This window comes from Dipodomys spectabilis, unplaced genomic scaffold (assembly GCF_019054845.1).
Source record: "Dipodomys spectabilis isolate Male_0828 unplaced genomic scaffold, ASM1905484v1 ptg000071l, whole genome shotgun sequence".
NCBI lineage: Eukaryota > Metazoa > Chordata > Mammalia > Rodentia > Heteromyidae > Dipodomys > Dipodomys spectabilis.
Window position 1 is genome coordinate 7261894 of NW_024870748.1, and position 140042 is coordinate 7401935.

At 40.3% G+C, this 140042-nt stretch overlaps 3 protein-coding genes, 1 non-coding gene and 1 pseudogene across 5 annotated transcripts; 4 read left to right on the forward strand and 1 right to left on the reverse strand.

The window, feature by feature from the left end:
* Positions 1-3813: 3813 nt before the first annotated feature.
* Positions 3814-16281, forward strand: Rab33a (RAB33A, member RAS oncogene family). The gene is made up of 2 exons (XM_042682445.1): positions 3814-4356; positions 15686-16281. The coding sequence occupies exons 1-2, from the start codon at positions 4099-4101 to the stop codon at positions 16139-16141; spliced, it is 714 nt and encodes a 237-aa protein (XP_042538379.1). The 5' UTR covers positions 3814-4098; the 3' UTR covers positions 16142-16281.
* A 14412-nt stretch (positions 16282-30693) lies between these two features.
* On the reverse strand, positions 30694-84180 carry Znf280c (zinc finger protein 280C). 2 transcript variants are annotated; one of them, XM_042682400.1, is made up of 19 exons: positions 84096-84180; positions 71232-71278; positions 69489-69665; positions 67749-67814; positions 67513-67649; positions 66627-66741; positions 57929-58102; positions 57462-57568; positions 53576-53793; positions 49590-49747; positions 48739-48839; positions 47983-48129; positions 44500-44631; positions 39420-39721; positions 38395-38535; positions 35498-35560; positions 31860-31978; positions 31679-31715; positions 30694-31569 (listed from the first exon to the last, which is right to left on the reverse strand). In XM_042682400.1, exons 2-19 carry the CDS (start codon positions 71260-71262, stop codon positions 31554-31556), a joined length of 2241 nt encoding a protein of 746 aa, XP_042538334.1. In that variant the 5' UTR covers positions 71263-71278; positions 84096-84180; the 3' UTR covers positions 30694-31553. The 2 variants fall into 2 exon arrangements, with proteins under 2 accessions (XP_042538334.1, XP_042538335.1); XM_042682401.1 differs by having other exon boundaries at positions 31551-31569; positions 31679-31747.
* On the forward strand, positions 54222-54330 carry LOC122109989 (annotated as a pseudogene).
* LOC122109991 lies at positions 59101-59226 on the forward strand. The gene has a single exon (XR_006147792.1). It is a non-coding gene; the product is annotated as a U6atac minor spliceosomal RNA (small nuclear RNA).
* A 13385-nt stretch (positions 84181-97565) lies between the features above and the next one.
* Slc25a14 (solute carrier family 25 member 14) lies at positions 97566-127483 on the forward strand. Its single transcript, XM_042682393.1, is given in 11 exon segments — positions 97566-97596; positions 97599-97687; positions 103998-104091; positions 105564-105711; positions 108616-108710; positions 110583-110668; positions 117234-117329; positions 120798-120922; positions 121815-121950; positions 124854-124934; positions 127032-127483. Coding segments are annotated over 11 exon segments (1023 nt in total). The 3' UTR covers positions 127074-127483.
* Positions 127484-140042: the final 12559 nt, after the last annotated feature.

The window sequence follows — 140042 nt, forward strand, 5'->3', positions numbered from 1 at the left end:
AGTTAAGCTTGAGTCCAGATGGACCCAATGTGAATCCTAGCACTGCCACCCAGGCAAGTCACCTAATTGCCTCACTTTCCTCATCTACCAATTATGCAAGACTGTGAGGAAACTAAACTAACTAGTATTTATAACATGTCTTAAAAGAAGTACCATGTTGTTGGTCAAATTTATAGGCCTGAGGGCATCCGTATGAGGTTGCAGATGCCAGCACTAGGGAAGCAAAGGCAGGAGGAGAATCTTGAGTTGGAGTCTATCCTGAGCTACATAGTGAGACTGTCTCATAGAATACACACCAAAAATCTGGAGTTATTACAAAAAGAATTCAGCACATTTTCAGGGGACTGTGACAGAGTACATACTGTACTAGGGAGTAAAGATAAGGATAGGTAAGTATTTTAGGGCCAGATTTGAACTGGCAAAAGTATTTGGTCCTAATCTTTGTGGTTGATGAAGTTACTGTTTTTTCTTTCTTTCTTAATGTGTTGGGGGTTGAGAATGCACTTACAAAGGCATGTTTTGCGAAGTTTAGCCCTGGAAAACAGTATTTACTCAGTGAAAATTACTCAGGGTTCCCTTGGCCATTCAGCAGAACAGGTCAGTGTTCTGAAGTGCAGGTGATAGTTTACTTAGGTCTATTTCAGAGTAAATATATTGAAAACATCAATTCCAGAATAAAGTAAGAAATATATATTTAGCATTTTAAGGCCATTATAGAGATTGCTATTTATTGATATTTCTAAAACATCAACAAGAGAGGCTGAGGTAGGATGAAAATTGAAACCAGCAGTTTGGAGCCACCCAAACAACATAGTGAGACTGTAACAACAATAGTACCAAATAGTAAAATAGTAAAAACGAATAATAAACATGTATAGATTAAATAAAACGTTGATCATATCTGTTGATAAAAGGCCTCAGAATACTGAAAATCATGACAATCAGGTTCTTATGAAACATACATATATGTATATATTCAAAGTAATTTAACAACACTCAAGATGTTATAAAGCACATTTAATTTTTGAGAATAGTTACAATTTTCTTTAATTAAATATATATGTAAGTCAGGCACTGGTGGCTGATGCCTGTAATCCTAGCTACTCAGGAGGCTGAACTCTGAATATTGTGGTTTGAAGCCAGCCCAGGCAGGAAAGTCTGTGAGACTTTTATCTCCAATAACCTCTTTAGAAAATGCTGGAAGTGGTGCTGTGGCTAACGTGGTAGAGTGTTAGCCTTGAACACAAACAGGCTCAGAGACAGCACCCAGGTCCTGAGTGCAAGCCCCAGTTCAAGACTGGCAAAACAAAAAAAAACTATATATAATATACATTCCTTTTTTGTTTATTTATTTTTTGTCGGTTGTGGGCCTAAACTCTGGGCCTGGGCACTGTCCCTCAGCTCTTCAGCTCAAGGCTAGCCCTTTACCACTTGACCACAGTGCCACTTCTGGCTTTTTCTGCTTATGTGGTGCTGAGGAATAGAACCCAGGGCCTCATGCATGCATGCAAGGCAAGCACTCTACTGAGCTACCTTCCCCGCCCTTTTCTCTCTCTCTCTCTCTCTCTCTTTCTTCTTTCTTTCTTTCTTTAGTTCTGCCTTTCTTTTTTGTGCCAGTCCTGGGCTTGAACTCAGGACATGGGTGCAAGTCCCTGAGCTTTTGTGCTCAAGGCTAGCACTTGAGCCATAACTGCACTTCTGGCTTTTTGGTGGCTAATTGGAGATGAGCATCTTATGATCTTTCTTGTCCAGTCTGGCTTTGGACTGTGATCATTAGATCTCAGCCTCCTGAGTAGCTAGAGTTATAGGCGTGAGCCACCAATGCCCAGTGATATATACACATTTCTAGAAATCAAAATTCCTACCATTCAAAGATAAACTCAATGACAACTTTTCTCTTTTTCTAGAAGCATACATCTAAATAATGATATGGGGATATAATCCTTTTATATCAGGAAGTTAGCATTAATTTTAGCTGTGTATTGGCCAAACCTCTTTCCAATATATGTACAGGATGTACCCAATTAATAGTTACCTGCACTCTTAAAAAAATCTATTATGTAAGTAAAGATCATCCAGGGGTGCTAGCTCCTCATACGGAGAAGTATGAATCAGCAAACTATTACCTAGACATTAGGCCATTGAAAAACCAAAATGCTTTTTATGAGAATAGGTATTCATAATGTTGAATTTGGGTTAGCCAAATAAGTAAATTCTTCTATGGATGGTTTTAATGTTAATAGTTTATTCAGGAGGTTAACCAGTAGGTGCCCCATAATCTCTAAATATATCTACTGATGCAGAATGAAACTTAACTAGAAGGCACATTTTGACTAACTTTAACTTTGCTGAATAGTCACATTCAATTTGCTTATAGATATATCACTGATGCACTAAATAGTTTTTTTGTTTTAGGGGGAACGGATTCATTCACACTGTCTGTTCTTGTAGCGTAAGGTCACATACAAGTTGGCAGGTCATGTGCTACTTGAATTCCAGCTTAGCATTGCTAGTGCCTAATATTTTTGGTACTATTGACATATGTCAAAGTTACTTTTGCCTATGAGAATGAAAGGAAAGTCTTAAAAACAAAGATAAAATGGGTGCCCTTTATTATAGTTTCATAAAGTTGATATCAAACAAACTCTGAACCTGGAAATCACTCTGACTAAGATGTGTGGTGGTCTTAAGCTGCCCCCTAATAATGTAAGAAAATTGTGTTCATTTATTGTCATCCAAGCATAATTTAGGCATCTGGCAAATTAGACCCAACCACTTTCTTGTACATTCATTTGCTGGGGGGATGGGGGGGGGAATGAAGGCTCCTAGGGATTCCCAACTCTGCTTGAAATTCTGCCATTTTGGAGGGGCTGTTATAAAATGAAGAGCTCAAAATGCATGGTACCATGGGATTTATGCCATGTCCTAAGGTTCCTTTCTACGGCCTGTAATTTTTGGTTCCAGAAACAAAGTCTGCTTTTGCTGGAGCAGCCAGCACTGGCTTACCCCCTTCTCCTGTCCTGGATATGGCCCGCTCCCGGGAAAGGTCTTCCCCATTGGCTAGCTAAACACAACCGACTGCGGCAGCCAATGGGAGCTGCTCTCTTGAACATTCAGAGGATGGGTGCTCGTGGTGTGATGAGGGGAGGTTGGCGCCTGGTACGCACCGCCCCCCACCCCTACATCTGGCACGTCTTTTGACAGAAGCAGCGACACCCTTTACAAACGCATACCCGCACCCCCATCTCCCTTCTCCCAGCTGCACAGGGTCCTCCACAACCTACTGCCTGTCTTGGCAGCGCCCTGCCGGGTTCCTTTAGCCCCACTGTGCACCTGCTTCCTCAATAAGAGAAAAACATCCTTTTATCCCAAGGCTTAGAGGAAGACAAGGGACCCCGGAGACATGGCACAGTTGCCTGCCACTCCCAATGTGCAAAAAAGTATCTCCGACTCCCCACCCCACCCCCCACTGAGTTGTGAGTCGAGTTGCACGGGGGCTTAAATGCTCCAGCTTTTTCTTAGGGAGAAGCTCTCTTTGTCCTCCCCAGCTGTGCACCCTACACACTGACCCTATGCAATAAGAGCATGTGGAATGGCAAGCCTGAAATCTATAGTATATGTGAGGGTATGGAGAAAGGAAGTCTTTCCTCCTGATGGTTTATGCCACCCCTCCCTTCCTTTTCCTCCTTCGGTCTCCCTTCAATGTGTCCCTGGGGTCCAGACAGGGGAGGGTCTAAGCAAAGGCGAGCGCAGGATCACAAGCCTGAGCGTCCCAACCGAGAGCACTTGCATAGACAGGAAGAGAAGGCTAGCGGCTTGTCCACTCATCACCTCTCCTTTCCCTGGCTTTTGTGTCAGTGCTTAGGAGCTGCAAAGAGGGTGATCTGGAGAAGGGGGGCGGCTGGTTGGGGTGAGAGGCACCCTCTTCATGCGCGCGCGCACACGCGTTGCTGGCGCACGCACATACGGGCGGACACACACTCAGACACGCGCGCACACACACGCACAAAGCTCGCTCATCTCGAGCGTACTAACGTGGCCGCTTTCTTTGTGTGGAGCCCTCGAGGGGGGTTGGGGCCCCAGTCTGGTCCCGGGGAGATGGCGCAGCCTATCCTGGACCATGGGAGCCTGCAGCCCGCCTCAGCTGCAAGCCTGGCATCCCTGGAGCTCGACTCATCGCTGGACCAGTACGTGCAGATTCGCATCTTCAAAATCATCGTGATTGGAGATTCCAACGTGGGCAAGACCTGCCTGACCTTCCGCTTCTGCGGGGGAACCTTCCCTGACAAGACTGAAGCCACCATCGGTGTAGACTTCAGGGAGAAGACAGTGGAAATCGAGGGCGAGAAGATCAAGGTGATCCAGCCGGTCAGGTCCGGGAAGGGAGGGACCTGGGAGGGGGCTTCTCCTGAAGCATAGCTCTAGCGGTTAAAAATGTCCTGCTCTGGCTGTGTTACAGTTTGCCAAACCCCCAAACCCTCAGCTTCTCCTTATCTCCTTTTGCTTCTTTCAGTAGCTGCATCCCCACCTCCCCCAATTTTTCTAGGCAAGCGGGAGTGCTTGCATTCTTATCCCTGCTTGACAGCTTCTGGGAGGAAAGAGGGAAAAAAAAAGAAAGCATGTTTGAGCTCATTCTTGACCCTGAGCTAGAGCAGCGGCGCCTGTGGGCAGAGACAGGCATGGTCCTGGTCTATGGGATGAATCCTAAAACACTTTACATATCTTTTAACCTCTCAACTGCTAGCAGACTGGACAAAACAAACAAACAAAACACCCACATCAGCTGAGCCTTGTGGCAGTAGAGGAATAGGACAGAATAGAAATCAGTCCAGAATGAAAGCTGTTATATTTCAAATTCCAGTTTACAAGTAATATTTAAGGCTGGGTTGGGACAGGGGTGGAGTGGACTGGTTATGGCACAAAGCCACCAGTCTTAAAGACTGAGACAGTCATGCACTGGCCCTGTATAATAGACAAAACTTATTCCTTGGGAAGAGCCTCTTTCAGATGGTATCTTCTTTCCTTGTCTGGAGAAACCTAATGAATGAATTGGCCATTATTCATTCTGCTGGCATTGTCTTCAGAAGGCCTTTTGTAAAAATGTAAAGCAACTTCTCTAAGAGCTATGGGAAGTGCCTTGCCTGTCCCTAACCAAAAAATATAGTTTATCAAATAAACTAAGTAAAATATTTTTGTAAGATTATTTGGGCTTGCCTTTATTAGAAAATCAGTAGGGCAGAAATATGTCAAAATACAGGGGATAGCTTGAGGGAGAACATGGCAAAGCAGCTGCATGTCATAAGAGGCAAGGAGGGGCATGGTGATGGGGAGAGAAGGTCTTAAAAAGGCACTGGGGGTACTAACCAACTCCTCTACACAAACACTTGGCCATTTCTTGAGTCTATGATTGGACCCCAGGGAAGGGTCCAAGGTGAAGACAAACCTCTTACTTGTCAAACAGCCAAAGTGACCACAGGCCTCTCTTTTGAATGAAGTACAGAGAAAGATTGAGCAACTGGGAGGCTGGTGAAGATAACTCCAAATTATGCCAGGTTCCTTGATTATGAAAATGAATGCATTTTAAAATGGCTTCAGAAACTAAGCCAAGGCTCTAGCTGTCAGGGAGATAATCAGCTAAGTACTGATAGAGGAGAGCCTTGTGGGGAGAGGACTAGAACATTCTTTTGAACTTGTGATCTTTTTCCCCCTCACATATTGGAAAGGAAATTGCTACATACCCTTTTAAAGTCAAAGAAGGGATCCATCCCTTGTCCTTTCCAAGTATTCTCATGTTGATGTTTGCACAGTTAAGGACTTCTAGTGCGTTTATGTGCTTTAATGTAAGGCTATTAGATTCTGGAATGTTTTAAACATGACTTTTTAATCCAAGTTACAAGTATATTTACAGATGCTCTGAAACCCTCAAAAACCTTAAAGCTTAACACTATCATTTGTTTAAAATCAAGCATGAAACTGAGCCAAAGAGTTCCTGAGACTTAGAAGGGGGGAAATAATTCCATCTGAAATTAGGTTAAGGGAAACAGGAAGTATTTGAGAGCCTAGAGAAGAAAAGAAAAGGAGGGAAGAAGGGAGAGGGAAGGAAGAAGCTGCAATGTGAGGAATGGGGGATGAGGAGTGGACCTGAGTCATCCCTCCAATGACCATTCTTTCCATTCTACCACCCCTGTATTTATCGAAACTAGGTTTCATAGTCTTTGCCAAGGATTCCAGACTCTTTCCCAGAGGGCAGGGCCTGTGACAATGTGACTCACTAGAAACAGAGCTCAGCACAATACCACGTGCAAATAAGTCCTTCATAGGGATTTTTCAGGGAAGATGATATATTCAAGAGGACAAAGCCTTGTGACACTGCTGAAGGAGGAGCTCTCTGAGGGCAAATTCTGCAGGAGCTCAGGATGGCGTGTAGGAGTAGGGAGATGGTGACCCTTGCCTCTGGTAAAGCTACTGAAATATCAAGGCCAGATCTGGCAAATGAGCGAGCAGCATGTCAGTGGGAAGATGGCAGCGATCAGAGACTTTGCCAATGCTTTGACTACTCTGGAGTTTCTCAAGGAACAAGTGCCAAAACAAGACTAGGAAGTGACTGCCAAAGGGCAGACTACCTCTGGACAAGAGGGAAATGTTCAGTGTGACATGCCAAGGTAGTGTTGGATTATAAAATAGCAGGCCTGGTAGGATAGGGGGGAGAGAGGCCTTAGCCAGATTAGGGTGTGCCCTCTCCCAGCCTGCCTCACTGTGTTCTAGGGGAGCATGTATGACAGAAAACCCCTGCTGGGGGATGACTGAATTGCCATAGTTGGAGCTACACTCTTAATTATCAGGCTGCCCCTAAGGGACTATAGCTCCATTTGGCCTCTCCACTCACTCTGTCTCTTACCCTCATCCCATCACATTTATAACACTGTGTTTTCTGGTTAACAGGAACTCAAGAAAAGCCTCCAATGTATGGGAAATAGTGTCTTCTATTTATTGGATAAACACAGACCCCAGGCTAGGCACTGCACAGGCATTGTCTCATTTTATGATCAACCCTATGAATTAGGATTATTTTTCTCATCCTCATTTTACAGATAAGGGCACTGAGGCTGAGAAAGGAAATAGTATATCCAAGGGCACATGGATCTATTGACTCTTGAGCCTAAGCATGTCACCTGCCTTCCTTGTGACAGAGCCAAGATTTCAACTCAGATTCAGAGCCATGCTCTGCTGCACTCACTCTACGGGGCAATGTCCAGCCACCTCAAATAGGAGAAGGGGGATGCTGGAAGCCAGCTTTTCTTTCTTCTAAGTCAGGCACCTAGGAGGGTTAACGATGTCTCCTTCAGGGATGAAGGCTTAGCTCAGAGAAAAGAGTATATGGTTAGTATGCATGAGGCACTGGGTTCTAACCCTAAAAACACAGACAAATAAATAAGGGGAAACATGTCCATTTTTGTCATACCCAGGACACTGAACTGAGGACCTGGGTTTTACTTTTGGCCCTTGCGATGTCTCACTGTGTGCATGAAAATCCAAGAATGGAGATAGAAGATACCTTAGAGATTCTCTAATATAAAGCCTTCATTTTACATATAGGAAATTGGGGGTCAATGAGGGCAAGTAACTTTCCCCAAGATCGCATAGAACTAGGCCTCCTAATTCCCTTTTGGCTACTTTTCTCCATGTATTTTGATGCCAGGCTTAGAAGAGCACATAAATCTCCACTAGTCAATTTGACTAGCTGGGTTACTTGTGACAGAGACATCATATGGGAAAGCTGACAGTTCTTCCTGATCAACCTAGTAAAGGCGGAGGGATCTCTCAACACTGAAAGGAAGGGCAGAAGCCAGGCAGAGTGGTGTACACCTGTAATCCCACTTACATGGGAGGGATAGGTAAAAGGATTTCTATAGAAGACTGGCTTGTATGGAAGTATGAGACTGTATCCAAAAAGAAGTGAAAGCAAAATAGGCTGAGAAGGTAGAGCATCTTCTCACTAAGCATAAAGCCCTGAGTTTGAACTCTACTACCACTGGGGGAAAAAGGTGAAGCTTTCCTTAATAATAATAATATGTCTGTCATCTTCACTTTTAGCTCATCATATTGAGTCTGTCTCAGTCCCAAAGCATTGGCAAACAATGAATGGGAGGGAGTAGCAGAAACAGTGAATGGACTTAGGTAGTAGAGGAAGGCTCAGATGTTCTTAGTAAATTCTCATGGAAGTGGTCCTTCTGCCTAGTTTAGTTTTTCCTACAGGCTAAACACTCCCTCTGCCCCAAGCCCTTGGGACCAGGTAAACTGCAGGTCAGTTATGGCTGTGGGCAGGTACAGCCCATAACTGTAGATTGCTGCTCACTGGGGAAAACAACTTCCTGTGTCACATTACTGAGTGGATGAAGGTTGAGCTCAGTGTTCTTTAGATGCAGCCTGCAGTCAGAATGACATCATGTCTTCCTTGGGGCTTCTAAGCTTCCATCCTCTTCCAGTCAGTTTGATGGTTAATTATCTAGCAATGTGTGTTTCTGTCTCCCTTTCTGCCTCTCTTTCTGTACATGAATTTTATTTTCTCTGTTCTCCTTTGCCATTTTCTTTTTTTGGGGGGGAGGTCCGGTTGTGGGGCCTGAACTCTGGGCTGGGGCGCTGTCCCTCAGCTCTTCAGCTCAAGGCTAGCTCTCTACCACTTGGGCCACAGCGCCACTTCCAGCTTTTTTCTTTTTGCTTATGTGGTGCTGAGGAATCAAACCCAGGGCCTCAGGCATGCAAGGCAAGCGCTCTCCCACTGAGCCACCTTCCTAGCCCCTCCTTTGCCATTTTCTAACAGGGCTCTCTCTCTCTGTATCTCTCTCTCTCTCTGTCTCTCTCTGTCTCTGTCTCTGTGTGTATGTGTGTGTGACACGCAGATGGGATAGTACAGCTAGTTGAAGTAAGATTTCTCTTAAACTTTTCCCATCATCCACTAGAGTGTCCTCCAAAGATTTCTGATGCCTTTGCCTCCTCCCCACTTTTGTTTTTGCACTTTTGCCCTACCCTATCAGCCTGCAACAAAAGGTCATTCATACCTCATGGATAGAAAGATGCCAGACATGCCGGGCGCTGGTGGCTCACGCCTGTAATCCTAGCTACTCAGGAGGCTGAGATCTGAGGATCGCGGTTCAAAGCCAGCCCTGGCAGGAGAGACCATGAGACTCCTATCTCTAATAAACCACCAGAAAACCAGAAGTGGCGCTGTAGCTCAAGTGGTAGAGCGCTTGCCTTGAGCTGAAGAGCTGAGGGACAGCACCCGGGCCCAGAGTTCAAGCCCACAGCCAACAACAAAAAAAAAAAAAAAAAGAAAGATGCCAGACATGTTCCCTAAAGAGAAAAAATACCCATGTCAGCTAGGAGCATGTGCAGGGGCTGGTGGTGGGGTGGGTGCTGCTGAAGCTTGTTCAGCAGGGATGGCTCTTGGAAAGTGGTCTCTTTTTTAAGGCTTTATTTCTGTTCGGTGACTTTCCTGTGATGTATCCCTCAAAACCTTCCTCCCTCCAGCTCCCCATCAGTTTGGGCCCATTGTCATCCACTAATGGCACGTTGGCAGTATTTTTCTCCATCCCCTTCCTCACTGAACTGCCCCTGCCTTATGTCTTTCAGTTTCCAGAAGCTAAGCCTTCTGTGCTTTCTAGGACAAGGAGCTATAGGAGCAGTGGAAGGCTGATGGGCTTTCTGAGACCGTAACAACTGATATTCGCAGAGCACTTTACATTTGGTTAAAGCTCTTATGTTATTTCATTGGGTTATCCTGGCAACCATGGAAATATCAAGTTCCCATTATAGAGATGAGGAAATGGAGGTTAAGTGATCAGGTTAGTCATTCAATCAGCTACTAAGTGGAAGAACTGGAGTCTGCCTTCCTGACACCACCCAGTTCATCCTTTCAGACTCAGTCAATTTGGTGATTTCAGGTGAGGGAGGGAGAGAGGTTTTATACAGTTGGCCATCTGTATTCAATCAAAAGAGGATCAAAATATTCAAAAACAATTGCACATATGCTAATCCTATACAGGTTTTTTTTCTTTCTCACTATTCCCTAAGAAATAGAACTATTTATGTAACATTTATATCATATCAGCTATTATAAGTAATTTAAGAGGGTGCTGGTAGCTCACATCTGAGATCTGAGGACCATGGTTCAAAGTCTGTCTGGGCAGGAAAATCTGAGTCTTTTCTCCAATTAACCAGCAAAAATCTGGAAGTGAAGCTATGACTTACGTGGTAAAGCTCCAGGCTTGAGTGGAAAAAAAGCTAAGGGATAGCATTTTGGCCCCAAGTTCAAGCCCTAGTACCAGCACCAAAAAAACAACCTAGAAATGATTAAAGCATACCAGAGGTATGTGTTCATAAACAATGATACGTGTCATACTGTATCATATAGGTACTTGAGCTTCCGTGCTTTAGTTGTCTGAAAGGCTTCAGGAGCCAATCATTAATGGATACTGAGGGACCACTGTGTTAGGCAAGGTTAGTCATGCACTTCCAAGGAATGCTATGCTCACGGCATTCCTCCAAGAGATGCTGTTCTTATCTGTATTTTCCAGATCAGGACACTGAGATAAAGTACCTTGCATAAAGACACCTAAGTAGCACATGATTTGGGAGATGTTTTGCATCCCAGTTGGTTTGACTCTACTGCACCCCACTGATCCTCAGAGGGAAATGAGGATATGGGTATATGTGAAGGGTTCAAAGGCAGTTGTCAGTCCTGTCCGGTTGGGACAGGGAGGAATAGGTGAGAGGAAGCACATGCTTTCACTGCCTGGCAGAGACCATGGGCTTTGAGGATATTGAGAACAGGAGCACTGAACACAAATGGAAAAATGGCATCTCATGTACCCAGTGAGCCTGATTGATCTCATTCCTTTTCTGAGAACTTTGAGGCCCCACTACTGATTCTTCTATTTTCTGCTGAGAGCAGCCTGCTTCCAGGCTTAACTCTTACCACATACAGGAAGTACAAAGAGCTAGGATAAGAGAGCAGTGCCTACTGTTGAAATTCTAAGCCTCCAAATAGAAGCTTCAAGGCTCTCTTTATAAATGTTGAAAAAAAAATAAAGGAGGTCTCCAGCAGAGGGACCCTCCTTGCAAGTTCGGCAGGGAGGGAGTGTGATACACAATTAGGAAGCCAAACAGCTAACCTTACTCAGCCTCAAACACCTCACACACTCCCACCCATGTTCCTGCGAGTGGCAGGTATTTTTAGAGTCTTGAGCTCATGGTGTTAAAGCATCTGCCACACGCCTGAGGGCTGAGAGGAATTCAGTCTTACTCAGAGGCAAGAGGCAAGAGTTAAGACTACTGTGGAGTTGGGTGCTGGAAGTGCAGATCAAGAGACAAATGGTCATGTTATTTCTGGACAAGACCTGATTTCTTCCCACTGACTTCCATTCTTCTTCAGGCTGTTCTTTCTCCCTTTTTTCCTGTTCAGAACAGAAGGGTGGAAGGAATGAAAATATTTTATTTCCCTGCTTGCAGAAGCAAGTCCATTTTTTAAGACAAATATAATTTTGGGTGTAACTGAACTCAGATGCTGTCTCTGAAAGGGACTTTTCAGATACCTAATCTGCCAGACTGCTTGCCGTTTTAGTGAATCATGCCAATACTTTTTTTTTCTTTTTCCAGTACCAGGGCCTCATTGCACTTGCCCAGTTTTCCAGTTCTCTACCATTTAAGCTGCTCTTCTAGTCTGGCACTTTGCTAATTCATTGGCTACGAAGTCTCTCAGACTTTTCTGCCTATGCTGGCTTTTAACTGCAACTCTGCTCTCAGTGTCCTGAGTAGCTAGAATTACCAGTGTGAACTACCATGGTCTAGCTAATACTGCTTTTGGTGGTGATAATCATGATAACCATCATGATGATGGTAACAACCTGTTCCTCAATGAGCAAACTGATATAGAAAAAGACTGCTTACAGTTAACACAGAGAAGGGCCGAGAGCACTGATGAAATACATTTTAAGTGAATGACAGAGAGTCAAAGTGCAAAATAGAAATTCCCACAAAAATGGAATTGAAAAGAAGGTAGAGAGGATTTGAGGAAGGTAGATATATGTGCTGAGTTTTCAAGAATGAATGAAAGTCAGGCACTGATGGCTCACACCTATAATCCTAGCTATTCAGAAGGCTGAGATGTGAGGATCAAGTTCAAAACCAGCCAGGGCAGGAAAATCCATGAGACTCTTATCTCGAATTAACCACTAAAAAACCGTAAGTGGCACTGTGGCTCAAAGTAGTAGAGTGCTAGCCTTGAACCAAAGAGCCCAGGGACAGTGCTTGGGCTCTAAGTTTAAGCCCCATGCCCGGCAAAAACAAAACAAAACAACAAGAATAGGTGATATCAAAACAGGGAAAAGAGCTGTTTCAGGGAATGATGAACCAGCAGGACAAAAGGCATGGAGGAGGGAATGAACTAGGTATAGCTGAGTAACTTAATCAGGCTGGGAGAGGTCAAATGATGGCAGACAGAAAAATTTTCCATTTGATGACATGTGCAGTAGAGAGCTACCATAATTTCCTGAGGAACGAGATGATGTGCTGATGTGAGCAGGGATTTTAGGAGGTTAGTCTGACAGAAGAAGGTCTGACTGAGGAACAGGAAAATCCAAGTACAAAAAGAGGTGATCCTGAAAGTCATGCTAGAGGAATGTGGAGGCTATGTCCACAGGGGACAATGAAAGCTGATGTTCAGAATGATGACTCTGGGGCCTTGTAAGGTCCTCAGTCAGCAAAGAGATTCATTTACAGTTACTAGATTATACTCTCTGACTTCTAAATAAAAGTCATAGTTAGAGGCCAATTAGTGGCCATAATCAAATTTTCTTTGATAACTGAGAACTGTGTAGGAACTCAGGACCATCATTGTCAGTATGAATGTTTCTTGGCCCAGACCTTGGATATATAGAGAAAAAATATACAGACCTTGAATATGAATTGATTCCCAGAATATTCACAGGGAGTTTTTTGTCTTTTAAAAATAGTGTTTACAGAATTGTACCACAGGATTCCAATTCAGCATGTCAATTTATGACTATAATGTATTCTGATGAGTGTCACTGCTTTCATTGTTTTACCCCATGTCACTGATACCAACTTTTATCCTTCTGAAGTTGCCCTTTATCCCAAAAGCTGAGGTGCAGGAGAAAAATCCAGTGAGTTAAATTATCTTTCAAATAACTAATCAGTAAACTTAAAGTGAAAGCCAGGCATGGTGGTTTGTGCTTATAATGCCAGAAGTGGGGAGACTGAGACAGGAGGATCGGATAGAGTTCAAGACAAGGCTGGACTATTTATTTTTCTTTTTTCAAAAATATTATTATATTTAATTTTTAATTTTCATTGTTATTACAAAGGTAATATACAGAGGAGTTACAATCTGATAAGTCAGGTACATTTCTTTTTGGACAATGTCACCCCTTTCCTTGCTCTCTACTGTCCCCACCCACAAGTTATATCGTTATAGTGGTTCAAAGCCTGCATAGACAGGAAAGTCTGTGAGACTCTTATCTCCAATTAACCACCAAAAAGCTGGAAGTGGAACTGTGGCTCAAATGGTAGAGCACTAGCCTTGAGCCAAAAGAGTTTAGGACAGCATCCAGGTCCTGAGTTCAAGACTTAGGACTTCAACAAAACAAATAAATAAAAAGTGAAAAATTTCAAGCTAACTATTATTTCCTTTAAAAACAATACAGCTGATATCCTAGTACTTGGGAGACAGAGATTGGGAGGATTGTAGTTTGAGGCCACTAAAGACCCTATCACAACCAACAGCTGGGTCTAGTAGTACTTATCTGTCATCCAAACTACATGGGAGGCAGAGATTGGGAAGATTATGGATCCAGGTCAGCATGAGAAAAAAAAGTTCATGTGACCCCTCTCAACAGAAAAAGACTGGGCATGATGGTATGTGCCAGTCATCTCAGCTACAGCAGGTGGTGTAAACGGGAGAACTGAGGTCTAGGCCCATCCAGGCAAAATGAGGTCTTATCTCTAAAATAACAAGAGCAAAAAGGCCTAGAGATGTGACTCAAGCCTAGCAAGTGTAAACCCTTGAGTTCAAATCCCAGTACTGCCAAAAAATAAAGTCAGGCATGTTGGTACATTGTGTAATCCCAGATACTTGGAAGGCAGAGTTAGGAGGGTCATAGATTTCAGACCTGCCCAAGTAAAGTTAGTAACACCCTATCTCAAAAACAAAAACAAAAGGGTTGGAGGCATGGCTCAAGTGGTAGAGCATTTCATATATCAGGACATAGATTCAATCCCCAGTACTGCAAAAAATTGCAACAAAAATTTAAAAACCACAAAACCAACAATAACAAACATGCTTTGAAGTAGAAAATTGGAAAATGTGAAAGAAAATACCCAAAGATATTTTAGTGCTAGGATTGAGCTCAAGGCTGTATAAAATTTCTCTCCCCCGCTCCTGCTCATAGTTTATAAGTACTTCCCTCACTATTTAGTCTTGGAAAATTTTTTTTTTTTGCCAGTCTTGGAGCTTGAACTCAGGGCCTGGGCACTGTCCTTGAGCCGCTCTGTGCTTAAGGCTAGCACTCTACCACTTGAGTTACAGTGCCACTTCTGGCTTTCTCTGTGTATGTGGTACTGAGGAATCAAACCCAGGGCCTCATGCATACTAGGCAAGCACTCTACCAACTAAACCACCTTCCCAGCCCAAAACATTTTATTTTTTTGTGCTAGTCCTGGGACTTGAACTCAGGGCCTGGGCACTGTCTCTGAGCTTTGGTTCTCAAGGCTAGTGCTCTGCTACTTGAGCCACAGCTCCTTTTATGGCTTTTATGGTAGTTAATTGAGATAAGAGTCTCACAGGGACTTTCCTACCTACGATGGCTTTGAATTTTGATCTTTAGATCTCAGCCTCCTGAGTAGCTAGGATTTCAGGCTTTAGCCACCAACACCCAGCTTGAAGACATTATTTTTAATGTATGCATTATAGCCCATTGTATAGCTTATTCCTTTCTTAGTGAACTGTTAGGTTGTTTCCTGTTTCCTGTTTTTTTAAAGTATGAATAACAGTATGATTAATCTATTTGTATGGAATTTTGAGCACGTCTTTATTATGTCTTTGGAATAGACTTTTAAAAGTGAGACTATAGGTCCTAAGAGCTTGGAATATTTTTTTGTCAGTCTTGGGGCTTGAACTCTGGGCAGCTCAAGGCGAGCACTCTACCACTTGAGCCACAGCACCACTTCCGGTTTTCTGGTGGTTTATTGGAGACAAGAGTTTCACAGCCTTTCCTGTCCTGGCTGGCTTTGAACCTCAATCCTCAGATCTCAGCCTCCTGAGTAGCTAGGATTACAGGTGTGAGCCACCGGCACCCCGTGAACTCTGAATATTTTAAAAGTTCTTGCTTCATACTGCCAAACTGCCATCTAAAGCAGTCGGCTGATTTATGTTCTAGTTCATCAGCTAAAGATTTTCAGATTTTTAACTCAACCCCTTCAAGTAATAATTTCAAGGAAAACGACAAACCATAAAACTTCTCGCAATACTCAGGTAAACCCCATTTTGGTAATCTTCCAAAAACGACTTCCTGTGTCAGGGATTGTAACCTTATTTTATAAATGCTACAGAAACTTGTATTCTCTTGTTTGTGTTTCCTTTTCTGACTCCACATCTGGGTCTTTGTTCCAGGTTCAGGTGTGGGACACAGCAGGCCAAGAACGCTTCCGTAAAAGCATGGTCGAGCATTACTACCGCAATGTACATGCAGTGGTCTTTGTCTATGATGTCACCAAGATGACCTCCTTCACCAATCTAAAAATGTGGATCCAAGAATGCAATGGGCATGCTGTGCCCCCGCTAGTCCCGAAAGTGCTTGTGGGTAACAAGTGTGACTTGCGAGAACAGATCCAGGTACCCTCCAATTTAGCCTTGAAATTTGCTGATGCCCACAACATGCTCTTGTTTGAGACATCAGCCAAGGACCCCAAAGAGAGCCAGAACGTGGAGTCAATTTTCATGTGCCTGGCTTGCCGATTGAAGGCCCAGAAATCCCTGCTATATCGGGATGCTGACAGGCAGCAAGGCAAGGTGCAGAAACTGGAGTTCCCACAGGAAGCTAACAGCAAAGCTTCCTGTCCTTGTTGAAACCAAATGGTGTAAATACAAGAGAATTATCACTGGTGATTTTCTTCCTTTTCCTTTTTCTCTGTGCCTGCATAATGCTGACACCTGCTTGTTTCCATAAAAATTGATATCAAAATAAAATTTGTATAGATTATCACATGGTTTTTTATTTCTTGCTTTTCTGCAAGAAGACCTATTTTTTTCCTCAGTGGGGGGGTGGGGGGAAGGGGAGGATGGAATCCAGGGCCTTGCACATGCTAGGCAAGCTACTCTACCACTAATTCATGTGAAGGCACACTGCCTGCTAGCCTTCTATGCAACCTGAAATTCTCATGATTTGAATCACTTCTTCAGGATTAATTCATTCTCTTGATATCATTCGTGAGCATAAGCACCTAGTGTCTATGATACAGGCATGTTTTTCTAGAGAGACAATGCAGGTGGTGGGATAGAAAAGGCCTAAAAGGTGCTGTGGACTCGGTGTTTCCTAAGTTCCTTAGGTATGTGTCATTGAGGTCAAGATAAGCAGTTCTCTTTCCTAAAGTTTAAAAATAATCAGTAGGCCTAATTACTTTCCCATTTTTCTTTCTTTCTGAATTTTTTTTGTTGGTCATGGGGCTTGAACTCAGGGTCTGGGTGCTGTCTCTAAGCTCTTTTGCTCAAGGCTAGGACTCTACCACTTTGAGCCACAGCTCCACTTCCAGTTTTTTGTTTTTTTTTTAAATTTTATTTTATTTTATTTGAGAACATACTGTACAGAGGGGTTACAATTACATGGGCAGGATAATGCATACATTTCTTACCAAGCATTGCAGCCTCCTCCTTTGTTTACCCTTCACCTCCCTTCCCAGCCTCCCCCCTCCCCCCTACCCTCCACTTCCAGTTTTTGAGTGGTTAATTGGAAATAAGAATCTCATAGGGATTTTTCTGCCTGGGCTAGTTTGAACTATGACCTTCAGATCTGAACCTCCTGAGTAGCTAGGATTACAGGAGTGAGCCACTAGTGCCCCGCTTACTTCCCATTTTTCACAAAGCTAACTTAGACCCCAACAATATTTATTTCACTCTTGCCCTTTCTTGGATGGAGCATGGCTCAAGGTAACTCCTACCTCTTGTGCTCTAAGACCTTTGTTAAAGACTAGGGAGTTAATAAGCAGACACATCCCTTAGGTTCAAAGGCCCTGTTCTCTAGTCACAGAAACAATGAATACACTGGAGCTACTTGAAAACAAGATTTAGACAAAGTGCTGTCTTGGACCATGGGAATTGAGAGCATTATGTACTCAACATCAAAGAGGGTTGGCAGAAATATTTAATTTGATTTACTTTGTATGCTGAATGAACAGTAATATTTGGATTGATAAGGAAGAAGGGAAAAGTAAGGGAGGCAGAAAGCAATCTTGGCAGTTGGATAGCAGAACAACTAGGAATTTGGTCCAAGGGGAGCCAAGCAACTCTAATAGGGAGTTTGGGGAGGCTGTATAGGAGGTAGAACACTTTGTACTTTGCTTTCACATTGTACTTTCCAATGGGAACTTTGGGTGGTTCTCTAGCAGGAGTGTCCAACGGCTACATCCCACACAATTAGCCCTATTGATGTGAAAGGCCCTTGTTGTCAGAGTGAATGCATATCTGTAACAGCTTCTGGTAGATATCTTTTTTGGGGGGAATGGTACTTTAGGATGCTCTGCTATTGGAATCCCACTATGCGAGGCTTCTGGGATGACAATGACCGAACTCTTTTCTCTGCTAGGCATGTGCAGTTGTGCCTTTAGGGAACAAAGGGTAATACACATCCAATGTGAGTACCATCCAAACAAAAAGCCTATCTTCTTCCAGGTTCCATTCCTACAACCCTCTCTCATCCCACGTGGCCTCAGATTCAGCCTAACCCCCAGTCTTGTCCCATCTATGTGGCTTCTGGGTGGAGGCCAATCTTTGAACTTAGTATTCTAGTTAGAATTGGTTTTCTTGTCAGTTGTCTCCACCCAATGTCTTGTCCTTGCATCTCCCTTGAGGGGCTTGGGTAATGTTGTCTGTTGACATGTTGCCTGATGAAACCCTGGTTGCTATGCTTCTCCCAGTAGAATAGTCCATGATTTTGCCTAAGGCTCTATATGCTGACTCTTTACCCAGGACATGACCTACTCTGTCTAGCTCCTGGTCACTTTTTATCAGGGACTCTTTCTGCTGCAACATGACCAAGATGACAATATTTTGAGTCCTTTAACCAGGGTTGCCTCTTCTTGGACCTGGATTGCCTCTGACACCTTTCAGGCATTCAACACACACTTATTGAGCACCTAACATATGCCACTGTTCTTTTTTTCTGTGTGTCAGTTGTGGGGCTTGAACTCTGGGCCTGGGCGCTGTCCCTGCACTCTTCAGCTCAAGGCAAATGCTCTACCGCTTGAGCCACAGTGCTACTTCCGGTTTTCTAGTGGTTTATTGCAGATAAGAGTCTCACGGACTTTCCTGCCCGGGCTGGTTTTGAACCGCGATCCTCAGATCTCAGCCTCCTGAGTAGCTAGGATTACAGGTGTGAGCCACCAGCGCCCGGTTCATATGCCACTGTTCTAAGCCCCAGAGATACATAGGTGAATGAGCAAAATCCTGCTTTCAGAAAGGAGAGATGTGCTAATCAGGAAATGAGAATTATGTGAGATTATTTGCGAGTAAGACCAACAAAGACTCCAACCTTTTGATCCTCTCAAGGCTTTGGCCATTTATCTTTGAATAGTAGACACTCATGGATCTTGTCTGCTTCTATATCCTGTTCTTCAGACACTTGGAGACAGTCAGGAAGTCTTAGGGCTCCCCACTGTGGTTCTAGGAATGAACAGCATTTCCAGGCTCCACCCAGATCTTTCTCTCAGTCCTTTACCAGGCTCCCCAGATCTCTTCCCACAGGGACAGGGACAGATGGCATCCCAAAATGAGGCCAGGGAAATTTTACTGGGACAGTAGTAAAATATTTGGTTGGGAAGAACAGTGCTTGCTGTCAGAAGGTGGCACAATGGCACTCAGATCTCCCTCAGATGGGAAAGGATTTGGAAACAAGCAGAACTCAAACATACCTGATGGAAGGAAAACCAGGAAGCCAGAGCACCATGCTGCTAGGAGGATAGTGAGGGTGGTAAGGAGCCCCGAGGGTCCTTGTTTGACCTCATTGAACCGATTTATGCTGGCCATGATCTCTCCTCCACTATCCACATCTGTTTGCAACTTGGGTATTTACTTGTACTACAGAGCAGGATCTGCAGAAATAACTGCAAACATTTGAATGCTTATTATGTGATCAGCACTGTGCTCAAACATCTGGTATTCATCCAATATCATGTTTAATGTCTCTCTTCAACCCTATGAGGCAAGGCCACTGATTTCCACTTTGTGAACAAGAGTGGAATGTAGACCAGATAACTCCAAGAAGCCCAACTGGCTGGCAGAAGTATCAGCTCAGGGTCAAAGGAGATCTTAAAATGTCCTTGCCATGGACAACAGCTGGGGACCACACAGACATCTGCACTCTGCTGATGAGCCTTTTGCGCTATAGGATCTTGTCCTTGGGCCTTGTGGAGCGGTCCCTCCCCCAGTCTTTACCCATTTCCCCAGGCCTCTGGGTCCAGATTCCAACTGAGATCAGTGAGCCTGAGCTTAGGGACTGTTTGTCTCCCTAGACTCCAATGATTAGAGAACCTAGAGCCAGAAGCTGCTCTGAGCACCACCGCCTAGGGCCATCCAGGGGGATTCCAGCGCACAACAAAGGGACTGCAGCCCACCAGGGTGTGGGGAGGGGGAGATGGAGCTGTGCTTAGAGTTCCCTGGAAAGCAAGGCTCAGCTTCTCCTGCAGCTCTCATCATCAGATTCACACAGGTCAGCATTTGTCATCTTGTATCACCTGAGGGGGCCGAGAGGCTGTTTTACTTCATAGACCCGTGTCAACTCCCTGTCTACTTGCTGCCACTGTCCTTCTACCCTCTTAGAGGAAACTTTCTCCCTCTAAAATACAACCAGCCTAGCCAGGCACCTGTGGCTTATGCCTGTAATCCTAGCTACTCAGGAGGCTGAGACCTGAGGATTGCCGTCTGAAGCCTGCAAGGACAGGAAAGTCCGTGAGACTCATATGTCCAATTAACTACTCAAAACCCAAAAGTGGAGCTGTGACTGAAAGTGGTAGAGCGCTAGCCTTGAGAAAAAGAGCTCAGGAACAGTGCCCAGGCCCCATGACCAACAAAAAATGAATGAAAGAAACAGCCTAGACTCCACTGGTTTGACATCTTGCTCAGACTCTTGAGTTGCTGCCTTACCACATACAGGCCTCCTCCTGGTCATCCCTTATCACTTCACTGAAAGGAGCCTTGCACCTTCTGAAAAGGTTATCCTAGGCTCCTGAATGACTTCCAAGTCTCTTGAAAATGCAAGTATGATTCAAATGGAACAATTATCTAGGTTAAAACCTTGTTCTGACTCCAAGTCCCTTTAACTGTCTCTGTTCCTTAGAGCTGGTATAGGGACAGCAGGACAGAGATGACAATTCCAGAGATTCTGTCACATTAGTGGTTCCCAAATGTTAGCTTACAGCCAACTGCAGGAACTCAGTGGGGCTTGTTATAGGACAGATTCCTAGAGTGTCTTCCCTAACCATTCTGATCTAGATGCTCTGGGGGTAAGACCCAAGAATTTGAAATCTTTTTTGTTTTAAAGCACTGAGGATTGAACTCAGGACATCATTGCCTCACCACTTCAGCTTTGTTCCCAGGCCTTTTGTTTTTCGAATGGGGTTTCCTGGCTAATTTTGACCCAAAGGGCTTTCCTTAAACTGACTTACTTAAATGCCTCCCAAGTAGCCAGGATTAGTCATGTGCCACCACACTCAGTCAAAAATGTGAAGTTTAAAAATGTCCACAGATTATTGCAATCTGCCTCCAGCTCTGGGTATGAACTAGACTGATGAACTATAAAATAACAAAATACCTTTCTTGAATCAGAACTTTAATACCAGTTATGTGGACCACTGAATGATCTGGGTACCCAGGGAACTGAACCCGGTAAAACAGATCCTATCCAGCCATGAAGTTTGCAAAAGAACTGAAATTGTTTCAGCCATACCCACTGTCTTTGGTATTCTCCTGAAAGTAGTAGGTAAGAGCTTAAACTAAAAGAGACTTGGGAAGGATAACCTTAAATATAAACACTTTCTCACTGGGTAACACTTGCCAGGTAAGGAACAAAACTGATAATTGAATGCCTACCTTGCGCCTCCTGCTGATAAGACTAGTGAATGCAGCAAAGTGTTCAGATACTGTTTTTTTGACATGTACTATTTCCTGGGATGTTTGCCTGAACAAGACTGAACAATGGTCCCAAACATGGCATGTAAACATTTGGAACTGTAAGGTTACTCTAATAAAAGGAAATGTGGCTTAACTCTCCTAAGGCAAGCCTGTGATCTGTGGTAATAGCTATTGGCTTGAAACAAGGAGGAAGGGAGACATTGAGGAATAACTTGCCTGTCCTGGGACACTGATTTTGAAGCTAGGTAAGTAAGTAGTTCTGTTGTTTCAGGAGCTATTGATCCACGATACAGTTGAACTAGGATGAGAAATAAGATTTCATGACTGTGTCTGACCTGATCTCTTTCCCAGTAATAAATTTAATGAATTTAATATCTATTTTTTGGGTAGGTTGTGGGTTTTGAACTCAGGACCTGGATGCTGTCCCTGAGCTCTTTGTGCTCCAGGCTAGCACTCTACCACTTTGAGCCATAGCTACACTTCTGGTTTTTAAATGGTTAACTGGAGAATGGACTTTTCTGCCTGGGCTGGCTTCCAACTGAACTGTCATCCTCCTGAATACCCTCCTGAATAGCTAGGATTACAGGTGTGAGCCACCACCTCTTGGCTAATCTTTTTGGATTTTTTTGTGTTGTTTGAATTCTGGGCCTCTAATTCTTACTCAGCTTTTTTTTTTTTTTCTCATACCTGGCACTCTACCATTTGAGCCACACCTAAACTTCCAGGTTTTGATGGTTAATTGGAGATGAGTCTTTTTGGATTTGTCTGCTCCTAGATGGCTTTGAACTGCAATTATAGGTATGAACCACCCGTGCCAGGCTGAATTTCATCTTACTACTGGAGGAAGCCTCACCTGCAAATCCTAGGTAGAAACTGTAATGCTTCAGACAAAGGGGAGTTACCCCAGGTATTATCCTGACTTTTCTTCCAGGGAGATCACCAGATGGGAAGGATGATACAAGGCTTCAGAGGCCACAGATCCACGCTAATCTCCTTAGTTTTGTGGGTTCTTTGACTGGATTTAGGAATCTTGTTAATACAAGAGTGGATTAATAAGAGCAAAGCAAGTAAGTTTTATAAATTTTATGTGGAATTCTTCAAATACAGTGAAGTCTGAAGAAATGACCAGAGCACAATGTTTTGGTAGTTTTTAAACAAAGAATAATGGATTTGTGAAAGAGTGATAGAACAAGTAGGTATCAGGCCTGGGTAATAAATTCTAAGGATGTCACTAAGACATATGATGGTGGGGTAGAGTGTAGACACTGGTGGAATATAAGGGTTACATGGAAGAGTTTGATTATACAGGTTTATTGCAGCACTGAGCTGTCTCTGGTAACTAAGGCTGTTTTCTTGTCTTGGTATGTGAGGAATATCTGCTTTGAAAGAAATTGCATGGACAAAAAACACAGGCCAAAGGACCCTTTTGGAAGCTTCACTTCCTCAAGTGATTTCTGCTTGAAATAACCAGTAGAGCAATTTGGCACATTTTGAGATAGCACTCCTTCAGGACCAAACCTAGTTTTCTGCCCCCTATGTCTCTTGCTGAAATAATGAATTATTAATGGCAGTTGACATTTATTGTTTACTATGTACTACTATATGGTACCTGGTGTGCTTGTTATGGACTGTTGTGCTTAATTTTTTTTTTTTTGGGTCCGGTCGTGGGGACTGAACTCTGAGCCTGGGCGCTGTCCCATAGCTCTTCAGCTCAAGGCTAGCGCTCTACCACTTGGGCCACAGTGCCACTTCCGGCTTTTTTCTTTTTGCTTATGTGGTGCTGAGGAATGGAACCCAGGGCCTCAGGCATGCAAGGCAAGCGCTCTACCACTGAGCCACCTCCCCAGCTCCTGTGTTTAATTCTTATACCCTTTGAAACCCAGATCAATGTACTTTGCCCAGGCCCATATGAATGCAGTGCTGGATCCATCTCTATCTCAATCCTAGTAGAAAAATGTGGTCTTGGGCCTGAAATTAATGGCTCCATCTATGGGTCACTCACAATAAGTAGATTGGGTGAGCAATTTGGCATTTGATGCCAGGGTTTGAGCTGGAGAAATCATTCTTAGGTCATGTTTAGGCCCAAATCCTGGGAATAAGGGCTGAGTAGGCACCTGAGAACCAAACTTCCCTTCCAGAAGGAAAGGAAAAGTCTAGGGGATGGATATTCTGGAAATTGGCTGGCTTTAACAGTAAGAAATTTTTGAAGGAGGTATGTTAGAGGAGCTGTGTGCATCATTTGGGTGATAGGAAGAAATAACCTCTAAGATTCCTTCAGTTCTTCATTCCTAGGAACAACAAAAATAGTGTGACTGGCTTGGTGCTGGTGGCTCACATCTATAATCCCAGCTACTCAGGAAGCAGAGATCAGAGTTGCAGTTTGAGACTAGCCTGGGCATAACCAGCAGACCCCATCTCAATCAATAGCTGAATGCTGTAGTATGTATGTTTCTGTCATTCCAGCTATGTAGGGGGCTGAAATAGGTAGGATTGCAGTTTAAGGCCAGCCCAGATATAAACACAAGACCTTATCTCAGTCAAGAGCTGGATGCAGTGACTCATACCTATTATAATATATAATAGGCAGATTGATGTTTAGGCCAGCCCAAACATACACTCAAGACCCTATTTGAAAAATAAACAAAGGCAAAAAGGGCTGGGACTGGGGGCTCAAGTGATAGGTACTTGACTGGCAAATGCAGGGTCCTGAGTTCAGACCCAGTACCATCAAAATAATAGTATGATAGTGCTCTATGGCTATATTAACTCAACCAGAAGATAACAAAGTTTTAGGTCCCAGAATAAAGACTGCTTACTTATCTATAAACTTTAAGCCAGGTTTGAATAGTACAGATGTTCTAGTAAAGAAAATGCTCCAACTGGGGGTGTAGCACAGTGGTAGAGCATTCCACTGGCTTAACATGTATGAGGTGGTTCCACCTCCAGCACCATGGAAAAAAATAGACAAATCCAAGAAGACCAACCCAAGTGAGAAAAATCTTAGTGGCATAAAGAAAACACTCTGAGTTTAACCAGGTTAGAGAACACGGTGATTCTGTAATATAGAAAAGTTAGTACTTCTTGATAACATTTATTTTCAGAATTAGCTACCTTAGTTTCCTCATCTGCACAATGGAATTAAAAATCAGCTGTTCATCTCTTGCATTGTTGGTGGGAATGTAAACTACTACAACTACTTCGGACAGCAGTCTGGAGGTTCCTCAAAAAACTAAACATAGATCTTCCCTACAACCGAGCCAAACTACTCCTGGGCATCTACCCAGAACATCACAAGCCAGAATACCATAATATTCATTGCTTCACTGTTCACAATAGCAAAGTTGTGACAGCCAAATGCCCCACAGTAGGTGAGTGGATTAAAAAAATGTACCTATATACAATGGAATTTTACAGTCATTTCAATAATATTGTAATGGGGAAATGGATAGACCTAAAACAAACCTAGAACATGTTTAGTGAGGTAAGTCAAGCTCAGAGAGACAAATAGCACATTTTCTCTCATATGCAGAAGCTAGATCAAAAATACCAGGTCAAAATAAATCATACAGATTTCTGGGCATTCACACACAGAGAGAATGAAGGAGGATATTCTTAGGAGAGGAACAAAAAGGCATAATGCATATTGTATCTGATTATACAAAATAATATTTATTGAAATGAATTCCAGAGAATGAAAACTAGAGATTTTTTCTTTTTTGTTATTTTCATGTCCTTTCCTTTTTGTTCTGTTTGTTCATTTATGTCTTTGGGAGTGTAAAGGAAGGCACAGAGACAAAGGGTGAATAAACACAGCAATGGTACTCATTGGACACTATGTTGAGAATGAATTATACAACTTATGGGTGGGGATGGGAGGGAGAAGCTTGTAGAGAGAGAGGGAAAGGGTAGCATTGTCCAAAAAGAAATGTACTCTTTACCTGACTTATGTAACTGTACTCCCACTGTACATCACCTTTACATAACAATAAAAAATTAAAACAAATCATCTGTTCAGGTTTTTTGGCAGTACTAGGATCTGAATTCAATGCCTTGGAATTGCTTGGCTGGTCCTCTATCATTTGAGCAACATCCCCAGTCCAGTATTTTGCTAATTATTTTGAAGAATGGAGTCTAGTAAACTTTTCTGCACTTGCCTTGAATCATGACCCTCTAGCTCTTACCCTCCTGAGTAACTAGGATTACAGGCATGAGCTGGCAGCTGGCTTATTCAGGACATTTTTGGCAAAGACTCAAATAACATAAGCAAAGTATAGTTTAGTGCAAAAATTCATATACTATATTTTATTCAATTCCCCTAATATAAAAGGGTACTATGAGAAAATGAAAAATAGAGGATACTCAAGTTTTCTCCAATTTTATTTGGTCTTAAACATGCTGTGTTAAACATGCTGTGCTTCATTTAGTTTCTTTCTTTTTTTTTTTTGTCGGTTGTAGAGCCTGAACTCTGGGCCTGGGCGCTGAACATATGTTTAAGTTATTCAGAATTGAAGTATCTTGATGGCAGTCACTAGAGGACCAAATTAACTTTTTTCCTACAGGGTCTTGGTAAGTAGATAGTATATGTAGTCCAGGTTGGCTATGAACTTATGATTCCTCTGTCTCAGCCTCCCAAATGCTGAGATTCCAGGCATATACCACCATGCCTGGCCCTAAGAAATAATAGCAAGAGGGCTGCGAAGGTGGCTCAGTGGTAGAGTGCTTGCCTCACATGTATGAGGCCCTGGGTTCAATTCCTCAGCACCATATAAACAGAAAAAGCTGGAATTGGTACTGTGGCTCAAGTGGAAGAGCACTGGCCTTAAGCTTAAGAGCTCAGGGACAGCGCCCAGGCCCAGAGTTCAAACCTGACCAAAAAAAAAAAAAAAAAAAATTAACAGCAAGAACAGCTGCTAATGCAGCAGGAGCAGCAGTAATATCAGCTTCATTTATTTAGGGTCCGTTTTTTCAGGTCATTGCCAAATTATATACAGTTGTTACCATTACTGATAAATTCACTGATGATGAAGCTGAAAAAGTTCAGATAATTATTGCAAGGCTATTATATCACTGTTTATACACATCAGAATTTGAATCTAAAATGCTTGAACTTCAAGGTTGTTCTCTTACCACATCACCATACATCACAGTGGTGTAGACATGTATTTCAGTATGGAGAATTAAAAAATAAAACAATAGGAAAGGTATACAATGGTCTCTCCAAGTTTGTCCTTGACAGGAAACACTTCCAGGTAGTCAAATACCAAAGTGACGAGTATAAGGCTGCAGAAGGGCTTCAAGATCAGGGAAATAAGTGAGGCAAAACATAGTGTAGTCAGCTCTAACTCCATAACGTTTAGTGGAAACACCCCTAAATTATTTATAAAAGGCAAGATGACTTACCTTTACATAGAAGTCACAGAAATTCCCTGAAAATAGAACTATGGAGAGCTTGAGATACTGAAAATCTAGCTGGTACCATGCAGTTTAACAATGGCTATTTAGAAAGATGTATAGGGTTAGAAAAAGAATTAGAAGTGGTTAGGACTGTGGCTCAGCTCAGGTACTTGCCCAGCATGTGTAAACCCCTGAGTTCACTCCTCAGCACCACAAAAGAAATTTTTTTTTATCAAAGTCATAGCCTTTCTATCTGAGTAAAATGAAGGTAAATAATATCAGAAAGGGAAGTAAGAGACTAGCAATAATGGTGACAATCGTTTCTCATACTCCCTTCATACTCCCTCAACAAAATTTGTGTGGACTCAGCCATAAATATGTACTTCAACTTAAGCCACTGATTTCTTATACTTTTACCATCCTAGTCTACACTCACATCTGGATTATTCCTATAACATTCTAACTGACACCCTGGATTTTGCACTTGGTGGCTTACAGCTTATTCTCAAGACAGTAGCTGGAGTGATGCAGCTATGAATATACTTAAGGATTTTGTGTTCTCTGTTTACTGAAATATAAACTCCATTTAAGCTCTACTAATGGGCTTGCTTATAAGTTTCTGTACTATATTGTCTGTCCAACTGACAGACATCTTCTATCTGCTACTTTTTATCCTTCCAGCTCTGCTACAACCTCATCTGTCTTGCTCCTTGACCCAGGTATTAGTCATCTTCAGGGCCTGCCTACTTTCTGGAATCATTATGTCAATTTATAGATTTTAATACATTAAAGTTTCCTTTATATTCCTATTTTTGCCAGTTCTGGGGCTTGAACTCAGGGCCTGAGCACTGTCCCTGAGTTTCTTTTTGCTCAAGGCTAGCACTCTACCACTTGAACCACAGTGTTACTCCTGGATTTTTCTGTTTGTGTGGTGCTGAAGAATCTAACCCAGGGCTTCATGCATGCTAGGCAAGCACACTACAGCTAAGCCACATTCCCAGCCCCTATATTCCTAATTTCTAAGGTTTCAAAAATTGATGAGCAAGGCAGAGTGGCTCACATCTGTAATCCCTGCAACTTGGTTGAGATTAGAAGGATTAGTTGTTCAAAGCCATTGTGTGAAAAAAGTTAACAAGATACCATCCCAATAAAAAAAACTCAGCATGGTAGTGTGTACCTGTCACCCCAGGTACGCAGGAGGCATTAGTAGGAAGATCATGATTCAAGATGGCCTGAGGAGAAAATGAGACCTTATTTGAAAAAACTAAGGCAAAAAGGGCTAGGGTTCCAGTGGTAGAGTTCTTGTCTAGCAAATGTGAGGTCCTGACTTCAAACTCTAGTACTGTAAAAAATGTGATGATTTACAAATCACAAAATTAGTAATCTTAGATTAAGAAATTCAGTGTCAGGCAATATTTATAACACTGTAAAACTAGCTTTACCTAGTTCTAAAACATTTTCATCATCCCCAAATAAAATTCCATACCCATTAGGCAAGTGCTTCCCATTCTTCTCCCCATTCCTCTTCTCCCAGCTATTAAAACAAATAGTCAGCCTTATTGCTCTATAACCTTGCCTATTTTGGATTTAATATAAATGGAAAGACTTCCTGTTTTACTTTTTAGTTGGTCCCGGAGCTTGAACTCAGGGCCTGGGTGCTGTCCCTGAGCTCCCAAGGCTAGTGTTCTACCACTTTCAGTCACAGCTCCACTTCTCATTTTTGAGTGGCTAATTGGAGATAAGAGTCTCCCAGGGTCTTTTCTGCCTGGGATGGTTTCAAACCATGATCCTCAGATCTCAGCCTCCTGAGTAGCTAGGATTATAGGCATGAGCTATCAACATCTGGCAGACGTCCTGTTTTAAATGGCCATCCTAACTGCCTGGCTGACCTGGAATTGTGATCCTTCCAAGTTCTGCCTCTTGAGTGGCTGGGATTACAGGCAGGTCACCATGCTCAGCTTGAAAAAATGGCTTTTAATACACTTAGAAGTACTTCCATAAAGTTCTGATTTTAGAAGAAAAATCCCCACTCATGACTGAGTCTGAATTCAATGCCCGCCCAACTTCTTGGTTATTAAGATCCATATGCTAGTTCTTTTTTAAGTTCAAATTAATAAAATATTGGTTTTTTCATCTTCTTATTTTTTGTAGGTTGTAGAGCTTGAACTCTGGGCCTGGGCAATGTCCCTCAGCTCTTCAGCTCAAGGCGAGCACTCTACCACTTGAGCCACAGTGCCACTACCGGTTTTTCTGAATGGCTTATTGGAGATAGAGTCTCACGGACTTTTCCTGCCTGGGCTGGCTCTGAACCATGATCCTCAGATCTCAGCCTCCTGAGTAGCTAGGATTATAGGCATGAGCCACTGGTGCCCAGCTTTCATTTACTTTTTTGTGTGATTACATGGACCATGAGCTCTAGCTTGGCTTTTTTACTCTACCATCTGAGCCATACCTCCATTTCTGAATTTGTGAAATACTATAATAGTGAATTTTTAACTGTGCTTTAAGAAAAGGTACAAGGTGAATTCAGTAGGGCTCTCTGTGTGTATGCCCAGCAATCTGATTTACATGTGAAAAGCAAAGCAATGCTTCTAGATATATGATACAATCTATAGTTGTCATGTGAAGTTATTGATTCTAAAATAATTTCCAAAGGTCTTTAACAATAAACTTTTTATTACAAAAATAAGTAACATCAAAACATTCCAACAAATCTATATTCAATGTAACCAAAATAAACAAACAACAAATTAAAAAAATATACATCTATTCATGTATGTATGTATATATATGTATATATATATATATATATATATATATATATATATATATATGCACACACACACACAAGAAACAAGTGCAAATTTTGGTCCCAATAGTTTTCAATATATTATCTTTATCCAAAGGAGTTACATTAATGACTAAAAAGATAGTATGGGTCAGATAAACAGAAATGTATCTTTAAAACTTGTTTTAAGGTCATGAAGAGGATCTTTGTCAAGTCCTCGTACATTTGAACACCTAATCCCTAAAATGTTAATGATAGTCCCAAGATATAGCATGTATTAGTACCCAATTTTCTCAGCAGGTATCAAATTAAGAAGCTACCACGTAGCTACATGGAATAATAGAGAATGTTGAGGAAATTTCTTGGAGTTCTTAAAACCAAACACAAAACAAAGATTTGAAAGGAAAGTACAAAATGAACATCAATTTACTGAAGAACAACATAAAACTGTGCTAGCAAAATAATTTCTTTAAAGTAAAACACCAGTTTTGTTGAAAACTCCTAGAAACAATACTGTATAAAACTTTAAATGACAACATGACAACTTTGGAAGGATAATTTTAGAAAGTTTTTCCAAAAATATAAAATTATTCTTGATTCCTAACATAAAAATTTTTTTATATTCCTTAGACTGCATGTATGCTAGGTAAAGATTAGCAGCCAAAATGATTAAACTTCAACTTTAAGCTAGCATCAGTGGCTCACGCCTGTAATCCTACTCTTAAGAAACTGAGATCTGAGGATCTATCTTAGTTTGAAGCCAGCCCAGGCATAAAAGTCCGTAATTTTTTTTTTTTTGGGGGGGGGTAACTGGTCCTGGGGCTTGAGCTCAGAACCTGGGCACTGCCCCGGAGCTTTTTTTTGCCTTTTCACTCTACCACTTGAGCCACTCTTCCACTTCTGAATTTTTGGTAGTTAATTGGAGATAAGTTTCTTGCCCAAGCTGGCTTCAAAACTGCACTCCTCAGATCTCAGCCTCCTGAGTAGCTAGGATTACAGGCATGAGCCACTGTAGCACCTGGCTCCATGAGACACTTATCTCCAGTTAACCATGAAAAAGTAGATGTAGAGCTGTGACTCAAGTGGTAGAACACTAGTCTTGAGCACAAAAGCTCATGGACAGTGCCCAGACCTTGAATTCAAGTTCCGGGACGTGCACAAAAAAACTTGAACTTGAATGTTGAAATACTGATAAAATGGGCTTTTCTTGGTTAGAATCATGCCACAAGCTCAAGCTCGAGCACCAAAGCCTTTTAGTAGAAAGCTGTGTTCAATTTGGTAGATCTGGAGGTCATCACGGGCCAAATCATCATCAGCCTTATTATGAGAGGCCATTCAGGCAGGAAGGAACTCTTCCTAAGCTCTGATTTCTTAAGGTCACAAATTGGAAGGGGATTCATAGTCAAATAATTCACTTTCCTTAGAAAGAGAACAGGTATCAGTTGTTCTCATTGAAGGATGACACTGTCCAGGAATACACCGGACATTTTTTTAAGTTTCTGTGTTGCTTCTACGTCTGAAAAATAGAACAATGACAGAAAAAGAATGAAGGAAAATCAACTAACCTACAAAAGGTCAGATAAGACATAAGAAATTAAGAAGTCAGACAAAACACAAAAATATATGAACAGCCATATTGTTTGGAATGTAATATTCTGAAGGCAAGTATAACAGAGAAAAACACAAATTATTTCAAGCAAAGCAAAAAAGACAATAGTAACAAAAGGAATTTTTGGAAAGAGTAAACTGCAGAAAAACTATACTTATTAAGATATGTTAATCTGACACAGATAAAGTAGAATAAAATTCTAGTGCCGTTTGAAAGCTTCAAAGAGCTAAAGAATGAGAGCTAGTGTTATGAACTTGTTCAACCATCTTTGTATGAGAAAACACTTTGAATTTTGGACATTTCAACTTGTCTTGTACCAGGTTGCACGAGCTCCATAGAGCAGGATTCTATTTCCAGGAGCAGCTTTAAAACAAAAACAAAAACATGCCTTAATATTTTTCATTTCTATTAACGATACATTTTAAAACTTCAAGAAAAAATCCATCAATGTAAAATGTAAAATTAAACTTACTGAGAAGTGGGTTCAGAAGTTGAGGTACTTTCAGAAGCTGAAATCAGAAGAAGGATTTTACATATAAACCTGTATGCAAAGAGTAAGACTATTGATTTGAATACAAGAGCGCATACTGTGGCTGATCAAAGATACCACACTAAACATTAGAAATTCAAAGGAATAAATTATGTATACATACCATTCTCTACTATAACTTGGCAAGTATGAGTTTTACGGTGACTTAAGTGTTTAGCCATACGGTCTAAGCCAGAAGCATCAGTTAAGAAATCACATTTAAGGCAAACCAGAGTGATGCCCCTATGAAAAAAAGAAGGTAGTAAGAGAAGGATCTTTTCTTACATGGAAATCCACATACAAATTTCAGTAATTACTACTTCATGTAATTACCCTGAATTTTATTATTTTTTTTATTTTTATTTTTTTTTGGTCGGCCGTGGGGCTTAAACTCTGGGCCTGGGCGCTGTCCTTCAGCTCTTCAGCTCAAGGCGAGCGCTCTACCACTTAAGCTACAGCGCCACTTCCGGTTTTCTGGTGGTTTATTGGAGATAGGAGTCTCACGGTCTCTCCTGCCCAGGCTGGCTTTGAACCGCGATCCTCAGATCTCAGCCTCCTGAGTAGCTAGGATTACAGGCGTGAGCCACCAGTGCCCGGCTACCCTGAATTTTAATTTCACGTGCTATGACTGTCATTTCCCAATCTGGTTATATAAATCTGACATACCTAAAATGGTTGTAGAACAATTTCTAGAAAATGTTATAGTGATGTTTAAATTCTGATAACACTTATTGCTTAATATATTGTACCCTTTCAACTGGTAGATAAAAGCCTGGCATCCAGAAAGCACAGCCTTGGTTCTACTGGCAATTTGTACTAACTTATGCAAGTCACAATCTTTCCATGTCTTGCCCATCTGCAAACTGTAACATTCATTCATTCATTCATTCAAATACATATTGGCTGAAGACCTTCTTCACACTGTGCTATATTGTAGCTATATTCACTATATTTATTCACCATTTTCACTATTCATTTCACTATTCATTCTTATTCACTATTCACTATAATAGTGAATAAAAGATCTATCATCTTCTTATTTAAGTTAGGATGAATTTAGAAAAGGAATATGGAAATTTAAAAAACAAAACAAACCACTTGGCTGGGCACTAATGACTCACACCTGTAATCCTTGCAACTCAGGAGGCTGAGATCTGAGGACTGAGGTTTGAAGCCAGTCTGGGTAGGAAAGACCATGAGACTCAAGAAAGTTTGAAGTGGTGTTAGATTTGAGAATATGAAAGCTCAGGGACAGTGCCCAGGCTCTTGAATTAAAGGCCCAAGGCCAGCATACACACAAACAGTTTTTACACACACTTTTATATTTATACTTATCATCTGATGTAATCTTATAACAATCCGAAGGGATAATACTATAATGATCATTTTTATGTAGAGGACAAAAGGATAGGGCCAGGCTGGATTTGGATCTTAGCCCTTTGATTCCAGAGCCCATGTTCTTTGGTTTTTGCTTTTTTTTTTTTTTTTTTTGAGGTAGGGTTTTGCTATATAGTGTAGGATGTCTTTGAATTCACTATGTAGCCCAGGCTACCCTCAAACTCATTCCTTGGCCTCAGTCTCTCAAATACTGGCATTCTTTTTTTCCAGTACTGGGGATAGAATTCAGGGCTTGTGTATGCTGGATAAGCACTCTACCTCTTGAGTTAGGGCCCCTTCCATGAGCCCATACTTTCAAACATATAATACCATTAACCACCTTCATCCAGGTCATTTTTTAATCAGTCTTAACTATAACAGCCTCAACCAGTCAGTGCTTCCTATACCTATAACTCACTTTGATCTTCCAAAGTGAACTATACAACTTGTGGGTGTAGATGGGAGAGAGTGAGGGAACAAAAGACACTGTACAAATCGGAATGTACTTATTACTCGACTCCTGTAATTTTAATCCCTCTATATATCACCTTTATATTAACAATCAAGTAAATTAATTTAAAAAACTGATCTTCCTACAGTACCCTTGATTGTAGTTTCCTCAAAGTCCTCTAACTTAAAATTAAGTCAAAACTCCCTAGACTTTTTTCAAGGATTTAAAACATGGACCTGAGCTCAAACCTGTTTGATCTTTACACTATATTATATGAGCTTTGTGTTCCATAAACACTATCCTGTTAAACTATTCATTGTGACTCAGAAAAATGTGTATATATTCTGCCTTTTCCTTCTGCACTTTCATTCATACCTCTGGCCATTTCTTCACAGACACCTATCTCTCCTTTGAAATCAGTAACCCTCATTATACTTATATTTACTGTATCTATGGTCAGCTTTTTGTTTTTGATGTCAGTTCTGGGGCTTGAATTCAGACCTGGGTCACAGCTCTAAGGTCACATTTTTATATCCCTCCAATAAACTGTGCATTCCTTGAATGTTGGTACCAAGCTTTTCTCTTCATCACAGTGACCCTAATCTTTACAGGACCTGTTACACTGGGTTAAATATGTAGATGCAAAATACATAACTTCATTTTTATAACACCTTATTTACAAAAATAGTAATCTACAGAATTACAAATATGCCATGTCCCATATATAAGAAATTGACTAAATTTCTTCTTATATTTGAGACATATACAAGTTGAGAAAAAGATATCCCTCTCTGTGCCCTCCTCTCTCTCAATAGGGTCTCCCACTGTAGCCTGGGCTGGCCTCAAAACTCTGATCCTCCAGCCTTGGTCTCCCAAATGCTGGAATTACAAGCATGTACCACTAATCCTTGTTATAGCCCAGATATCTTTGAAATCAAACAGTTAATTTTAAAACTCAGCATATAACTGAGCTTGACATGGCAAAAATTAGAATTCATCATTAGAATTAATAAATCCATTTTCACTTTTAAAACTATAAAATTTTTACTAAATACCTAATATGGCTTACCTTTTTAGTTCTTGAATTAAGTTATATTTTATAAATAGCACTAATGTATTCTTAAAATGGCATCAAACTTCCCTTATGAGCTGATGGTCCAACACCATGAACATATTTGTGTTCAATAGAGACAATGACTTAACAAATATTCACCAAGCACCTTGTGTGCAAGGTATTACTATTCAATGCCTAGTAAATGTCTGAAAACATGAGCAAAACAACTAAAAAATGGAAGTTAAAAGAAATCAGAAGATGAATAATCATGATACTTTAGTGAAAGCTGAACAAAGTATTATGTAGTGTAACCAAAGTTAATTGCCAAAGCATGTATAAATACTAATCAAAACATATTAATGTATAATAAACAAGCTTTATACATTTATTTCATAAGAAAAGCTAAGATTTATAAATGTTATGTATGAATTTCAGATATTAAGAGTATTTTAATAAACTTATTTCTATTCAAATACTAGTCTCATGTTTTTTTGTTATTTTGCAATACAAATGCATGAAGTTTCCATTTCAGTGCTTAACACCACTGAAACAAAATATGGTCACAGATGATAATCCCATCTTTTTTTGTGTGTGCCAGTCCCTGGGCTCTCAGGGCCTGGGTACTGTCTATGAGCTTTTGTGCTTAAGGCTAGTGCTCTACCACTGGAGCTACAGCCCCACTTGGCTTTTTTAGTAGTTAATTAGAGATAAGAGTCTCAGACTTTCCTGACTGGGCTGGCTTCAAACCACAATCCTCAGATCTCAGTCTCCTAAGTAGTTAGAAATACAGGCATGAACCACCAGCCCCACCAGCTCCTATATTTTGAAATAGTTACTACAATTTTTCAGTACACAAAATCGGAAAAGATCAACTATTTACCTGAGAGCTCCCGAATGCTTCTTAAAAAGGCATAACCATTTCATTGGCTGACTGCCATGAAAGCTGGATAGACAAAAACCAAAGTTTTTATTTTTATTATAAAGAAAGCAATATTAACTGTATCACTACATTTTTGATAGTATTGGGGTTTGACCAAAGGGAGTTTTCTCCCACTTGAGCTATGCTTAGTTCTTTAGTTATTTTTCAGATAGTGTCTAAAGGTTTGTTTATTTGTTCAGGCCAACTTCAAACCATGCCTCACGAATGTAACTGAGATCATAGACATGAACTACCACCACACTGGCTTTTTTGTTGAGACAGGGTGTCACTTAACTTTTTTTGGTTTGGGCTTGAGCCTCCTGAGTATTTGGGATTACAGGTGTGTTCCATGATATTAATTTCCTAAGTTTAGAATAAAGGATCATTATCTAAGTAATGAAATTATGTTGGGGAATGCTATGGTCTCAGTAACTGCATGTCCCCCAAATTTCTATGCTAAAATATGTTAAACCCTTTGGAGGCAAATAAGTCATGCTGGTCTGCCTTCATGAATGGGATAACTGTCCTTATAAAAGAGATTGCAGAGAGCTAGCTTGCTTCTTTCTTTCTTTTTTTTTTTGATCCAGTCATGGGCCTGAACTCTGGGCCTGGGCGCTGTCCCTCAGCTCCTCAGCTCAAGGCTAGCACTCTACCACTTGGGCCACAGCGCCACTTCCGGCTTTTTCTGCTTATGTGGTGCTGAGGAATCGAACCCAGGGCCTCAAGCATGCAAGGCGAGCACTCTACCACTGAGCCACCTTCCCAGCCCTAGCTTGCTTCTTTCACATGAGAACACAGTGAGAAGGTTCTATTCACAAAAACCATGTCTTCACCAGAACACCAGTATCTGCTGGCACCTTGATCATTATAGATGTTTGTCTCTAGAACTGTAGGAAATAAATTTCTCTTGCTTAAAAAGCTACCCAGTTTATGGTATTTTGTTAAAGCAATCCAAATGGACTAAGATGATCATTTCTATTTAATTCATATTTTTGTCTTACATTGCATTTTACCTATTTATTATATCAAGAACATATCCTCAGACTAGGTGCTATGGTAAATGCAAAGGGTTTCTTTCTCAGTAACAATACAAACTGTAGAACTCGAAGAAAGGAATGATGATTAGAGGGAAAAAGAAAGACAAGAAATAACACAAAATAAGAAAAACCATGTTAGATATTGCATATAGGGAAACCATCTATTGGGAAAGAGTCACCATTTGGGGGTAGGGTCTGTTTCCTGGAAACAGGACTGTTATAGGTTGGGAACAAAGGTCCTCAATCTCTCACATACAGGACTCAAACCTGTGATTAAAAAGTCTTAGATGGGAAGGGATGGGAAGGGGAAACAAAGGAGGAGGCAACAATGCTTGATAAGAAATCTACTCATTATCTTGCCCATGTAATTGTAACCCCTCTGTACAATATTTTCACAATAAAAAAAAGTCTTCACCAGGTAAGAGCAATGACTTTCAGGGTGAGGACCCTGAGGCAATGAGGGAAGCAAAGTGCTACTGAAAAGAGGAAAAGCAAAGGAACACATGAGTCCTTTAGAGAGGAGTGGAAACTTGCAGATCTGGACTAGGCTAATGATAAGTAAGACCCCAATAGGAGAATGACAGTGCAGGTTTGGGGCTCACTGGAGATTAGGGAACGTTGAGCTCATGAAAAGTGGGAAAAGGGAGGATGGAATGTGCTATCAAGGGTTGGGAATTGCCAGGAGCCAGTGGCTCAGGCCTGTAATCCTAGCTACTCAGGAGGCTGAGATCTGAGGATCATGGTTCAAAGCCAGCCTGGGCAGGAAAGGCCATAAGACTCTTATCTCCAATAAACCACCAGAAAACCGGAAGTGGTACTGTGGCTTAAATGCTAGAGCACTAGGCTTGAGATGAAGAGTTGAAGGACAGTGCCCAGGTCCAGAGTTCAAGCCCCATGACTGACAAAAAAAAATGAGTTGGGAATTGTAGGAGTTAGAGTCTAAGTGGAAGGAAGTTAGGACACTAGAGGGATGCCTTTGAAAGGGTTTCTGGCAAGTCTTGTCCCTTGTCCCTCTCCTTCTCACTTTGCTTTTGGCCTGCCATGAGGTAAACATGCTCTACCTTGCACTTTTTACCTTGGTACACTGCATCTCCACAGGCCTCCAAGCAACGGAGTCAGCCGGCCATGGACTGAAACCTCTGGAACTATGAGCTAAAATTAACTTTTCCTCCTTAAAGTTATCTCAAGTATTTTGTCACAGTCATGGAAACTTGACTAATTGATACATGACTTTAAGAATGCTGGAGCCAGGTGCCAGTAGCTCATGCCTTTAATTCTAGCTATTCAGGAAACTAAGATCTGAGGATCCCAGTTCAAAACTAGCCTGGGCAGGAAAGACCATGACTATGAGGCTCTTATCTCTAATTAACTACCACAAACCCAGAAGTAGAGATATGGTTCAAAGTGGTAGAATGCCAGTCTGAGAATCCCAGGCCCTCAGTTCAAGCTCCATTACTGGCATACACACTTGCACCAAAAAAAGAAATGCCAAAAAATATTTTCTAATTTAATTGCCTATTAGTTAGGGGGAGAATTAAAGCAATATTAGGGAAGCCATGTGATCGGCACAGAATAAGAGACCACATTTATCCCAGCAGTGTATTAAGGGAAAAGCTGGTGGGGTCCAGTTGAGACCAATAAGATTATGGTGCAGGACCCTGCAGTAGCAAGGAAGTAGAGTCATAACGGGAAGAAGGTGGATTCTGAGGAATGAATCTAGAGCTTTATGAATGCTAGTCAAGTGTCATACCTCCTGGTAAATGTTGCTAAACCACAGCCTTAAATGACAATTTTGATTAGTAGTTTATGTGTTTAACTTACCTCACTGTATGATTTATGAAGGCTTTGTTACAGTTAGTGTTGTACTTGCAATGATCACAATAGGAAGATAGAGAAAAGTGGCTTGCAAAATCTTTTATTTTGGAATGACACTCAATGCACTTGTGAATTCCCTGACAATACCTTATGGAGAGAAAAAAAACAATAAAAATATATTCTATAACAAAAATAAGGCACAGCTTTATTTTAAATTAATTGCAACAAACTATTTAAATTTGTATCATCAAATTAATTATTTAAATTTGTATCATCAAAAAGACCTAACAGCTTGTAAATTTGCTTTGAAACAATAAGCAAAATGTCTAACACAAGTTAATGTTTCTGTAGAATAAAGACAATCAAATTAACCAATTATCATAAGATAAAAGCACAATATAAGATTGTGTAAAAGATTAAAATTATACACTAAACACTATTTTTTTTGTTGGTCATGGGGCCTGAACTCTGGGCCTGGGCACTCTCCCTCAGCTCTTCAGCTCAAGGCTAGCGCTCTACCACTTGAGCCACAGTGCCACTTCAGGATTTTTCTGTTTATGTGGTGCTGAGGAATTGAACCCAGGGCCTCATGCATGCAAGGCAAGCATTCTACCACTGAGCCACCTACCCAGCCCCACATACTATGTTTTGTTCAACAGTACCTTTTTTCCTTTGTGCTAGTCCTGAGACCTGAGCATTTTTTTCTCAAAGTAATACTCTATCACTTGAGCCACAGTTCTACTTCTGACTAAAAAAGGTGGTTAACTGGAGATGAGTCTTATGGACTTTTCTGCCTGAGCTGGGTTTGAATCACAATTATCAAATCTCAGTCTCCTGAGTAGGTAGGATTACAGTCATAAGCTACCAATGCCTGGCTTCAACAGTACCTTTTTATCATTTGCTTGGCTTTTGTTCCAGGTAAGTGGCTATCATGTAAATGTGCAAGAGAATTCTGTGATATGGAAGTCTTATTAAAATACACCTTTAACATTTGAGATTAAATTAGTATTGTATGCTGAGAATAAAAGTACCTTAAATTCTTCAAAGCTATGCTGATTGCATTTTTTCTGTTGCGCTGTCTCCTTTGCTTGCAAGACTGCTTGCCTTTGCACTTGGAGGTATTTGTGCTTGACCTACTTGTATTAGGTTTAGCTGCAGTAGATACACTTGCTTGCTGTTTATTTGTCTTATATTTACTTGCAGGATTCTTTAGATTTTTAGTAGTTGCACCCGTAGAAGTTGAAGGTAAAATCTGAAGAGAAGTACTTGGAATACAACTGGAATCTGTACTTGATAGTGCCTGAACAGGTCCCAATGAAGCTCGGATAGTAATCTATAAAAGAAAAAGCTACATATACTTTTCAAAAACTAATTATCACAGCAGAATAAAAAATAGTACCTGAAAGGGCCGACTACTTATGATCAATTTTTACAAGGGTGAAAAAATAATTCAATGAGGGAATGGTACTGTAAAAACTGCTATCTACACACAGCAGAAAGAATTCAAGCTGGGTGCTCACACCTGTAAACCTAGATATTCAGGAGGCTGAGATCTAGAGGATGGAGGTTTGAGGCCAACCTACACAGAGTAGTATACTAGACTCCATCTCCAGAAAAAAATGGCCAATATAAAGAAGGGCTGGGCCAGGTGCTAGTGGCTCACACCTGTGATCCTAGTCAGGAAGCTAAAAAATCTGTGGATTACGGTTCAAGCCAGCCTGGGCAGGAAAGTCTGTGAGACTTTTATCTTCACTAAACTATCAAAAAGCCAGGAGTGGAGCTGTGGCTCAAATGGTAGAGCAAAAGAAGCTCAGTAACAGCACCCAGGCCCTGAGCTCAAGCCCCAGGACTGGCACAAAACAAAGCAGAACTGAAAGCTTGGCTCAAGTTATAGAGTGTCAATCTAGCAAATATGGAGCTCTAAGTTCAAGCCCAGTACTGTTCTCCCCAAAAGAATAAATTTGAATCCTTATTTTATAATAACAGAAATAAACCCAAAATTTATCAAAGACAAATTTTAAGAGCTAAAATTATATAACTCTTAGGAAAAATAAGAGAATAAACTCTTATGACCATTGCTACACAATGTCTTTAAAGAGTTACACAACTCAAAATTTCTACTCTATACATTTCTAATAAAAATAAAAATATATGCCACCACAAAAACCTGTACATTAATTCTACCATCAGCCTTATTCATAACAGATCCAAAAGAGAAAACATAACAAATGCCCAATAATGAATTGATAAACTGTGATATATCCATAAATGCAGTGTTATTAGGTTACAAAAGAAATGAAGTATTGAAATAGGCCACAATATGGATGAACCTAGGAACCATTATTCGAAGCAGAAGAAACCAGTCGAAACCAGTCACCTATCATCTTATACTGTAGGATTCCATTTATACAAAGTTTCCAGAATAGGAAAATCCATAGAGATATGATTAAAGTTTATATGGGACAATGGTAGTAAAACCCGAGTGGATATGAGATTTATTTTTAGAGTGATGAAAACATTCTAACAATCATTATGGCAATGTGTGTAATAACTCTGAGTATAAAATAAAAACAATGAGAGGTGGGAGTGTAGTAGAGAGCCTGCCCGGCAAGCACAAGGCCCTAAGATCAGACTTTATGGCACCACAAACCAACAAAAACAAAAACAAAACTAGTGAGGCCATAAAACCATTGAAATAAGTACTTCAAATGATGAATTTGCTAAAATATGAATTATATTTTCAACAAAGTTTTACAAAACTGTAATATGGAAGGTAAATAGGAGGTGATGCTGTGGCTCAAAGTGGTAGAGCACTAGCCTTGAGCAAACAAGCTCAGGGACAGCACCCAGGCCCTGATTTCAAGCCCCATGACTGACTCCCCCCAAAACAGAAGTTAAATATTACTATTTTGAAAACAGCAAGCATAAACTACTATTAGATAAGTCTCACTCTTTTTTTCTCTTGGTGGTACTTTTTTCTCAGCTGTGTAGCTGAGCTATGTCTCTGGTCCTTTTTGTACTTTTCTGTTTTTCGTATTGGTTTGTATGTATGCCAGTCCTGGAACTTGAACTCAGGGCCTAGGTGCTGTCCCTGAGTTTGTTTGGTTTTTGCTCAGGCTAGCCACAGCTCAACTTCTGGCTTTCTGGGGGTTAACTAGACAGAAGAAACTCATGGACTTTCCTGCCCAGGCTGGCTTTAAATTGCAATCCTCAGATCCTAGCCTTCTGAGTAGTTAGAATTACAGGCACAAGTCACTGGCATCTGGATTGTATTTGTTGCTTCTGAAATAGGTTCTCATTTCTTATCTGGGTATGCACTTGGGCTGTGTTCCTTCTAGTTTAGGTTTCCTCGACTAAGTCTGATGAAAAATGTGTGCAACCATGTATAGGATCCTTTCTGTTGAAAGAGTTCTGATGGACTTTTCTGCTGGAGCTTGCCTTGACCTGTGATCCTCCCATTCTCATCCTCCTGGATAGCTAGGATTATAGGCATAAGTCAGAGGTTTCCCAGCTGACTTATATTTTGGTGGTACTGGGGTTTGAACTCATGATTTTCCACTTGCTAGATACACATTCTACCACTTGAGCCCCACCTTATAACCTCTCATTTATTCTAAATGACTCAATTAAATAACATTTACCTTGATATTTAGTGTTATAATTTCATATATATATATATATATATATATATATATATATATATATATATATGTTACATGTTAACACATTCAAATGGATAATTAGGAGTTAGTATAAATTACACAAATGTCCAAAATGCACATCCTATGATTATTTTTTTCTTTGGAAAAAAATAAATCTATGTAAGATAAAAAGAGTATAACAGATTTCTCCTGGGTGTTTGGAACTTTTGGGAATATCTGAGTTGGTCAAGTACATTGAGACAAGGGTCTCATCTCATTGACTTCTCACTGAGTCCTTTCTTCTTCAACAACTCAGTAAGGTGGAACCATTTTTTAATTTACTTCAAAATTATTCTTTATTTTTATTAGAAAAGTGATATACAGAGGGGTTACAGTTGCATAAGTCAGGTTAAGAGTACCATTTATTTTTGGACAATGTCACCCCTTCCCTCACTCTCTCCCAATTTTTTTTTTTTTTTTGTCAGTCGTGGGGCTTGAACTCTGGGCCTGGGCGCTGTCCCTCAGCTCTTCAGCTCAATGCTAGCGCTCTACCACTTGAGCTACAGCGCCACTTCCAGTTTTCTGAGTGTTTATTGGAGATAAGAGTCTCACGGACTTTCCTGCCCGGGCTGGCTCTGAACTTCGATCCTCAGATCTCAACCTCCTGAGTAGCTAGGATTACAGGCGTGAGCCACCGGCGCCTGCCCCCCCCCCCACATAATTTGTATAGTTCATTGTAAACGCAGTTTCTAGTGAGTACCACTGGTGCATTTGTTCACCCTTTGTCCCTCCATTTCTGTGCCCAACCCTTACCTGCTAAAGACAGATAGAGGAACAAACAAGACAAAAAGAAAATAAAGAAATAGCAACAAAAAAACCTCTTGTTTCTACTTCCTGGAGTTCACTTCGATAAATATTATTTTATATGACCAGATGCACATAGACACTGTGCCTTTGTGTTCTTCTCCTAAGAAACTATGCTTTAATATAACTATGCCTCAATATAACTAAAAAGATTTCTCTTACAGATGTCAAAATTTAAGGACTGTCTGTGGCCCAGTGATAAAAACAAGCAAGAGAACCTGGGTTCAATTTTCAGCAGCACAAAACATTTAAAGTCAGGGGGCTATAGCTAAGTAGTAGAGCACTTTCCTAATATGCACAAGACTACCAATTCAATTCTCAGCACTGGAACAAAAGACAAAAATAAATCTCAAAGACAGAAATGACTCTGAAAAATTCTGTATTAATAGATCTTCAGTAAATGTGACTTTCTCTTTTCTAGGGCTCAATGGCAGGGTTTTGCTTCCAAATGATACAGTGGAGGTTATATCAATTCATCATATAGCACAGAGACTTTAATAACACTCAATTTTCTTATCAGGAACTAATACAAAACTTGTAATTTAAGATTGATGCAGTGGCTCATGCCTGTAATCCTAATTACTCAGGAGGCCAGCCTGGGTAAAATTTTAAGAGATTCCAACTCAATCAATAAAAAGCTGGCTGTGATGGGCATGTGTCTGTTATTCCATCTACAATAAGAAACACAAATAGGAGTCTTACAGTCCAAACAGGGAAAAAAGTGAGAACCTATCTCAAAAATAACCACAGTAAGCTGAGCACCAGTGGCTCATGCTTGTAATCCTAACTATTCAGGAAGCTGAGATTTGAGGATCATAGTTCAATGTCATCCTGGTCAGGAAAGTCCATGAGACTCCCATCTCCAAGTAACCACCAAAAAGCCAGAAGTGGAACTGTGGATCAGTATGTTAGAGTGCTAGCCTTGAGCAAAAAAGCTCAAGAGCAGTACCTAGGTCCTGAGTTCAAGCCTGAGTGCGTGTGTGCGCGCGCGCGCGCGCACACACACACACACACACACACAGTACCCAGGTCCTGAGTTCAAGCCTGAGTGCGTGTGTGTGTGCGCGCGCGCGCGCGCGCACACACACACACACACACACACACAGAATAAAAGGGGTCTGGTGCTCAAGTGATAGAACACCGTACACTTAGTAATTATGAAGTTCTGAGTTCAAACACCAGTACTGCCAAAGAAATTATTATAACTAAATGTTTAGAAAAATAAAATGATTATACTCACAGTTATCTATTACTATTCTCTATAGTCATGTAACTATATTTCCCCCCCATGTGTTTGGTGAGTAGCTTATGTAAAGTCCTATGAAATATATGTGGCTTGCTATCATAAAAAAAATACTGAAGTAGAAGTCAAAGAACTGAGCTTAAATTTCAATGCTATCTCTTCCTACCCATGTGGGCTTGAGTAAAGAATGTATCTAATCCTCCTCATCTCTAATACAAGATATAACACATACCTTGTCTCCCTCATGGGATTGCTGCATGAATAAAATAGATAGGATATATGAAAAAGCACACCAAAAACTTAATTTTAAATGCTACATGATTATAGTAAGGTAATTATATTGTTATCATATTTAATACATACTTTTGTTCCAGGAAGCAATCCTTCTAGTTCCTTAGGCTTTATAAATGTACGGTGTTGTGCCTTGTGTTCTATTTTTTCCTTGTAGGTCAAAAATTGCAGTCTGCATTTCATACAACGATGAACTCCTTTTTTCTGTTTACAGAAAATATTATAAATGATATATTAAGTAACTTCTTGTTTTTGTTTTTTTAAACACCAAATCTTAATACATAGCTCAAACTGGTCTCAAACTCACCATGTAGTCCCATTATGTAGACTTTGAATTATCTTTCTGCCTCAGTTTCCGGACTCTGCAATCTCCAGTGTATGCTACCATGCTCTAAAAACACTAACTTCTCCCAATACAAATCCTGAGGCCTGAAATTACTCAACTCAGAATAATAAAAACTCTTAAATAATTAGGAAAAAAACATTCCAGTGACCAGTGGCTCAGGACTGTAATCCTACCTATTCAGAAGGCTGATACCTGGAGGATCAGGGTTCAAAGCCAGCCTAGTCAGGCAAGTTTGTGAAATCTGATCTTGGAAATAATAAGGAAAAAGCCAGTTTGAAGGCATGGCTCCTGTGGCAAGCTGAGCAAGCACAAGCCCTGAGTTTAAAGGCCAAGTCTGGCAAAAAAACAATTTAAAGTCTATTAAGGGCTGGAAAGGTGGCTCAGTCGTAGAGTGCTTGCCTTGCATGCATGGGGTCCTGGGTTCGATTCCTCAGCATCGCATAAGCAGAAAAAACCTGATGTGGTGCTGTGACTCAAGTGGTAGAGTGCTAGCCTTGAGCTGAAGAGCTGAGGGACAGTGCCCAGGCCCACAGTTCAGGCACCATAAGTCACACACACACACACACACACACACACACACACACACACACACACACACGTATATTAAAATTTTTTTTTGCTTTTCTTTATTGTGGTAGTGATTGAACCCAGAGATTTATGCTACCAATGGAGTATGCTATGCCAGAACTAACTTCATTCCTTCTTCCCCATCCCTCCTTTCCTCTCTGTCTGCCCCTCCCCTGCTTTCCCCTTCCTCTCTTCTGTCCTTTCTTTTTCCTCCCAACATTTCTCTCCACTTTCCTTCTTTTTTCACTTTATTTCCCTTCCTTTTCTCTATGCACTTCTCCCTTTTCTCCCTTCTTTTTTATCTTTGCTGGGAAGTCAAACTCAGGATTTCACGAAGGCTAGACAAGAGCCTTAATTCATTATTTTTGCTTGAACTTGGGATCTGGAAACTGTCTGAGCACTTTTGCTCAAGGCTAGAGCTCTACCACTTGAGCCACAGCTCTACTTCTGGCCTTTTGGTGGTTAATTGGAGATGAGAGTCTCACAGACTTTCCTAGCTGGCTTTGAACTGCACTGGCCTTGAGCTGAAGAGCTCAGGGACAAGAGCCCAGGTCCAGAGTTCAGGTCCCATAAATGAATTCAGCAGTAGAGTGCTTGCCTTGCATGTATGAGGCCCTGGGTTCAATTCCTCAGTACCACATAAGCAGAAAAAGCCAGAAGTGGCACTGTGGTAGAGCACTAGCCTTGAGCTGAAGAGCTGAGGGACAGCACCCAGGCCCAGAGTTCAGGCCCCACAACTGACAAAAAAAGTCTAATTTTGAAAATCCAGCCATTATAATATTTCTTTCATCAGAAATGATTTGTGAGAACATTAATGGGAAAATCCTATATCAGAAATATTTTTATCAGAGGTAGGTCTTTTTTTTTCTGTTTGGTTCAAGCTTGGGCACTGTCCCTGAGCTTTTGAGCTCAAGGTTAGTGCTCTACCACATTTTTACCTTGAGCTACAACTCCACTTCTGGCCTTTTGTTAGTTAACTGGAGGTAAGAGTTTCATGGACTTTCCTGCCTAGACTGGCTTTGAACTGCAATCCTCAGATCTCAGCCTTTTGAGTAGCTAGGATTATGGGGGTGAGCTACTAGCTTTGCCAGAGGTTCTTAAATGTGAGGTAATCCTAGATTTTTAAAAAAATAGTGGTATCACCTCAGTGATAGCAGAGGTGATCTTGAATATACAAGAAAATTGGCTCTTGTGTTTTTTCCAATTAGCAACTATAATCTGATTTCATGATTATCTAATGAGTGTGTCCAAAAGTCATGTTAACATCAGTGCTGAGTAAACTGGGTATGACAGTACATTCAAAAATAAGAAAATTTAATGAGCTGATGAGCAAGGAGGCAAAATTTGACTATATAATGATATTCAATAAGTCCACTGACTTCTACTTTTGGCAAAGGTAAGTACTGTTCTTTCACATCCTCAAGAACAGGTTCATTGTTTCATCAAAGTTTTCAGTCGAAAGGATAGTCTAATTGTTTCAGTAAGCATAAAATCAGACTTCAAGAAAAGATGCAAGCATTAATCCTGGCACCCTGGAAATTACATAGCTGATCTGGTAATAATCATGCAGGAAATAAGTTTAAAACCTAAATATAGTTTTGTGGCATAGTTCACACATCTTGTAAAGTAAGTTCCAGCGCTGTTTCCTGTTACCAGCTCATATAAGGCTGATATTACTGTGGACAAATACATGCTTTCTCATGACTAAAAGTAGGTTGCAAGTAGAAATAAGGCTTGAAGGGAAAGAGGAAAACAGAGGGTTATAAAGTCTTCAATTTTGGCCAGGTGCTGGTGATTTACACTTGTAATACTAGCTACTCAGGAGGCTGAGATCTGAGGATCACAATTTGAAGCCATCTCAGGTAGGAAAGTTCATGAGATACTTAATTCCAATTAACCACCAAAAAGCCAAAAGTGGTACTTAGGCTCGAGTGGTAGAGCACTAGCCTTGATCATAAAAGCTCAGGGGCAGTGCCCAGTCCCTGAGTTCAAGCCCCGGGATGGCAAAATAAAATAAAATAAAAAAGTCTTCAATTTTAACTTCATCAGTTCTCAGTTCAAACATCCTCCTTCCTGCTTTCCTTTTTTTGCTGGTACTAGGGTTTGAACTAATGGCTTCTCACTTGCTTTCTTGCTTGGCTGGAGCTCTACTACTTGAGGCTCTCCTCCAGCTTTGTTTTTGGCAGGTTATTTTGACAATGAAGTTCTACAGATTTTTCTGCCCAGGCTTGGAACAAATTGCAATCCTCTGAATCTCAGCCTCCTGAGTGGCTAGGATTACAAATGTGAATTACTGCTACCTACCTAGCACCCTGCTCTTGAGAAGCGCTTGCCAAATCATTGCCATTCCTATCACTCTTAAGCACCAAAATATCCAGCCAAAATATTTCATGTTACTTCCCTTTCCTTGTACTCTAGGGTTCCTATTTATAGCTATCTTTCAGAATATTTACTATTTATGGGCTCCATCATCATCAGAAAGCAAGCAAGTAAAAATGGCAGTTTCACAAATAACTGATTATAAATTGTTACAAATTAACCATTATTATTTTGGTGTAGAACAAATTTAACCAATGTTCTAACTATGTATATGTATTTTTTAAATAAGATGACATGAACAAATAAGAAATGCTGAATCTCACCTGATGCTTCATGTAATGATTCATGTAGGGGGTTGCCATTTTACTAACTTTGAGGCAAAACGGACATAGCAAGTTCTTAGTGTTTTCATGGACTATTCGAAAATGAGTTTCTACATCAGAAAATATTGATGACCTAAACTGGCAAACCTAGAAATATAAAGAAGGTTTAGTTTTACTTGAAACTTTCATAACTTGCATATAATTATATTGAATTAGTAATGATTTATCATTTATTTTGAAGAACATTCTGCCAGATAGACAATCAAGAGTCCTATTACTACAAGTAATAAGTGTAATTTTTAAACAAAAAAGTTATATATGTTTAGGGATACTGTAAACCATAGACTCACTTCTTTTCAGATCTACTACCCATTACCTTGACTTTCATTTGCAAGTGGATATCTCCCATTCTGTATTGCTTGTCTTGCTATATACAGCAGAGGAATTTCATTTTCATGTTTTAAAGGGTACACCAGTAGCAATTTATGTTATTTCCTAGAACCAGTAGTCACTTGAAGTATTGGAAACACTGGTCCCAAAGCATTTATTTTGGGTCTCTACAAGAGCGTGTCCTATTTCCCTAATATAGCTCTATTCTTCCCTAGAGGATAGGCCCATATGCTTGCCTTTATCCTTACTACAAGGGTTGGAAAACTACAGCCTGCAAGGCCAGCAGTTAAAAATAAAAAGAATAATACTATGTTATGGCACATGAAAACTACACAAATGCCTAAATATACAATAAAATGTGTTTACCTGGCAAATATATGGCATTTCACCAGGTTTATGAGTGTCCTTCATATGTTGTAAAAGAATATGCTCTGTTTCAAATGACAATTCACAGATTTTGCAAATAGCTGAAAGCGGACAAAACATAATACATCATTTTAAGAGTGTATGTATGAAAAGGATGCATTCAGTACAACTCTAAGACAACAAGAGTATAATAGTAATAGCAGTAGTAGTAAGGGAAATTCCAACAATTCAATGTTGACTTTCTAACACTGTTTTAAGAGACTGTGAATATAACTCAGTGGTAGAGTACTTGTCTAGCATGTGTAAGGTCCTGAGTTCTTTAAAAAGTTAGGATATTGTTGACTTTATTTAATTCTCTTAACACAACTGAGGGAGGTACTGCTACCCTCCCCCAATTTTTCAAATAAGCAAACAGAAGCACAGACAGATTAAGTAACAATCTTTCTATGCTTTACATAGCTGTATTAGGGAGCAGAGGTGGAATTTGAACCCAAGCTCTGTACAGTTCCTAGACTATTTTAACTGCCCCTACAGAAACCTTTCATCTGAAAGTGTAAATCAAGGCAACTGATTTTACATTTGAAACTATGGGATTCAAGTATTCTAATTCAGTTCCTTACACATAATACATAGTTATGCCAAGGAAGTTTTCACTAATGAATTATTTATAAGAAGGGTTTCAATTTTAGTAATAAATTTTAAGTTTGTATGAGTTAAAACTTGGTATTCAGTTTTGCCATCAAATTACAAGTTATATTTCTTAAAATTATTCCATTAGAATCCTTTGGTTCCCTTACAATCAGGTAGTTAAAGTCAATAATTTTCAGGCCTTCAATCAAATTGTCACTTACTAGAAAACTCATGGGGAGTATGTGTACTCTCGATGTGGCATTGCAGCTGGAAGGGTGTGGGATACTGCCGGTAGCAGTGCTGGCAGGTGGTGTGGTTTTCCCAGCTCTCATTGTTCTGCTTCTCCAGTTCCAAGTGGTGCTTCATGTGATTCATGAACCTATAAGTGATTGTCAACAGTTGCAAAAATTCAGATTTATAACCCTAAAGTTTAAAAAAAATGTAATTGATGGGAACTCAAAATAATTTCTCTATGGTCTTAATTAAAGCCCTCAAGAAAAGTACTTATTGCTGGGAATGGTGGCATTTGCCTGTAGTCCTTGTTAATTAGGTATCTGAAGCAGAAGGATCACTTGAAGAGTTTGAGGCCAGCCTAGGTAAATAGCAATATCCCATCTCAAACCAAAAAGTATGTACACTAAAGAAATTGATTTTAAACTGGGCACTGATGGCTCATGCCTATAATCCTTAGCTATTTAGGAGGTTGAGATCTGAGGATGGTGGTTTGAAGCCAGCCCAGTCAGGAAAGTCTGAGAGAGTCTTACCTCCAATTAATCACAGAAAAAGCCAGAAGTGGTGTTGTGACTCAAGTGGTAGAGTGCTAGCCTTGATCAAAAGGACCTTAGGGACAGGGTCAGGCCCAGAGTTCAAGCCCCAGGACTGGCAAAAAACAATTAAAAATAAATAAAAAAGAATTTAATTTTACTAAGTAGCTTAATAAACAACTTTTAAAAATTTTTGTAGTTTCTTTTTTGGCAAATACAAAAAGTAGTAGTCTTTTCCCCCTACATATTTACATTTCAAAAAAATACATAGAAGAAGGAAACTATCACCATAGTTGGTATAGTATCATGAAAGAAAATTTTAAAAGGCTTGAAAATACACACACATACACATACACACATACTGCTTTCTAAATGCATGTAATAACAATGTAAGTGCCTATACTTACACACATCTTTCATTGTCTTTAATGATCCTGGCTTTCTGTTTTTATAAACTGTTACGATTTGAATCTGAGATGTCTCCCAAAGGCTCAAATGTTGGGGGCTTATATGCCAGCTGATAGATTGAGGACTCTGACCTAATCAATGGATTAATCCCTTGATGAATTCATAATGACATGATTATTGGGAGGTAGAACCTACTTTGGGGAAGTGGGTTACTGCGATGAACCCTGAAAAAATATACTTTGTCCCCAGTTCCTTCCTGTCTTGCTCACTGCTTCCTGGCTGCCATGAGATGAACAGGTTTCCTCTATCGTCCCCTTCTATGATGTTTTTGCCTTGATATAGAACTAAAAATCAATGGAGTCAGCTGACCCTAGACAGAAACCTCAGAAATAATGAGACAAAAAAAAACTTTCAAAAAAAGGTCTTTCCTACTTTAAATTGTTTCTCTCAGGTATTTGTCACAGCACTAGAAAGTCTGACTAATACAGAAAGTATTTCTTTAAATTTTTGCAGACTCTCCCTTTTGTAGTACTGTCTACCTCAGAGCTACTAAAAGGCTTCTTAAGAGAAGAGACTAAGACCTTCAACAGAGTACATATAAATGAGCATGCCTAGTCTGAAGAGTTTACTTGTGGCTAAATTTCAAAGAAAAGTTATTCAACTAACAACAAATTTTTGTCCTGTTCCTGATCTCTGTTTCCTAATTTTTTTTTTTTGCCCTACGCTAGTGTGCCACTACTTGAGCCACAGCTCTACTTCTGAGTTTTTCTTGAGTTTATTGGAGATAAGAGACTCACAGACTTTCCGGACCAGGTTTGGCTTCAAACCGTAGTCCTCAGACCTCAGCCACATAAGAAGCTACATGGCACTCATGAGCTCCAGCTTCAACACAATAATTTTAAGATTAGATCAACAACTTAAAGTAATTCACTATGAAAATCTAAAGAAAACAATACTGAAATGGAATGATAATACCATCAACCTAGATAAGTAATAATTATATAGGCTTTTAACATTTATCTCTTTTTTTATACCTCCAAAATACATCTCTTCAATTTTGGAAAATGATTGGAATTTACTCTGAAAAGTATCCAACACTACATGGTAAAGCAAGTACAGGTTGAACACTTCTAATCTAAAAATCTGAAATAATGCTCCAAATCTAAAACATTTTTTTCACCACTTGATGTGTCAGATAGAAAATTCAACACCTAACCACATGCAATACATTCAAGTCAAAACGCAAATGCACTAGTAATATTGTATAATATTTACCTTTATGCTCTATGTATAAAGTATGTGGGAAATATATTTTGCGTTTAGACTTGGGTCCCAACCACAAAATATCTCTTTATATATGTGTGAACATTCCAAGATCTGAAAAAAAAATCTGAAATTGGAAGCATTTTTCTCAAGGATTTTGGATAAGGAATATACAAGTTGTATAGTGAAATGTTAATAGTAGAATTGAGATGGTAAATAGATATAAGTTCACTATAAAATTTTTTTCAAATTTGTAGAATGCTTAAAAATCTTATAAGGTATTGGAAAAGAGTGTTACTTAATATAAATATAAATGCCAGGCTGTAAAATAAATGAAAAATGTCAATCAATATGTCATATTATTTGTTTTGTTACTATCTTAAGACAATAGATATGTAAAATGCCATAAAACTCAAGACTGTAAAGGACAAGTTCCTAAAACTTAAAAATATACATGTATAATAATTTTAAATTTCATTTGGGAGTTAAATCTTTTTTTATGGGAAGAGGGTCCTGGGGGCTTGAACTGAGAACCAGGGTACTGTCGCTGACCTTTTTTTCCCCTCAAGGCTAGCACTATACTGTTTGAGCTACAGTGGCCTTTTCTTGGTGGTTAACTAAATAGAAGAAACTCACTGATTTTCCTGACCAAGCTTGTTTGGCACCATTATCCTTAGATCTCAGCCTCCTTAGTAGCCAGGGTTACAGGCTTATATTAGAGTTTTAAAATGTATAAAATTATGAAATCAAGTAAGACAATACATAGAAATTGAAGTTTTCCAAAGAAGAGCACAAAACAAAATCACTTTCTCTGCAAGTTAATATGCTTAAAAATTATAAACGTGAACTGAAACCTGAGCACTACGTAAGATGTAGTATGGGAGAGGTCAAACTAGGGAGTAGTAGTATATATACTAGACTATATTTCTTTTTTTTTTTTGGGTCCAGTCGTGGGGCCTGAACTCTGGGCCTGGGCACTGTCCCTCAGCTCTTCAGCTCAAGGCTAGCACTCTACCACTTGAGCCACAGCACCACTTCCAGCTTTTTTCTTATGTGGTGCTGAGGAATCGAACCCAGGGCCTCGAGCATGCAAGGCAAGTGTTCTACCACTGAGTCACCTTCCCAGCCCCTAGACTATAGTTCTTATAATATTAATTAGTGTAAGATTAAAGAACAAATAGAAAATACATCTCCCCAAAACTGTTAGTTCAATGATAAATATAGGAAAAAAAAAATTTTCTATTAGAATGCATTTTGTCCTTAAATGCTATGTGGGATGGCAACTCCTTTGTACAGCTACTTAAAGATAATAAAAATATTTTTAAAAAGGTATCTGAAAAAATACAACTAAGTACATCAAGATGTCAAAGTACAAAAATATGTTCAGCATAATGACCTATCTTCCTTTTGTGTATTAGCATGTGTGCTGGTCCTGGGGCTTGAAATTAGGGCTTGGGCACTGCCCTGAGCTTGTTGCTCAAGGCTAGAGCACTACTACTTGAACCACAGCACAACTTTTGGCTTTTTTCATAGTTAATTTGGAGTCTCATGAACTTTTCCTCTTGGGCTGTCTTCAAATTGCAGTCCTCAGATCTCAGCCTCCTAAATAGTTAGGGTTTGCAGGTGTGAACCACAGGCACCAATCCCTTCAAAGTAGAAAGCGTAAAATCGCTAACCTAGGTTAGAGAAGAAAACTAGATACAATATCCATATTAAAAGACAATATGCAATTTGTAATATGAGAATTTTCAAATAAATACATATTTACATACCTAATATTATTTTTAAGAACTTTCAAACAACTGAAACATTTAAAGTTTGTATAAGTCTTCAGTTCTTCCTCAATGGTTCCTTCATGTCTCCCATAATAAAAATCATTAACTACCATGATCAATTTTCCTTTCTCAGAACCAGCATCATCTTTGTCAGCACTTGAAATTTCTATATTGAAAGTTCCCAGGGAGTTATTTACCATATCTGGGCAACAATGCTGAAAAAAAAAAAGAAAAAATAATAAGCCTTTCTTATATCTCTTAAAAAGATCAGTAAACAAAAATGAATCCCATGTTTACAATTAGGGTGAGATTATATAAAACTGTGCTTAGAAGTATATCTGGAAAGATATTCACCAAACATTAGCTTCTTTCCCTATGTATTCCAAAAAATTCCAGCAATAAGCACTTATCTTTTCAGTAGGCAGGACTAGGGTTTGAACTCAGGACTTTGTGCTTGCTAGGCAAGTATGCTACCATCTGAGCCGTACCTCCAGTCCAGTATGCATTATCTTAAAGAATAACTTCAAAAATAAACTGGGAGGGAGTTTAAAGGGAAAAACAAGAGGTGATACTGATCAAAAAGAAATATACTCATTACTTGCTTATGTAACTGTAACCCCTTTGTACATCACCTTTACAATAATAATAAAAAATAAATTGAGGGTGTGCTTTGACTGTATGAAGAAGCCTCCTAAGTAATGTACACAGCCTATTGCTTGTATGGATTGCTTTAAGGGACTTTGGAGACAGTTTTTTAGTGGATGGTCATGTCTCTGAGCTAATGCCATCTGCAATCTAGGATCCAGACAGGTATGTGGTGGATGCCTTTGCGATGTCCTAGGACACAGTGGCCAATGTGCATTACAATGGCTAAGTAACTATACCCATTATCACTAAATTTAAAAAATGAAAAATGGCTACTTTAGAAGTTCGAAGAATAGCATTACTTGGTCAATAACATTCTGATTAATATATTACTTTCATTTGCAGTTGAAATGTATACCACAATAAATATACTAAGTTAATTTTTAAAATTTCATGACTGGAAAGAATTTTAAAATCTTATATAAAGATAATATTACAGATAAGAATCTATAAAGTTCCTTACATGAAAACACCAATTTGATAAGATTATATTATCTAAATATCTAGACACACCAACAAATTAATTCAATTAATACTTAATAGTTTTAGGGTTTTGTAAAACATTTTCAAATATCAAAAAACATTATTATGCTAGTCCTAGGGCCTGAACTCAAGGCCTGGGTGCTGTCCCTGAGCTTCTTTTGCTCAAGACTTGTGCTCTACCACTCTACCACTTGAGCCCCAGCTCCATTTCTGGCTTTTTTGGTAATTTATTAGAGATAAGAGTCTCATGGACTTTCCTGCCCAGGCTGGTTTCAAACTGTAATCCTCAGATCGCCTGAGTAGCTAGGGTTATAGGTGTGAGCCACCAGCACCTGGTTCAAATATTAAGGTTTTAAGCATCCACAGAATATTTATTTGCTATTTAAAATATTCCATACTTTCACATATTGTGAACAAAAAACCATTTCAACTTACACATAGTAAAAAAAGCAAAAAGTACAACCTTTCAAACATTAAAAATCATAATCAAATTGGTAAAACAGATAAATAAATGTATACCTCTAACAGTTAGCTTATGAAAAAACAAGAACAAAGAGCCATGCATTTATTGCCCAAATTCACCAATTCTACTATGGCCATCCATCTCAGTCATCTTGACTCTTCATTACACTGTACATGATTAGATGGATAGATATTGTTTAAAAATAGGAGAGGGCTGGGAAGGTGGCTCAGTGGTAGAGTGCTTACCTTGTAAGCATGAGCCCCTGTGTTTGATTCCTCAGCATCACATAAACAGAAAAAGCCGGAAGAGGCGCTGTGGCTCAAGTGGTAGAGTGCTAGACTTGAACTGAAGAACTGAGGGACAGTGCCCAGGCCCAGAGTTCAGGCCCCACAAATGACAAAACAAAAACAAAACAAACAAACAAACAAACGGGTGCCAGTGGCTCATGCCTGTAATCCTAGCTACTCAGAAGGCTGAGATCTGAGGATCATGGTTCAAAGCCAGCCTGGGCAAAAAAGGCCATGAGACTCTTAACTCCAATAAACCACCAGAAAACCAGAAGTGGCATTGTGGCTCAAGTGGTAGAGTGCTAGCCTTGAGCCAAAGAGCTGAGGGACAGCACCCAGGCCCAGAGTTCAAGCCCCATGACCGACCCCCCCCCCCCCAAACAAAGGAGAGGATCATAGGAAATACCAAAAATGGCTAAAAAGAACTTTCCAAACATTGGAAATAACATACAAAAATTAATTAGTGGGAAGAAAACATCAAATGAGTCCAAAGAGTAACTGACATTACACTGGTACAGATTAAGGAAAACAAAGAGTTGAATGTTTGACCTTTTTATAAAAAGAAACATGACCATAACCAACTGATAAAACCCTGTTGTGGAGCCTCAGAACAACTCTGTGAGAGACTAAGAGTACAAAAATTTAGGCTTTTATGTACCTGAAAACTACAGTTAAGAGAAAAATCACATCAGAAAACACAGAGAATCAGAACATGAATACATATAAATTAAAAGCATACTGTTTATCATTCCACATTATTTCACATATGGTAAGAAAACAATACTGTAAGTCATTCTTAAGTAAAAATGTTTTCACTGAAATAGTAAGTTCCACAATGAGTTTAGGTACAGTCTTTTACCACAAATTTAGTATATATCAAAACACTCAGTGGTGTCACAAAGCTAATAAAATTATCCATATGGTGTACTGGAAAGGTAATCATTTCCCTGCCTTCATAGGTTAACTTAAAATCAGTTAAAAATGGAAATAGAGAACTAGTAGAAAAAAGCTTTACATGAAATCCTATATGGTGCATTCTTAGTATTTCATGTTGGATATGGACATTGCCTGTATATACAACCACACATGTTCAACAGACATGATACCTTCTTCCCACATATGTTTATATTGACCCAGACTGATCTGTACATAGATGGTCTTCTTCTCTAGGCATATATAAAGTAACAAAATAAGCCTGAAACATTTGTTTTGTTTTTTTGTTTTAATGATATGAGGAACCTAATGTCTTGCTTCTTGAAGGGATGCTAAGAAGAGTAGTCCACAAAAAAAAAAACAGCTATGCATACCAACCTTTTCAAGAGAGATGAGTTATCTTCAGGAATAAAAATATGTGCAAGATCATTAGTGATCTGAGAAATTTCATGTGCTACACAAACAAAGATGAATGTCCTGACAATGATGTTGGGCACAGGGTTTCCGGAATGAGTACCAAAATACCCCTGGAGTCCGCTGTCAGCCATATGTGGTATTGGAAAATAAACAGCTCTAATGAAATTTTTCCAAACCAAGCAAAAACTGAATAGGCTTATCCAGGGATGTTCCTTATTAGAATAAAAGCAAAAATCTGCTTGAGGCTTTCTGTGTAGCAAAATTTGGTACCATATTTATAAGGCAAAATTTCCTAACAGCCCATGATATAATCTTGCTATTTCCATTAAGTATCTGCCTGATTGGCAGGGCAGTCACTCTCTCTTTACCCTCAAATATTAAATTTTGGGGGAAAAAAGTTTTAGCAAGGTGCTGATAGCTCATATCTGTAACCCTAGCTACTCAGGAGGCTGAGATCTGAGGATCACAGTTTGAAACCAGCCTGAACAGGAAAGTTCATGAGACTCTTATCTCCAATTAACCACCAGAAAACCAGAAGTGGTACTATGGCTCAAAGTGGTAGAATGCTAGCCTTGAGCAAGAATAGCTCAGAGACAGTGCCCAGGCTGAGTTCAAACCTCATGACTGAAAAAAAAGGAAAGAAAAAAAGTTTTACCTTCATGTGGGATCTCAAAGCAGTCAAATGTCTGAACTGAATGCTGCATTTTGGACAAGATTTTCGGAAAGGAGCTCCATTTTTAGAGTTAGATGAGGTATTTGAACCTAAAATGAATTAAATACTTTCATGAGTAAAATTCCCTGTTTTAAACCTTAAGCAACCACTAATAATAGTTTTTCAATCTATCACAATTTCTAAAATTTATACAAAATAATACATTTTTTCTTCTTCTTTTTTATTTTGCCAGTCCGGGGGCTTGAACACAGGACCTGGGCACTGTCCCTGAGCTGCTTTTTCTCAAGGCTAGCACTTAATTCGTTGAGCCACAGCGCCACTTCTGGCTTTTTCTGTTTATGTGTTACCGAGAAATCGAACCCAGGGCTTCATGTATGCTAGGCAAGCACTCTACCACTGAGTCACCTTCCCAGCCGAATATATTTTTTTCTGTTACATTTCATATTTACCTGTTGTTACCACAATCTGGGAAGATGATGCTTCAGAAGTAAACTTCTTTGAAGACAATGCCAAGGAAATATTTGTTTCAGACACACCTTGACTGGTCTTTGGCTGTGGTGGATTAATACTGTTTACTTTAGAAGCAGGGAGATGTGTTACTCCAAATGAAGTTTGATCCATCTCTACAAAGATTTAAATAGTGGAAGATACACTTATAAATGTTTTGGAGTAGAATATTGCTTACATTAAACTACTATTAAACTAGTATTGTATTTAAAATTAACTAAAATATTTTGGAGCTAAATTAAGTATAAAATGATTGCATTATCCTATAACACAAACAACAAAAAAGATGAAAATTTATATAACCAAGAGTTAAAAACTATACACATAGCTTCTATGTACTATATTTATTTGAAAAATTCTTTTTTTTTATTGTGAAAATACTGTACAGAGGGGTTACAATTACATGGGCACGGTAATGACATTTCTTATCAAGCATTGTAGCCTCCTCCTTTGTTTTTGAAAAATTCTTAAAGTAAGTATTATATAAGAAAATATTAAAGATAGTTTCACTTTTTTGGCATTCTAAAGTTTGAACTTGGGATCTACAGAGTTAATTATTAGCAAGTTATTTTACTACTTGTCCAAAGAAAAACATAAACAGCTATGAAAAAACATAGACATAAAAATAAAAAAGGGAAAATGAAATTAAGGCACAAAGAATACTCAAGGTAAACTAGAAATTTATATTTTGGTATTAAAGTACATTTAAAGCTTGTACAGAAGTATTTATTCTAAAAAAAACCCAAATTCTATGAGATGCTTTAAAATTGAGATGCATAATAGAAAATTTGTTGGTTCATCTTCCAAATAACACCTAACAGCTGGTTTATATTCTCTGATTCTATGTGTAAAGTGGAAATAACTAATTTTGAAAGATCATAAATACCTTACCCCCTCTTTATGGAAAAGTTTGGATGGAATTACTTTAATGCCTTTCAAACTATGTTCCTTTCAGTGGGATGGAATGTAATGGGCATGTCAGATACAGAATCTCTTCTTTTATGTTTGGTTAATTACATTTCTCTATAAGATTTTGTCTGAATAGAGATTTCCTTGCTAAAAAGTTATGAGGGTGAAAGTCATCACCTTAAAGGGCAATAAATTATATGATTCAGTGTTGTATGAAAGGAGAGAAGGTTAGCACTCCCCTTGACAAGGATGGAAGAGGCCCTTGGGCCTGACAACACGCATATGGTTAAGGCATTACCACCTATTTTGTGGCATCTAACCATCGATTTTTTTCTTTGCTGTTCTTAGCCCATTAATACATAGTTGTTTGATGTTGAATAGATTGTATCTGTTGAACTAGATTGTATCTGCAGCCTTTTGACTGTGCAACTACAGGACTTTGGTTGATGCTTGCCTTAAAATAGTGTTCTAGCACAAAATTGGTATTACTTTCATACCAAATGGGCAGAACAAGCAGGAAAAACACAAGAAAAATGCCAAGTCCAGGTATCTCAACTCCCACTCATGATAATCAGGTGACAGAACAGATAATGAATAATCCAGAGGAGATTTCTAAAAAGCTCTACAAACACTACTGGTAAACATGGTGAATGAAAAGATTGAAAAACTGCAAAGGACTCAGTGTGAGCATAATAGGGGGAGAGGAGGCAAACCAAAGATCAATACAGGAATTTCATGAGCATGAGGAAGCTACTCAAAGATTGATATGGGAATTGCTGAGCAGGTTGAAAACACTCAAAGAGAAATAAAGGAATTGCGTGAGCAGGCTGAGAACAGACAAAGAGAAAGTCAGGAATAGCGTGAGCAGGCTGAGAACAGTCAAACAGAACTACAGGAATTGCATGAACGTGAGGAAGCTAATCAAAGAGTAATAAAGGAACGGCGAGAGAGGGATGGGAATAGACAAAGCTCAATAGAGGCATTCATGGAATCCATAAACAGAGAGCAGGAGTAGCAGTCCTATATCAGATAAAATAGACTTCAAATTAAAATTAGTGAGACAAGACAAAGATGGTCACTGCATACTAATTAAGGGATCTCTCCTTCAGGAGGATATTACAATTCTAAATCTCTGTTTGCCAAACAACGGAGCACCCAAATTTATCCAAGAAACACTATTTTCCCTCAAATCTCACATAGGTACAAAGACATTAATTGTTGTGGACTTTAACACATCACTATCCCCACTAGATAGATCAACTCGGCAAAAACTCAACAAAGAAAATGCACATCTAAACATCTGCATAGATCAACTAGATTTAACAGACATCTACCGAATATTTCAACCAGCAGCATCAGAATACACGTTTTTCTCAGCAGCACATGGAACATTTTCCAAAATAGATCACATTTTAGGTCACAAAGCAAACTTGTCCAAATTCAGAAACATTGAAGTTATACCTTGCATCCTCTCAGACCACAAGGGAATAAAATTAGAATTCAACACCAAAAACCACCAAAGAAAGTCCTGTAACACGTGGAGGCTGTAAAAGTCCTGTAACATACTGCTGAATGACCAGTGGGTCATGGAAGAGATTAGAAAGGAAATTCAAATGTTCATGATATTCAACAAAAATGAACACACAAATTACCAGCTCCTCTGGAACACAGCAAAGGTAGTACTCAGAGGTAAGTTTATAGCTCTGAGTTCCTGCATCAACAAATTGGAGAGATCTGAAACCAACAATTTAATAAGACATCTGAGCCTCCTTGAAAAAGAACAGCAAGATAAACCCCAATCTAGTAGACGGAAAGAAATAATTAAAATTAAATCAGAATTAAATGAATAAGAACCGCCCCCCCCCCAAAAAACATAGAATCAACAAAACAAAGAGTTGGTTCTTCGAAAAAATTAGCAAAATTGACAGACCCTTAGCAAATCTTATCAGAAAAAGAAAAGAACACACCCAAATAAATAAACTCAGAGATGAGAATGTAAACATCACCTCAGAAACAACCAAGATTCAGAACACTATAAGGGAATACTTCTCAAACCTTTATGCTAATAAGTTTGAGAATTTGGCAGAAATGGACCTTCTCCTAGCAAATATCGACATGCTGAAACTAAATCTCATTGACTTAAACCATCTTAACAGGCCCATATCAAGCATTGAAATAGAAACAGCAATAAGAGACCTCCCATCTAAGAAAAGCCCAGGACCAGATGGTTTTACAGCAGACTTCTACAAGGCCTTCAAAACAGAGCTCACACCAATACTCCTCCAACTCTTCAATAAAATTGAAAGAGAAAGTTCACTACCGAACTCATTCTATGAAGCCATTGTAACCCTCATCCCAAAACAAGGCAGGGACTCATCAAAGAAAGAGAACTATAGACCCATTTCTTTGATGAACACTGTTGCAAAACTTCTCAACAAAATTTTAGCCAATCGACTTCAACAATTTATCCAAAAAATCATACACCACGATCAAACAGGATTTATTTCAGGGATGCAATGCTGGTTCAATATACAAAAATCAATTAATATAACACATCACATAAACAAGAGAAAGGATAAGAACCACATGGATATCTCAATAGATGAAGAAAAGCATTTGACAAGATCCAACCCCTTTATGATAAAGGTTCTGGAAAAATTAGGAATCCAGGAAACATTCCTCAATACAATAAAGGCTGTATATGACAAACCTACAGCCATCATTATACTTAATGGTGAAAAACTAAAGCCATATCCTCTTAAATCAGGAACAAGACAATGATGTCTGCTCTCTCCACTTCTCTTCAATTTAGTATTAGAATGCCTAGCTACTGCAATAAGACAAGATGCAAACATAAAAGGGATCCAAATAGGGAAAGATGAAGTAAAACACTCCCTCTTTGCAGATGACATGATCTTGTATTTAAAAAATCCCATGGACTCCACTCCCAAATTACTCAAGCTGATTCAAAACTTTGGCAAAGTAGCAAGGTATAAAAGTAACCCTCAAAAATCAATGGCTCTTCTGTATTCCAACAATGAGAAAAGCGTGTTGAAATCAGGAAAGTAACTCCATTCGTAATAGCCCCACAAAAAAAAAAATACCTAGAAATTAACTTAACCAAAGAAGTGAAGGACCTCTATGATGAAAACTTTAAAACCCTAAAAAAGGAAATCAAAACAGAACTTAGAAAGTGGCAAAACCTCCCATGCTCCCAGATTGGAAGGATCAACATCATGAAAATGGCAATACTTCCCAAGGCTATCTACAAATTCAATGCAATACCTATCAATATTCCAACCTCATTCTTCAAGGAAATAGAAGAGGCAATCCAAAAATTCATATGGAACAATGAAAGACCCCGAATAGCAAAAGCAATCCTTAACAGAAAGAACAGTGCTGGAGGAGTATCAATACCAAAATTCAAACTCTACTACAAAGCCATAGTAATCAAAACAGCTTCGTACTGGCACAAGAAGGGACCTCAGGACCAACAGAATAGAATTGAAAACCCAGAAATGAACCTACAGACTTATAGCCATCTAATCTTCGATAAGGGAGCTAAAAAATAGAATGGAAAGTTGTCATGTCGAAAACGAACTTTACAACTTTGGTGGGGGGGTGAGGTAGGATTGGGTTGGTGGGTGGGGGAGGCTTGGAAGGGATGGGAAGGAGAAACAAAGGAGGAGGCTACAATGCTTGATAAGAAATGTACTCATTATCTTGCCCATGTAATTGTAACCCCTCTGTACAGTTTTTTCACCATAAAAAAATGTCTTAAAAATAGAATGGAAGAAAGACAGCCTCTTCAATAAATGGTGCTGACAAAACTGGTTAATCACTTGTAGAAAACTAAAGCTAGATTCTTATATATCACCCTGCTCCAGAATCAACTCCAAATGGATCAAAGACCTAGGAGTCAAAGCAGACACTCTGAAAACATTACAGGATGGAATAGGAGAAACCCTAGGTCTCCTTGGCACAGGACGAAATGTTCTTTTTTTTGGGGGGGGGGGGTCCGGTTGTGGGGCCTGAACTCTGGGCTTGGCCGCTGTCCCTCAGCTCTTCAGCTCAAGGCTAGTGCTCTACCACTTGAGCCACAGCACCACTTCTGGCTTTTTTCTTTTTGCTTATGTGGTGCTGAGGAATCGAACCCAGGGCCTTGAGCATGCAAGGCAAGCGCTCTACCACTGAGCCACCTTCCCAGCCCTGAAATGTTCTTAATAGAGACCCAGAAACACAACAAATCAAAGAAAGGTTGGACAAATGGGATTGCATGAAATTGCAGAGCTTCTGCATGACAAAGGACATAGCTAGCAAGATCAATAGAAAGCCCATGGACTGGGAGAAGATCTTCACTAGCCATACAACTGACAAGGGTCTCGTATCTAAAATAAACCTGGAACTCAAAAAATTAAATCCCCCAACAACAAATCCTCAAAGAAACAACTGTCCAATAAATAAGTGGGCTAAAAACTTAAAGAGAAACTTCACTGAAGAGGAAAGAAGGATGGCCAATAGATACATGAAGAAATGCTCAACCTCTCTAGCCATAAAAGAAATGCAAATCAAAACAACATTGAGATACCACCTCACCCCAGTTAGAATAGCTATAATCAAGAACTCTTATAACAACAGATACTGGAGGGGACGTGGCCAGAAGGGAACCTTACTGCATTGTTGGTGGGAGTGTAAACTTGTTCAACCACTTTGGAAAGCAGTATGGAGGTTCCTCAAAAGACTCCACATAGAGCTCCCCTATGATCCAACAATCCCACCTTTGGGCATTTACCCAAATGACCACAAACAAGACCATACTAAAGCTACCAGCACAACTATGTTTATTGCAGCATTATTTACCATAGCTAAGATATGGAACCCACCCAGATGCCCCTCAGTAGATAAATGGATCAAGAAAATGTGGTATATATACACAATGGAATTCTATGCCTCCATCAGAAAGAATGACACTGTCCCATTCGTTAGGAAATGCAAAGACTTGGAAAATATTATATTAAGTGAAGTAAGCCAGGCCTAAAGAAACATAGGCCCCATGGTTTCTCTTATTTGTAATAACTAGTATATGTCTAAGACAAGCAGAAAAGGTCAGATAAGTTATGTTAGGTGAAATAAACCCCAAGGTTAGTATTCAAATATTTTTTCTTTCATGTAATTGTTTCTAACATATTTATAAGATGATTTCTTTGTTGCTTTGTATGTCCCTCACCCACGGTATAACCCTTGCTTTCACTGTATTTGATGTTGGTATAATTTGTGGAGGGGAAGGGAAAAAACAAATTGTTTAAATAGGGATACAGGTGGACCCATTGTAACAATGAGACGTACAAGTCGTTATGTCGAAAATTGAACTTTACAACTTTGGGGGGGGGGGATGAGAAAAGGAAACAAAGGAGGAGGCAACAATGCTTGATAAGAAATGTACTCATTGGGGCTGGGAAGGTGGCTCAGTGGTAGAGCGCTTGCCTTGCATGCATGAGGCCCTAGGTTCGATTCCCTAGCACCATGTAAGCAAAAAGAAAAAACCCAGAAGTGGCGCTGTGGCTCAAGTGGTAGAGTGCTAGCCTTGAGCTGAAGAGCTGAGCCCAGGCCCAGAGTTCAGGCCCCACGACCGGACCCAAAAATAAAAAAAATAAAAAATAAAAATAATAAAAGTAAAAAAAAAAAAAAGAAATGTACTCATTATCTTGCCCATGTAATTGTTACCCCTCTATATGGTATTTTCACAATTGAAAAAAATTATGATTCAGGACAACTGCAAGAGTAACAGGGTTATTTAGTCTATAAATGAGATATAGCAAAAGTGATCTTTGAAAAAATGATTTTTTGATAACTGGACTTCGTGAAAAAATTCTAAAACCGCACATCAAGTCCAAAGAACCGACTTTCAAACATACTGTATACTATTCATAACAATCATTGTAAAAATTACTTGTTAAATCCTTTAGAGTTTATAATCCTTTAGAGTTAAATCCTTTATAGAGTTGTGATGTCTCTTATGTGGACCTCCACAAAGTGCATATGGCTTGTTTCATGTCTGGAGAATGAATGTATTATATGAGAAAAATAACAGTATATTAATAATGTGAGAAAACTGAGATGTAAGAGTTAGGTAATTTAATAAAGGCCATAAAAATTTTTAGAAAAGAGGAATAAATCAGGATCTTCCTAGCCAACTTTAAAAGTATTTACCATTCATGGCAAAAACTCTCTCTCTCTCTCTGTAGTACAAAAAATTAAAAAGAAAGTAGAAACTCCTTTGTATATCATCTCCAGGAAGAGAAAGTAGACGTCATTGTCATGGCAAATTCAGACTAGCTCTATGAGTTTTGTAAAATCATTAATGTAACTAATTGTCTCCTCATTTACTTCGGTTTTTAATTAGCTACCTAGATAGTTGGGTATCAACCTAAATAGTACCAAAATGGGAAAATGTTTTTTGTCAGTCATGGGACTTGAACTTAGGGTTTAGATGCTATCCCTGAGGTCTTTGCCTCAAGACTAGTGCTCTACCACTTGAGCTACAGTGCCACATCGGTTTTCTGGTGGTTAACGGGAGATAAGAGTCTAAGCCGGCTTTCAACCGTGATCCTCATATATCAGCCTCCTGAGTAGCCAGGATTACAGGCATGAGCCACCTGCACTCAGCTGGGAAAATATTTTTGGTACTCATATTACTATAGTTTTCTTATTAGATAAATTACATACTTATTAGCTAACAACTACGTAATCAGCAATGTTTTGTGTATTCCTCTAATGAAATATATAAAATTATCAAACAGAAACCGGAATTTCTTTCATTACAGGTAATTTTTTCAAGTGGATAAAATTCCTTCATTGGAATACTCCTGTTATAGAAGAAAGTAAAAAAATGTGCACACAACTGCAATCTACAATTGGAAAAACCCACTATTCCTTTATGGATTACACACTGGATATTTACCATGTGGAAATCACTGTTTTGTACCACTCTGTAATCATATTTGTCCTATCTACATCACTTATTTGGCACTTTTAGTTAATGGGATTTGATCTCAGGATCAAATGTTCTACCACTTGAGCTATTGCCTCCAGTTGTCATTAATTTGAGCAGATAGGCACCAGTTTCTCAAGAAAGCAACTATAACCATGCATTATCTCATAATGCAAGTAGCCTCTAAGTAATTGAAAATTACTTTTTGTTCTGGGGCTTGAACTCAGGGCCTGGGCACTGTCCCTGAGCTTTTTTTGTTCAAGGCTAGCACTCTCCCACTTTGAGCCAAAGCTCTACTTCCAGTTTGGGGTAGTTAATTGGAGGTAAGTGTCTCACAGACTTTCCTGCCCAGGATGGCTTTGAATGACCCTCAGAACTCAGCCTCCTGAGTAGCTAGAATTACAGACATGAACCTCTAGTGTCCAGCTAAATGATAATTTTTACAAGTATTTAAAGCATCAGGGTACTTTTCTGATTTACAGAAAGTATACTGAGAATATTTTTTAGCCTGTGAGTAGTTCTGAGAATAAGCTTAAAAATGCTAGAAACTCAAAGGAAAAAATTATTGTACAAAGTATAATTTTATACCAAATCACTCACAAAAGGGATTTAGAAATTAGTACTACCTCACAATATATGAAAAATAAATGAAGATATAGAGCTTAAACCAGAAATTCAATTCTATATGTACATTAATCAGTCTATTTTTATAATTTTTGTGAAAAAGTGCTACATCAAACCTTCCAAGAGCTTTTTTGGCATGCCTGGGGACAGTGGTATTGTATCGTTGGTCAAGTCAAATAGAAACATTGAAGAACCATGCGAATCAACTCGTGATGAATTCTTTGAAAGTTCCTGTAAAAAATTAGTTATTTTTAGTTTTATTTTGTATTTATTTATTGCTTAAACTCATGGTCAAAAGATTCTTCTTCTATCAAAAGATAGATTCAATCATTATATGTAGTTTGCACATAGCTTCCCCAAAATATGTACAATAATTATATATTATTTAAATAACAAATTTTAATTAAAATACAAAAAGATTTTAATGAAGTAATATTCATTACTTATTATTACTTTTTTACTCACATCAAAACAGTTTTGAATACTCTACCTATTTAAGCATGTTATTTGACTGATTAACATGTTAGATTATGCTCTGTAGCTATTATTTTGGTACTGGTTGAACTCCATCATAAAGATGATGACAACCAAGTGCAGTGGCTCATGCCTGTAATTTTAGCTACTCAGGAATTTGAGATTAGAAGACTACAGTTCGAAGCCATCTTGGTCTGGCTAATCTCCATTTAACCACCTCCTCAAAAAGCAATAAATATAGTCATGGCTCAAGTGGTAAAGCACCAGCCTTAATCAAAAAAGCTCAGGGACAATCCCATGAATTTAAGCCCCAGGACTGGCGTTCACGCGCGCGCGCACACACACACGCACACGCACACACACACGCGCACGCACACACACGCACGCGCACACACACACGCGTGCACACACAAATAGATGATGACATTTTCTGATGGCAATTATAGTACGTAACTATGACAGTTCTCAATTCTAACTATAATATTCAATGTGTCCCTGAGTTAACTGTGTAATTTCACAAATACTTACAGGTTTAGATATATTCTGAACAGCATGAGGGCTTTCAGAAGATTTAGATTCAGGATGAAATCTAGGTAAACCAGCCACTGTACCTGAAGGTGGGTCTTTATACTGTTGATTTTTAGACTTGAATGTATCAGAAATTCCTGTTTATAAAATTACATGATATATTGAATGTATTTACATGTAATCAATTATGTAAACATATTTCACTTTAAAATTAAAAAGGTACAGTAATATTATACCTGTTCCAAGTGGTTCATTCTTTATTCCCCTTGAAGACGAGCTAGAGTTGCCTCTGTTCAAAATAGCTGTAAAATATTTATTTAAAAATTAACATTTGAATGAAACATATTAATAGAAAAAAACTTTAAAATATATCTGTACATAATTGACAACAGAAATATAGTTCTTGCCTTTATTGGTGACAGGATTTTATAGACTCAGTATGTCATGACTTGAAATTAAGCCCTTCCCAAATCCCCAAGCCACATTCATAAGTTTGAATACCCAGAGGTTTCATTATGGGAAAGCTGATTGAATTATTCATTTCTTGGTTATCCAGTATCATTATTCTCTTTTCTATATTTGTCTTTATTTTGGTACTAAGTGTAAAAAATGATCATAAAATTTTCATACAAATACACACTGTACTTTGATTGTATTTACCCCCACTGTCCTCTCTAATCACTCCTCCCACAGGTCCTCTTCCTCTTCCCAAATAGTCCCCCCACTTCTAGTGTCACACTTATAAAAAATATCTGCAGCACCCATGCCTGATATTGGCACACAAAAAAAAGAAAGAAAAGGGCTGGGAATGTGGCTCAGTGGTATAGCGCTTGCCTTGCAGGCATGAGGCCCTGGGTTTGATTCCTCAGCACCACATAAGCAGAAAAAGTCCAAAGTGGTGCTGTGGCTCAAGTGGTAGAGTGCTAACTTTGAGCTGAAGAGCTCAGGGACAGAGCCCAGGCCCAGAGTTCAGGCCCCACAACCCACAAAAAAAGCTCTATACAGCTAAGGAAAACATTACTGGAATGAAGAGATAGCCTACAAAATGGGATTAAATTTTGCCACCTATTAATCTTACAGGGGATTACTATGCAGAATACATAAAGAACTCAAAAATTAAACACCATATAAATAATACATAAAGAACTCAAAAATTAAACACCATATAAATGAATAAACCATATAAATGAATGAAAACAGAAAAAATAAATTGAAGAGGCAGTTCTGAAAAAAAGGTCAATAAATATAAGAAACAATGTTTAGCATCCTTAGCCATCAGACAAATGCAAATTATACTCAGATTCTTTCTCATTTGATTCTAGAAACTCTTCTATTTTCTTCCTGATTTCTTCAATGACTGTTGGTACCATTACTTCTTGTGTTCTGAATGGGAAATTGGTTACCAGACTACAGACTAAATTCAACTTTGAGTTTAATATTTGATTAGCTTAAGGAGTTTAAAATATACTCTACATTAGAAGTCAATCTGAGCTTGACAGCATACTCTATAACTTTTAAGTTATTAAGGAATCAAATTGAAACTTGAAAGAGTAAAACTGGTTAAAATTGCTTAACAGAAAAAAGTACAAAGTACAAAATTAATCCAGAAAAACTTAAAAGAATTCTATTTTTTCTTTCTTAGTAGAAAAGAACTAAATCTCACAAAATAATCAGGCAGAATAGAAGGCTATACAGAAGTAGGGTTGTTTGCTGATTGTGGAAAGAAAATTTCTGTTAATCAACAATACAGAAGTCTGTGGGGGAAAGGAACTTGTTCATTGAAACAACTTAATCTTGTGATGTTGGTGTTTTGAGACAGGTTCTCACCTCTAGCTCATGAGAGTAGAATGAATAAACGAAGTACATCTCTAGCTCATGAGTGTAGAATGAATACATCAAGTATATAAGGCAACCAGAGGATTTTCCATTCAAAATCAACAATCATCTTTTGAAACATCACTGAAATACATGCTTACTTGAAATGGCTGGCTTTGAACTTGATACCTCTCCAACAAAGATCAGCTCATCATCATCATCATCATCACCACCACCACCACCATCATCTTTATTCTGAGTTTCTTCTATTTTCCTTTGCCAGGGTTCCAGCTCTTCTTCTTCACATTCCATGAAGAGTTCTTCCATTTTTGAGTTAGCTAAGGTTTTTCAAAATGAGTGAAATATTGACTGGTGCTAGTGGCTCACATTTGTAATCCTAGCTACTCAGGAGGCTGAGATCTGAGGATCTTGGCTCAAATCCAGACAGGGCAGGAAAGTCTATGAGACTTTCATCTCTAATTAATCACTAGAGTAAGCTGGCAGTGAAGCAGTGGCTCAAGAGATAGAGTGCTAGCCTTGAGCAAAAGGAACTCAGGGACAGTGCCCAGGCCCAGAGTTCAAGACCCAGGACAGGAAGAGGGGGAAGGAGAGAAAAGGGGGAGGGGGTGAGGGAGAGGGATGTTTTGTGTGTGTGTGTGTGTGTGTGTGCGTGCACACGTGTGTGCACGCTCGTGGACGTGTGCTCTTACATGTGCATGTGCTGGTGTGGGTGTTTTAAGTCAGGGCCACAAACTCTCCCTTGGCTTTTTCACTGAAGCCACAGTTCCACTTTCAGCTTTTTTTGTGAACTGGAGGTAAGAGTCTCAGACTTTCCCGGCCATGCTGGTTTCAAACTGTGATCCTCAGATCTCAGCCTGTTGAGTAGCTAGGATTATAGGCGTGAGCCACCAGCACTTGAATTCAGGGCCTAGGTGCTGTCCTTGAGCTCTTCTGTTCAAGACTAGAGCTCTACCACAGCTCTACTTAAGGCTTATTTTGGTGGTTTATTGGAGATAAGAGTCTCACAGAGCCCAGCCCACTGGTGGCTCATGGGCCACAGTGAGCAGGAAATGGGCCTGCCTGAGCTGGAAAGTCTATGAGACTATTTCCAATTAACCACCAGAAAGCCAGAAGTGGTGCTGTGGATCAAGTGGTAGAATGCTCACTTGAGCTGAAGAGTTCAGGAACAGTGCCTAGGCCCAGAGTTCAACCCCCATGACTGAAGAAAAAAAAGAGAGAGAGAGGGCTGGGAAGTTGGCTCATTGGTGGAGTGCTTGCCTCGCTAGCATCAGGCCCTTGGTTTGATACCTTAGCACCACATAAGCAGAAAAGGCCAGAAGTGGCACTGTGGCTCAAATGGTAGGGCACTAGCCTTTAGCTGAACAGCTGAGGGACAGCACCCAGGCCCAGAGTTCAGTCAACATAACCAACAAAAAAACAAAGAAAGAAAGAAACAAAGAAAAAGAGTCTCACAGACTTTCCTGCCTGGGCTGGCTTTGAACCACAATCCTCAGATCCCAGCTCCCTGAGTATTTAGGATTATATGCATGAGTCATTGGCACCTGGCATAGTATTTTTATTTTTTAAAAAATATACTCATCAGGGCTAGGAATGTGGCTTAGTTGTAGAGTACTTGCCTAGCATGCATGAAGCCCTGGGTGTGATTCCTTAGTACCACATAAACAGAAAAAGCTGGAAGTGGAACTGTGGCTCAAGTGGTAGAGTTCTATCTTTTGAGCAAAATTAGCTCAGGGACAGTGCTCAGGTGCTGAGTTGAAGCCACAGGACTGGCAAAAAAAGAGAAAGAAAATATACTCATCCCTGTCTTTCACCTGTCTTGAAGAAATATGATCAGTACAAAAGTCATGTATACTAGTGTCAATTCCAATAGTAGCAATACTTACTTTTTTGTTGATTAGGGTTTTTATTATCCATCACGCTACAGTGTCACCTAAGAACAAACATATGACATCAATTAATTTTATTAATTAGTTGGAATTCCAAGTAACTACAAATACTGAAATATGAAACTTGAAAAATGTTGAAAAATATTAGGGTCTAAGCTGAATCTCCACCAAACTTAGTATGTAACACCATATAAGATAGCAAGTTAAGTCTTAGTTTTCCACCTTATAATATAAAGAAATCTATTATTAGGTTAAGCACTGGTGACTCATATATATAATCCTAGATATATAGGAGGCTGAGAGGATCACAATCTGAAGAAGCTAGAGACTCTTACCTACAATTCACTACCCAAAATCCAGAATTGGGGGTATGGGTCATGTACTAGAATGCCAACTGTGAGAGAATAAAAGCTGGCGCATACAGACAGACAGACAGACAGACACACACACACACACACACACACACAGAATAACCTATTATTAGAGTGGACTTGGTTACATTACATGTAATCTTTTTCTCATACAAAATTTTACCTTTTGAATTTGGTACATTTGATATATACATGTAATTAGTTTTCAATAATTGTTTCATTCCTGAATGTGAATTTAGTAGATAAAATGCTGAATGTTTTACACATTTACTACTTGAGGAAAAATATAAACAAATACAAACAAATAAAATACAAACAAATTTTAAAAGGAATCCTTATATAAAAATATTTTGGGAAATTTGCATTTTGAAATGCTGTCACATTTATCTTTAACCATGACCTAGTCTTCACGTTTCAGAAATAAATGCTATTATTAACATATGAAAAAACATATTTAAATCAGCTTTTAGCTTATGTGTCTTTTCAGTTTTTTGAAGAATCATTCTATCTGAAAAGTAATGGAAAGCTAGTTAGGTAACAGTCTTATAGATTAATCCACTAAGTAATATGCTGTGTTCTAAGAAAGAAAATCAAAGATGAATGTTAACAGTCCTGTCCTTCAGAAGTTTATGACTAGTAGTTATTTCTGTTTTGTGGTCCAAGGGATCAAATTCAGAGATTTACACATCTAGGCCAGTATCCTACCACTGAAGAACACCTCCACCTCTATTTGGTCCTTTAACAAAGCTGTTACATTACACAGTTATAAAGCTGAGCACTGGTGATTCATGCCTCCTAGTTTCTTAGGAGGTGAGATCTGAGGATCATGGTTCAAAGCCAGCTGGGGCAAGAAAGTCCATGAGACTCATCACAAATTAACTACTGAAAATCTGGAAATGGAACTGTGGCACAAGTGGTAGAAAACTAGTCTTGAGCAAAAAGCTCAGGGATCAGGGATAGTGTCTAGGACATGCGTTTAAGCTCCAGATCTGGTGCCCTGTCCCCAACCAAAGAAGTGTGCATGCATGTGTTTTTAACTGCTTTAAGTATTTTACATTTAAAATTTTTAATGTAATAATTTAAATTGCTATACACATATATTCTACATAAAATATTTTCCCATCTATTTATTTAAACATAATTTTATTATACAGAAAGGTTACTATTTCATAAGTTAGGTAATGAGTACATTTCTTTCTTGGACAATATCACCCCTTCCTTCATTTTCCCACAGTTTACTCCTGTCCCTGCCCACAAGTACATTTTCCACATAGTGTATACTGAATAGTATGATTGCATTTGTTCACTCTTCCTCTCTCCCTTTTTGTGCCCCCTTTGGTCCTCCCTTAAAAGACAAAATTCTCCAGAACAAAAGCAAAAATCATCACCACCACCACCAACAAATAAAACCACCACATTTCCATTTTCTGGAATTCATTTCAATATAATATTTTAAATGTTCAGAGGACTTACACTTTTGGGTTCTTCCCCTAAGGGTATCCAACTTCAGTCTGACTGTATGTGAATGCCCAGAGTCCTGTATAAGTTATCACACTTAGTTATATTTTAGATCTAGCTTCCACATATGAGAGAAAACATACGATTTTCTCTTTGAGCTTGGCTTATCTCACTTAACATGATTTGTTCTAGGTCCATCCATTTCTGTGCAAATGACATAGCTTTTTTGTTTGTTTTTTGGTAGTGGGACTTGAACTTGGGACTGGGCACTGTCCCTGAGCTTTTTGTGCTCAAGGCTAGCACTCTAGCACTTTGAGTCACATCTCTACTTCTAGTTTTCTGGTGGTTAACTGGAGATAGTGAGTCTCACTGACTTTCCTATCCAGGTTGGCTTCAAACTGATCCTCAGATCTCAGCCTCCTCAGTAGCTAGGAACACAGGCATGAATCATCAGAGCCCAGGTTCAAATAATATCATCTCATTATTTCTAATGGATGAGTAAAATTCCATTGTGTATATGTGCTACATTTCTTGGATCCACTCATCTATTATAGGACATCTGGGCTACTTCCATAACTTGGCTACTGTGGATAGTGTAGCAATGAACATCGATGTGCAAGTGTCTTTACTATATCCTGACTGTAATGTTCTGCGTAGATGACCAAGAGGGTTGACTGGGCCTTAGGGAAGATCTATGTTTAGGTTTTTGAGGAACCTCCAGAATGCTATATAGAGTGGTTGTACTAGTTTATATCCCTACCAACAGTGAAATAGGATTCATTTCCCCTCACATCTGTCAGCATTTGTTGCTGCTCAGATTCTTGTTGGCCAGACTAATTGGGATGATATGGAATCTCAAAGTTGTTTTGATTTGCATTTCTTTTATGTGTTTATTTCCTCATATATGTATTCTTACTTCTTCTGAGAAGTCTCTCCAGTTCTTTGTCCATTTATTGATTGGTTTGTTAGTTTAGGTATTAGGCCTTTGTCAGATGTATTGCTAGTAAAGATCTTAACAATCGTGTCTTTTGCTGTGCAGAAACGTTTTATTTTGATGTAATCTCACTTGATTTATTTAAGTATTATATAATTAAATATTTAAATATAAGAACTTTAGGTTTTTACATACATACTATATTTTCTACATAAAAATATTCTTTTGTATATGTGCATGTCAGTACTGGGGCTTGAACTCAGGACTTGGGTGCTATCCCAGAGCTTTATCAATGGCTCGAGCCATAGCTCTACTTCCAGCTTTGTGGTGGTTAATTGAAGGTAAGAGTCTCATGAGGGGCTGGGAAGGTGGCTCAGTGGTAGAGCACTTGCCTTGCATGCCTGAGGCCCTGGGTTCGATTCCTCAGCACCACATAAGCAAAAAGAAAAAAGCCAGAAGTGGTGCTGTGGCTCAAGTGGTAGAGCGCTAGCCTTGAGCTGAAGAGCTGAGGGACAGCGCCCAGGCCCAGAGTTCAGGCCCCACGACCAGACCCCCCCCAAAAAAAGTCTCATGAACTTTCTTGCCTGTGCTAGACTCCATCGCACAAAGAAAAGGAAAAAAAGAGAAGGGAAGGGGATAAGAGGGACAAGGATGGGAAGGGAAGGGATAGAGGACAGGAAGGAAAGGGGGAGGTTGGGAGGGGGACAGGAGGGCAAGGGGCAGAGGATCGTAATGGAAGGTACACAGAGGATGGGAAAGAGAGGGCAGAGGATTGAAAGGGATAGAGGACTGGAAGTAAAGAGGAAGAGGAAAAAAAGGAAAGGGGAGGAGCAGAGGATCAGAGGGGATGGGAAGTAATAGGAAGGGAGAGGGTTGGGAGGAGGGGGAAGGGAGAAGAGAGGAGGAAAGATAAAGGGAAGGGAATGTTCAGAGGATGGGAAGGGACAAAGGATGGGACTGGAAAGGAAGTGAGTGGAAGGAAAGGAGAGGGGAGAGGAGTGGAGGGAAGGTGAAGTAAAAGGAAGGTAAGCAGCTTAGAATGAGAAGGTAAAGGGCCGAGAAAAAGAAGGGAAAGGCCAGAGGACGGAAAGAAAGGGGCATAAAATGGAAAGGGAAGGTGTACAGAATGAGAGTGGTGAGAAGTAAAGGGAGAGGGAGAGGATGGAGAGAGAAGAAGGAAAGGAAGGAGGGGAATATGAAGAAGAGAAGAGTGAGGAGGGTGAGAAGGCAAAAAAGAAGGGAGAAGGAGGAAAGAGACAGGAAGACTAGAAGGAAGCTATAATCTTGAGGAATGAAGTTCAAATCCAGCATTTGCAGTAAAGTCTATGAGATTCATCTCAAAAACAAAAGAAAATTGTTTGGCAGGGGAAAGCAATGGACTAGAGGAGAGGTAAAGGAGGGAGAGAAGGGAGAGGCTGAATATCTGAGGACTGAAGTTCAAAGCCAGTCTGGGCAGAAAAGGCTGCAAGACTCCATCTTCAAAAGAAAAGGACAAAAGAAAGAAGTAAAGAGCTAGGAGCTGGTGGCCCTTGCTTATTATCCTAGCTACTCAAGAGGATGAGCAATGAGGATTGCAGTTCAGAAAGGACCTCAATACTCTTATCTCCAATTAACCATTAAGAAGCTGCCAGTAGTTGAGGTTCCTTGACTTGTCATTTTTCTTGTGTTTCTATGGTTTGTGCTGCCTATTTGGAAACAAAAGCAAATCCAATGCACAGCAGAACATAATTTTAAGACAAAAATCAACCCAGAGCTCTGTAATTGAAGACTTTAGAGGTTCAAAATCATAGACAGGTATTCCCCTATTTACCTCTCCTTTTCTCTGTTTGGGGAGGGATATTTTCCCTCACTTATAGAATATGTCCAGAATATTTTTAGCAGAGGATCACAATAGCTCAATAGCTATGTGATATGATCATATAAAATGATGCTTATCAAAATGAACTCCAAGAAATGGAAACATGAGGTTTTTCAAGTGTGCTGTTTGCAGTTCTTTCTTTTCAGCTGGTTTACTTTCTGTTAGCACTGTTCTTGATTTCTGTACACTTTGTCTTGTATATAAGTTTAATTGGTTTGGGAAAGGGAAGGGGAATCACGGAAATGGTGGGACAAAGGGTGAACCAATTCAACAATGATACTCACTAGATATTATGATGGAAATGAACTTTACAACTTGGAGGTGAGTAGAGTGGTGGGGGGATTGAGAGAAAATGAGGGAAGTAGTAACACTGTTCAAGAAGAAATTTACTCATTACCTTACTTATGTAGCTGTAATCCCTTTGTATGTCACCTTTACAATAAAAATTAAATAAAATTTAAAAAAACTAAAAAAAAAGCTGAAAATAAAGAAACACATGATGAAACTCATCATCCATGGCCATAAAGGAAACATAAATCAAAAAAACTCTGAGATTCCATTTCACCTCAATTAAATTGGCCAACATTTTAATTTGAACAACAACAAATGATAGCTGGGATGTGGGGGAAAAGGAACCCTACTGCACTGCTGGTGGGAATGTGAACTGGTACAACCACTCTGGACAGCACTCTGGAGGTTCCTCAAAAAACTAAACATAGATCTTCCCTATGATCCAGCCATACCACTCATAGGCATTTACCCTGGACATCATGAGGCAGGATATGATAAGGACACCTGCACATCCATGTTCACTGTAGCACTATTCACAATAGCCAAGATAAGGAAACAACTGAGATCCCCCACAATAGAAGAGTGAATCAAAAAATTGTGGCACCTATATACAATGGAATTTTACACGGCCATTAGAAAGAAAAAAATAATGTCATTTGCAAGAAAATGGATGGAACTAGAACAAATCATGTTAAGTGAAGTAAGTCAAGATCAGAGAAAAAAATGGCACATGTTTTCTCTGATATGCAGAAGTTAGATCTAAAACACACTGGGATATGACAAATTACACAGGATTCTAGATACATATAGTGAGAGAAAAAGAAGATCCTCTTAAGAGAGAATCACAAAGATACAATGATTAAGTGCCTCTTCATATTTATATAAAATAATACACATACTGAAACAAATTCCCAAGATATGGAAACATAAATCTTTTTTATTTTTTAGAGTTTTTGATGATTTGGTCTTTTTTACCTTATATACAGTGTATTCATGTGTTCAGTGTATTTGGAAGGGTGGAGGGTACACAACTCGAAGAAAGGATGAAAAAGTGCAGCTGTGGAGCTTACTGGACATTGATGAAAGTGAACTATACAATTCATGGGGGGAGATGCAAGGGAAGGAATGGGAGAGAATGAGGGAACAAATGACACTGTATGAAAGGAAATGTAGTCATTACCTGACTCATGTAAATATAAACCCTCTGTACATCACCTCTATAATAACAATAAATAAAAAATAACCCAAATTAAAAAGGGCTAGCGTAAGGCTTAAATGGTAAGAGAAAAAAAAAAAAAAAAAGGCTGCTAGCGCTGATGTGAAAAAGCCTTGAGTAAAAAAGTTAAAGGACAGCACCCAGGCTCTGAGTTCAAGCCCCATTACTGGCACTATATATATCTATATATCTATATTTCTATATCTATCTCCATATTGAGTAGAGAAAAAGAGCATGGGAAAAAGGAAAGTTAAAAAAGAAAAGGAAAATGGAAGGAGAGGGTGGGGGATGGGAGAAGAGTGAAAGGGAGAGAGAAAGTGAGGGAGGGGAGGAAGGAAGGAGAAGAGGAAGGAGGAAAGGAGAGACTGATATCTGGGGACTGAAGTTCCAAGCCAGGGAGTCTCTTATCTCCAATAAACAACTCAGAAAAGGCCAGAAGTGGTGCTGTGGGTCAAGTGGTACAGAACTTAGTCTTTTGGTTTTTTTTTTTTTTTTTTTTTGCCAGTCATGGGGCCTGAACTCTGGGCCTGGGCGCTGTCCCTCACCTCTTCAGCTCAAGGCTAGCGCTCTACCACTTGAGCCACAGCACCACTCCTGGCTTTTTCTGCTTATGTGGTGCTGAGGAATTGAACCCAGGGCCTCATGCATGCAAGGCAAGCACTCTACCACTGAGCCACCTTCCCAGCCCTACAGCTTGTCTTGAGCCAAAGAAGCTCAGAGACAGTGCCCTGGCCTTGAGTTCAAGCCCCAGGTAGGTCCGGCAAAAATAAATAAAATGACAAGAAAGAAAAAATAGAGAAGATAGCAGGGGAGGGAACTGGTGTGGAGGAGAGAGAAGAGGGAGAGTGGTAAGAGTAGGGTAACCAGAGGAGGGAGAGGAGAGGGAGGGGGAAAGAGGAAGGAGAATGAGAAGGAAGGAAAGGTGCAGATGAAGGGGAAGGCAGAGGAAGACAGAAGAGGGGAAGGGAGGCAGGGGAGGACAGGAGAGGAAAATGGAGGCAGGGGAGAAGAGGAGAGAAAAAAAAAAGAAGAGAGCCCAGGAAGGCAGAAAAGGGGAGGAGAGGGGTGGGGAGAAGAGGGAGAGTAGAAAATATGAGAAGCCAGGAGGAAGCAGGGCAGAGGAGGGAAGGAAAGAGCAGGAAAGGGGAAGAGAGAGGAAGGGAGGGCAGAGGAAGGCAGGAAAGAGGAAGAGTAGAAAGTAAGGGGAAGGGAGGGCAGAGAAGGAGAAGAGAGGAGGAAAGGGAAGGAGAGAAAAGCAAGGGAGGGCTGGAGAGAGGAGGGGGAGAGGAGATGGCATAGGAGAGGAGAGGGGAAGGGAGAGCAGACAAGGAGAGAAGAGAAAGGTTGGCAGGGGAAGGGAAAAGTAGATGAGAGAAGACAAAGAAGAGGAAAGAGGGGGGGAAGTCAGAGAATGGGAGAAGAGGGGATGGAGAGTAAAGGAGAGGAAGGGAAGGCAGGATAGGGGAGAAGAGAGGGGTGAGAGAAGACAAGAGAGGAGGGGAATATAGGGAAGGGTAGAGGAGAACAGGCAAATAGAAGAGAGTAGGTCAGGGAAGGGTAGAAGACTGACAGAAGAGAGAAAATGGGAGGTAAGAGGAGAGTATGGTAAAGGAGGAGAGGAGAGGAGAGGAGAGGGAAGGAGAGGAAAGTGAGAAGACAAGGGAGAAGAGAGGGACTCCTAGGAAGGAAAAGTGATGAGAGAAAAGAGAAGAGCAAAGAGAGGAGAGGGGAGGGCAGGAGAAGGGAGAAGAGAGGAAGGAAGGGGAAGATCTGAGAGAGAGAAAGGCAGTGGAGTGGAGGGGGGAGAGATGAGGGGAGGGGAGAGGAAGAGAAGAAATGGCAGGGGAGGAGAGTAGATGAAAGGAGGGAAGAGGAAGCAAGAGGAGAAAATTTAGGGGAGAAGGAAAAGGGGGGAGGCAAAGGTAGGGAGAAGAGAGAAGGGAGGAGAAGGCAGGAGAGGGCATGAGAGGGTAGAAGAGATAAAGAAGGAGAGAGGAGAGGGCAGAGGAGGACAGGGGACAGAAGGAAAGTAAAGGAGAAGGGATGGTAGGGGAAGAGAGGACAGGGGAGAGAAGGGTAAAAGAGGAAGAGAAGATGGGGGAGGGGAAGGGAGATGAAGACAAAGAAGAGAATAGGAAAGAATAGAAGAGGAGAGAGAAGAGGAGGGCAGGGGAGGACAGGAGAGGGGGATGGGGAGGCCAGAGGAGGGGAGGGCAGGAGAGGGGAGAAGAGAGAGAGGAAAGGAGGGAGGAGAGTGGAGAGGAGGGCAGGAGAGGATAGTGGAGGGGAAGGCAGAGCAAGAGAGGAAAGGGCAGGGGAAGGTAGGGCTGGAGGGAAGAGAGAAAGGGAGGGGGCAGGCAGGGGAGCAAAGAAGAGGGAGAGGAGAGGAAGGCAGCGGAGAGAAGGGGTGTGAAGAGAGAAAGGAGGAGAGGGGAGAAGAGGAATGGGGAGGGCAGGGGAAAGGAGAGAGGGAATTAGAGGAGAATAGAGGGAGAGGTGAGAGGGAAAGGGAGGGGAGAAGATGGGTAAGCAGAAGAGGAGAGGAAAGAGGATGTAGGTGGAGAGTTGAGGTGGAGGGCAGCGAAGGAGAGGGAAGATCAGGGAAGGAGAGGAGAGAAGAGAGTACAAAAGAGAGGTGGGGAGGACAGGATAGGAGGTCAGGGGTTGGGAGAATAGGAAGAGAGGGGGAGGAGGTCAGGGGAAGGCAGAATATAGAGAGGTGAGATGAGGAGAGAAGTGAGGGGAGAATAGAGAGGGTTGGAGGGCAGGGGAGAGAAGAGAGGAGAGAGCAGGGGAGGGGATGACAGTGGAAGGATGAAGAGAGAGAAGGAAGGAGGGGAGTGGAAGGGAGGGAAAGAGAGAAGAGGGAGAGGAGGGGATGGCAGTGGAGGGCAAGGAGGATAGAAGAGGAAGAAGAAAGGAAGAGGGGGAAGGGAGAAGGGAGGGAAGGGAGAAGAGGAAAAAGAGATGGCAGGTGAGAGATGGCAAGAGAAAAGAAGGGCATGGGAGGAGAGCAAAGAGGAGGGCAGTGGGGGGAAGCAGGGCAGGAGAAAGAAGAGGTGAGGGAAAGGGATGAAAGGGGAGGGGAGAGGAGGAAAGGGATGGGGAAGGTAGGGAAGATATAAGGGGAGTGCTGGGGATGATATGGGAGAGGAGGGCAGAGAAGAAGTGGGAAAGGAGGGGAAGAAAGGGATGGGGAGGGTAAGAGAGGAAGGGAGGACAAGCAGGGGAGGGGAGAGGAAGGAAGAAGAGGGAAAGGGGAGTTGAGAGGAGAAGGGAGAGGAGAGGAGATGAGGGGAGAGGAGGGAAGGAGAAGGGAGGGGAGGGGAGAAGCGAGAAAGTAGAGAAGAGGGGAGGAGGGGAGTGAAGAGGGAGGAGGGATAGGAGAAGAGGGGAAGGTGGAAGAGGAATGGTTGAGGAAGAGCAAAAGAGGAAGAGGAGGGACAGAGGCTAAAATCTGAGGACTTTAGTCAAAACCAGCCGAAGCAGATAAATTCAAGAGCCTTTTTTCTCTAATTAAGCAGCAAAAAATCTGGAAGTGGAGTTGTGGCTCAAGAGTGCCAGCCTTGAGGGGAAAAGCCAAATGAGAAAATAAAGCCCTCAGTTCATGATGTGCTACCTGCACAGGTACACACTACACACACACACACCCCACACACACCTGGCACACACACACACACACACACACACCCCACACACACCTGGAATGAAATGGAAATGTCAGTATTTACTAGAACACTACCTGGAAAAAATTTAAACAGAAATACTTGAAGTCAAGAGCCTGTGGCTCAGGCCTACAATTCTAGCTATTCAGGAGGCTGAGATCTGAGGATCATGGTTCAAAGCCAGCCTGGGCAGGAAAGTCCCTGAAACTCTTATCTCCAATAAACCACCAGAAAACTGGAAGTGGCACTGTGTCTCAAGTGGTAGAGTGCTTGCCTTGAGCTGAAGAGCTGAGGGACAGTGCCCAGGCCCAGAGTACAAGCCCCATGACAAAACAAAAACAAAAACAAAACCCACCAAAAAAAATGGAAATACTTGAGATCTGGAGTTCAAAAAGTTCAAAAAGACCCAAAAAGCCTATGTTGAAAAAGAACTATACAACTTGTGGGTGAGATGGGAGGGGAAAACTGGAAGAGAACAAGGGAAGGGGTGACACTGTCCAAAAAGAAATGCACTTTACCTGACATATAACATGAACACAACCTTTATAATAACAATAAAAAATTTTGGTTTTTTTTTTTAAAGTCTTAGCTGGGCACTGGTGACACCTGTAGTCCTAGCTATTCAGGAAGCTGAGATCTAAGGATTGCATTTCGAAGCCAGCCTAGAAAATTCCCCTGAGATTCTTATTTCTAATTAACCACTCAAAAACTGGAAGTTGCCTGGTGCTGGTGGCTTACACCTGTAATCCTAGCTACTCAGGAGGCTGTGATCTGAGGGTCATGGTTCAAAGCCAGCCAGGGCAGGAAAGTCCATGAGAGTGCTCACCTTGAGTTGAAAAGCTGAGGGACAGCACCTAGGCCCAAAGTTCAAGCCCTACCATGGACAAAATCAACAAAATAAACCTGGAAGTAGAGCTGTGGCTCAAGTGGTAGAGTGCTAGCTTTGAGTACAAACAGGCTCAGGGACAGTGCCTAGGCTCTGAGTTTAAGCCCCATGACTGGCAAAAAAGGGGGGTGGGGCACAGCTGAGTGATGTTGGCTCATACCTGTAATATTTTCTTCTCAGGAGGCTGAGATCTGGGGGTTGAGGTTTGAAGCCAGCCCAGGGCAGGAAATTGAGACTTATCTCTAATTAACCATCAAAAAGCCAGAAGTGGTTGGGTGCCAGTGGCTTATACCTGCAACGCTTGCACTGAGGAGGCTCAGATCTGAGAGTCTCAATTCAAAGCCAGCCCAGGCAGGAAAGTCCATGAGACTCTTTTCTCCAATAAATTCCTCAGAAAAAAGCCAGAAGTGGCATCATGGCTCTACTGGTAGAGTGCTATGGTAGCTTTGAGCACAAAGAGGCTCAGAGTCAGTGTCCAGGTTGAGTTTAAGTGCCAGGACCAGCAAAAAGAGAGAACTCTTTGTCAGAAAATCTTGGTTCAAGAAGTGGTTCTACATACTGACCCTAAGACCTCTGTTTTCTCACTTTCAAATCAGTTCAAGCAACACCTCACAGCCCACTTCAAAAGGGGTGCTATCACGGCATATAAAAATGCAAAATAATGGGCTGGGAAGGTGGCTCAGTGGTAGAGTGCTTGACCTGCATGCATGAGGCCCTGGGTTCTATTCCTCAGTACCACATAAGCAGATAAAGCCAGAAGTGGCACTGTGGCTCGAGTGGTAGAGCACTTGCCTTGAGCTGAAAAAGCGCAGGGACGGTGCCCAAGGCTAGAGTTCAAGTCCCACGACTGACCAAAAACAAACAAACAAAAAAGCCAATATCCCTCATAATCTCTCAGAAATGGGAGAAACTAATTTGGTCTAGTCATCCAAGGCAACTGAAGGTAGGATCTGAAATTCAATAAATCTAGCTTTTTTTTTTTTTTTTTTCACGAGAAGCTCAGTAAAGTAGACATGTACTGATACTATTAATAACTAAATGGTCCTCAGCAAAAATCAAAAACAAAAGTTCCCCATCCCTGAAGGTACCAGTTTGAGTAGTGCCCAAAGCAGGACACTTCATAAACGCTTAGAGAAGACTTTTTTAGTCTAGAACTGCACCTGTAGATTTAAAATTTATATGTAATGGTGCTAAATGACATTAAAATGCAGTCCTAACTTGAAACATAAATTCACAGCTGAACATATGAATTCACAGATTTAAAAAATGAACAACAAATCTTCTGAAAAAAAAGGAATCCTTTAATGGTCTCCCATGCTTGCAGAAATTGGTTTATTTGACACTGTCCTCAGACTTCTTCCTAAAAAGCATCCAAACTTAGGAGATAAGTTGAAAGGAAGTCCGTCCATCTCTATGGCAGGTTTTCTGAGGAAAACCTCAGAATGAGATCATTTTTCCCTTCTCATTAAGAAAAACCCTGCTCAACACCCTGTTAGAAAATCGTGTTTCTAACCCCACGTTTCCCCTCAGGGCTTTTATCCTCCAGACAATAACGGAATGGAGCACGATTTCTGTGACAGAGGAGGGAGTCCCTTCGGCAAGAACAAGGGTCCAAGCAAGGGTCCGAAATAACTGGTGGCAAAGGGGCAGGGCACAACCAAACGTCTGTTTGGCACATATAACTGAAAGTTCCGAACCCAATAGTTTTGCTACAGAAACTGAAGGGACTTGCTAGTGGGCGGGTCTCCGTCAAACACCGGCATTAAACATACAAAGGGACTAGTCCCCATACAGAAATGCTCGAAAACAGATAAGTCTCACAGGCCTCGGGACTGAGGTAGCTAGTCCGTGGGGTTCGGATGATCGACACAGCTACTGGTGTCCCAGTGGCTCCTCACCCCCGCACCCGAGACCATTCCTGGCGCGACCTCGCGCGACGGTTCCTCACGGAGCTACCTTTCCCCAAGCACTCCCGCTTCAAAGCCCAGTCAAAATGGTGGCCCACCCGCCTCCGCGCAGCGCAACTCCCACCCTCCCCGCGCCCCACTGAATTGCCGCGATTCCCGCCACCCTTACCCCACTACCTCCAGAGCCCGGCGGCCGCAGTCCCTCTTCCCAGTGGGAGAATGCCCAGGCCCTTTCCCCAGAGGTAAAGGCGGAGACGAGGGCGGGAGCCACTTACCTCAAACCGAGCTAATCTGCCTGCCTGGAGCTGAGTGGAGGAGGAGGAAAGGGAGGGGCACGAAAAGACTGAGCAACAGCCGCAGCAACCAGCTTCAGCGAGCCACCAAGACTTCCAATGCGGAACGACTGCCTCCGCGAGGGGTGAATATATAGCCTTGCGCGCTGCCTCATGGGAAGGCGCTCGTGCCGCCCCTCCTCCCTCCTCCGGGGATTGGACTGGGCACTCTCCCGCCAAGACGAACGCCGTGCCTGGCGTTTCCTCGAAGGCGAAGGTAACCACAGGTCACTCATTCCCCTGCACCCCCCTCGCCCCCGCCCCGCCCCGCTCCGCCCCGCCCCCAAGCAGTCAGAGGAGCAGCACTGCTTTTCTTCATAGTGACTCCTCTGTGCAACCCTAGCTTGCGATCCCCTATTGAGTGGGGTGTGTGTGTGTGTGTGTGTGTGTGTGTGTGTGTGTGTGTGTATGTGTGTGTGTGTGTGTGTGTGTGTGAGTGTGTGTGTTAAGACCAGTTCTTGAACCTCCAGTCTGACTTTTTGCTAGACATGGAGATAGAATCTCACAGACTTTTCTACCCGAGGTGACTTCAAACCTTGATCTTCCAGGTCTCAGGCTCCTCAGTAGTTATAATTAAGAGCACAAGCCACCATTGCCTGGATATTAATACATATGTCTATATATACATATATACAAGTCCGCCGTGGGGCTTGAACTCTGGGCCTGGGCGCTGTCCCTTAGCTCTTCAGCTCAAGGCAAGAACTATACCACTTGAGCCACAGTACCACTTCTCGCTTTTTTTCCCCTGTTTATATGTTGCTGAGGAATTGAACCCAGGGCCTCATGCATGCAAGGCAAGCACTGGACCACTGAGCTATCTTCCCAGCCCCACTCCCCCCAAAAATATATTAAGTGGTTTTTTAAGTCCTGAGGCTTTTCTTCTCAAGGCCTGCGTGCTGTCCCTCAGCTCTTCAGCTCAAGGCTAGCCACTTGAGCCACAACTCCATTTCTGGCTTTTCAGTAATTAATTGAAGAGTCCCACAGACTTTCCTGCTGAGATTGGCTTCAAACTTTGATCTCCATATCTTTGTCTACTGAGTAGCTAGGATTATAGATGTGAGTCTTGGGTGCCCCCCTTCCTTTTTAAAGCAAACACTTCATTTTATTATAACATAAGGGCTTGGATGGATGGGAAAGTGCAGATGTAGCAAGAAAGTATTGCCCTACTTAGAATCTTGTGCCCATTCTGATGGCCAATGCCAGCTATCACTTATTGACCCTGCATTCTCATCCTGAAACAGGAAAAGGTCCCTGAAGAGCACCTAGGTAGCTATACCCTTGGCACAGCCCACAACAAAGCCCATTTTCACATGGTTGAAGTAGCTAGTCTTGCAACTTCCCATGGCCATTGGTATCTTGCTCTCAGCCTTGGTCATTCATATATCTCACACGAAAAGTGCAGCTAAAGGTAGTCACTACTGCATAGTTTTTTTTTTAATTTAACACAAAAGTCTGACAGTAAGTCACACCAGTGTTTCCTTTTTGAACTTTTTGTCATCTATACAGCCACATGCTTTAGATTCCCCCCCCCAATAAAACCAAAAGCTTTATAGGAAAAGACAGAATAATCAAAATAACAAACAAACAAAAAAAAAAAAGTTAAAAATTTCAGTATCAGGCTCATTAAAGTGAACACACTAGTCAGGAACCAATGGTTCACACCTGAAATCTTAGATACTCAGTGAGCTAAGATCTGAGAATCTAGGTTCAAAGATAGCTCAGGAAGAGACTGTTATCTCTACTTAACACAGAGAAAGCTAAAATTGGAGGTGTGGCTCAAGGGGCACAATGCTGGCCATAACGTGGAGAGCAGAAATCCTGAGCAAGATCTTGAAGTCTGGAGTTCATGCCCCATACTAGCACACATACACACACACATGTATACATAACTTCTCCTTTGGTGTGGGTAGGAAATTTGAAAAGTGCCCATTTTCAGCCCTTCCCCCCCTCTAACCCCCCCCCCCGCCCCCACCTTCTTTCTCTGTATAGGCAGGAATAAAAACTGGTCACTCTCGCCGGGCGCTGGTGGCTCACGCCTGTAATCCTAGCTACTCAGGAGGCTGAGATCTGAGGATCGCGGTTCAAAGCCAGCCCGGGCAAGAAAGACCGTGAGACTCCTATCTCCAATAAACCACCAGAAAACCGGAAGTGGCGCTGTAGCTCAAGTGGTAGAGCGCTCGCCTTGAGCTGAAGAGCTGAGGGACAGCACCCAGGCCCAGAGTTCAAGCCCCACGACCGACAAAAAAAAAAAAAAACTGGTCACTCTCCAAGTAGCCTGACATTTCTTTCAACACAAGTGGAAAATTTCAACTGGCATCTCCAATCTGGCGTTTTTCAATATAGTTTGAAGGACCACCCATCCCTACCCCTAGACACTGTAAAGCCCTAACCCATCATCTCTGCCTCTCTGAAGCCAGGCCATAACTGTTTATATGTCCATTTCCAAGTAGTGATCTGAAATACCATGGGTAATAACATTTTTTCCCAAACTGTTTTGGTGAATAATAGTTTCATCAGCATCCAAGTCTGACCTAATATTAGGAAGGGGAAGGATTAATTTGCCTAAGTGAGATGAACACAATATCAGTCTAATTTTTAACTGATACATAGATTTCTGCTACCGCTCTGAGTGGTCAGGGCTCACAGGAGCTGTCTGTCTCATGATGGCTTTGAGTGTAGGGATTCAAATCTTGGGCTGTGCTCTGATTGTTTGCCCCTATTTCTTTTTTTTTGTGCCAGTTCTGAGACTTGAACTCAGGACCTGGGCACCATCACTCAGCTTTTCTGGCCAAGGCTGGTGCTCTACCACTTGAGCCACAGTTGTACTTCTGGCTTTTGCTGGTTAACTGGAGAGAAGTGTCTCACAGACTTTCAAGCCTTGAATGGCTTTGAACTAGTTTTCAGATCTCAGCCTCTTGAATTGCAAGGAGTGAGCTACCTACCAACTTGCTTATAATTAGGTTTTTTGGTCTGCTCTCCCAGCATTCTGATTAGTTGTTAGTTCCCAGTCACGTCCTTTCTGCAAATTCTTTCCCCAGGTTCCTAAGAAGTTTCTGGAACCTAAAAGGCAGTAGGCAGGGGCAGAGGCAAGATGTTCTAAAACCATGTCTTTTTTACATCTGGTTTGAGCCGGCTAGCTAGGCCAAGATGCTAACAGGCTGTATCCTAACTTTAAGTCTTTTGTAGCTGAGGCACACACAGACAAAACAGTGTCCATGTTTGCTATAGTAAGAACTGTGCACTTATCTGTCCTTGTCTGAAGAATATCCTAAAACATCAACCAATTCCCTGCATCATGACTATCAAAAAGTACCGATAAATTTTCTGTGGGCCAGATAAATGAATATCACATTCCAATAACAAGGATCTTTATTCAACAAAATAAAATTCACCTTAATAGCACATGCACGGTACTGCACTTTTCTATCCTTAAGTGAACTTTTGGGAGAGACCCCTAATTAAGGCCTCATGTTTCTACACTGTGAATCATGAATATCATTATAACAGATTCCATTGTGGGAATGGATATGTGTAGTTGGAAACCTTATAAACACTATCTTCCGCTAAAAATTTTCCATCACAAGACTGGGATCTGGTGGCTTATGCCTGTAATCCTAGGTTCTGAGGAGCCTTACAAATCTTAACTGAATTAAATGACCCCCAAACTGAGTGGCTATCATGGGAGAGCTTGAACTCAGGGCCTGGACACTGTCCTTGAGCCTCTCTGTGCTCAAGGCTACCACTCTACCACTTGAGCCACAGCGCCACTTCTAGCTTTTTTCTGTTTATGTAGTATTGAGGAATCGAACCCAGGTCTTCATGCATGCTAGGAAGCAGCCTACCGCTAAACCACATTCCCAGCCCAGGAGAAATTCTTTTATTTCTAAACTGAACAAGATTGAGATGTAGCCTTGTCCTACTCAGAGAGTAGGTCTTCATTAGGTTAAATTTAGAATTTGTGCCAGTTGTGTGTGACACAATCTGTGTGGGTCTCATTTATAACTGTCCCCAACACATTTTTCTTCTTGCTGTGCAAGTCTTTGATCCCAAAGCAGATTCAAAGTCTTTGCAGATATATTGGGGCTGAGTCGTGGTGGAAGGTGGAAGGAAGCAGATTTGAGTTAGTGGAGTGTTGAATTTGAAGCACTCTCTGATTTGTGGAATTGGAAGGAGGTAAACGGGGATTGTGTCCTTTTTCTTGAATTTCACACTATTCCTAAGAGTGCTCCTTCCTATTCTTGTTTCACTGACCTCGCACATCTTCTGCACAGCATGCAACGCCAGCGCTGTGCGCTTCTGGTTTATGGACTCAGCCATCCATAGCATGGGCAGCTGATCCAGATGTGTCTTGTGGCCCCCAAGAGGTGTGAAAAGAGTGCTTGAGAGGAGGTGCCACTGTGCCACCTGCTTGGCTGGGTGCTCTCCAGGGGACCTGGCTGCCTGGAACTTAAATGTCTCACCCATTCCCCCCTAGGAGGGCTTGTCCTCCAACATAAAGTGGCCCTTTTAGATTCCCGCCGGCTTGCCTGAGTTTGCTCTGCCCCCGCCCCACCTCCTGCCGCCCCCCATCCTTTGTGCCAAGTCTTGAAAGAGAGGTAAGGACTAGGATTTTTTTCCCCCTGTGTGGGGTATTGTGGCTTTAACTCAGGTCTAAATTGATGCTGATAAAATGTCTGCTTGAGAAGACCCAGCGGTTCTTTCCCCAGAGATCGTCACCTATTCCCGGAGGAGGAGACAGGCAGGCCTGGGAACCAACTCCCTCTCTTATTCCACAGCTCATTTGAAGTGAAGTAAACCGTGGCTACTGGTGGTGCCGCTTGCAGCCCGACTCCGCCCTCTAGCCCAGGGAACTTTAATCCCAGTGGCTGGTGGTGCAGCTGGGACAGCAGACAATTTCGGACTCGGGGGTGGGAGTAGGGTACGAAGGAAGATGGGAGGAAGCGGTGAGTTAGAGGTGAAGGGGAACGTGGTTTGGCGCTCCTTTGCTTGGCGCAAAGCCTAAGTCTGAAGTCCTTCTGTAGGGGAGCAGAATGGTGACAAAGGCACATGTCTAGAGTAGTTAGCCCGCCTATCACGGACTCAGACAGTGATCTGTTCCGCGATGGGCTCAGGATGGAGGGCCAGAGAAAAGGAGAGTTGGGCTGTGGAGAGGGCCCATTCCCTTCCTCAGGTCTAGGGCAGCAAAAGTGGGAGGTGGCTAAGCTAGAGGAGAACTCCTGCTGATCGTCCGACTAATTGCCAGTATTTCTGGTTTTCTTTTTAATAATGTGCCTTGGACACCCAGAAGGAACTTTTGCCCTCCAGCGCCCCATTGAGGAACGTCCTGGCTACGGATGGACATCCTCACATGTGGCCAAGCCAGAGGTAATTTCCCTGCAACTTCTCACTCCTATCGCTGCCCAGAGAATGCATGATTGAAACTCTTCCCAGATCTCCACCACTCAAGCAGAAGCTGAACTTTCAACTCATCTGGCCTGTCCCTCACTAACAGGTTCCAGTGCTGGGCTGGGAAGAGGGGCCCAGGAGAGGACGGAAATGCAGCCAGGACATTTGCAAGAGTAAGAGAGCATACTCTATTTTCAAATAGGTGTAGGAAATATTACCATGTGATAATATTGGCCATTTATTTGTAGACTATTCAAAATGTCAGTGAAACATGACACAAAAAATACAAACTTAGATTAATTTTTAAATCAAATTCCTTTATTATCCAGTATTCAGTTTACAAGTACCCAGCATAAATTAAATTTTTATTCCTACAGTAATGCTGCCTTTGTCTTTTTTTCTTTTTCTTTTTTGCAAGTCCTGGGGCTTGAACTCTGGGCCTGGGCACTGTCCCTAAGCTTCTGTTCGCACAAGGCTAGCACTCTACCACTTGAGCCACAGTACCATTTCTGGCTTTTTTTCATATCATTCTTTAAAATTTAATGTGTGTGTGTGTGTGTGTGTGTGTGTGTGTGTGTGTGTGTGTGTGTGTGTGAGTTTATGTGGTACCAAAAAACAAACCTAGGGCCTCATGTATGCTAGGCAAACATTCTACCACTAAGTCACATTCCTTGCCCCATTAAAAAAATAGTTTCTTGGGTCTGGGAAGGTGGCTCAGTGGTAGGGCACTTGCCTTGCATGCCTGAGGCCCTAGGTTTGATTCCTCAGCACCACATAAACAAAAAGAAAAAAGCCGGAAGTGGTGCTGTGGCTCAAGTGGTAGAGCGCTAGCCTTGAGCTGAAGAGCTGAGGGACAGCGCCCAGGCCCAGAGTTCAGGCCCTACAACCAGACCCCCTCCCCCCCCAAAAAATAGTTTCTTGGAGTTAAGAGTCTCACAAACTCTCCTGCCTGGACTGGCTCTTAACCATGATCCCCAGATCAGCCTCCTGAGTAACTAGGATTACAGGTGTGAGCCACTGGTGCCTGGCTTGCAATGCTGCCTTTAAAAAAGCACTTTTTGTACCTGGCCTATGGCTCAGGCCTGTAATTCTAGCTATTCAGAACACTAAGATTTAAGGATCGTAGTTCAAAACCAGGCTGGGCAAGAAAATCCTTGAGAGTCTTATCTACAATTAAGCACCAAAAAACATCTGGAAATGAAGCTGTGGCTCAAATAGTGGATTGCTAGCCTTGAACACAAAAGCTGAAGGACAGTGACCAGGCCCTGAGTTCAAGCCCCAGGACCAGCACACAAAAGAGCACTTTTGTATATTTTAGTAATCTCCTTCATTATTAAACACAAGTATTTTATTCCTCTAAATTAAAAATTTTAATTTAGAAAATTTTCTTAATTAAACATTTTTTTTGGTGGTATGAAGGTAAGAATTCAGAGTACCTTGGTTGGCTTGCTTACTTAACTGAAGTTCTACCTCTTGAGCCATGCCTCCAGTCTGGCTTTTTCTTGGTTGTTTTAGAGATGGAGTCTCCCAGACTTTTCTGCCTGGGCTGTCTTTGAACTTCAGATATCTAGATATCAATCTTCAGAGTAGCAAGGATTATATAGGTATAAGCCAGTACTGGCTGCAAAGGTCATTTTAAGACTGTAATAAGGAGGTTGTGAGAATTAAGTAGCAAAAGCTTTTAAAATCTTTTGCAGAATACCTGGAAATTATTGAGCACTCTATAAGCATTAATTTCCTCCTTTTTGGGGGGAGTCCGTTCGTGGGGCCTGAACTCTGGGCCTGGGCACTGTCCCTTAGCTCTTCACCTCAAAACTAGCGCTCTACCACTTTAGCCACAACGCCACTTCCAGCTTTTTTTTCCTGCTTATGTGGTGCTGAGGAATCGAACCCAGGGCCTCAAGCATTCAAGACAAGCACTCTACCACTGAGCCACCTTCCCAGCCCATAAAGAATTCTTAAGTGTTGGTTGAACGCTCCTTGGATAGGCACCTGTTTTAAGTTTCAGAGTATGTACTGAAATGATGATGGACCTGTTATAATGATTTAAAAATTATTTTACTATACTACATAATATGAATTGATGCCATTTAAGAATTTTTATTGAGGCTGGGAAGGTGGCTCAATGGTATAGTGCTTGCCTTGCATGCATGAGGTCCTAGGTTCAATTCCTCAGCACCACATAAACAGAAAAAGCCGGAAGTGGCATTGTGGCTCAAGTGGTAGAGTGCTAGCCTTGAGCTGAAGAGCTGAGGGACAGCTCCCAGGCCCAGAATTCAGGCCCCACGACCGACAAAAAAACAAAACAAAACCAACAAAACCCCCCAACTTTTTAATAGTTATTATAAAGGTGATGTACAAAGGGGTTACAGTAACATAAACCAGGTATAAGAGTATATTCCTTTTTTTTAAGAATACATTTCTTTTTGGACAATGTCACCCCTTCCTCTGCCCACTATCCTACTTTTCCTCTCCCATCTCCACACACAAGTTGTATAGTTAATTTTCAACCTAGTGTCTCATGAGTAGCACTGCTGCATTTGTTGACATCTGATGCCATTTTTTTTCTGTCGGTCGTAGGGCTTGAACTCTGGGCCTGGGCGCTGTCCCTCAGCTCTTCAGCTCAAGGCGAACGCTCTACCACTTGAGCCACAGCGCCACTTCCTGCCATTTTTCTTTTTAAAAACAAATTTACTTTAGGGCCTGGGAAAGTAGCTCAGTGGTAGAGTGCTTGCCTAGCATGCATGAAACCCTGGGTTCAATTCCTCAGCACCACATAAACAGAAAAAGCCGGAAGTGGCACTGTGGCTCAAGTGGTAGAATGCTAGCCATGAGCTGAAGAGGTGAGGGACAGCGCCCAGGCCCAGAGTTCAAGCCCCATGAGCAGCAAAAGAAAGAAAGAAAGAAAGAAATTTACTTTATTGTTATTATAGAGGTGATATACAGAGGGGTTACATTTACATGCGTCATATAATGAGTACATTTCCTTCCATAAATTGTCATTTGTTCCCTCATTCTCTTCCATTCCCTCCCTCCCACCTCCACCCACCAGTTTAGTATGTCTATCCATGTCTAGTATGTTCCACTGCTGAGATTTTTCACCCTTTTTCCTCGGATTCTGTGCCCTCCCCTCCATCCTCCACAGATGTGCACATGAATATACCATATATAGGGTAAAGAATACAGAATCACATGATATCATTTTTGAAGGGGTGCTTAAAATCAAGCCTAGGGCCTTGGGTTGTTATGCTCTGCTACTAAGCCATATTATTTTTTTGGTGCCACTCCTGGGGCTTAAACCCAGGGCCTAGGCACTGTCCTTGAGCTTTTGTGCTTAAGACTAGCACCCAACAACTTGAGTAACAGCTCCACTTCTGGCTTTTTTTGGTAAGAAATATATTAAGGAGAATAGTCTGATAGTCTTTCTTGCCTGAGCTGGCTTGGAACTGGGATCCTCAGATCTCAACCTCCTGTGTTGCTAGGATTACACGCATGAGCCACCGAGGCCCAGCTTCATGTTATCATTTTTCAAAATGAGCAGCAAATGGTTATATGAGTCAGGAAAATTAAATTCTGTGTATAAGTTGAAATCATAGAAGTTCACTTGTTTTAAAAAAATCTTGGAAGTTATTGGGAGAAAATAGGACAACTTAGATTTTTATAACAGAATGTAGATTGTTGGATGTTTCAGTTTAAGGTGTTTTTTGTTTTTTGTTTTGGTGCTGCTCCTGGGGCTTGAGTTCAGGGCTTAGCAAGTATCCCTGAACTTTTTTGCTCAAGGCTAGCACTCTAACAATTGAGCCACAGTTTGCTTCTGTTTTTTTGTTTTTGTTTTTTGGTGGTTAATTGTAAATAAGCATATTAAGGTCTTTCCTGTTGGGGCTAGCTTTGAATTGAGATTCTCAAATTTCAGCCCTCTGTGTAGCTAGGATTATAGACATGAGCCACCGGTGGTACCCTGCTAGTTTCTTAGGTTTTATACAGGGAAAGGAAATATTTACCTTCCAGCATATAAAATGTAAGTGAGTTTATGTATATTAAGGTCAGTAAATGTTAGGTCCCTTTATGATATACTTCTGTTCCTTTAATTTTAGCATTTAAATATATGTATATATATTATTGTGCTATTACTGGAGCTTGAACTAAGGGCTTGGGAGCTATCACTGTTTCACTCAAGGATGGTGCTTTACCACATAAACTATAGCTCGAATTCCTGCTTTCCAGCTTTTTTGGTGGCTAATTGGAGACAAAGGCTCACAGACTTTCCTGCCCTGGCTGGCTTTGAACTGAAATCCTCAGATCTCAGCCTTTTGAGTAGCTAGGATTATAGATGTGAGCTATGGGTGTCCAGCACTGTTTCTTTTTTCTATTCTCTTTTTTTCTTCCCTGGTCCTGGGGCTTGAACTCTGGGCCTTGGCAGTGTCCCTGAGCTCCTTTTGCTCAAGGCTAGTGCTCTACCACTTGAGTCACAGCACTACTTCCAGCTTTTTCTGTGATTAATTGGAGATAAGAATCTTATGAGCGATAGTGGCTCACTCCTGTATTCCTAACTACTCCTGAGGCTGAGATCTGAGGATCACAGATTGAAGCCTGCCTGGGTGGAAAGTCCCACTGAGACTCTCATTTCCAATTAACCACTAGAAAACTGGAAGTGGCACTGTGGGTCAAAGTGGGTAGCGTGCTTGTCTCAAGTAAAAGATCACAGGGACAGTGCTCAGGCCCTGAGTTCAACCTGTCCCCCCCACCAAAAAAACTCAGGACTTTCCTGCCTGAGCTGGCTTTGAACCTCAATCTTCAATCTTCAGATCTCAGCTTTCAGAGTAGCTAAAATTACTGGTGTGAGCCACCAGCGCTTGGCTTTTCTGGTCTTTTTTGTTTCCAACTTTGTCTTTCATTTCAGCACAAACCATGACCGTGTGTGTGTGTGTGTGTGTGTGTGTGTGTGTGTGTGTGTGTGTGTGTGTGTAAAGATACTATACAGAGGGGAAGTTACATGAGTAATGAGTACATTTTTTCTCGAGCATTGTTACCCCCTTCTTTCTTTTCCCCCTAATATCCTTTCCCTCCCCCCTCCCCAACTCTTCCCTTCCCTCCTCCAAGTTGTAAGAACTCTTGTGTCCCTATCTTGAGGTTCATTTCGCTTAGCACCATCTTTTTTTTTTTTTTTTTAAATTTTATTTTATTTTATTTGAGAACATACTGTACAGAGGGGTTACAATTACATGGGCAGGATAATGCATACATTTCTTACCAAGCATTGCAGCCTCCTCCTTTGTTTACCCTTCACCTCCCTTCCCAGCCTCCCCCCTCCCTCCCACCCAATCATACCCCCCCCCCCACCGACATTGTAAAGCTGGTTTTGACATGACTTTTTGTACTTCTCATTGTTGCAACAGGTCCACCTGAATCTTTAAACGACTTGTTTGTCCCCATCTCCTCCACATGTTATACTGACATGAAATATAGTGAAAGCGGGGGTTACACTGTGGGGGAGGGACATACAAAGCAACAAAGAAATAATCTTATAAATGCGTTAGAAACACATGCATGAAAGAAACAAAAACATTAAAATACATATTTGAGGTTTCGTTTTCCTAACATCACATTATCTGACTTTTTCCGCTTGACTCATACCTATACTAGATATTGCAAATAAGGGAAACCATGGGACCTATGTTTCTTTGGGCCTGGCTTACTTCACTTAATATAATTTTTTCCAAGCCTTTCCATTTCCTAACAAATGGGGAAATGTCATTCTTTCTGATGGAGGCATAGAATTCCATTGTGTATATATACCACATCTTCTTGATCCATTCATCTACTGAGGGGCATCTGGGTTGGTTCCATGTCTTAGCTATGGTAAATAATGCTAGCACCATCTTATATGGTCCTATGTGCATAGCTTTTCACCTTTTATGCTTGTCCTAGACTAGTTATTGCAAATAAGGGAAACTATGGGACCTATCTTTCTTTGTGCCTAGCTTACTTCATTCATTATAATTTTTCCAAGTCTTTCAATTTCCTAACAAATGAGGCGGTGTCATTCTTTCTGTCATTCATTCTGGGCATAGAATTCCACTATACATACATACATACACACACATATATATGTATAGATCACATTTTCTTGACCCATTCATCTACTGAGGGGCATCTGGATTGGTTTTATGTCTTAGCTACGGTGAATAATACTACGATAAACATAGTTGTGCTGGTAGCTTTAGTATGGCCTTGTAATCATTTGGGTAAATGCTCAAAAGTGGGATTGGTGGGTCATAGGGGAGCTTTAGGTGGAGTCTTTCGAGAAACCTACATACTGCTTTCCAGAGTGGTTGAACAAGTTTACACTCCAACCAACAACTCTTTTTTGGTTACATCCTCTCCAGCATGTTGTTATTAGGTTTCTTGATTATAGCCATTCTAACTGGGGTGAGATGGAATCTCATTGTTGTTTTGATTTGCATTTCTTTTATGGGTAGAGAAGTTGAACATTTCTTTATGTGTCTATTGGCCATTCTTATTTCCTCTTCAGAGAAGTTCCTCTTTAAGTTGTTAGCCCACTTATTAATGGGATGGTTGTTTCTTTGAGGATTTGTTGTTGGGGGATTTAATTTTTTGAGTTCTAAGTATAGTTTAGATATGAGACCATTGTTTGTTGTATGGCTAATGGGCTTTCTATTGATCTTGCTAGCTATGTCCTTTGCCATGCAGAAACTCTGCAGTTTCAGGCAATCCCATTTGTCCAACCTTTCCTTGATTTGTTGTGTTTCTGGGTCTTTATTAAGGAAATTTTAGCCTGTGCCAAGGAGCCCTAGAGTTTCTCCTATTCTTTCTTGTAATGTTTTCCGGGTGTCTGCTTTTACTTTGAGATCTTTGATCCATTTGGGGTTGATTCTGGTGCAGGGTGATATATAAGGATCTAGCTTTAGTTTTCTACAGGTGTTGAACCAATTTTGCCAGCACCATTTACTGAAGAGACTGTCTTTCTTCTATTTTTTTAGCTCCCTTATCAAAGATTTGGTGGCTATAGGTTTGCGGGTTCATTTCTGGGTCTTCATTTCTATTCCATTGGTTCTCAGTTCTGTTCTTGCGCCAGTACCAAGCTGTTTTGGTTACTATGGCTTTGTAGTAGAGTTTAGCATTTGGTATTGATATTCCTCCAGCACTGTTCTTTCTGTTAAGGATTGTTTTTGCTATTCGGGGTCTTTTATTGTTCCATATGAATTTTTGGATTGCTTTTTCTATTTCTTTGAAGAATGAGGTTGGGATATTGATAGGTTTCACTTTGAATTTGTAGGTAGCCTTTGGCAGTATTGCCATTTTTACGATGTTAATCCTCCCAATCCAGGAACTTGGGAGGTTTTTCCACTTCCTTAGTTCTGTTTTAATTTCCTTTGTCAGGAAAAACCATGACCTTTGAGTAAGGGGTCTCTGTATAATTTTTCAGTCAGTAAGGTTTGACATTCAATAGGTTCTTAGGGTTATTGGCTTTACTAATATATATATATTTTTGGAGCTCTGTTAGCTCACTAGATTCTCCTCACCTCCTATAGCTCCGCCCTACACTCCTTTCAGTAAGCTCCTCCAGAAGCCCCGTCCTTCGAGCTCACCCCACATTCCTTGAGCCCTAGGTTCAGTACAGTAAAGCCCCTCACACTTGGCCCCCTCACTTCACGAGTCCGGTCCTAGCTCGTCAAGCCCTGCCCCTCATGCTCCTAGCTCCTCGAGACTGGCCCCTCGCGTGGTTAAGGCTGTGTCGCGCCCATCTTCTCGTTCAGCATTTTCTTGTCCTTTTAGGTCCAGATGGTAGGTGATGGTAGTGATGAGGAGACACGCCTGCCCCCGGTGGCGATCACTTTAAGTGCAGAACTTGCTAAATTCTCACAGGCTGGCTCCTACCTTCTGACTTCCCTCCGGAAACGTCAGGCTGTCCACTCGAAACCTCTGTGCCCACAACCCTTTTGACTTTTGATTCGCTCACTGCTTATTCGCGCGTTCTTTTTTAGGCTCGGAGGGGGCGGAGCTGAAATGGCTGCGCCACCGTTGCCGGGGCAACGTCTCGTTACTTCCGTTGGTTTCAATGCTTCCGGGTTGGCGCTGCGGAGGCGTTTCCGACTGTGGGAACCCAGTCGTCTGCCGTGCCGGAACAGGTGAGGGGGAGCTCCTGGACTTCCAGGCTGGGGAGCGGGGCTGGGCCGCGCCAGGCCGCGCGAGGCCGGGCTGGACTGGTTCCCGGCCTGGGAGGGGCTTAACGGTCCTTTGATCTCTCTCTCCCTTCAGCTGAGTCCCTTCCCTGTCTTTCACTCTTCCGGCATCGGTGGTTTTCCTTCTTCGATTGAGCCCTGCTTCCTCGACCCCCCTGGGAGGCCGCCTCCTTCAGGCGCCTCCCTTCTCTCTACGAACTCGCTCTGACAGCCGAGGAACTGGCAAGATCCTGCTACCCAGAGGGTGAATGGGTATCTTTCCCGGAATAATCCTAATTTTTCTAAGGGTGAAGTTTGCAACGGCGGCCGTGATTGTAAGCGGAGTAAGCAAACACCTCCATTGTATTAGTGTGAGGGTTGCTGTTGAAAGATGCCCCCCCCTCAGTTTTTACCCCGTCACTCCTGAGGTCAAGGCATTGAAGGCATCGATTAAAATGCAGTTCAGTTACTTGATTGAGATGGCAGCTATTAGCATGATGAATTACTTTCAGACCAGGTAACCGGTGAGACTTAATAGTAGTTCCTCCCCTCCCCAGGCTAGAGATGCTTATTAGTCTAGAACGTGTTGTGTTTTGATTTAGAAGCTAATCTCTAACCTCACTGCCAACAAGGGTCTTGTCTGTCTTACTTCACACTACCCTAAGCAGATTTCCCTACTTTTACGGTTTGTGATCTGTTCTTACTGCAGCCCTAGTAGACTATCTAAAATTTGGTAGATTTCCTCAAGACCTTTCCCTGTTTATTTTTTTTTAAAACAAAACCTTACTGGGCCCCCAAAACTCCCTGGTTTCAAGCCTTTCAGTATAAGTCTGTTCCTTTAAATTGTTTTAGCCAACAAATGAATTGGGCATTCCACTTTTGCCCTTCATTTATTTCTCAGAACAGAACATATTGATGCCTACTTCCACATGCTGTGCTTGTTCCACATTTGTGTGTATTCCTCCTGTCCCTTTGACCACCAGTTTCCCTTACTTGTCTCTACGTACATTCAACCTGTTCTCTGACAAGGCCCAGTTATTTAATCTCATGTTGATTGTCTCCTTTTCTATGCTTCTTTTGCTCTTACAGTTTGTACTATACAATTTAGAACTTAATTTTTACCTGGTGAAATGCTTTTATTTCTTCCACCAGATTATAAATTTTTTAAATGTTAAGTACTATATTTCATACAATTTTTTGTCTCTGCCCCATGTCCTTGATTATCCAGAAAGACAGATTGAACACCAAACATGGTGTTAGGACATATTTCTGTGATTTTTTTTAACGTGACAGTTACAGCACTTTGCAGGTTTGAATACTGAGTATGCCTTCAATAAATAACTGATGGCTCCCCATCATGACCTTCTAAATCTGAGAATCTCTATTTAATACCTATTCTTTCTTAAAGGACAAAGAAAGAAAAAAAGAGAAAGAAAGAAAGAAGGAAAGAAAGAAGACAGACAGAAAGAGAATGACAGCTAGATTATCCTGCTAGATCTTTGGAGCAGTGTAGGGCTATATAATGTGTATTCTAAGACATTTTTAGTTTTACTTGTTTACCTATTAAAACAATCAGCTATTCATAATACATGGCTACAATTTGAATACAATTTCCATTGAGATCTTTATGTGGTAAAATACTTAGAGTACTTTATTTCTATTTTAACTTCAATAGAAATGCCTTTTATCCTTTTGCCCATATCTGCAGTTAGCCCCCACAAAAAAAAAAAAAAGTAATTTTAAGAGGAAATGAGGTATTTTGCATGAGTCATTTTCTGCAACAAAAGCCACAGTGGTGGATATATAGGCATAGAATATCTGGGTGTCAGGAATGTGTCATGTACAAGGTGTGGAACATTGGCCAGGTCTAGCAAGTTAGCTTTCTCAATTTTTCTGTAATCTTTTATATACATACTATATACATTGATAAAAGATATCACACTGGAAAACCAGATATTTAAGTGACGTACTCAGTTCAATTATTGAGTATATAAAAAGTATTGTGAGATATGTTGTCTACCTTCAGGGATCTTAACTTTTTTTAAAGAGGAAATAATATGAGACAACTGTAAGATAAACCACATCTTGGTCATTTTTTATGCCTGGATTTAAGATAAGAGACAAAAGTTCAAAAAATTACACAATTTTAGAAATTTCATGTACACAGATTTATGTAAAACACTCAGACGGCTGGGAAATTGGCATAGTGGTGAAGTGCTTGCCTAGCATGCATGAAAAGCTGCAAGTGTGGCTGTGCCTCAAGTGGTAGAGTGCTAACTTTGAGCAAAGAAGCTCAGTGACAGTGCCCAGGTCCTGAGTTCAAGCTCCAGGACTGGCAAAAAAAAGACTCAGAGGTGTTTCCTCACAGCTAATAATTCAGTAGAATCATTTTTCTTTCTAAAAAGCAACTATAGTTTTCACCTATGGTAAGTAACTGAAGTAAAATATATAGGATAAGAAACATGACCAGGAATATTTAGCTTGGTAAAGATAAGATATAAGAGAATCTGATAGCTATTTTTATATATTTGAAGGACTCACCTAGGGTAAACAAATGCTTTTGTTCAGTATTTTCTTTATTCATACTAGCCTAGTGTAAGCAAAGACTGTATAAGACCAGAGTGAATCAAAGACAATACACAATTTCTTCTAAATATTCTTTTCTAAAACTAGAGGAAAAGATATTTTAGTAACAGATATGGATGGGGAGGGGGTGGTAGGGACAGTATTAATCCCCAGGTTTGTATTTCATGAGCCAGGAAAATATAAATGAAAGTATGGGCAGGGGCCAAAAATGTAGGGTAGTCAAGTATAGTTTATCAAGTAAAGACACTAAAAACTGATTATTATCATTTCATTCAAGAAAGGTGATTTTTCATTGCTTCAGGAGTAAGAAGAAATGTGATCTAATGAATGATAGTCCTTTAAGTTAAATACAGTTAGCTGAAAAGAAGTCCTAGATTTTTTTTATTTTTCATGTCATTTCAGAATTGTGAAAACTCTATTAGGGAACCCCTAGGCTAACTGGCCTAAGATCGAGTGACTGATAGTGACTGACTTTTCTATTTACTGCCATGACTTTGTTCCTTTCCTTTTACTAATCAATTATTGCCCTTGATCTTTGAGCTTACTACCTTATCTAAATGCTGCGTAACAGGTACTAAAAGTTCTCATAGAGGCAGTCTCTGTAACAAAAAGGTGAAAGAAACCATGAAGAGAAAGTTTTGGCAAGAAGCACAGTGGCCATATGAAATTATTAAGATAATTTGGGTGAATCTCTAAATTTGTTAGTGGAGACTTTTTTCCATAATCCTAGGGAAGAAGTATGTTATGATCCTGCTTTTCCATCCTTACTTCCTAATCACATATGTCATACTTTACTTCTGTTCTCATCTTAAATCGCCGAGGTTCTGAGTGCTCTATTATAGTTTTTTTTTTTTTTGTCGGTCGTGGGGCTTGAACTCGGCCTGGGCGTTGTCCCTCAGCTCTTCAACTCAAGGCGAGCGCTCTACCACTTGAGCTACAGCGCCACTTCCTTCTCTTTTCATCTTAAACTAAGCATAGCCAAAATGTTGATAAGGTTGTATTTAGTATTAAAACTTACTTTGAGCTGCAATTGATATTTGAACTATCCCTTATTTTCTTTTTAGAAATATTTTGTGCTAGTTGTAGGCCTTGAACTCAGGGCCTGGACACTGTCCCTGTGCTTTTTTGGCTCATAGCTAGCACTCTACCACTTGAGACAAAGCTTCATTTCCAGCTTTTTTGGGAGGGGGAGTGGCTAATTGGAGATAAGAAACTCATTAGTTTTCTTACCTAGGCTGGCTTTGAGCCACAATCCTTAGATCTCAGCCTCCTGAGTAGACAAGATTAAAGGCATGAGCCACTAGCATCTAGCTTAGAATTTTTTTTTAACAGCTCTCCTCCACTAGGACTATCTGTTCTACACTTTTATGTATTATATATGAAAATGTTTCCATAATTTTTTCTGTGCCTTGCAACTGAAGCATTTATCTGAGTGGTTGCTTACTTACTGAGAATTTCTTACATAGAATTTCTTTTGTTGTTGTTGTTGTTGGTTGTGGCTTGAACTCAGGGTCTGGGTGCTGTCCAGGAGCTCTCTTGCTCAAGGCTAGCACTCTACCACTTTGAGTCACAGCTCCACTTCCGGTTTTTCAGTGGTTAATTTCAGATAAGAAACACAGGGAGTTTTCTGCCCTGGCTGGCTTTGAACCACGATCCTCAGATCTCAGCCTTCTGAGTAGCTAGGATTGCAGGTGTGAGCCACCAGTAAGTACCTGGTGCTTATGTAGAATTTCTTATATAGAAATTAATAAAACCTTTCTTTCCCCTAAAAAGACACTTTGATTCAAAGGTACTGACTCCAGATTGCAAACGAGGGAGATGGGCAGCATGTACTATCTATTAAAGTGAAATTGTAACATAAATGAGTTTAAATTTTAAAATTTTAGAAATATAACTAGCTAGATATTGTGTTATATGTCATTTGTTTAATTTTCACAACAAACTTATGATAGTTTTATTATTATTAGTATTTTATTTTATTTTTTGGTCCAGTCGTGGGGCCTGAACTCTGGGCCTGGGCACTGTCCCTCAGCTCTTCAGCTCAAGACTAGCACTCTACCACTTGACCACAGCGCCACTCCAGCTTTTTTCTTTTTGCTTATGTGGTGCTGAGGAATAGAACCCAGGGCCTCATGCATGCAAGGCAAGTGCTCTACCACTGAGCCACCTTCCCAGCCCCTTTTTTATTATTTTCTTTGTGTGTGTGTGTGTGTGTGTGTGTGTGTGTGTGTGTGTGTTTGCCTGCCAGTGCTGGAGTTTGAACTCAGGGCCTGGGTACCTGATCACTTGAGCTGTAACTCCACCTTTGGCATTTTGATGGTTTATTAGCGATAAGAATCTCATGGATTTTCCTACCCAGGCTGGCTTTGAACCACAACTTGGAGATCTCAGTCTCCTGAGAAATTAGGATTACACCACCAGTGTGCCTGGCCATGTTATTCCCATTTTATAATGCAGAAAACACAGGCATAGAGAGGTTGGATAACTCACTCAGGTCACAGAACTGAGTGGTTTTTACTAGTTGTCAGGATTTTAATCTGGAGTTAGGGTTTTAATTTAGGTAATCTGACTTTGGAGTGTTTCTTCCTGACTATAAGTCACTTGAAGTAGCTTTGAAAATTCAAAAGTATGCATAGTGTAAATCTCTGAAAAATATTTAAAGGAAATCTGAGCGTACATTCTAAGAAAAGACTACTTGCAGATAGATTTAGGGTGAAACTATCAGCATTTTTTGAAAGTTTCAAATTCTTAAGGCCAGATCTAGATCACCGTTAAGAAACACTAGAGAAGCAGCCCAGCAGTCCATATTTTAATATTTCTTCTGTATGATTCTGGAGTATGCTAAAATTTTGAAAAAATATCCCCCAAAACTTCTGTAGAAGCTAGTATAGAAAACCAAATCTGAGACAGGAGCTCAAAGTGGTACGAAAAGATTAAATATGACAGATTTAATGAGTGGTATGGAAAAAGAGCTAGATACAGAATACATTATTATAAACACCTAGAGTATTAAAAGAAAACATTATTTGTATGTTTTAGAAGGCTAAAGGAAAGGAAAAAGATGCAATTTAAATGTGTGAGAGAAGAGATACATAATCCATATTGCTGTGATTCTTCTAGGGTCCAGAAGACCAGCAAAAAAGGTGCTTAGCTTAGCCTGGAACTAGTCTAGCTAGTTGTATATGACTAGACATGGTTCCCAGAACTCAAGCCCTGAAGATTACTAGAGAGAAGAAAGGGTTAAGAACATTACAAGATAGCACTGTGAGCCTATGCTTTGTACCTGAATCAAGCTAACTGAATACCACAAACTGCTTTTATGAGATGCCTCAGCCTAAGTAATTTGAATGCTAGGTTTCTTCATGTAATCGTTTAAGTTGGGTATGCTGGAAGAACTAAAGCCTCTTTTTTGGCCGGTGGGTGGGAATGGCATAATATAGAAACTAGAGAGAATGAAGAGTACAGGTTATTCTTTGAATACATCACATACCTATCCTCTATGGAGTTGACTTAAAGAACATATTCATGGTCATTTAGCACAGGATACCCCCATTTTGTGTCATTCTTCTTGGTAGGGGTTTATCCTTCACATTTGTTTTATTTGCTAGTTTTATGTATTTAAATAATATGATCAAATGCTAACAAATGCTTTTCAATCTTGTTCCTTGTTCTGATTTGTGTTTATTTTTAGTATCAGAAAAGTTCTACTGTAAGCCATGAGATGTCTGGTCTGAATTGGAAACCCTTTGTTTATGGCGGCCTTGCCTCTATTGTTGCTGAGTTTGGTAAGAATGTAAAAACAATGAAAAATCTGTTATAGATGATGATATAAAGTGATAGTTATTTTTGGTGAAAACTAAAGAGAAGTAAAATTTCCCTCTGTTTAAAAACTGGTGTCTGCCGGGTGCTGATGGCTCATGCCTGTAATCCTAGCTACTCAGGAGGCTGAGATCTGAGGTTTGAGGTTCAAAGACAGCCTGGGCAGGAAAGTCTGTGAGACTCATCTCCAGTAAACTATTCAGAAAAGCTAGAAGTGGTGCTGTGGGTCAAGTGGTAGAGCGCTAGCCTTGAGCTGAAGAGCTGAGGGACAGCGCCCAGGCCCAGAGTTCAAGCCCCATGACCAACCAACCCCCAACCCCCCAAAAAACTGGAGTCTCAAAGCCATCAACTAACATTTCTGAGAAAGTACTACTAATAGTATAATAAATGAAGTTAAGAAAGTCAATCGTTAGAAACTCTTTTGATAGTTTAGTAATTTGCTAGTTTGGTAAGCTTAATATATAAAAATGTAGGAATTTTGTTGTCTTCCTGTACTAATGGTCTTCCTTTTTTTTGCCAGTCCTGGGGCTTGAACTCAGGGCCTGAGCCTCTTTTGCTCATGGCTAGCACTCTACCACTTTAGCCACAGCAACACTTTCGGCTTTTTCTGTGTATATGGTACTGAGGAATTGAACCCAGGGCTTCATGCATGCTAGGCAAGCACTCTACCACCAAGCCACATTCTCAGCCCATGGCTGTCTTCTTAAGTTGTTTATAACTTTCTTAGTAAGTTTTACTTGAAAACAGGCTTTTTGTTTTCAAATTTCTTTCTTGTTTCAGAAGGAAGCTAACAAGATTGAGAAAGATTGATTATTCTCTATATGATTCTAATTTTGAAATATTTTTAGATTCTGACTTTTTTTACATTTTCCAGAAAATTTTATTCCTGAACTATTCATAAGTGACTACGCTCTAGCAATCTGTTGACTTTCTTGGTATATGTTCTGATCTTATGATATCTAGCTATATACTCACCTTGTTAGTTTTGGGTCTTAAAATACTACGTTATGTGTCATAATGTTGCATTTCATTTTACCACATTCTTATCTCTTGTCCTTTGACAATGATATTCTAGGACAGGTCTTTTATGTGTTACAGGATGCACTGTTATTGTGTGTGTCTGTGTCTGTGTATGTGCTAGGCCTGGGGCCTGGGGCTGTCCCTGAGCTGTTGCACTCAATGGGAGCATTTCATCACTTGAGCCACAGCTCCACTTCTGGCTTTTTTGTAGTGTCATCGGAAATAATTGTCTCACAGACTTTCCTGCCCGGGCTGACTTGGAACCTCAATCCTGAGATCTCAGTTGCTAGGATTACAGCTATGAGCCACTGGTGCTCAGCTTCTACTACGCTTTCATATATTATTTTTGTCTTACATTTAGACAATACCTACTTGTGACTCTTTGGAAATACTTATGAGTATGTTTTTTGTTAAATAGGAACTTTTCCTGTGGATCTTACCAAAACACGGCTTCAAGTCCAAGGCCAAAGCATCGATGTTCGATTCAAAGAGATAAAATATAGAGGGATGTTTCATGCCCTGTTTCGAATCTATAAGGAAGAAGGTATCTTGGCTCTGTATTCAGGGTAAGATTGGATTCTTTCCTTATATCATGAACAGAAATGATTTCTTTTTGTCAGTCATGTGGCTTGAACTCTAGGCCTCGGCGCTGTCCCTAAGCTCTTCAGCTCAAAAGGCTAGTACTCTACCACTTGAGCCACAGTGCCACTTCTAGCTTTTTCTGTTTATGTAGTGCTGAGGACTCAAACCAGGGCATCATGCATGCAAGGTAAGCACTTTACTGCTGAGCCACCTTCCCAGCCCCAGAAATGATTTTTACAGAGGCCATATATTTCAACTATATGATAGTTTATGTCCTTTGTATTTATCATTTCAACTTGTAATTCCATATTGATGATCCAGTTTATATTTTACCTGCCTGAAAGTCTTGGGTTTTGGATTTTGAGTTTGTCTGGCTGATAAATATTAAAATGGATAGATTCTTTTTTTTTGGGTCTGGTAGTGGGGCCTGAACTCTGGGCCTGGGTGCTGTCCCTCCGCTCTTCAGCTCAAGACTAGCGCTCTACCACTTGAGCCACAGAGCCACTTCTGGCTTTTTTTTCCTGCTTATGTGGTGCTGAGGAATCAAACCCAGGGCCTCATGTATGCAAGGCAAGCGCTATACCACTGAGCCACCTTCCCAGCCTCATGGATAGATTCTTATAGCATAGGCTTTCTCCTGGTTTCTTGAAATGCCTCAGTGATTATTGTTGACAGCAACACCAATTAACAATATATTATTGGTGATCTTTTTCCTGTTGACAAATACTGACTTCCTTTAAGAGTTTCATCTAAAGAAATATCTTTATGAGCTGGGCACTGGTGCTCATACCTGTAATGCTAGCTATTCAGGAGGCTGAGATCTGAGGATTGAAGTTTGAAGCCAGCCTGGGCAAGAAAGTCCATGGAATCTTATCTCCAATTAACCACCAGAAAACCGGAAATGGCACTGTGGGTCAAGTGGCTAGCCTTGAGCAGAGAAAGCTCATGGAGCTCAGAGAGACAAATAGCTCATATTTTCCTCTTATATGCAGAAACTAGATCTAAAATACATGAGGGCATGATAAATTATACAGGACCCTAAACATTCACAGTGAGACCAAAGAGCATACTCTATTTTTTTTTTGTTGTTGTTCATGGGGCCTGAACTCTGGGCCTGGGTGTTGTCCCTGAGCTCTTCAGCTCAAGGCTGGCGCTATACCACTTGAGCCACTTGGCTTTTTCTGCTTATGTGGTGCTGAGGAATCAAACCTAGGGCCTCATGCATGCAAGGGAAGCACTCTACCACTGAGCCACCTTCCCAGCCCAAAGGAGTATAGATACTCTTAGAGGAGGAACACAAAGGCACAATGCCTATGTGCCTCTGACCATATAATATTCATCAGAATGAACTCTACAAAATAGAAACAAGAGGTTTTCTTCTTTGTTGTTGCTTTTGTTTTCTTTTCTTTTGTCTTTTTCATTTATCTATCTTTTGGAGAGTAAGGGGGAGACACAGAAATGGAGGGACCAAATGCAGCAGTGGTACTCACTAGACACTGTGTTGAAAATGAACTTGGGGCTGGGGATGGGGCTGAGAGCGAGTGAGGAAAGGAGTGACCTTGTCCAAAAGAAATGCATTGTTTACTTGACTTACGTAATTGTAACCCTCTCTGTTCATCATCTTTTTTTTTTTTTTTTTTGGGTCCGGTCGTCGGGCCTGAACTCTGGGCCAAGGCGCTGTCCCTCAGTTCTTCAGCTCAAGGCTAGCGCTCTACCACTTGAGCCACAGCTCCACTTCCGGCTTTTTTCTTTTTGCTTATGTGGTGCTGAGGAATCGAGCCCAGGGCCTCAGGCATGCAAGGCAAGCGCTCTACCACTGAGCCACCTTCCCAGCCCCCAATCACCCTTCTAATAACAATAAAAAATTTAAAAAAATCTCAGGGACAGCTCCTAGGCCCTGAGTCACAAGACTGGCACGTACACACAAAAACAAATATTCTGGCAATGTAAGCAGAAATGCGTAGTGATAGAGAAGAAGAGCCATCTTTTTTGATCAATTTTTGATTCACTGTCAGTTTGATTTATTTTTTGTAGTTTATCTACTGTCAATTTCCTAGGTCATCATAATTTAGGCTACCAGTTTTGCTCACAAAATGGAAAGCAGTTCTATCAGTAACCAATATTATTTAAAAGATAATTTTCTTAGAAAAAAATAATCATCATCTTTACACAAATGATTGATGGATCATGTGTTTTTATGTTTTTTTTCAGCAGAATGGATTTTTCCCTAATAGAAAGCAATAAAATCAGAAATATGCATATTTAGTCATGTATTTTTAATCCTTATCACTTGAACTGTATACCTCCTAATATATAGCTTTGTGATATGGAGGAATCTCAAAGACAGTATGAGAATATTTCCAGTTTATGAGCAGAACTGAAATTGATTGAAATCTTGGTTCCAATATATTCTTGTTGATAAGAACAAAGATGTATTGCAACTGTTAAAGATTGTTTTTTTTTAAATAAATATGCAAGATGGGTAATAGTGTATATGTTTGCTGTACATTGCTAGGTTCAATTTGCTAATCTTTTTTTGTGTTGATCTGGGGTTGAACTTGAATAAATTTTAATTTTCAAGTCTATGCTCTATGCATTTAAAAAGTCTTTTGAGATTTTCTCAGCATTTTCCTTATTGACTTACAGTTTGCTTCTGTTATGGTCATCAAATACATGCTATGCTTTCAGTTTTTTTAATGTGTTGAGTTTTTTATTTTTACCATAGATATGTGCTTCCTTGGTCAGTGTTTCAAAACTTCATATTCTACTTTTCTTGGATGGAATAAGATGGGTAAAAGTAATGAGTAGGCTATCCACATATGTATAATTGTTGGATACATGCCAAGTAAAGTTAACTTTTCTGTATTTCTCTTTTTTGGGGGAGGCAGAATTGCTCCTGCTTTACTAAGACAGGCATCATATGGCACCATTAAAATTGGGATTTACCAAAGCTTGAAGCGATTATTTGTGGAACGTTTGGAAGGTAGGTATCTTCAGCTCAAAGGGATCATGCTTAATGTGAAGTGCTTATCACATGATGCCTGAGAATGGAGGACAGTCACTGTAAAGATCATTTGAGCTTGTATTTGACTTGGGATAAATCTTTGCAGAGATGATGTATAGGAAGAGGGACCTTCTCAAATTTGTCTTTTTCCTATCAAAATAAAAGCCTTCTAGTTAGCCCTGAAGCATGGAACAATCATGTCCAGGAAAATTAATGGTATCCTCATTAGTAAGAGGACTTTTACCTATAAAGCATTTTCTAGTCGCCAATTTTGATAAACTTTTGTTAGGTCGATTACTTTTAGGATATCATGTTCTAGATTGCAATGTATTTATGGCCCTGATATACATGCAGCATTGTTATATATCTCTCCATTAGCTGCTGCAGCACTTTCAGCCTGATACTTACTCAATGGTTGTTTTGCCATAGGCCTGGGACTGTTGGATGGTTGGGAACAGCTGGAGAGCCTTTCGGTTAGTAATGCCCTTTCAATCGCTTTATTATCCTAAATAAGCTGTATCTAGAGCTTCTTCTTTGGGGATCCCGAAGGATTCCCTTCGACCTCTTTCTCAAATAATTTCCTTTTATAGACTTTTTTCTTGGGTTTACTAAATTTCTCTATGTAGGCTCTTCATGGTGGGGTGGTGATGAAGATTGAATCTTCCTTGTAGAAAAATGTGCTCTGTGGTTTTGTGGTGTTTTTTTTTTTCCCCCTAGCTGATGGGATTTAGTTCTAAATTACTGCTTCTTTTTGCTGAGGGTGTTAGCTTAGGGGTAGAATGCTTGCCTAGCATGTGTAAGATCTTGCTTTTGCTCCTGTGTTGCAAGTTTTTCTCAGGGTCTCAGATTCAAGAAGGCTGCAGAAAGATGCCAGACAGGGTGGGCATGGAGGTCATGTTTATTACCAGGCTCCCTGTCCATTGAATTATCACTAGCAGTACCCATTGCTTAATCACACATTCTTCATTGGCCCATCCCAGCATAGACTCACAGTCTCTGCACAGCAGCACCAGCTTCATTCTCTTCATAGGTTCGCATTCTCTCTCTCACTGGCAGCATCCCTCATACCTTGTCCTTCAGTGGTAACACACTGCCCAACAGGGTTACCTGTTTATATCCTCTCTAGACTAAAGTAGCATTTGACTAAGGATGGTTATATATACACACTTAGTCTCAAGGACATGTTCAGGGTTACCTAAGGTAGCACATGCATACATAGCTGACAATTATATCAATATGCTGAAACCATCTGAATCTCAGTTTTGGGGATGTATAGGGCTAAAGAACCCCAGAAGTTACAGATGAGAAAGCCTGACTTACTCCATTTACCCTACAGCTCCTCAATTCTGCAAAAATACTGTTTTTTTAATATTTGACTACTGGAGTCCTGTAAATAAATAGAAGCTAATAGATATTTAAAGCTAACCAAATTAATATTTACATAACTTTTCAATTAGACATAAGATTTTATTTTATAATATTCAGTTCCAGAGCCTTAACAGTTGGTTCTTATACGTGAAAAAGCTTTATTTTAATGTTATCTTTTTGAAGTGGTTTTACCACATTCTTAATTCCTGCAGTTTACTGACATTTATGTAGAACAGGATATGTTCTATTGCCCTTTAGTTTAGTTTATAATGTTTTTAGAAATTATTTATATTTTGTAATTTTTAGATGTTTTGTAGTAATGTGGGATCTAGACATACTGAAGTTCCTTTACTTTCATTAGCTTTGTAGTTTATTTCTAAAGTCATCTCTCTGACCCAGGTTCTCTTTCTCTAATATCTCAGTGCTCTTCTTGCAGAAATTAGTGCCTAATAAAAGCAGATCTTTTAAAAATCTTTTTTACAGATGAAACTCTTCTAATTAATATGATCTGTGGTGTAGTGTCAGGAGTGATATCTTCCACTATAGCCAACCCCACCGATGTTCTAAAGGTAAGAGAGATGGATGTGTTCAGAATGATTTGAAGAGAGTACAACCTTTAAGTAAGATTCCTACTCTGCATTGACAAGTATTAAAAACTTTGGGTAGAGCTGGGTGCTGGTGGCTCAAGCCTGTAATGCTAGCTATTCAGTAGGCTGAGATCTGAGGATTGAGGGTTGAAGCCAGCCTGGACAGGAAAGTCTGTGAGACTCTTATCTCCAGTAAATTACACAGAAAAAGCTGGAAGTGGTACTTTGAGTGGAGTAGAAGAGCACCAGCTTTGAGCAAAAGAAGTTCAGGGATAGAGCACAGAGTTCAAGCCCCAGGACTGGCAAAAAGGTATATTTTATAAATGTAACCCCTCTATATATCTCCTTTATTATAATAATAACACAATTTTTAAAAATGGTATATTTAGGCCTGTATTAAGATATTCTGAATTGAGAAACAGCACTATGAATTACCTGTGCTGATGTGTTAAAATTTTAACTAATCACAGAATGAAACACTTATTTTAAAATCAATTTTTGAGAATGTGGCTTAATGGTTAAAAGTGCTTGCCTAGCATGCATGAAACCCTGGGTTTGATTCATCAGTACCACAAGAACAGAAAATGCCAGAAGTGGTGCTGTGGCTATAGTGGTAGAGTGCTAGCCTTGAGCAAAAGAAGCTCAAGGACAGCACCTGGGCCCTGAGTTCAAGCCCCAGGACTGGCAAAAACAAAAACAACCTCCCCAAAAACAGAACCAATAAAATCAATTTTTATATTTATTTTATAAATGGTAAATATTTCCTATTCATTAATATTTCAATTTATGTTGATTGAGAGCAATAAATATATGACTTAAGGATATGAGAGCATCTAAAAATTTTAAAAATTATTAGTATTATTTTTCTGGCAAGCCCTGAATCTTAAAATTGGGGCCTATGCCCTGTCCCTGAGCTTTTTTGCTCAAGGGTAGTATTCTACCACTTGTGTCACAGCTCCACTCCTGCTGTTTTGGTGCTTAAGTGGGGATAATTGTCTAATGGACTTTCCTGCCCAGCATGAACTGGGATTATAGGTGTGTGCAGTTGGCACACGGCTATTTTAAAATATTATTTTAAGGGAGATATGAGACAAAAGTCAGAGGATGCATACTTCAAAAACAGAAGGTTAGTGAAGAAATCTTTACCAATTCAGAGAGTTATAATGACTTAATGGTGTGAAAAGAAGCACATATTAAAAAAAACCACTAGTAGTTGATTGAGAAAAAGTATACACTAATCTTTCTGGATTAAAGTCAGAGTAATTTAGCTACAGGATTTTCATCACTTTAGAAGTACAGAATAAATATGAAGACACAAGACTGTATCCTAAAACTAGAGTATCTGCAACCTAATTATACTTGTTAGAATATACATGTCAAGAAAAATAATACTTAGTTCCCTCAAACTTCCTTATCAATCTGATTTCTAGACTTAATTTACCAAAGCCATCCTCTTCAATTTCTTGTCCTTATTACCACCACTGACCAGTGCTTCCATTTACCTTTTCCTTCCTTCTACCTCTATAGTATTGAATGGTGCTGGACAAGTTTCTGTCTCCTGGAATTTGTTTTCATACATTGTTTTACATGTTCAGGAGAGTTATACCTTTGGGTTCCTCCCCTACCTATATCTTCCTTTGGTCTGTTTGTGTGTGAATGCCTGAAGTTGTGTTTAGGTGAACATGTCCAGCTGTATTTTAGATTGGCTTCCACATATGAGAGAATACATACACCATTAATCTCTTTCAGCTTGGCTTAACTCACTTAACATGTTTTGTCTTTTCCCTGCAAGTGACATAATATTATTCTTTCTAATGGATATGTAAAATTTGTGCTTCATTTTCTTCATCATTTTCTCCCTGTATTCTTCTAGTTGATTGTGGATTTGCCCATTTATTTCATCAGCCAATTCACTCCTCATTAACAATTCTTTTGTTCTTCCTCTCTTCATCTTTTCTAACTAAAGTCCTCCCCCTGAGTTGTTGTTGGTTTTTGAGGGTAGCATTTTGTTGTGATTGCTCATGAATTTTGTGGTCTTTTACTGTGATTTATGCATTTGGCTTTAGGGTATGTAGAGGCCATTCAGTTTAGGTATTAAATTCATGATGAGATGCAGAAGCTTTGCTGGACTTCGTGCTAGTCTTGGGGTTTGAACTCAGTGTCTGGGTGATATCCCTCAGCTTTTTTTGCTCAAGGCTATCACTCTGCTTAAGCCACAGCTCCACTTCCAGCTTTTTGGTGGTTAATTGGAAATAAGAATCTCATAGACTTTTCTGGCTGAACTACGATCTTTAGATCAGTCTCCTGAGTGGCTAAGATTATAACATGAGCCACCAGTGCCTGACAGCAATTTCTGTTTTATCAAAAATAAAATTAGAGCTGGGCGCTGGTGGCTCACGCCTGTAATCCTAGCTACTCAGGAGGCTGAGATCTGAGGATCACGGTTCAAAGCCAGCCCGGGCAGGAAAGACTGTGAGACTCCTATCTCCAATAAATCACCAGAAAACCAGAAGTGGCTCTGTAGCTCAAGTGGTAGAGCACTTGGCTTGAGCTGAAAAGCTGAGAGACAGCACGCAGGACCAGAGTTCAAGCCCCATGACCGACCAAAAAAAAGTAAAAAAAATTAAAAATAAATAAAATTAGGATTGCTGCCTGTGGCTCATGCCTACAACCCTAGCTACTTAGGAGGTTAAGATCCAAGGACTGCAGACTGGTCAATTACATGAAATTTATCTCCACTTAACCAGCAAAAACCTAGAAGTAGAGGTGTGGCTCAGGTGGTGGAGCACCAGCCCTGACTATAAAATCTAATTTTGACCTCAGGGTCCTGAGTTCAAACCCCAGAACCATGATAAAAATAAGTTAATAAATAGATAGATTAAAAAAGCAGGGTATATTAGGAAAAATTTTATTGTAGAAAGTATATATTATGATCCACAAGACTTCAACCCAAGTGATAAGTAGCTTGCCTTATGGCAGATACAACAGAGTTTAAAGTGAATAAAGGAGGAAGTAGAATTGTCCCTCAGAATCTATAGGGCTATGGGTTCTACCTTACCAAAAATCCTTGGATGTTGAAGTCACTTATTAGAATAGCTTAGTATTTGCACATAATATATACACATCCTCCCATGTTCTTTAAATCATCTGTAGATTTAATACTTAATATATAATTCTTAATATATTATGGGATATAAATGACTATTATTCTGTATTATTCTAGTAATAATGACATGGCAGAACTCCAAATATTTTTTATCAGTAGTTATTTGAATTCACATACAGAACTGTGGATGTGGAGGGATGACTATAGTTTGACCTTTTTTTCATATATTATTCTTTGTTTTGATGGTGATAGGGTTTGAACTCAGAACCTTGTGTTTTATAGGTAAGTGATGTACCACTTGGGTCATACCTCCAGACCTTTTTGTTTTATTTTTCAAATGTGTTGACTATTCTGGACTGTTACCTTCCTATTTGTTTATTTCCTGCATATCTGGGATAATAGGTGGTCTACTACCATAATCAGCTTTAATGGTTGAGATCGTAGTCTTACAAATCTTTGGTCTGGGCCATCTTTTTTTTTTTTTTTTGATCATGGGGCTTGAACTCTGGGCCTGGCGCTGTCCCGCAGTTCTTCAGCTCAAGACGAACGCTCTACCACTTGAACTACAGTGCCACTTCTGGTTTTCTGGTGGTTTATTGGAGATAGGAGTCTTACGGTCTTTCCTGCCCGGGCTGGCTTTGAACCGTGATCCTCAGATCTCAGCCTCCTGAGTAGCTAGGATTACAGGCGTGAGCCACTAGCACCCGGCTTGGGCTGTCTTTGAAATGTAATCTTCCCAATCTCTACATCCAAAGTAAGAATAAGCTACCATATCCTGCCTCTTATATTATACTTTTATAAGGCAAACAGATTTTAAGCTTACTATTCTATAATTAATTAGTTTTATTTCCTTGAATCATGCTGACTAGGACATAAAGCTTACATTTTTTGGCCAGTCTTGAGGCTTGAACTCAAGGCCTAGGTGCTGTCCTTGAGCTTCTTTTGTGTAGCACTCTACCACTTGAGCCACAGGGTCACTTTTGGCTTTTTCTGTATATGTGGTACTGAGGAATCAAACCCAGGGCTTCCTGAATGCTAAGCAAGCACTCTACCACTAAGCCACATTTCCTGCCCCATAAAGCATACATTTTGTGTTCATGCTTACATTTAATGTTTGGGGGAAATAAGGATAAATTAACTGTTGGATGATAAATGCTTGGCCTTGGGTTATATCTCAACTGCGGCCTCCCTTTTTGTTTTTGGCAGTTTAAATTTTTTGTATAGTTTTTGATAATTTAAAATATAAACAAAATAGAGAAAAGCCTAGGATAATGAACATTTTTGCATCACCTAGATTCTCTTGCCTCACTTTAGTTCAAGTTCTGTTCAAGAATCACCTCCTCGAAGAAATGTTATTATTGTTGGGTAGTTTTGATTTGTCCTTGAGATAATTAACATCTTGATTTAATTGGATTAAGAGTTTTTTTGTGCCAGTCCTAAGACTGTCACAAACTCAAGGCCTGGCCACTGTCCCAAAACTCAGGAACTGGGTGATGTCCCTGAGCTTTTTTTGCTCAAGGCTAGCACTCTACCGATTGAGCCACAGCTTTACTTCCAGCTTTTGGTGGCTAAATGGAGATAAAACATCTCATGGACTAGTCTTGCTTTGAACTGTAATCTTCAGAGTTGAGTTCTGAGTAGCTAGAATTACAGGTGTGAGCCACTGGTAAGCCTGGCTTACATTAAGTTTTTTATTTCAAAGCTACTACTTGTGTTAGTAGTTGACTTTCTGTATAAAAGCATGCTCCTTATACAAGATTTAGCAAAGTCATTTATTGAAACCTAAAATTCTCTAAATCAAACCTATATTTGGATTACTGGTGTTTAATACTGGACTATTGAGTTCTATGTGTATGGAGTCTGTGGGAAATTGTATCTAATCTTTTACATGGCTATTTAATGCTGTCTTTATTTTTCTTGAAGCTCCCGAACTTTTAAGAAATATAACTCAGTGTAAGGTCTACTAAACATAAAATTATAAAAATGTATATATATATATATATATATATATATTTGTTGTTTGTGGGGCTTGAACTCTGGGATTGGGTGCTATTCCTGTGTTCTTCAGCTCAAGGAGAGCTCTCTACTGCTTGAGCCGCAGTGCCACTTCTCATTTTCTGGTGGTTAATTGGAGATAAGAGTCTCACGAACTTTCCTGTCTGGGCTGGCTTTGAACCATGATCCTCAAATCTCAGCCTCCTGAATAGCTAGCCTTACAGGCATGAGTCACCGGCACCCAGCAAAAATGATATTTTAGCACATTATTTATTTATTTATTGCTGGTCCTGGAGCTTGAACTCTCTGTTTTCTTTGGTGCAAAGCTAGTGTTCTACCACTGAGCCACAGCCCCTCGTCTGACTTTTTCTGAGTAGTTTATTTGAGATGAGTTAATTGGAGATAAGAGTCTCACGGACTTTCTTGCCCAGGCTGGCTTCGAGCCACGATCCTCAGATTTCACCCTCCTGAGTAGCGAGGATTACAATTGTGAGCCACCAGTGTCTGGGATATTTTTATTTTTTAATTGTATACTCAATAAGTGTTCAATGTAGAAAAAATGGAAAGTAGAAAAAAACACAAAAGAGAAAAAGTCCCAATTGTAGCATCATCATTTAGACATAAACCACTGTTACAATTTGGGTATGTATGTTCATCTAGTCTCCTTGCTGTGTTTATAGGTATTTTAACGATATGTTTAATAAGAATTGTATATAAATCTTCCTTTGTAACTCTCTAGCTAACAATTTTTATATTTTCTAATGTCAACAAGTATTCTGTTGGAAAATTTTATTACTCTGTAGCATTCCATTGTATGATATTCCATCATAATTTATTTAACCAATCTGTTTTAGTCTTTTTGGATATTTAGGTTGTTTTTAATTTTCCACTGAAGTAATTCTATCTTAAGAATTATAATTTGCACTCATCAAATACTTGTTTTTTCCCTCCCAATTTTCTTGCAACTCCAGAAATGATGGACTTAGTATAAGGAATGTAAGGCTAAATAAAATCATCTTTAATTTGTGCTGGTCCTGGGGCTTGAACTCAGCGCCTGGGTGCTGTCCCTTAGCCTTTTCACTCAAGGCTAGCACTCTACCACTTGAGCCTCAGTTCCACTTCTAGCTATTTTTGGTGATTAATTGGAGATAAGAATCTCATAGACTTTCCTGCTTAGGCTGGCTTTGAACTGTGATCCTCAGATTTCAGCTAAGATTATAAGTGTAAGCCATAGCACCCAGTTTAATAACAATAATCTCTGTAAATTATCCTTTGATAGAAATGACATTTTATATAAAATATATGTCCGTTTACCTCATTAATTTTATCATAAAAGCAGAGATTTTTTTGAGATCTCCCAAATACTTTTGCTTAATTTTAAAAGAGTAATAACATATCTCATTTTGGTTATCTCTGTCAAAATGAAATGTTCACTTGCACATTTAGATTCGAATGCAGGCACAAGGGAACCTGTTCCAAGGAAGCATGATTGGCAGCTTCATTGATATATACCAGCAAGAAGGCACCAGGGGTCTGTGGAGAGTGAGTATTCTTTTTCTCATATTGTTCTATAATCTCAAAGATCTTGAAGAGAATATTTTTATATAAAGCCAAATAATGGTGACATAACACCATATAAAAGTTAAGAAACTCCTTATCACCTATAAAAGGACCAAACTTTACAGTTGGTCTTTGCTCCTGCTTTAATGTTTCAAGATTGTATATTTAGGAAAATTGACAACATTGAAACTACTATTTTGATTTGTTCAAATTTACAGAAAATTTATTCTTTTTTTTTTTTTTTTTTGGGTCTGGTCATGGGGCCTGAACTCTGGGCCTGGGCGCTGTCCCTCAGCTCTTCAGCTCAAGGCTAGCGCTCTACCACTCCAGCCACAGCACCACTTCCGGCTTTTTTCTTTTTGCTTATGTGGTGCTGAGGAATCGAACCCAGGGCCTCGTGCATGCAAGGCAAGTGCTCTACCACTGAGCCACCTTCCCAGCCCCAGAAAATTTATTCTTAAGTATAGTTTTTGCCAGTTTTGAATTAAATTCAGCATTTTTGTCTGTGATGCTCATTGTAGTGCTTATGTTCAAAGTTATCTATTTACTTACTTATTTTTGGTGATTCTGGGGGAACCACTCAGGATCTTGCACTGTTATACTTGCTAGACCAGTGCTTAACCACTTAGGCTATGTCCCTAGCCCTATAACGTTATCTAGACTAATGTTTTTCACTTTATAAAAAGCAAATGATGCCAGGCAGTGGTAGAATCTTCCTAGTAATCCTAGCACAAGGCAGAGCTCTGAGAATCATCGTTTAAACCAGTCAGGGTAGAAAAATCTATGAGATTCGTATCTCATATTAATCAGCAAAAAGCCAGAAGTGAAGGTGTGGTTTAAGTGGTAGAGTAGCAGATTTAAGCAAAAAAATCAGGCAAGAGCACAAGGCCCTGAGTTCAAGTCCTGCATTCTGCATACACAAAAAAGCAAAAGATAATACTGTAAATGCACAAAAGTAGAAAGAAAAGTTCTAGTAGTCCTACCACCTAGAGATAATCACTATTAATGTTTTTGTCATATTAGCTTCTAGTATTCATTTATACGTTTTTATTGTCAGTTTGGTATAACTTTTTCCCTTATTTGTGCTGGTCCTGGGGCTTGAACTCAGGGCCTGGGTATTGTCCCTGAGCTTTTTTGCTTAAGGTTAGTGCTCTACTACTTGAGCCACAGCTCTATTTCCAGCTTTTTGGTAGTTAATTGGAGACAAGATTCTCACAAACTTTCCTGCCAGGTCTGGCTTCAAACTGCAATTCTCAGACCTCAGCCTCATTAATAACTAAGATTATAGTAGTGAGCCACCAGCTTCTGACTGTTATAACTTTTAAATGTATTGTGATCACTGCTATTCCAGTAGTAAATTAGACTATCAATAGAATATGCAAAAAGTGGAAAGAAATATCTACTAATAGAACTTGCTTTATGTTTTTGGCGGTATTGGGGTTTGAACTCAGGGGTTTGGTCTTGCTAGGAAAGTATGCTACCACTTGAGCTTGAGCCATTATCCTAGCCCTAAATTTAATGGTTTTTTTTTTTTTTTTTTGCTTTTTCATTTTCAAGGTTCAACTGTGTTGCGTTATGCAAACATTCTTCATTTTCTTTCTTTTCTTTTGTGGTGATGGAGATTGAACTCAGAGCCTTGCACATGCTAGGCAAATGCTCTGTATTTCATTTCTTTTTTATGGCCATTGTATGCATATGCTACATTTTTTTGTACCTTAATACTTTTTTTTTTTTTTTTTGCTGGTCCTGGGGTTCAAACTCAAGGTTTGGGCACTGTCACTGACCCTCTTGGTGCACAAGACTAGTGCTATCACTTGAGCCACAGCCCCACGTCAGGGTTTTTCTGTGTAGTTTATTGGAGATAAGAGTCTCGTGGACTTTGCTGCCTGGGCTGGCTTTGAACCAGGATCCTCAGCCTTCTGAGGTAGCTAGGTTTATAGGAATGAGCCATCAGAGCCCAGCTTGTCTAATATGCTCTGGCAACAGTGGCATCATGGCAGTTGCTATGGTATTGGTGTTATGTCTAATGCTTCTGTGAACATTTGTATATATATTACATGAAGATGATATCACTTTTCTTTCTTTTTTTGCCAGTCCTGGGGCTTGAACTCAGGGCCTGGGCACTGTCCCTGAGCTGCTTTTGCTCAAGGCAAGCACTCTACCACTTGAACTACCACAATACCACTTCTGGCTTTTTGTGTTTATGTGGTACTGAGGAATCGAACCCAGGGCTTCATGCATGCGAGGCAAGCCACATTCCCAGCTGTTACCACTTTTCTTGTACACATATCTACATATTAAATTGCTAGGTCATCTGGTAATTTTATGTTAACTTTTTGAAAAATGCTAAATGTTTTCTATAGTTGGTATTTTATTTTCATTTTAACAGCGGTGAATAAGGATTTTAATTTCTCCACGTCTTCACCAACACTCATTAATTTTGAAAATGATTATAAAGCAGCTATCCGTGGTTTGCACCTATAATCCTAGCTACTCAGGAGACTGAGATCTGTGGATTAAAGTTTGAAGCCAGCACAGGAAGAAAAGTCTTGTAGGACTCTTATCACCAATTAAGCAAAAAAATCCAAAAGTGGGGGGGTGTGGCTCAAGTGGTAGAGTGCCAGTGGTAAGAGAAAAAGTTGAGTGAGAGCAAGAGGTCCTGAGTTCAAGCCTCAGGACTGGCACACACAAACACAATGATTATAGCCATCCTAGTAGGTATCAAAAGGCATGCCATTACACTTGGTATAAGTCAGATAGGTTTTTCTAATGACCAGTGTTAAGTGACTTTGTGTGTATTTTATTTTATTATTTTTTTGGAGGGAGGGGGGTTTGGTCGTGGGGCCTGAACTCTGGGCCTGGGCGCTGTCCCTCAGTCTTCAGCTCAAGGCTAGCGTTCTACCACTTGAGCCACAGCGCCACTTCCGGCTTTTTTCTTTTTGCTTATGTGGTGCTGAGGAATCGAACCCAGGGCCTCAGACATGCAAGGCAAGCACTCTACCACTGAGCCACCTTCCCAGCCCCTGTGTGTGCTATTTTATTGGCTACTTGTATATCTTGTTTAGGGGAAATACTTTCCAATCTTTATTGTTGTAAGTTTTTTATTCTGTACCCTGGTCTCTTATCAGAAATTTGATGTACAAATATTTTTCTCCATGTGTGAATTCTCTCATTTTCTTGATAGTATCTTTTATGTCAAAAAGTCTTCAATTATGATGAAATCTAATTTGTCTGTGTTTCTTTTTTCTCTTATACCTTACCTGATATCAATTATTGTATTTTAATGGTAGCAAGTGCTTTGGGAATTTATAAACGTTCCAGTGTTGATTATTGATTTGAAAGAAGAATCTTAGGGTTTTCTGGCCTTTTTCAATTCAACCTATTTTTGTCCACTTGGAGTCTGTGTTATTCTCTATTTCTTTGGAGTATAATGACGCTTGTATTTTGTAGGGTGTGGTCCCAACTGCTCAGCGTGCTGCTATTGTTGTGGGAGTAGAACTACCAGTCTATGATATTACCAAAAAGCATCTGATACTGTCAGGAATGATGGGAGACACCATTTTAACTCACTTTGTGTAAGTAGGATTGTCTTTGTTCATACTTTATTTTCAGGAATTTGAACATTAAATGCCTCTTTCATTTATATCCTCAAATAGAGTAAAACTGGGATGGATGGCCTTAATACTCTTGTCTCGCCTATTGCTAGCCCTTTAAACCTTCTGAATGTTTTATACTTTTCTTGTTTTAGTGTAAATCAATTATACAAAGTAATGGGTTTTAGTATGGTATTTTCATATATATATGTATATATGGTGGTTGGATTGTATTCTCCCTCCCTTCCACTACCCATGCTATCTGTTCTTCTCCATGGAACATTTCCTACTTTACAGAGCTGATTCCAGGTGCTCTGGGCCCTTAGGCTACTTGGGAATAGTATGTACTGTAGTAGTCTAATAGATGTCTATGGAATTTGCACTTGTTCATACATAGCCTGTGCATTTAAAAAGCACATCTATAATTTTCTTGGATTAATTTTTTTTCATGAAGCAAACTCTCAGTGGGAATTAGAAAAAGGGAAGATTTTATAGTTTCTGAAATGAAAGTACACTCTTATCTTCTATTTGGTTTTTCTTGTAACCTTTGTGATATTTTGCTACTCAAATCCATTTGATATATGATGCGGTGGTTTGAAAAACTTATGTAACTAATAGATGATGTATATCACTTCCTGCTTAGTGATCTTGTTAGCCTTGTGTACTCTTGTAAGGAGGAGGCTGAGTTTCAGATTGAAAACTGAATGAAAATGAATGTCTTGTTGGAAAAGTTTTCTTTTCTCTTTAACTTGTAATGAAAGAGTGTCTGGTTTTATCTACAGGCTCTGAATTATTGTACCTATGTGTTTGATATCATTTCTGCTTAGGTGGGCAGTAGGTGGAAATGTGGGCAATCTAAAGTTTTCATCTTTAGTTCCAGCTTTACATGTGGCTTGGCTGGAGCTCTGGCATCCAATCCAGTTGATGTGGTGCGAACTCGAATGATGAATCAGAGGGCAATTGTGGGACATGTTGACCTTTACAAGGGCACTTTGGATGGCATTTTAAAGGTATGCACACTGTGGGTTTAGTTTTCATTTTTCATTTTCTTTGGTGTTTCAGACCATTTTCAGTCCTTATTCTTAGTTGCTATATATCTTCCAAAAAAAATGAAAGAATCATATATATTTTTAGTAGCCGCTCAGAGTTTGTTCCAAGTGGATATTCTGTCTCCTTGGTAATCTGCTGATACATGGTGGTCCTTATAATTATTATTCTAATTTGAGTACTTGAGAATATGTGCTGGATATTTTTATTAATAATACCATGTAGAATTACTGATAGAAAGTACTAATATATCCCCCAGTTGCCCATTACAGATAGGATACCCTGTAATTGAAAACCTGTCACTTTAAAAAACAAAAACATGCCAAATGCTGGCAGCTTAGGTCTGTAATCCTAGCTACTCAGGAGGCTGAAATCTAGAGGATCAAGGTTCAAAGCTACCCTGGGCAGAAAATACTATGAATCTCCATCTTCAGATAACCAACAAGAAGCAAGGTTATAGGTATAACTCAAGTGGTAGAGCTCCAGTCAAGCAAGCAAACCAAGCAAGAGTGGGAGGCCCTAAATTCAAGCCCTAGTACGAGCAAAAAGAACCACCACTACCATTACAACAACAAAACTCTGGTGCTTGATTTAAATTCAGGATTGCTCTGCTGTTCACACTTTGCAGTGTCTCTACTGTTATGTTTGATAAAAGTTGAATATAGCCGGGCGCTGGTGGCTCACGCCTGTAATCCTAGCTACTCAGGAGGCTGAGATCTGAGGATCGCGGTTCAAAGCCAGCCCGGGCAGGAAAGACCGTGAGACTCCTATCTCCAATAAACCACCAGAAAACCGGAAGTGGCGCTGTAGCTCAAGTGGTAGAGCGCTCGCCTTGAGCTGAAGAGCTGAGGGACAGCGCCCAGGCCCAGAGTTCAAGCCCCACGACTGACAAAAAAAAAAAAAAAAGTTGAATATATAAATGTGTTACATAATTATTGGTGATATTACTGCTATGAAAACAAATTTTTTACTAACATATGATGGTGCCATATAATTTCTCTGCTCATCAGTTTCATGGAAAAATATTTATTATATATTAATCAGGCACCATTTTTGTATCTAAAGAGAAATTGTAGTTATTACAAAAATATGGTTGAGGGGCTGGAAAGGTGGCTCAGTGGTAGAGTGCTTGCCTTGCATGCATGAGGCCCTGGGTTCAATTCCTCAGCACCACATAAGCAAAAAGAAAAAAGTCGGAAGTGGTGCTGTGGCTCAAGTGGTAGAGCGCTAGCCTTGAGCTGAAGAGCTGAGGGACAGAGCCCAGGCCCAGAGTTCAGGCCCCACGACCGGACCCAAAAAAAAAAAAAAATACGGTTGACAAACAGATAATCAGTACAGCCTTGTAAGTGATAAATTCCAGAGTTCTATGGGAGAAAATTATAACCCATTTGGGAAGTTGGAAATTAGCTCCCTATTGATGGTAGTAAATTGAATAATAATACTTCACATCTGGTGGGTGCTTTATTGTGTGTTAGGAGCTGTCTAATGAGACTTACATGCATTTAATCATTGAATTCTTGACTTTAACCAACAAGGTAGATACTGAAGCACTGAGGGATCAAATGACCTCCTGGGTTTCACAGCCTATCAGTGTGAGTGTTATGATAAACCCAGACCACTGGAATCAAGCAGTACTTTTTACTGTGGTCCTCATATTGGTGGCTAATGGTTGTTAGGTTTTAAAGGATAGGAAATATTATATTGAGGTGCTTGTACATTTTATTTTGGGGGGAAGATTTGAAAAGTTTTTAATCAGATCAGATTTGAATTGTAAGTACATCATTCTAGGTGGAAACTGGTGGTTCATGCTTGCAATGCTAGCTACTAAGGAGGCTGAGATTTGAGAACCATGGTTCAGAACTAGCCCAGAAACTAGGTAGAAGAGTTTGTGACATTCCATCTCCAATTACCAGCACAAAGCCAGACTGGAGGTGTGAAGTGTGAATTCTGATAGTAGAGCACCAGCTATGAGTAAAGAATTTGAGTGAGCATGAGGCCCCAAGTTCAAGCACCAGTACTGGCAACTAAACAAAACATTCATGCCGGGGCTGGGAAGGTGGCTCAGTGGTAGAGCGCTTGCTTTGCATGCCTGAGGCCCTGGATTCGATTGTTCAGCACCACATAAGCAAAAAGAAAAAAAAAGCCGGAAGTGGCTCCGTGGCTCAAGTGGTAGAGCGCTAGCCTTGAGCTGAAGAGCTGAGGGACAGTGCCCAGGCCCAGAAAAAAACAAAAACAGAAAAACTTTCATGTGGCTATTGTCTGTAGGCCTTAATTTCATAATAGGTAAGCCTGTCTTTATGAGGAGATATCTGGTTTCCTACAGTGTGAGTAATCCAAGAGAAATGAGATCAATACCTTATTACCATTATCTATCTATCTATCTATCTATCTATCTATCTATCTATCTATCTATCTATCTATCTATCTATCTATCTATCTATCTATCTATCTATCTATCGGCATGAGCCATCAGCACCTGGACATAAAATGTATTTTAAGACATAGTATTGGAAGTGATACATGTATGCTGCTTCTGTATTTTATTGGAGAAATAAACAATCCTGATATATTGTGAGGTGAGAGCCATGAATAACTGAGGTAGTCTTCATTAAGGGCCATCTTGAAAGCTGGCTACTACAGATATTCAAATATGTTTATAATTGTATTCAGCCATAAGAAGTATACATTGTTCAGTAAATATTTTTTGGTTAGGTTTTGTGGATGAATATGAACTCAAAGTATATCCTTAGGAAAAAAGACCATTCATAGAGACGTATTTGCTGAGGTAGGGATGGAAGATGATTGTCAGATGTAAAGAGAAAGGGGAATTCACTCTGATTTTGATTATGCTTTTTTTTTTCCTCAGATGTGGAAACATGAGGGCTTTTTTGCACTCTATAAAGGATTTTGGCCAAACTGGCTTCGACTTGGGCCCTGGAACATCATTGTATCCTTTTAGAAGCAAGTGCTTCAAGAAGGAAAATTTGATTACTAAATCTTTTTCAGCCAGTAAGAGACTTAAGTATCCCACTGGTGACCACTGAGGATGGAACTTCTCATTTGGAGGTTAATATAAACTTAAGGAAGTAGTAAAGAATGGTCAAATTTTCTTCTAGCTCCCTTTTGTTGGTGCCAGTCCTGGGGCATGAGCTCCTGACTTGGGCGAATTTTCTTTTTAAAACAGAATGTTAGGTGCTGGTGGCTCATGTCTGTAATCCTTGCTACTCAGAAAGATGAGATCTAGGATCACCATTCAAACCCCTCCCAAGCAGGAAATTCTATGAGACTCCTGTCTTCAGTTAACCACCAAAAACCAGAAGTGGAGATGCGGCTCAAGTGATAGAGCACTAGCTTTGAGCATAAAATCTCAGGGGCAGTGCCCAGGCCTAGAGTTCAAGCCCCAGGAAAACAAAACTAGAATAACAAACAAAACTAGAATGAGGGCTGGGAAGGTGGCTCAGTGGTAGAGCACTTGCCTTGCATGCCTGAGGCCCTGGATTCGATTCCTCAGCATCACATAAGCAAAAAGAAAAATGCTGGAAGTGGCGCTGTGGCTCAAGTGGTAGCGCGCTAGCCTTGAGCTAAAGAGCTGAGGAATAGCACCCAGGCTCAGAGTTCAGGCCCCACAACTGGACCCCCCCCCAAAAAAAAAAAAAGAATGACAGTACAACCAATCTGAAATGTGCTATGAAGTTTTTTAGAAACTCTGGTGGGAGATGCCCATCGGAAAGTTCGTGCTAAGGTGATAGAGATTTTGTACCCCCATTAACGGACAAAATATCTGGGAATGCTAACAAGATAGAAAATATTTATAGAGGAAAAGAATCCACAGTTTACTAAGATTCTTTTCTCATGGGTGAATCTCCCTCAGTTGTGTGGGAGCCATGGCAGTGCACAGAGCTATATTCTAGACACTGCATGATGATTGATGTGTTTAGTGGTACTTCAAGGGTTATAAATTAATTCCCTGTCCTTATGGGGTCTGAAGGCTGAGATACTATTTCCCTCCTTGAAATTCAGTGTGTATAGCAACATTTCAAGCACTGAGTTATATGTTGTCATTGATATTCTTGGTGTGTGTGTGTGTGTGTGTTCACATGTGTTCATGCACATACACACATTATATTTGTTGGTTATAGAGCTTGGACTCAGGGCCTGGGTGCTGTCTCTGACCTTCTTTGTGGTCAAGGCTTGGTGCTGTACCACTTGAGCCACAGTGCCACTTCTGATTTTTGAGTGGTTAATTGGAGATGAGTCTCATGGGGATTTCTGCCTGGGATGGCTTTGAACCATGATCTTCAGATCTCAGCCTCCTGAGTAGCTAAGATTACAGGTGTGAGCCGGTGTTGCCCAGCTTAAAAATGTATTTTTAATCTGTGTCTATTGCTATGCAAGAAATTGTAGTGGGCACATGGGAGGCACTCAGCATATATACAATCTGACAAGTTATATTAAAAAAGATATTTAAGGCCTGGGAAGGTGGCTCAGTGGTAGAATATTTCCCTTGCATGCATGAGGCCCCTGGGTTTGATTCCTCAGCACCACATGAAGAGAAAAAGCCAGAAGTGGTGCTGTGGCTCAAGTGGTAGAGCACTAGCCTTGAGCTGAAGAGCTGAGGGACAGCGCCCAGGTCCAAAATTCAGGCCCCATGACTAGCCAAAAAAAAAAAAAAAGATATTTAAGCTGGGTGCCAGTGGCTCATGCCTATAATCGTAGCTACTCAGGAGGCTGAGATCTGAGGATCACAGTTCAAAGCCAGCCTGGGCAGGAAAGTCCATGAGACTCTTATCTCCAGTTAACCACCAGAAAGCCAGAAGTGGCACTGTGGCTCAAGTGGTAGAGCACTTGCTTTGAGCTGAAGAGCTCAGATACATCACCCAAGCCCAGAGTTCAAGCCCCATGACCAACAAAAAAAAGATATTTAAGTCAATGCACCTTAGAATAGCATAGACTATAAGAACCTTAAGAGAAAACAATGCATAATTTTAGAACTAAGTTTTACTTTGAGTATCAACTCGGAAATTTTCCATGACTTTCTCCTCAGTTTTTTATTACATATGAGCAGCTCAAGAGGCTTCAAATCTAAGAATTGGATATATCTGTAAGCCCAGCCTTTGTACTGTTTTTCCTTTCCCCAATCTTCGTGTTCTAATGTATTTTGACAAAGTTGTAAGTGTTTACTGAACCAATGGTCTTACAAAGGCATCCTGATGGAAGAACAATAGATGGTTCAAAGTCATTTATGTATTTGTGATACCATGTTAACTTTTTCCTGAGAGAAAGTGTTAACATTGAAAGTCTGGCCTCAGATTGGTATCTTCTATGAAGATGGATACTGATGGGTAACATTCAAAATGGCCTTCTTCCCAAATGTGTGTTAAATGTAATTGGTTAGAACCAAACTTGGGCTAGACCAGAAGGTGTAGGCCAGGATAATTACTGCTGTGTATGTTATGTAGACCTTGGTTCTCATTAAAGTATTTATTGGCAGAATGACTTTGACCTTTGTCTTCATTTATTGTTTTCTCCTTTGCCTACTCCAAATTATATTCTTCAGAAAGTGATAAAATGAAGCTGACTGTGACATGATGGAGACCAGATTCTTAAGGCCTGTATTGATCAAAATAGAATATGTACATTGTGCTTTCACATTGCCATTCATTGGATTAGTGCCACTCAGGCAGGTGGTTTTTCTCAAAGCATGAATAAACAAGCAAGTAGCTCATTTGGAAGATTCTATAGATAAAAGGCTAACTGAAGTAAAAGACAGAACACAGGGTTCTGTTTGTCTTATAGGCAAAAATTCTTCCTGCTTTCTTCTACTAGAACAGTACCTACTGCATTGTAGGCACTCAGGCTTTGATGAAATGAATAGGGCTTCATATTTATCTTTTTTATCATTTGTTCAGACATTTATTATGTCCCTATTTTATTTTCCTTCCTTCCTTCCTTCCTTCCTTCCTTCCTTCCTTCCTTCCTTCCTTCCTTCCTTCCTTCCTTCCTTCCTTCCTTCCTTCCTTCCTTCCTTCCTTCCTTCCTTCCTTCCTTCCTTCCTTCCTTTCTTTCTTTCTTTTTGTTGGTCGTGGGGCCTGAACTTGACCTGGGCACTGTCCCTCAGCTCTTCAGCTCAAGGCTAGTGCTCTACCACTTGAGCCACAGAACCAATTCCGGCTTTTTATGCTTATGTGGTGCTGAGGAATTGAACCCAGGGGCCTCATGCATGCAAGGCAAGTATTCTACCACTGAGCCACCTTCCCAGCCCCTTAATTAATTAATTAATTAATTTATTTATTGGTGTCTGTCCTAGGGCTTGAACTCAGGACCTAGGAGCTGTCCTTAAGTGTTTTTTTTTTTTTTGCACAAAGTTAGCAGTCTACCACTTGAGCCACAGCTTTACTTCTAACTTTCTTTTGCAGGGAGGGTAATTAATTGGAGATGAGTCTCAGACTTTCTGCCTGGGCTGGCTTGGAAAGATGATCCTCAGATCTCAGCCTCCTGAGTGGCTAGAATTACAGGCTTGAGCCACTAGTGTTTGGCTAGATAAATAGATAGATATAGATGTAGATACAGATATAGATATATAGATATTTTTTAGCTAGTCCTGGGGCTTGAACTCTGGGCTTGGGCACTGTCCCTGAGCTTCTTTTGTTCAAGGCTAGCACTCTACCACTAGAGCTACAGCCCCACTTCTGGCTTTTTCTGTCTATGTGCTACTGAGGAATGGAACCCAGGACTTCATGCATGCTAGGCAAGCACTCTACTGCTAATCCATATTCTCAACCCTGTATGTATGTATGTATGTATGTATGTATGTATTTTTATTTAGGTAGCTGTGGCTCATGCCTATAATCCTAACTACTCAAGAGGTTGAGACCTGAGGATCACAGTTCAAGGCCAGCCCAGGTAGATAAATCCTAGTGATTCCTATCTGTAATTAGCCAGAAAAACCCACCAACAAAGAAAAAAACTAGAAATGGAGGCATGGTTTAAATAGTATGAGAGCACCCAACCCTGAGTTCAAATCCCAGGTATGCGCGCGGGCATGCGTGCACACACAGACACACAGACACACAGACAGACACACACACACACATACACACAGAGCAAATGATTGAAGATAATCACAAAATGTGACCAGGTTTTGTTCCAAAACTGAGTCCTTTTTCCTTCTTGGAGTTAGGGAACCACTAACAAGGCCAAACACCAAAGGGCCAGCAGAGGCATTTGTCTTTGATGAATAAGTAGACCTTAAAATGAGCTTCCTAGCCGGGTGCTGGTGGCTCATGCCTGTAATCCTAGCTACTCAGGAGGCTGAGATCTGAGGATCACGGTTCAAAGCTAGCCTGGGCAAGGAAAGTCCGTGAGACTCTTATTTCCAATAAACCACCAGAAAACTGGAAGTGGTGCTGTAGCTCAAGTGGTAGAGAACTAGCCTTGAGCTGAAGAGCTGAGGGACAGCGCCCAGGCCTAGAGTTCAAGCCCCACAACCGACAAAAAAAAAAAAAGAGCTTCTTGTCCAATTGGGGGCTGGAGGTGATGGAAAGAGTAAGCAAAATGAGGTGGAGTGGTGGAAAATTAATGTCTTTTCTATTAATGTGTAGAGGAAGCAGACAGAACCCAGCTGAGTAGCCCAGCTCTTAGGAAGACATGGGTTTTTTTTTTTTTTTCTGGCTGGAGGACCACTGCTAACTCTCTTTCTTTCTTTTTGTTTTTTCAGTCGTGGGGCTTGAACTCTGGGCCTGGGCGCTGCCCCTAAGCTCTTCAGCTCAAGGCCAGTGCTTGACCACTTGAGGTACAGCACCACTTCCAGTTTTCTGGTGGTTTATTGGAGATTAGAGTCTCACAGACTTTCCTGCCCGGGCTGGCTTCTAACCATGATCCTCAGATATCAGCTTCCTGAGTAGCTATGATTACAGGCATGAGCTACTAATGCTCAGCTCTATCTGTCCTTCTTAGTCTCTGTGGGTCCACATTCTTTTTTTTTTTTTTTTGGGTCCGGTCATGGGGCCTGAACTCTGGGCCTGGGCGCTGTCCCTCAGCTCTTCAGCTCAAGGCTAGCGCTCTACCACTTGAGCCACAGCGCCACTTCCGGCTTTTTTCTTTTTGCTTATGTGGTGCTGAGGAATGGAACCCAGGGCCTCAGGCATGCAAGGCAAGCGCTCTACCACTGAGCCACCTTCCCAGCCCCTGGGTCCACATTCTTGTTCCCTGTATTTATTTATTTTTTAAACATTTACAGCATCCATCAAATTAATCTACTCATAAAATAGATGGGCAAAAGGAAAGCCATACTTTCACGATATGCAAGTTGCAAGTGTTTTTTTTTTAAATAAATACTGGACATAGTTCTGATTTACCACAAATATTAGCCCTTTAAGAGATATCTTCCAGTGATTTCCTCTATCCTAGTGTAAATAACTTTTCTCATTGTACTTGTGTGATTGAATAATACCTACCTCTCCCATCAGTGTGTAACCTGTAAAGATAGGAATTACATTGTTTTCTCTCACTGCTGAATTCTCAGGGCCTAGCATAATTATATATATGTATATATATACATAATATTTGTTAAATGAATAAATTAATTGCTCTGTAGCCAAAGGAACAGATAGAGTGCTTAAAAATGTAGTAAAGGTTCAGAAATTACTACAGGATTTAAATTAAATTAAAATTTGAATTATTAGATAGATGGTTTATGATGAGCATTACTTCAAACTAACCCTCTAGAAAGGCAATATTGTCATGGGTTCAAGTACTCTAATGGCTTCCAAATGTCTTATCTGCAGCCCAGACCCCTCCCCTGCAATCCATACTTTTTTTTTTTTTTGGATTCAGTTGTGGGGCCTGAACTCTGGGCCTGGGCACTGTCCCTCAGGTCTTCAGCTCAAGGCTAGCGCTCTACCACTTGAGCCACAGCGCCACTTCCGGCTTTTCTTTCTGCTTATGTGGTGCTGAGGAATCGAACCCAGGGCCTCAGGCATGCAAGGCAAACCCTCTACCACTGAGCCACCTTCCCAGCCCTGCAATCCATACTTCTGTGTCCCATTGCCTACTTCACAGTGTTATACAAAGAGATACTTCAGAATTTCTTCGTGTACTTCCTAATACCCCCTTTAATAACCCTGAACGCGTAGTAATTCATAACTCATCTTTCACAACCCAGCAACTCATAGTTGAAGGTAGACTGTAAATTGAAAATAATTTTTCCTTTCAATGAGACATTCTAGAGAGTGAGACAGTGTAGACAAAAGTAATAACTAAGCCAAACATGATGAAGCAGGGATGATCACTTGTGCCTAGGACTTTGAGGCCAGCTAGTGAAACATAATGGGACCTTATTTTGTTAACTGACATTTTTTGTCTTTTCTTTTTTGGTACTAGGGTCTGAACTCAGGACATTGCACTTGTTAGGCAAGCACTTTGCCACTAAGCTACATCCCAGCCACGAGAACCTATTTTAAGAGGAAAAAAGAAAGCAATAGCTAGTAATTATATGGCTTCTATTATATACCAGGTACTGTTGTAAGTCATTTGTGTTTACAAAAGAGTCTCAATCCTTATAACCACCACTTTAAGGTAGGTGCTATTCTTGGTTTTTTTTTGTTTTTGTTTTGGTCTGTCCTGGGGCTTGAACTCTGGGCTTGGGCGCTGTCCCTATGCTTGAGCCACAGCATCACTTCCGGTTTTCTAGTGGTTTATTGGAGTCTCACAGACTTTCCTGCCTGGGCTGACTTTGAACCACGATCCTCAGATCTCAGCCTCCTGAGTAGCTAGGATTACAGGCGTGAGCCACCTGCGCCCGGCATTATTCTTGTTTTGTAGATGAGTAATAGAAGTATAGAAGGATGAAATGCTTTGCCTCTAGAAAATGGCAGGGTCAGGCTATTAACTCAGGCAGTCTGACTCATGAGTCCATGCTTATAATCACTATGCTAGAGGTGTACTGACTTCCTTGTCCTATTGACCGTAAGTTTATGGCAGGTGTGCACTAAAATATATTGATTTCATTAATTCCCCTATCTTTATAGTACCATGAAAGAAAGAAGATCAATAGTTTTTGTGGTTGGTCACTCTTTGACACTTAACTGTAATACAGGATTTAGATTATTTTCCTGGACACTTGTCAGTGTGGTTCTATCATTTTGACTTTGTTCTCCACTTTCTATTACTTCCTTCTCTTTTGTTGGGCTTTCTTCTTCATGACCTGGTTCATCACTACCCTACCCTTTCTTCCTCCAGGGTTGGGTAGCATAGCAGGATCCAGGAAAAAGTTCTTGTTATTAAAGGCAACACACTGGAATAACAAGAACTTGTTCTGGTTGTGCATTGGAACATTTTCATTTACTGCAGAATCTGAAATTCTTGATACAGATTCCAGCTTGAAATTTAATAATTAGGACATGGGACTGGACTTCTCACCCTCTCCTCTAGTGCAAAATAGTATTTTGTTATAAGCAAATGTGTAGGATAAATTATTAAACTACTAAGAATGGAATTATAAATTAATAATTCTCTATTCACTAAAGCATATCACTTATGGGAGCTTTTTTTTTTCAGTGGTGGGGCTTGAACTCTGAGCTTGGGCGCTGTTCTTGTGCTCTTCAGCTCAAGGTGAGCGCTCTACCACTTGAGCCACAGCACCACTTCCAGCTTTCTAGTGGTTTATTGGAGGTAAGAGTTTCACGGACTTTCCTGCCTGGGCTGGCTTTTAAGTATGATCCTCAGATCTCAGCCTCCTAAGTAGCTAGAATTACAGGCCTGAGCCACCAGCACCCAGCTGATGGGAGCTTTTAAACCTACTCTAATAGGATATTGTATGTAAGTTAAAATAATACAATTGCTCTGTTTTTTCCAAATGTCTTCATGTCTTCTCAGAATGGTCATTCCCAACAATCTTTTTTTTTTTTTTTTGTTGGTCGTGGGGCTTGAACTCCGGGCCTGGGTGCTGTCCCTCAGCTCTTCAGCTCAAGGCTAGCGCTCTACCACTTGAGCCACAGCGCCACTTCCAGGTTTTCTGAGTGTTTATTGGAGTTAAAAGTTTCACGGACTTTCCTGCCCGGGCTGGCTTTGAACTGCATCCTCAGATCTCAGCCTCCTGAGTAGTTAGGATTACAGGCATGAGCCATCAGTACTGGGCTTCCCAACAATCTTGATTTCTAAGGTTTTTCTGAGGGGTATTTCTCATGTCTTGTCAGTGTGTCAGCATTAGAATCCAAAATTGGATGCCTTACTCATATAAATGAAGTAAGGAGGCTGAGCCTAAGTAATTTGCAGCACTCCTGGTGCCTAGGCAGGAGATGGGGGCTGTCCATCCAACTCTAAGGCCTAGAGATGAGACAAGCCATGCTTTGAAGTGCAGATGCCTGGCTCAATGGGGTAAGCTTGGAGGACTCTGCTTCAGAGAAATGCAGGTGTCATTAGGAAAGGTTTCATATAGAGAATGCTCTGATTTTGCATTGATTAACTCAAGTGGCTTGAATCACCAGCCTCTAGGTAGCCTCTAAGCAGACCATACTGGAAGGTTAAGGCCTATCTTCCCTAGATGGAAAAGTTCTGCTGGTACCCAAATATGTCCATATGTCTGGCATCTTGTCTTCAAGGTGGAGGAGGATGATGGCCCCCCTCCCCAACAGGTGATAGGCCTACTTGGATCCCTAGAGACAGGGATGGGCACTTGGCTGATAAGTTACTGAACCTGCCAGTGTAGTGCCTGGGACTGGGAGTGTCCTGTGACCCGGCCCCCTGGCCTGACCGTATTTTGGCATGGAACAACATAGGTGGCTGGATGCCATGCCACATGTGTCTCTGTGATCATGTCCTGTGTCCTGTCTCCTGGCTCATCTCCAGTCATTATGGCGTCCCAGTTCAGTTCTCCATTGGAGCTGAATTGGTTAGTTGGTATTGTTTTTGTTCTTTCTTTCCTCTCTGGCCTGTTTCCTAGCTGTGTAAGTGTATTTGTGGGCCACAGGCCTTTGTTACAGTGCGTGGCCTGCAGACTGCTAGTGTTGTAATAAAGATTCCAAGACTCCATCCTTCAAAATGTGGCTTCTCTGATAAGTTACCTTGCAACATAAACTATTCATATCTTGTATCTCTACTGCTTATTTAGTAAATAAGAAAAAATATTTAACACATTTATTGTATCAAATGATTAAAGGACCTGGTAATCTTGAAGTAGTGTTTGGATTTTTGAGGTTGAGAGTTTGAGTCCCTTAGAAAAATGTTTGCATTATGGTCTCTTTTTCACATGTAAAATAAACTCAGCCTCAATTTATTGGTTTCAGTTTCTCACCTTTTGTAGAACTACCTCTGAGCTGATAGGACATTCATTTGCTTTTCTATAGGAAGCATTTTTATATTGGTTCAATGGCACAATGGACCAATCTATGAAAATACTACAGGTAGTAAAAACACATTGAGCATTTTGGCAAGACAGCGTGACATTTTACTAGACCTGTGACTGCTATCTCAGTGTGTTTATCAGCTTTTTAGTCCTAAATGTCAACACAATTGAGACAGAACTGGAAATGGTATGGTTTTATTATATAGCAAATGTGAAATACAATTAAACTGTGGGATTGTTGGGCAACATCCACCAAAAAATACACCTAAACAGATGGCAGAGCCTCCCTCAGGTTCTTGGCACTGACATAGTCTTGGTTCTTCTAGTGTTCTGAAGGAAATGAACCCTGCCAGCCCCATTGTGTAGAGGGGTTTGAAAGAAACAGGAACTGCTTTGTGTGTTAAACAGACTTGTAGACCCTGAGCAGCTTTATCAGCTGTTTCTAGGATTCTTCATGATAGAGCACTTTGGGCCCAATGGCTGATTATGGTACTAACAGCTTATAAATCCAGTGAACATATGGCTGGATAGTAGCATGTTAAACTCTCATGCACTTTAACCTGCCACAGCCAATCCATTAGGTGGAGCACATCTTTCCCTTTCAGCAAACTGAGCCTAGAGCTTCAAGGCTTCAGCTGCATCAAGAATTGTCTCCTAGCTCTGTGTTTGTTTTATTCCCATACTGACTTAACATTTGATGATATGAATGTAACAGTAAACTTTTGAGAGAAAATCACTGTTTTTGTTTGTTTTTTTGTTGCTGTTTTTTTGGTCAGCCATGGGGCCTGAACTCTGGGTCTAGGTGCTGTCTCTTAGCTCTTCAGCTCAAGGCTAGCACTATACCATTTGAGCCACAGCACCATTTCTGGCTTTTTCTGCTTATGTGGTGCTGAGGAATCGAACCCAGGGCCTCATGCATGCAAGACAAGCACTCTACCACTGAGCCACCTTCCCAGACACAACACTGAAAATTTTAATATCTGGGTATCAATACCTGTGTGTGTGCGCCTGTGAGTGCATGTGTGTGTATGTGCGCACACACATGCCGGTACTGGGGCTTGACCTCAGAGCCTGTGCTCTGTCCCTTAACTTTTTTACTCAAGGCTAGCATTCTACCACTTGAGCTACACTGGCTTTTTGGTAGTTAGTTACATAGAGTCTCATGGACTTTCCTTCCCAGTCTGGCTTTGAACCAGGATTCTCAGATCTCAGCCTCTTGAATAGCTAGGATTTCAAATGTAAGCCACTGACACCTGGCATATACTTTGCTACATTGACAATGGACTTGCAAAGTTATGAGCTTGCTTAACCTGTTGTGTTTTGTTAGTCCAGATTTCTGATTTTCAAGAGACAGATTAACCCCAACAGCACAATGTATCAAGAGATTCTTTTTGTTAAGTAAAACAAAACAGTTAACTCCCTCAGTATTGTTTATGTTTTCAGGAATTCTTGTGTTTTTATTTCCTAGAGTTACTCATGTTCTGTAGTTTACTTATGTGTTCTCTTATCCACCAACCCAAAGAAATGTCACACATCAAGAAATGCTAACAAACATAGAAAGAAAAATTCCTATAAATGTTTAATGCTCCTTGATCTCATAATACTGCTTTATATTACCATTTATGCTGAAGGAATCAAACAGAGGTACATCAAAGATTTATATGTAGAATATTCACAGTAGTATTATAACAAGGAGAAATCAGAAATAATCTAAATTTTAGCACTACTATAGGGAAATGGTTAAAGTAATTACATATGCTTTTGTTGACAAACTATGTAACCATTACAAGTCATGTTTTTGAAGACTTAATAGCATAGGATAATATTCATAATGTTAAGTGAATAAAAAAGATGAATAATAACAGTGGTTATCTCTGGATGGTAGAGTTATAGTTACCCAAATGATTTTCTACTTCCCCCAATTTCCTAATATATCTATTATATTTCAATTGCCTACTTTTCTAATATATATATATATATATATATATATGTATATATATATATATATATGTATATCAATCTATATATCAATTGCTGAAAAGAATCTACCTTCTTTTCAAGTCCACCAGGAGACAGCATTGGACATGTGAATGAAATATAAATATTACTTCTCTAGTACATTCCCTCATCTGTCAAGGAACCTGTGTTAAAAAAGCCACTAAACTTTTACATAGCATTCTTTATTTCTGCTCTGGGATGTTTATTAAACACGATATATTTAATTGTCATCATTTTAAAACCCAGTGTACAAGACTCTTTCATTTAAAACAAACAAAACTCCCACCTTATTTAGGGATTGGGAGAATTTATGATTCTGAGACAAACTTTGGTGGAAACTTTTTTCCTGCCAAGGGTCATGTACAAAATCATTCTTGGGTCATGCAAATTATCAATACAGCCAGATAGGCAGCCAAAGAGAAGCATGTGTGTCTGTCCCTTCATGTACCAAGTGATTTTGCAGGTTTTATATGGCTACACCCCCATTCTCTTTTGCTTTTCGTTATTTATCAGGTAGGGTCTTGTGCTTTTTCCTGGAGCCAGGCTGGACTACAGCCCTCTCTATGGCTTTCCACATCACGGGAACCACAGACATGTACAATTGGGCTCAGATTATTGATTGAGAATTGGTCTTACTTTTTGACTAGCTGGCCTTGAACCACAATCTTCCCAATCTCTATCCCCTGAATAGCTGGAATTAGAGGCCTGACCACTGGGCCTGACCATTAAATTTTCAATATTTATGGGGCAAAATGTGTTGTTTTGATATAATTTATGATGCAGAATGATTGCATCAGGGTAATTCAATTACATTCTAGCTGGGTGCTGGTGGCTCATGCCTGTAATCCTACCTACTCAGGAGGCTGACATCTGAAGATCATGGTACAAAATCATCCTTGGCAAGAAAGTTAGTGTAACTCTTATTTGCAATTAAGCACTAGCAAATCAGAAGTGAGGCTGTGGCTTTAGTAGTAGAGCACTAGCCTTGAGCAAAGAGAAGTCAGGGACAGTGCCCAGGCCCTAAGTTCAAGCCTCATGATTGTCATGCGTACTCTCTCTCTCTCTTTCTCTCTCTCTCTCTCTCTCTCTCACACACACACACATACACTTACATTCTTACATTCTACTTTGTATATGTTACCTTAGGAAGGTGTGTTTTTGCAGCAAGGCAAGGAATTAAGCTTTGACCCACCAAAAAAGATGGAATTGGTTTGAAACTGCTTTCAATTTTGTCTGAAGCCTGGTTATTATTTTCATTTTACTTAGCTCATAGTAATGTTTTTGTTGGGTGTGGGGCTTGAACTCTGGACCTGGGTGATGTCCCTCAGCTCTTCAGCTCAAGGAAATGCTCTATCGTGGTCAATTCCAGATTTCTCATGATTAATTGGAGATAAGAGTCTTATGGACTTTCCTGCCTGGGCTATCTTTGAACTGTGATCTTCAGATCCTCAGATTTCAGCCTCCTGAATAGCTAGGATTACAGGCGTGAGCCACTGACACCTGGCAGCTCATAGTAATTTATAAGCCAATCTAAGAAGGTACTAGTGTTAGTTATTTGTTGGACACAGTATTTTCAAGGTACATAGTTCCAACTTATTTTGTTGTAGGAACATAAAGTTTGCTATGATGAAAGCAAGCTCATTCCACTTGTAAGTCAGAGTGTGAAACAGCAACTGCAAAGATTTGCTAAAGAAATGCTGATGTGCTGCAGAATAGATCAGTGAAAAACAAGTCATTAGATAGAGGCTCACGATAGGGAGAAGGGAATTCTCAAGAGTGTGAAACATCTACTGTGTGTGGATGGGAGGGTAGTAAGATGGAGGGTGCACAAATGGAGGGAGGAAGGGTAAGCAAATATAGTAATTATATTCAGTATACATTATGTAAAAAATAGAACCATGTAAGGGATGAGATGGAGAAAGATAGGGAAGAATGGTGGAAGTGGTGACATTGATCAAAATGCATTGTACTCTTAACCTGACTTCTGCAATTGAAACCCTTACATACAACTACTTAATAATACTACTAATAATAATTACATATATATAAATTTTAAGAGTGTGAAATCTAAAAGGTGATCATTATCCCCTGCATTCAAGTGCAAAGCATCATGAGCCATAACTTTTTTTTTTTTTACAGGAGATGGCTAGGCTAGATTCCATTCAGGTTCTGAATATTATAATTTATGATTTGAATGAGTTATTTTCAAGAGCCTTTAAGAATTAACCTTTGTCGGATGCCAGTGGCTCATGCCTGTAAACCTAGCTACTCAGGAGGCTGAAATCTGAGGATCACAGTTCAAAGCCAGCCCAGGCAAGAAAGTCCATAAGACTTTCAATAAACCACTCAGAAAACCGGAAGTGGGGGCTGTGGTTCAAGTAGTAGAGCACTGCCTTGAGCTGAAGAGCTGAAGGACAGTGCCCAGGCCCAGAGTTCAAGTCCCACCACTGACAAAAAAAAAAGAATTAGCCTTTGCCCATTGGACACATCAAATTTTTTTTAGAGATATTGAGGAATTAACTTTCCAAGGTTGCTTTGCCACCAAATCCCAGACAAATCAATCAACACTGCTTTAATTTTATCTTTTCCTTTTGTTGTCTACTCACTAACTTTGGGGAGAAATAATACAGTTTAAAACCTTCAGAGTCACACTGTCTAATAATCTTCCTTGAAGACCAGGAGTTTGAGGAAATGGTTACAGAAAAGCTCAGGAAGGCAGAGTATGGTTCCTGGGTCTCTCCCCTACTCTGGAACTTTCCTGCTAGGGTTGCCTGGAGGGAGTTCAAACATAATATCCAGCTGCCAACATTCTCATACATCACCTCCACCCTTCTCTCCCTCTCTCTCCCTCCTTGCCTCTTTCTTTCTTCTCTCTCCCTGAAATACTGGGGGTTGAAATCAGGCCTTGTGCATGCCAGGCAGTTTTCCACACACTAAGCTGCATTCTCCTCATTATACCACACGAAGAATGAGTTGGTCTTCTGAGAGATTTTGTTGGCACCTTGTATGCCTGAGTTTCTTAGGAAAAGGTAAATTTGGGGGTAAATGGAAGAAAGTTTAGCCATGAGCAACAAAGTAGATCCAGTGTGGAGAGCTTGGAAGTGCATCTTAGTACCTGCCTCCCTTTCCTCTTTCTTCCTTTTCCGTGCCTCAGATTTTGTGGTTCATCAGTATTACCAGCAAGTAGCTACAAGTGATACAGGAGCCAAACAAGGAGAAGGAGTGCCAGGGAGTTAAAAAAAGGTGATGAACTGTGAGGGGAAATATCAGAAATAATCACAAGATGGGCTATTTCCCAAATAAATAGTATTTTGAACTCCATAAAAAAAGACAAATGTTAGACTCTACAATTTAGGTTCATATATTTTATGCAAACTTACTATATATATAATCACTGATGTACATTAGGGAAAGGCAAGAAGTACAAGAACTCACTTTTTGAGAGCAATTGGTGTAATAAATCACTATAATAAAGAGTTAAAAAGAAAATGACCTGGTTTCTCAAGTGCTGTGCTTCTCCAGTATGGGAGCCACTAGCGATAAGTAACTATTGAAATATGGTTATTTTCTATTGAGCTGTTCTGTAATAGTAAAATACACACTAGATTTCAAAGATTTAGTATGACAAAAGTATATTTTTATGTTGATTAAATATTGAAGCAAACAGACCTAATATATTGGGTTAAATAAAACATAGACATTAATGTTTAAGGA

Coding starts and splice junctions, on each gene's coding strand:
- Rab33a (XM_042682445.1), top strand. CDS start 4,099: ATGGCGCAGCCTATCCTGGACCATGGGAGCCTGCAGCCCGCCTCAGCT. Junction 4,357..15,685: donor TCGAGGGCGAGAAGATCAAG/GTGATCCAGCCG, acceptor TCTTTGTTCCAG/GTTCAGGTGTGGGACACAGC.
- Znf280c (XM_042682400.1), bottom strand. CDS start 71,262: ATGGATAATAAAAACCCTAATCAACAAAAAA. Junction 48,840..49,589: donor TACTCCCCATGAGTTTTCTA/GTAAGTGACAAT, acceptor GTCCGCTTTCAG/CTATTTGCAAAATCTGTGAA. Junction 44,632..47,982: donor ATCATTACATGAAGCATCAG/GTGAGATTCAGC, acceptor TTCTGTAAACAG/AAAAAAGGAGTTCATCGTTG.